The sequence below is a fragment of the Pipistrellus hanaki genome, assembly GCF_964339955.1.
Source record: "Pipistrellus hanaki genome assembly, chromosome: 9".
Taxonomy (NCBI): Eukaryota; Metazoa; Chordata; class Mammalia; order Chiroptera; family Vespertilionidae; genus Pipistrellus; species Pipistrellus hanaki.
In genome coordinates this window covers 33,252,515-33,396,693 of record NC_140511.1, presented here as the reverse complement: position 1 = coordinate 33,396,693, position 144,179 = coordinate 33,252,515, and the positions used below count along the sequence as shown (strand labels likewise).

Genomic DNA, 144,179 nt, shown 5'->3' with positions numbered 1-144,179 from the left:
AAAAGTAAGGTGGGGGAGGGGTGGGGAAGAGAGAAAAAGAATCCATCTGATGTCTGCCTCACCGTTGGTTTGTGAAGTGTCTCCAGCCAGTCTCTCCAGCCAGTCGTTAGGGAAGCAGGCTGGGTAGAGATGCATCTCTTCTATCCACAGCGCCTCACCGTGGCCACATGTGCTAGTAACTGGGCTCAGCATGTGTGGCCACAGGGAGAGGGGCAGCATGAAAGACAGCTGTGGTGGCAACAGTGACCTGAACTGTCATCTTCCAACTGCACCCCAGAGAACCACAGTGGAGATTCCCTTAGGTTCCAGTCCATGTTCTACCATTAACAGTTGAGTGATTTGGGAACTGGACGTTTCCCCTGTCTGGCACTCATCCATGAAGTCAGGATGGGAAGTAACATGTAGACTAAATCATCTCCAAAGTGTCTCCGATGAGCTAGGATTGGAACTATTCAAAGCACTGGCTATTTCAGGCATGGCAAGCAGATCTCAGTTTGAATGCCAAATCTCATCTAGGACGATAGGGAAAATGATTCTGATGCAGTCTGGTTTTAATGAGGACATGCATTAGTGATGTCCTCATGGCTATAGGAGGATTATACTCCAAAGCCTATAACCAGTTAGCATTGGAAGGTCTGTCTCAATGCTAGAGACAGGTTTGACTTTTTAATGTTTTACTTAAGCTAATATTATAATTACATAATTTCTAAAGCCATATATCAATCAGAATGACTGGGGCATTATAAAAATCATCTGTAGGGAAACAAAGTTGAGATTTTAACTTTGCAATTGACAATCTATTGAATATATAAAGGCCATTACATGGTAAATTCCTTGAGGACTGAAACCAGTTTCAGTCATCCTAGAATTATCTTCATATCTTTGTGCAGAGCAGTTCCCCATACTTAAGAGGTACTCACTTAAATTTCACTGCATTATTTTATAATTGAGAGTTTTTAGGAATAATTTCCTCCTAAGGAATCAGACTACTAACCAGAGACTTCTGTCCTTTTTCAGAGGTAAGGGGGAGCAGTGAAAGGGAATCCTAGCTAATAAAAGAGTAATATGCAAATTAACCATCACTCTGCAACACCCCAAGCCATGCCCACCAGCCATGCCCACCTGCCAATCAGAGCAAGTATGCAAATAAACTCAACCAAGATGGCTACAGCCACAGAGAGTAGGAGGGAGGCTTGGATTTCCCAGGCAATGGAACAAGCCAAGCTTTCCACCTGCCCTTGCTGGCCTAAGCCTCCACTTAAGTCTACAAAGTTTCAATTATAGAAGGTAAACAAATCCAAACAGAAATGGCTGCCGGCTACTGAGCAAGGGGGGCTTGGCTCCACTTTAGGCTACAAAATTTCAATTGTACAAGATAAATAAATTCCAGATACCAGGGCCTCTGCTTGGGTCGCCGGGGGTGTGGCAGCCTATAAACTACCACAGGCCCCTTACCCAGGCTGCCCCACATCCCAAGGGAATCCCCACCCTGATCCGGGACACCCTTTAGGACAAACCAGCCAGCCCTCACCAATGCACCAGGCCTCTATCTTATCTAATAAAAGAGTAATATGCAGATTGACCATCACTCCAACACACAAGATGGCTGCCCACATGTGATCAAAAATCCTGCCCTTATATGGACACAAGATGGCCAGCAGGAGAGAGCAGTTGGGAGGGACCAGGCCTGCAAGGGAGGGCAATTTTGGGTGATCAGGCAAGCAGGGGAGGGCAATTGGGAGGCACCAGGCCTGCAAGGAAGGGCAATTGGAGGTGATCAACCCTGAAGGGGAGGGCAGTTAGGGGAGGCAGGTTGGGGCAAACAGGCTAGTAGGGGAGCAGTTAGACATCAATCAGGCTGGCATGGGAGTGGTTAGGAGTGATCAGGCTGGCAGGCAGAAATGGTTAGGGGCAATCAGGAAGGAAGGCAGGCAGGCGAGCAGTTGGGAGCCAGCAATCCTGGATTGTGAGAGGGATTCCAGATTGGAGAGGGTGCAGGCTGGGCTGAGGGACCCCCCTCCCACTCCCATGCATGAATTTTTTCACTGGGCCTATAGCTAAAACATATTCATCACCAATTATAAGCTAAGAAGATTAAGAATTATTTTACTTAATCCTGGTTTTAACCCTTTAATTTTGGTACTATGATCATTCCCAGTCTCTGAGTTGAGGCCCAGAGAAGTCAAATAATTTGCCCAATAAACCATAGTTGATCAGTGGTGAGAATAGTCGGTTCTGACTCCAAAGTTCAAGTAGGTAAGTTCTTTCCTTGTGTCATGATGAAACGCTTACTGTTCTTCTGAAAGAATAGTAGCAATGAACAATATGGGGCAGAAGGAACAGCACTGGTCTAAAAACTTTTATTATGGCTTTGGCATTGACTAGCTGTGTGACCCTCGGCAAATCACTTATATGGACAAAAAAAAAATTAAAAAAAAATCTTTCCAGAACTGTCAAGCTGTAACTCTGATGGAAGAGTCAAAAACAAACAGCTGGTGGATGGTGAGGGGGCTGGAAAACAAAAGCCTATTAAATAGTATTTTCAGAAACTAGATGCTTAGCCCATACACCAAAAAGTTATGAGTTCAATTCCCAATCAGGGCACATATATAGGTTGTGGGTTCCATCCTAGTCAGGGCATATACTATAGGAGATAACCAATCAATGTTTCTCCCCCCCCCCCCCCCCCCCCCCCCCGCCTTCTCTCTTCCTCTTTCTCTAAAAATCAACTTTAAAAAAACACACAAACCAGAGACCTAGTTCTGGTTCTGGTTCTGCCAGCCAAGGTACAAAACAACCACAGAACCATCCTCACAAGTCTCTTCAGTCCCAAAGAAAAGAGGGGATCAGAGCATGATTCCTCTTGTGTGGAGTAGGCCATCGGTTGGGCCTCTTCCAGATCCCACAGGCTATGGGCTCGTGTCCACCTGCTCCCCCTGCACAACATCACTCCTCCCCAGGCCCAGAGTCCTGGACCTGCCCATGGCCTAGGTGACATGGACCTGACCAAGAAGTCCCCCAGAATGGTGGTAATAGACAGGGCTTGGCTCACACCAGGTTCCAAGCCTTCTTTCTTCTTCCTTGGAATCAGCTTTGAAAAGCAAAAATCAAGGGCAGCACCAGTAGCAGCTACTGGGACGGAAGGAGGGTCTGCAAACCCACCGCTATAAAGGGCTCAGTATTTCTGCTGCAGCCATAGATAGGTTGGTGCCAGAGGCCCCACACTCATGCCCCTTAGAAGGCCTGGGCATAACTCTGCATTGTTGAAGATATTTTCATCAACTACTGCAGGTGCCCACCTCCATTCTACACACACAGAATGACAGAGCTACGTGGAAGACTCAGCAGGCTGGAATTCCAGGGGCCAAGAAAATACAGAAGGTGGTGGAGGGGTGGGGAGAACAAATCTCTCTTGCAAAGTGACTAGGTAGATAGAGGAAGCAGAATTGCAGACCACACCTAACACCATGGAAGTAGAAGGAATGGAAGGAACTTGCAGCAATCCAATATTCACAATCCAGGCTTCCTGAAGTAGGAGGATCTGCAGCTTTCTCCATCTTGTCTTCTGAGAGGCTAACAAAATTCCCTCTTGCTAGTATGCTTTAAGAATCAACTAATATTTTCTCTGTGCTGCCCCTTCCCTTACTTCTAAAATAAAATAACAAACAAAATAGATCCAGAGGCATGGAAGCATGCAACAGGCTGATGATTCTCAAGAGGGAAGGGGTGGGGGTGGGAAGAGATTCACCAAAGAACTTATATGCATACTAGAGGCCCAGTGCATGAATTTGTGTACGGGTGGGGTCCAGTTGGCCTGGCCCTTGATTGGGGCCAATTAGGGCTAGGCTGGCTGGGGGGAGGGGCTATGAGCGATTGGCCAGTGGGCCCATCCCCAATTGAGGTGGGAGGGCTGATTGGGGGCATGGCCAGCCATGGGGAGGGGCTGTGAGGGGTAGGCTGACTGGTCCCATTCCCAATTGGTGGGGGAGGTGATCAGGAGTGGAGCTGGCTTCGGGGAGGGGCTGTGGGCTGATAAAGGTGGTGGGGCTTTTGTGGGGGGGTGGAGGCCAGCCATGAGGAGGGTCTTTAGGCGGTGAGCCAGGTGGCCCCACCCCCAAATGGGGTTGGGGGGCTGATGGGGACCAGTGGCCTAGGGGCAGGGCCAAGGGTAGTTGGCCAGTCCTGTACCTGATCAGAGTGGGTGGTCGAGTGGGTGGGCAGAGCTGACTGAGGGGAGGGGCCATGGGCTGATCCAGGTGTGGACTCATCGGGGGCAGGGCTGGTTGGGAGGAGAGGCTGCAGGAGGTTGGCTGGCTGGCCCTTCCTCCTATTGGGTGGGTGGGTGCGGGGGGTGATCAAGGACATGGCTGGCCAGGAAGAGGGGCTGTGGGCCAATCAGGGTAGTGGGGGCTTATCAGGAACGGGGCCAGCCAGAGGGAAGGACCATGGGGGTTGGCTGACCACTCTGCTCTTTATCGGGGTGGGAGAGGCCAATCAGGACCAGGGCCGGCTGAAAAGAGGGGCCCCCCATTAGTTAGATCAATATGCCAGCCTCAGTGGGCGTCATAGTGACTGGTCATTCAGGTCATTGGCTTTTTATATATATAGATGTGCACAACCCATAGACACGGACAATAGTGTGATGAAGGCCTGGGGGAGAGGAGCCAAGGTGAAGGAGGTCAATCGGGGTGAAAAAAAAAGGGACATGTGTAATACTTTCATCAATAAAAATACAATTTTTAAAAATGATAAAATAAAAGGGGTGTAACAGTCCCACCTGGCTACCTCTCAGGTTGCAGTAACATGAGGATAACATTCATGAAAGAACTTTATGAACAGTGAATGGGTACCGCATTAATGCTACCAAGAGGCTCTGATGGCTGATCAGTGTGCTAGTAAACCTCCCGCCCCTTCTGGGGAAACAGCTCAAGCTTCCTGCTGAGAAAGGGGAGCAGTGGCCCATCCAGGGGGCTCGGGGGAGGAGCATGACAAAGAACGAACCCCATTCTCATGATCTCCACTATCTACAGCCACCTCCTGTCACCATCACCGTTCTGACTATGGCCATCACCACTACCTCACACCAAGACACCACCCCTTTTCCATGGCCAGGCCCTGGGATGGCCTGTCTGCTATTGCTCTCTCAGGACGAGGAGGTAGAGTTAGTGAATGGGCACCTGAAGACCAGGATTTGATTCTCACTTCGGACACCTATGGACTGGATGAGCAAGAGCAAGTCACCTGACCTGTCTCAAAGTCAATTTCCTCACACACCAGAGTGGGTGAAATTAGAGCCTCCCACATCCCCCAACTGTGTAAGAGTGCTGTGAGCTCAGGAGAAAGAATGGGCGTGCAAGCCCTTTGCAATTCGTTAGTCACCGTCTATATGTGAATTAGTGGTGATGGCCATAGTCAGACGCTCTGGAGTGCCTAAGTGACTTCAGCGTGTTCACTGATAAAGCATCACATCAGTCAGGGTCAGAATATGGGGAAATGATGTGACTAAATCCATTATTCACGATCCTTGTGGGCCAGCAAATAAGAACACGGCGGTGTAAGCTCCTTTGGGAGAACTACTGAGACGGGGATCCTGCAGTTAATATCCTTCCGCTGCCTCCAAAGCCCAAGATTGCAGGCCCTGGGCTCGAGCCGGCTCCCTCCACCACGTGGGTGAGTGAAAGTGGCAGAAATGTTGACGTGGACCCTTTGGGCTCCTCCCAACAAGGACAGTGTGTCACAGCGGCCACGCCTCCTTGTGGGACACAAATGAAAAGCTGGCGCCCGCAGGGCCAATTTTAATTGCTCTTGAAACCAACTTGAACTTTTCTGAAAGTATGCAGGAATGCGAGCTACTTCTCAATTTCTTTTCTTTTTTTTGCATCAATTTCAAATATTTCTAGTTTGGTTTATAATTCAGTTTTAAAAAGTATATTACACACACACACACACACACACACACACACACACACACACACACCCATATATGTGGATGCAGATGTATGTGTTGTATTTATTTTAGTTTTTAATTCAGTGTTTAAAAAGTTCAAGGAATTTAGTTCGGTTTTGAATCAAGACTCTCTGGCAGGAGCCCTGTGGGATAAATTAAGAGATACCAGGGAGGAAAAAGCTCTATGCAGGAAGTAAACCTAAAATTGGAACCTATAAATTCAGGCTCCAAATCAGAACTACCACTTGTGGTTGTGGCAGAAAAAAACAACAAAGTGTCTCATCCTAGGAACCAGCCCTCCATCCCCCTCCCTGGAGGACCTCTGGGGCCCATTACCTGACTCTCTCATCCTCAACCCTCTTCAGGGCAGCATCCCGCTGCAGGACCTTCATGATGGCCTCCTGCTCCTCCTCTGTCAGGAAGCTGAGGTCGATCATTTTGAAAGGCGTGTGCAAAAGTTAGAGTCACAAATCCAGCTCAAGGTTCTCCAGGCTAAACAACTCTGACCGGGGCCCGGATGATTAAAAGATGCAAAAGCGAAATGCAATGATGTCTGGCTCAGCTCCGCAGCAAACGTCCTGTCTTGGCTCAGCACAAGTTTTAGGCAGCCGATTGCAAAACCCCAAGTGCCCCTTCCAGGCGGGCAGGAGTGGCCTGAGGGGCGACGTGGAGAGGAGGCTCTCAGAAGGAAGCAGCATTCCTTGCCTGGCAGGTCACTGGGGCCCACAGCGGCATTTCCACTCACGCCCCTTCTCCGGACCAGTCAGCTCTCCTTCAGTCCTCGTCACCAGCTCCAGAGTGTCCACAGCATCTGAGCACCACCTACCTGGGGAAGCGGGAGACAGGAAATATCAGTGCGAGGTCATTCCTATAAGCGTTGCTCTTGACTACAAGATTTCAAACATGCCTGGGGGTGTGAGATGGTCTCTGAGATCAGGGAAACCAGTTCTGCTGGCTTCCCAGGCAAATGGGTCATGAAACACGCTTCTACTCAGTGCCGGACCACCTCCAGTGTTCACCAGCCACCGAGGAAAGGGATGTAGGCGCCAAGGGTCTGGTTCTCAAGCCTATGGGACACTAGGCTGAAAAGTCACAGTAAGAGTCGGCAAGACCGGGAAGACATGATTCCAGCTGCCAAGGGACTGTGGGTAAGAGATTAAAATGAAAATTCCCAAACGCTCCCTTCTCTATAAGTAGGAATGTCCCACAGGAGGACATCTGTGCTCTGTAAGGACAACAGAGCTAGAATCAGGTAGAGGTAGTTTGCAAAGCAGTGGGAATTTCACTCTTCACCTAGTCCCGCCCCTAACCTTTGCTGGGCCTGGAGCATCTCATCAAGCTTGTTTCCCTTCCTTTCTGAGCTTGAAGAACACTTACTGGTAGGTGTATGTAAATCGGGAGAAAGAAAGAGGCAGAATTTCAAAATATCCTACCATCCAAAGTGAGCATTTTAAAGTAGGACAATGGGCAAGAATCTGATTTTCTCAGAAGCATCTTAAATAAGGTGACCAAACGTCCCACTTTCGGCGGGACAGTCCCAATTTTTAACCATTTGTCCCATGTGCAATGGGAAGAAGGTGATATCTGAAGAATGCCCCAACCAGGCAGGACTTCAGAGATGACCAACTCCAGGACTGGGGCCCTTTTACCAAACGCAGTGCTCCCATACAGTGGATGCTAAAAACCAGGTGTTCAGTATGTTTTAAAGTAGCCTCACTTGAGAATAAAATGGAGTGTGTATACTAGTGAGTGATTTTTATGAGTAGGTTCTTTGTTTGGGCAACCACTGGAAACTATCCCCTCCATCACTTGTTAGCTACCAACCATTAGGCAAGTTACCTCCCACTGTGAGGCTCCTGTTCTCTCACTGTACTTGACAGTAGGACCAAATGAAATAGCACACACCTTGCATCCTGTACCAAAAAGAGCTACTAAAACTATATCCTGGTTTCCTTTCTGAATTCACTCTTTTGTTTCATCCACCTGAGTCAGAGTGCACTCGGTTGTATGCTTCTCTTTTCTCCTTTGAATTGTTTGCTAGCTCCCCCATGAAGTTTGGCCTTCACGGACAGGTACTTCGAAGACCTTTGTTTTATTTTTCTGCATCTTTTTACAAAATGCCCAGAGAATGCTCAGATAAATAGTAAGACAATACTTCATCCTCTCTCTCTCTCTCTCTCTCTCTCTCTCTCTCTCTCTCTCTTTAATTTTTTTTTATTTTTATTTTTTACATTTTGCATGCATTTGCCTGCTGTTCATCTTGAAAACTATTCAACCTTCAAGATGAAAATCTTCACCTCCAGGAAGCCTTCCTGAACTTCCTAACTCTTCATTCCCTTCCTGACATAGAACTACACAACCATGTTGCTGTTAGAGCGAGCAGAGTATTCATCCCCACTTGCCTGATGTTGGGCGTGGCCTGTGACTTGCTGTGGCCAATGAATGTTACAAATGAGAAATAAGCATAGGCCACGCCCAACATCAGGCAAGTGGGGACGAATACTCTGGCTCTGCTTCTTATGCTCCAGCATATGCCACAAGAAGAGCTTGCCCAAATAGCTATCTTTCCCAGAAAGAAAGATACAAGGACAGACCAGAACCTGACCCTCCTGAAGCAGGGTCACCCCAGCTGACCTGTAGCTATTGAAGTAAGAAATAAATACTTGTTGAAAGCCACTGAAGTTTGGGGTTGCTACATATATTTTTGTTTTGTTTTGTTTTTATTTATTTTAGAGTGGGAGGGGGATAGACAGAGAGAGAGAAACATCTATGTGAGAGACACATAGATTGGTTGCCTCCTCCCTGGACATCTGAACAAGGTCCATGCCCTTGACTGGAATCGAACCCAGGATCCTTTAGTCTGCGGACCGATGCTCTTTCTACTGAGCCTAACCATCCAGGACAATACTGTTTTTGACTTCACAAAAACTTCTTCTCCACTTATATACCTCCACTGCTGTAATTATTTGTCTTCCTTTAGTCTCTCCCATTTGACTGTGAGTCAATACGAATACATAAGGGAACAAGTAAATGGATGAATGGACCTAATGCAAAGACAGAACTCCACCAGGGGCTAGCTATCTCGATTATTTCATGCACAATAGCTTTCTTTCATGCCCAGTAACTTCCTTAGATCTCAAAGGCTGGCAAGGAAGTGGATTCAGGCCACATCCTGGGAACCACGTCCCTGATGAGGCATTACACTGCTCGCCCTGTGGTTCAATGGGGATTGTTGTTAAATTCAACACAGGGGCAGGTGGTCAGAAGACAACAAAAGGGAAAAACTACTGAGGTTGTCCAGCAGTGTTAATGGGCAGGGTGCTAAAGGGGAAAATGCTCGCTTCCACACCTTTGGGCGGAACTATAAGCAAAGCAGTGCTTCTGTGTAAAAGCTTCTAAGGGTTAAACGTTTTCCTAAAAATAAGCATTTATGGAGACAGAGGGCAATATCCTCATTTTACAAACAAAAGGCTAGAATCCTTGGCCCCTAACTGAGCAGCCAGGTGGCAGGAGAGCCAGCCCTCAGATGGCTATCAGGAGCTCTTCAATGCCAGGTGCTCCCTGATTCCCAATATCCGGGGTGTTATCCATAACAGGAGCTAATCGAACATTTCATCCACTCAACACACATTCATTGAGAGCCTTTTGTGCCCGACACTGTTCTAAACAGTAAAGAAATGCAACCAGTAAAACAGAAATAAACTTCCTGTCTTTTGGGGCGCTCACATGCTAGTTGCAGGAGACAATGTTCAAACTCAGTAACTTTGGGGGGGTCTCCCTGAGAAAATGACCTTTGGACAAAAACTTGGGAGATGAGAAAACAAGCCACGCAGGTATCCGGGCCCTGCGGTGGGAGGGTGTCAGGTGTGGTCGGGAACCCCCATGGAGGCCAGTGCTGAACTCTCCGACGGGCCAGGAAGACGGGCCAGGAAGACAGGACGAAGCAGGTCAGAAAGGAAACAGATCAGCTGTGTTAGGTTCTGTACGGGCCATGTGATCTCTGGCTTTTTCCCTGATACAAAGCAGCCCCAAGAGAGAAAGGGGAGGGGAAAAAGAGAGAATAAATATTTACTGGCCGCCTCCTGTGTGCACGGCACCTTACATACATCATCCCATAGGCTCCTCAAGATCTGGGCAGGAATTGTGTTATCTGTGGTTTTCAAATGAGGAGAGCAAGGCTCAGGGAGGTGTGCCACAAGCTTGTGCTCGGTGGGGCTGGCGTCTGCTAGTGGTTCTGTCAGATTTCGCCACCCTAATGCTGACATCTCATTTACTCCCCTCCGCGCAGGTTTCTCAAACTGGGGAAACAGGACCAACTCTCCCGGCTGGCTGAGGACCCCATTCTCTGCTTACGCATCAAAGAGTCACTGGCCCACAGCTGGCGGTCAGCATGGGCGCAACCTCAGTGCGAAAACTGGGAGGGAGGGATTTTGGCCACAGGGATTCCTGATGTGCGCACAGGAGTAGCACCAGCGTGAGCAAAAAGGCGTCTTTAGGCTCAGCTCTCCATCCCATGCCTCTTCTGCATGCTGCTGGGTGATTTCCCCACAAAAAAAATCTGACCGAGCCGTATTCTATGCTTCAAACACTTCAGCAACTTCCCACTGCCTCTAAGGCTCAGCGCCCTTACTGTGGCCTGTGGGACTCAACATGAACTGGGGCTGCTTTGTCCCCCATCGCCTCTTCTTAGGCCCAGCCACTGGGCTTTGTCAGCTCCTTTGGCCGCTAGGCCCCCCAGAGGCTGTTCCTTCTGCCTGAAATGCCTTCGTTGAGCTAATGCTTCTTTAATCTCAAGTTAGAGGTCACTTATTGTGCAAAAGCCTTCCCTAACCTCTCAAGGCCAGCTTGGGTGTCCCTCCTGTGTGCTCCTTAGCACTGACTTCCTCAGTGAGGGTGCCTCACGCTGCTTCAAACCCCCGTCTACACCTGTTTGCCCCTCAGGAGTTTAGGAGCAAGGCCTGGGCCTCTGAGTGCTTGCTGTCTTCAGCACCTGGCCCCATGCCTTGTTCCCACTGGGCATTCAAGTATTTAACACATGAACACAAGTCCCCTTAACAAAAAAACCAAAAAAACAAAAAAAAAAGCTGAAACCGGTTAGGCTCAGTGGAGCGTCGGCCTGCAGACTTTGGGGTCCCAGGTTCGATTCTGGTCAAGGGCATGTACCGTGGTTGCACGCACATCCCCAGTAATGGGTGTGCCGGAGGCAGCTTATCGGTGTTTCTCTCATCGATGTTTCTAACTCTCTATCCCTCTCTCTTCCTCTCTGTAAAAAATCAATAAAAATATATTTAAAAAACAAACAAACAAACAAACAAAAAACACCAGGTCCACATTATGCATCAAGTTCCAGCTCCAGGTCCTTTGTGTGACAGTGTGGTCTCAGTTTTCTCCCCCAGAAAATGGGTATATTCACTGCTACTTCCCCCTCCTCATTACTGTGAAGCTCTGGGGAGAAGCCAGGGCACGAGCAAGGACAAATGAGGGATGAGCAGCAGTTGGAGCAGCAGCACAAAAGGGAAATTTGAAGGTTCCAAATGCACACTGTGCTTATTTGGGTTTCCATGCGTCAGCCCTGCCACGCCACGTCGATAAAAGGCAATGCTCTTCTCCTAGTCCACCATGCAGAAGTGAACCCGAAGAAAGAAACCACGGCCCCAGGCCATTGGCACTCGCTTCTGATGGCAGCAGAGAGAAGAGCGAGGCTTATAGCGCCAATCCCACTCACTCTGCCTGACCAAACCCAGGATAAAACCTGAGGAGCCAACGCATGCGCTCCCCCACTCACCCTGCTGCCAGGAGGCCAGATGGCACCCTCTCCGCTCCCAGACGGCTGCTGTGGTGCCAAAGCCTCAGACCCAAGGAAGGGGAGGAAAACGCGGGTAAGCAGTGACTCTCACATGATGAGGTTTTCAGAAGCAAAGCAAACTGTTCTGACAGTCCCGTGACATCAAGAATGAAGGTTTGAGAGAAAAATCTGGGAGGCGGCAGGAGAGCAGGAACAAATACGTCTGAGTTGGGATGGGATGGGGAGAAGGGCGCTGCACAGATACGGTCTGATCCATGAAGAGGCTCACGCCCAGCAGTGGCAAAGCATCACACCCAAAGCCAGATGCTCTGGAAACTTCCTAGATCCCAGAGGCATCAAAGGATCCATGGAATAACCCACAGATGGTTCAGGAAAAGCCTTGGAAGGCACGAGCAGAGTGAGATGATCAGAGGACCTTTGCTCACCCCTTCCCTGCCCCATACTGAGCTGGTGGGCAGCAGACCACCAGGCCACACTGCCCGGGCATCTGTGCCCGGAGTGGCAGGTTCCCCTCTCCTTCTCAAGCTCTGTTTGCACATGGTTGAACTTGCCTGTAATTTGCACCCTTTGCCTCCGGTCTGCCCTGGCAGCCGCAGCTCACGCTCCCTTTCACACAATAATTTAAAAGGAAGGAGGCTTCCATGCTGTCCGAGCCTCCTTTGTGAGGGTTAAGATGAACTTCCTCTTTCCCTCAGCTGTTCCTCACATGATGCTTCCCGAGCCCCTCATGATCTTGGTCATTTTTCTCTGGACTGAAAACTGAGCAGGTGGTGCTTCACACACGTAATCCCACTGACTCCCTCAGACCACGCCGTGCAGCCCACCCCGGGCTCAAGGAGTGAAATAACTTGTCTGCAGTTGCTCAGCCAGAGCAGGATTCCAACGCAGGGCTGTAAACTCTAACGCCACCGGTTTTAATCTGCACTACACCGCACCCCCCTTTATCCTCAGAGAACTCCCAGGGAGATGAGATGAGAATCAGGTTCCTGGTGCCCAGGCTGGTTCTTTCCCCCTACTGTTCCTCCTTCTGTTCCTTCTTTCTTTTGCCATCTCCTATGGGCACCATGCCTGGGCCTCAACGCCAGGCATGCTCTGCCACGCACAACTTGTTAGGAATAGGAAAATGACTGGGCCTTTGTGTTTGTTTTATGGACAGACCTGTGGGGGAGGGGAGGGAAAGGAAGGATAAGCATGGGATAGACAAAAAATGGGGTGCCTGTGTCAACATGCACCCTGGGGGCGATCCCTGGAACCAGAAACTATTGATATTACTAAGGAAAACGCTTTTATATGTTTACATTCAATCAGAATGTTTTGTTGTATGCTTATCGGAAATGGGTTCTGTAAGTGGCAAACTTTGTCCACAGCACTGCCAGAAAACAATGCTGTACAAATATTTTCTTGTTTCTGCATGCTCGGGGCTTCTATCACTCTGTTAAAAACCATACAGCCCTGCCCGGGTAGCTCAGCTGATTAGTGTTGTCCCGATACACCAAGGTTGCAGGATCTGTCTCCAATCAGAGCACATACAAGAATCAACCAATGAAAACACAAATAAGTGGAACAACAAATCAATGTATCTCCCTCTCTCTCTCTCTCTCTCTCTCTCTCTCTCTCTCTCCCTCTTTTGCTCTCAAAATCAATTTTTAAAAAAGAAAAAAAAAACATGCACATGCACATTACTCAACCTAATGTGTTACTTAACTTAGTGGAGAAAGAATAGTGCATTGTCTGGTTTAAAGTAGTTCTCTCTCTCTCTCTCTCTCTCTCTCTCTCTCTCTCACACACACACACACACACACACACACACAAAACAACAACAGTGAGTTGAGTGAAGAAATAAAACAAACTGAACCTATGAAGAAAAGGATAAATGAAAGAATATAGGTGGAATAGGAAAAAAAAAAGTTTGTTATCCACTGTTTCATTTTATTTTTTGATTGAGAAACAACTAAACTATCAAAACTGATAGGCAACATCAAGAAACAAAGCTTTCATATTTGTGAGGATTCTTCCAAAGGCGGTTATTCTAATACATTCCACTCCTTTAGCCCCAGGCTGAGGGGGCTCACGGCTAATGCTTCCCATAGACTGACTTGGTGATCCCAAACTAAGTGCAGGGACAAGACTGCTTATATGTGAGAACTCCCCCTTCCCCTCATTCTCATTGATAATTCAAACCTAATGTTAATGTCCTTAGAGCAGTGATTTTCAACCCTTTTCATCTCATGGCATGTACAAACTAATTATCAAAATTCTGTGACATACCAAAAAGTATATTTATTTGCCAATCTGACAAAAAAAGAATAGGTATAATTTTGATTCATTCACACCAGTCGCCATTGTTAGATGTCTTTTTTTTTTTTTATGTGACAATCTAAGGGAAAAGAGGTCAGTGCCCCTGACTAAATAGTCAGATATTGCATCTTTTAAAACTTCTTGCAACATACCTGTTGAAAATTGCTGCCTGAGATTTCTGAAAAGTTCATTTTTTTGCCATTCTTAAGGCTCAACTTTAGAATATGGTATCCACGGGAATCAAATATTTCAATCAAGCCCCAACCAGGGGCAAGATAATGGGCCATTTGAGGAAGATGGTATTTTTCACAACCAACCCTCAGACCAGTACTATGTTAAGTACTGGGAGAGGAGGCATGCACCAAGAGTTGGAGCCAGAGGGATTTAGGAAAGGGAGAAAACACAGTGAGCCTGGAAGGCTAAAGCAGAGATGCAAGTGGGCATTCTGGCCAAGAGCAATGGTCTATGAAACCACAAAGATGCTCAAAAAGAAGGCTAGTAACTGAAGTACAAGCTATGAATGGGGAAACAGTACCTGGGTCTAACCCAAGGGGCATAAAATGCCAAGAGGGGACATTTGATCCTAAATTTCACACATTTTCTAATCTCGATAAAATCTACTCTTTTTATCTATATTTTCTTAGTTTTTATCCAAAAGATAAAAACAAGAAAGGAAGAAAGAAAGAAAGAAAGATGAAAGAAAGAAAAGAAAGAAAGAAAGGAAAGAAGGAAGGAAGGAAGGAAGGAAGGAAGGAAGGAAGGAAGGAAGGAAGGAAGGAAGGAAGGTAGGTAGGTGCTGGGATAACAAGCAGCTGAAAATTGACTCTAAACTTCCCACCTGGGCTGAAAACTCAAATCACTTCTAAAAGAAGATGACCGTCTACAGAAGGGATGGCATAGCTCTGGCTGCACATCAAGAAGGAGCTTTAAGACACAGTAGAGCAAGGTTCTTCTGCCATTGCCTGGAGCTGCCGTAAAAGCCACCCTATGCATGGGCTCCTACTGGTGTCCCAGCTTGGGGAGCCCCATGAGCCTCGCCTAAGTTCACAGCGTCTGAGAGAGACCTCCTCTGCTCTCGGCAACATCCTCCACAGTCCCAGATCGCAGTTCTGGAAGAGGGTCAGTTGTGTGGCTCGAAGTTCTGATGGGGAAAGGAGTTAGACGCTGGGAAGGAGGGCAGGTGTGAAACCGGCCCAAGAAGTCCTACAAAGCAGAAGAGCAGAGTGCCATAAAACTTTTAACAGGGGCGGGGAAGAGAGGGGACAATCAATGTAGTCTCCAGGTCCAGGGAGGGCTTCCTAGAAGAGATGGGATCTCTGTCAACTGTATACCCTATAGTGCTATCTAAATTGGGAGTTCCGCCACTTTAATTGTATCATTACTGCTTGGATCTAACACTGGCAGATGAGCAGCAGATTCTCAGACTCCGATTGCTCAAGACCTTGGGCATCAGACCCTCAGGGCTGAGACCCAGGAATTTTTATTTGCTAAAATGATGCAACTGTTTGGCCAGGTTTGGGAATCACATTTTATACCAAGGATTCCAACAGGTCAGAAATGGCTGCTGACTGGTGAAAGGGCAAGCCATTTGTCAAGTGAAGCATGTTCATGTGTATGCCATTTGCTTTCCAGCTGTGACAAGAGCCAACACAAAAATGAAGTAACAGCTGAATCAGAGTCATAACTAGCTCTTTGTGCAGATGAGGCAGCTGAGACGCCGAGGGGTTAGAGCAGTGGTCGGCAAACTCATTAGTCAACAGAGCCAAATATTAACAGGATGATTGAAATTTCTTTTGAGAGCCACATTTTTTAAACTTAAAACTTCTTCTAATGCCATGTCTTCAAAATAGACTCGCCCAGGCCGTGGTATTTTGTGGAAGAGCCACCACACTCAAGGGGCCAAAGAGCCGCAGTTTGCCGACCATGGGGTTAGACCAAAGGCCTAAGGTCACACAGCTACTACCTAATGTGAAAGCTGGGACACTCAGAAGAAACCACCTTTATCTCCTGGGACATATACCATGTCAACCTAAATAAGGATTTGCAAACGGGCTAATCAATGCGTTGGGCTGCATTTCCCAGCACCCCTGAAACCAGCACACTGACAACAGCAGGCATTACAGATGAGTTCTAGATTTAGTGATTTTCCAGGTTTCAAATTCAGAGGGAAAGAGGGGAGGAACCAACGGACTTATTAACCAGGCTGGAATTAAACCCAGGATCATAAAGTTAACTGAAGTGTGGCTAGCCCCAACTCAGACTGCAAGGACCGCATAAAGCCTCACTTTGGATGCAGTCCTGTACATTCCTGTCCGGCCTGGGAGTGAGGGACTCTCTCCAAATGTACTACCCCAGAGGTTCCCAAGCCTCACTACATTTGAATCACCTGAAAAGCTTTTTAAACGGTCTCTTCACCCTCCACCTCCCCGCAGCTATTCTGATGTAACTGGTCTGGGGTTAGACTCCACCTGGGATATTTATTTTTTTTTAACTGCCTATTGCAACGTGCAGCGGGCATTGAGATCACTGAACCAAAGGTCCTCTCCTCTTCAGGGCCCCTGCTTGAATCAAGGACCTAGGTGTGAGCCAAGCAGAATACAAGGACTCAGAATAAGAAGGCAGGGTTGTATCAGCATAGCACCCACACCCGAGGCACCCTGAGGCCTCAGGGAAGCGAGGCACCTCGGGCACAAAATTTAAGGAGACACCCATTTTCAGGGTGCCCATGTGCAGTGTCAGGCCTGCATGTCCTTGTCTCCACAGATTTTGTGCCCAGGGCACCTCCCTTGCCTCACCCTAGTCCCTGACATGCTCAACTCCCTTTGGCCAGGCCATTAATTATCCCAAAGAGACATCAAAATGCTACCCTGGGCAAGTTCCTCCTTGCTCCTCTCCACCAAGGGCCATTTGGATATTTATAACATCATTTGGGGGCCACACAGAATGATCAACTTAAAAATAAGCCTGTTGTATTTGCTCAAACATCTAATTAACTCACCCCTAATGCCTTGGCAGATAAAGGATTTCTTGGGTCTTCCGCAGCCCTTGGGCGGGACATTCCCCACCTCTGCTCTAAGGAGACACATTTTGAAACAAACATAGGTGCCTACAACATCCATACACTATACCCCAGACATAAGAGCGGGATCACAAGAGGAACACACTATTTCTGGAGTCAACAATTGGAAGGGGATTCACCTTTTACTAGTTCTTGGGCAGCTCCCCTAAGGCAGTGGTCAGCAAACTGTGGCTCTCAAGCCACATGCAGCTCTTTGGCCCCTTGAGTTTTTAGCAAAGGCCAGCTTAGGAGTACCCTAATTAAGTTAATAACAATGTACCTACCTATATAGTTTAAGTTTAAAAAATTTGGCTCTCAAAAGAAATTTCAATCGTTTTACTGTTGATATTTGGCTCTGTTGACTAATGAGTTTGCCGACCACTGTCCTAAGGACACTGGTTTGTTTCTTGGTCCCTACCATGTGGGATGCACGTCACAGGGTTACTGTGAACATTAAGCTAAATGTAAATAAAATGGGGTGGGACACAGACGTGCTCCTAAACCCCTGGGGACAGTGCATCTTCTCCATCACTAACTTCATCACCTCCCCACGCTTCCTGCAGGCTGGAGTGTTGCTGTTGCTGCTTCGCCTGTTCTCCTCATGACACAGTCTCCCACCTCCTAACCTTCCGCCCCACTGTAAGGAGTCAGTTCTTGATTTCCGCAAGCACCTCTCTATCCTTCCCACCAGGCCTTTGAGGAGATCCAAAGAATATTCTATATTTGGGGATGGTGGTTTAGCAGTAGAGAGGTTGGATGGGAGGATATCATTTTTAAGTTACCAGGAATTCTTCTAAATCTTCTCAGTTTTAGAAAAGCAAAAGTCAGGTGTTTGACATCTTGGTCTCTGGTTCAACATTAATAGCCCGCATCCAATTCTGCTTCCTCGATGGTGGGCAGAGAGGTGCCTTGGCATCCCTGTGTTCCCAGCCCCTGGCATGATGCCTGGCATACAGCTAGGGCCTTGTTTATTGAATAAAAGAAAGAAAAAACTACATTAGAGGGGAAAGGAAGGCAATTCAACAGCACAGAGGGAAAGAAAGGTTACAAGAGTGGGACCAAAACAGTTCGGCAAATTATCTTCCATGAAGATATTATATTTGTTAATTCTCTGTGGTAGGCAGAATAATGGTTGTCCAAAGATGCTTGCATCCTGATTCCTGAACCTTTTGAATATGGTACTACATGGTAAAAGGGACTTTACAAATGTGATTAATCTTGGGATGGGTTTGCACAGCAAAGGAAACCATCAACAAAATGAAAAGACAACCCATTGAATGAGAGAACCTATTTGCCAATGATACATTTGGTAAAGGGGTTAATATACGAAATTTATAAAGAACTTACAAAACTCAACACCAATAAAAACAAATAATCCAATTAAAAATTGGGCAAAGGACCTGAATAGACATTTCTCCAAAGGGGGCATACAGATGGCCAATAGAAATATAAAAAGATGCTCAACATCAGTAATCATCAGAGAGATGCAAATTAAAACCACAATGAGGTGTCACCTCACACATCAGAATGGCTATCATCAGTAAATCAGCAAACAAGTGTTGGGGAGGATGTGGAGAAAAGGGAAACCTCATGCACTGTTGGTGTGAATGCAGACTGGTGCAGCCACTGTGGAAAGCAGTAGAGTTTCCTCAAAAAATTAAAAATGGACTGCCTTATGACCCAGTGATTCCACTTCTTGAAATATAGCCAAAGAAACCTGAAACACTATTTTGTAAGAATATATGTATCCCTATGCTCATTGCAGTGTGATTTATAATAGCCAAGATTTAGAAGCAGCCCAAATGCCCCCAGTAGATGAGTAGATAAAAAAGATCACCGAAGCCGGTTTGGCTCAGTGGATAAAGCATCCGCCTGTGGACTGAAAGGTCCCAGGTTCGATTCCAGTCAAGGGCATGTACCTTAGTTGCGGGCACATCCCCGGTGTGAGGTGTGCAAGAGGTAGCTGATCGATGATTCTTTCTCATCGATGTTTCTAACTTTCTATCACTCTCTCTTCCTCTTTGTAAAAAATCAATAAAATATATATATTTAAAGCTGTGGTACATTTACACAATGGAATACTACTGGGCCATAAAAGGGCAGGAAATCTTACCTTTTGTGACAGCATAGATAGACCTGGAGAGCATTATGTTAAGTGAAATAAGCCAGTGAGAGAATGACAAGTTCTATAAGATTTTACTCACATGTGGAATCTAATGAACAAAAGAAACAAAACAGAAACAGACTCATAGATACAGAAAACAGACTGATAGCTGTCAGAAGGAGAGGAGGGAAGTTAGGAGGCTGGGTAAAAAAAGTGAAGGAATTAAGAAAAAAACAAACAAACACAACCTCAGACAATAGTATGGTGATTGCAAGAGAGAAAGGGGGTGGGGGAGGTAGAAGAGAGTAAAGAGGGGATAAATGGTGATGGAAAGAGACTTGGCAATATACAGATGATATATTATAGAATCATACATCTGAAACCTATATAATTTTATTAACTAATTGAATTAGATATAAAAAAAAAGAATCTTGTGATGGAGAGATTATCCTGGGTTGTCTAGGTAGATACAATGTAATTAGAAGGTCCTTATAAGAAGGATGGTCAGGAGGAGAGAGGAAAGATGTGAGGATGAGGGCAATTGTAGTGATATGCTTTGAAGATGGAGGAAGGGGCCATAAGCCAAGGAATGCAGGCAGCCTCTAATAGCTGGGAAAGGCAAGGGAACAGATTCCGCCCACCCCCCCCCCCCCAAGAGTCTCCAGCAGAGCTCAGTTCTGCCAGCTCCTTGATTTTAAGAACCATTGATTTTAAGACTCTGACCACCAGAACTGTAAGATAATAAATTTGTGTTGTTTCAAGTCACTAAGTTTGCATTCATTTGTTGCAGCAATAAAAGGAAACGGGTGCGCAGCCTGAGGACAGATTATGTGCCGTATTCATCTCCGACTCCCCAGCTTGTTGCCTGGAGCTCTGTTGACGAAACACATCCTCATAGCAACAGGGAGGAGGAAGCTTTTCTCTCCTTGCCCCACAGCCAATCAGCTGCCAGATTCAGTGGACTGAACTTCTGCAATCTCCCTCGAATTCAACCATTTCTCTCCTTTTCTACCATTCATTTAGTAATTGTCGCTGAACACAGCTTTTTCATTCCTAGGTCGCCCCCATTTCTCTCTACTATATACAATTTAGGTAGATTTATACTCCAAAGCCCCACTTTAATATGCCACACTCTGACTTATAAACCTTCCCTAGTGCTTCCCTACTGGCAGAGTAAGTCCAAATTCCTTATTCTAGTATCGACATCCTACTGGTTCCAAGCTTCCTATTCAACATTCCTACCTCATGAGCTCCAGCCAAACCACTTAATATCACCTCTATGCTCTCCTTGCCAGGCCTTTGTTCTTGCTGTTCTCTCCACCTAGAATGTCTTTCCCTTGTATATCACACACCCAAACCTTACCCACCATTCAAATCCCAGCTTAAAAGACACCTCCTCCACGAACTGCTCCTGCAGCCCCTCTTCCCCCTTATAAACACTCCTTCCACAAGCTGGCAATAGCTACTTCCTTCACTGAGCCTTTAGTGCACTTACCTGTACACTGTCGTGTGAAATAGGAAAGAGCACAAGCCCCAGAGTCAGAGAGACCCAGGTACAATGGCACCCTCTTATGCTAGTTGCTTAGTTTCCCCGAGCCTCGGGCTTCTTATCTGTAAAATGGGCATCATACCTATCTTGCCAGGTTGTTGAGAAGATTAAAGCTCATATATAGCTGCTCAACACAAAAAAAGTATTCAATAATTACACAAACATCATAGTAACTTACATACTCATCAAATTCCCACTTCTAGACTCCATAAAGGAAGGATTTATGTCCACTACATTTTAGTAACCGCCCAGTACCTGGCACGTAGCAGAGAAAAAAAACTTAAATATCGAGTAAGTCAGTGAAATGTTGGGAGCATCTCTTCAGGCTTCCTGCTCTATGTGTAGTAAGGATGGCCTCCTTTTTCTCCATTTCAGAGAGCAGGGAGACATACACTGGCTCTCCCTGATCATCCGTGGCAGGCAGAGTTCTTCAGACGAAAATTTTGCAAGACTCACTCTCTTTGCTTAATGCAACTCAACGACTACTCACCCCAGCCAACAATAAATGAGTATTGTTTTCATTAGCATAAGTTATACATTGTTATTGTAATGTCATCAGATCCTAGCTCAGAAAACAGCTGTTGTTCCCCCAGCCAGTGGAACAAAGTTCCCTTTCACTCCATCTGTTTAGAATCCCGGGCTGGAGATGCTCCTACATTCCTTGGCTGGAAACGCAACAGAATTACCTTCCTTTAAAGGCATCCCTTACCCCACTTCACGCCAAAGCAGAATCACGGCCCTTTCTCCCCTCCCTCTCGTTGGCATCGCCGTGAAATTTAAAATCAAGATCTGGTTTGAAATCCAGTCGTTCACATACTAGCTTGGTGACCATGAATGTAGCGCTTACCTGAGCCTCAGTTTCCTCGTTTCTAAAATTGGGACTAACCCCTGCCCACTTCCCTGGCTGAATCACTGCAGGGGGTCAATGAGACCATGTACGGAAAGACATTTTATAAACTGCAAGTTGATCTACTTATACAATTATATTCATCCATTCGTCTTCTAACACAGCATGAGCTCCAGGCTGACATCCATAGACTGGCTAAGAGAAGGGGTTCATGTGCATTCTAAAAGAAAAGAAGTGTGCTTTCAATTTGCCTGCCTTCATATAAACCCGCAAACACAATAGAAAGTAGTGTTGTCATTGCAGGTGAAGAATAACCACAGGCATCATGGCAGACCCTTCATATACATGACGTGAATCATCAGAATCCAACTGTCGCCCTAACCGGGCTCAGTGCTTAGAGCGTCCGCCTGCGGACTGAAGGGTCCCAGGTTCGATTCTGATCAAGGGCATGTTCCTTAGCTGCAGGCACATCCCCAGTAGGGGGTGTGCAGGAGGCAGCTGAACAATGTTTCTCTCCCATGGGTGTTTCTAATTCTCTATTCCTCTCCCTTCCTCTCTGTAAAAATCAATAGAATATATTTTAAAAAAAGAAAATAAGAATCCAACTGTCGTCATACTCCAGAAAGACCTTAGATGAGAAATGACCAACCACACCTAAGATAGCTCTTAACATTCCTTAGCAATTAACATGAAAAAGGGCAACAACCATCCCAAACCCCCATGTAGTTGTCACCAAACTCGGGTTCCCTTACTGATTGCCCAAGCCAGGCTGACTCGGGATTCAGCACAATGCCTCACTGATAGGTGAAAGTCCTGATGAGCAAGTCTCATAAAAAAAAAATTCAGCTGGTCTTTTGGAGAAAAATAGCTGGAGCTGACCTTAGGAATTCCACTAATTCCCCCTACCACAGAGCCTAAAAATAGCCAAAGAGCATTTCTAACTAGCAATGACCTTTCCTTTAAAGGGAATAATATGCAAAAAGGCATGAGAGGGTCATTAGCCCGAACCCTGCAGTCCCCATGATAAATCCTCGTCTAAACATTCCTATGAGAATCTGCCTTCACAAGGTCAACACTGAATTTCACCATGAAGGCTCCCTCTGCCCCACTCCCCAGGCACCACTGAGTCTGTGTAGAGACGTACACTATCAGCCACTAACTGCTCATGAGACCTTGAGGAAGCCACTTCCCTTTCCTTGGCCTCAGTTTCCCAAATCTATAAAATGAAGTGCTACCCTCTGACCCCTAGGGTCTCCTGGTATGAGACTCCCTGGGAGGCACATTCAATGGCTCCTCATTGCCTTCATGGTAAAATCCAAACTTGGTGTTATTCGGGCCTCTCCCAATCTGCCCGGTCTTCCTCTCCATTTCACCCTACACCATTCCTAAGGTTCCTTCGACACCTTTGTGCCTTTGGAACATGCAGCTCCCTCTGCCTGTCATGCCCTTTCCCAGCTTCTTAATTCCTATTCATTTTTCTTTTTTTAATATATTTTATTGATTTTCCACAGAGAGGAAGGGAGAGGGATAGAGAACTAGAAACGTCGATGAGAGAGAAATATCGATCAGTTGCCTCCTGCACACCCCCTACTGGGGATGTGCCCGCAACCAATGTACATGCCCTTGACCAGAATCGAACCCAGGACCCTTCAGTCCACAGACCGATGCTCTATCCACTGAGCCAGACCGGTTTCGGCCCTCTGTAATTTTTCAAGACACAGGCCAGGTGTCACAACTTCTGGCCAGGGGAGTCCAGCCCCTTCCTCACACGTTGGGTTAGAATTGTCCCCTCTGTGGTCTCACGGGACTCTGCATTCTATAGCGACAGTCTGTTTGCTTAGCTGTCTCCCTTACAAGCCGGGGTACTCCTTGAAGGTAGAGCCCCCCCTCCCCCATCTCCCCTGTACTCCCAGTATCAGACCCTGAGCCCAGCATTCAGTGTTTGTTGACACAGAACTAGATCCCACCGGAGGACCAGATGCATTTTATAGTGCTATTCCGAAAGACCTGAGATTACTTTTTTTTTAAGGGATACTTTCTCTATTCAAACAGTGAGAAAGAAAACAATCTCCAAGCCTTTACCTTATTAGGGGAAATATATATAGCTATTCAGGATTGTGACATAATCTTGTGGAGTTGAAAAATATACATTTGTCCCTGAGAAACCCCCTCTTTAAACCAACTGAACCACAGTCTTTTAAAAAAGCAGATTCAAATTTAGAAATGATGTCCAAGTTGATGGGGTTTTGGCTTTTTTAAAATTTAAAAAAAAATTTTTTTTTACTAAGAGGAAGGAAGATCTCTAAAAGGGATAAATTATACAGTAAGCTTTCTGAAAATTCTCAGGCAAGCCCTGGAACATCATGAAAAGCAGAAAGAAAGAATGAAATCTTGTACAGAAATACAAAATGCCTTATGAACCACTAATATTGTTCAAAGATATATGCAGGCATTATTAGAGGTAAAGAACTAAATGCATCGATAGGTAGGACTTGGACTTGATGGAAAGGTTGGAGAAGAAACAGACATCTCTCTCCAGTACCTTCTTCCATCTTTACACACATTATATCTCTACCCGAGGCAAACCAACGAAGTAGGCAGTACCGTCTGTGCTTGTCAGGTGAGGGAACTGAAGCTCATGGGGGATAAAGGACCTGCCTAAACTACTGAGTTGGGACTTGAACCCAGGTCTGCCTAACCTCAAGGCATGCAGCCTCCTGGCCGAGAGCTGGACATGCTTGGCTAACCCCAAGGTTCTGTCCAGCCCACAGGAAAGCTATGGAAAAGGTACAAGGAAGGGCCAGGCACACAAGTGCCCTGAGAAGGAACCAAAGATACAAAGAGGAGCTGGGGTTTCCTGCAAACCCTCACACGCCCAGAACACTAAGCTGTGCAGGAGAGAAGGTTGTGAAACTTGATGTGTAAGGCAACCAGGAACAAAGGGGTTTTTATTCTTTACCTGATTCCAGCTTACCAACATATATAAACAAACTCCTAAAGTGTGGAGAGCAGGCAGAGTGGTATGCTGTTGCAGCATCAGCAAATCTGTTTTTCCTAAACCCTCATGAACACAGAAATCCATGCACGGATGTGGGGAAGAGCTGCATAGTATCAGTCAATCCTTAAAACACCCTCCCAAGGAAGGCAAAATGATCATCGTCCCTTTATTAGAGCTAGTCTGTGTCCTAATTGCAAGAGCAGCTGAAGATGGGGCTTTGGCCTTGCTCTGCCACTAATGACTGAAACGCTGAGGTTCTGAGTGACCAAGCCTATAAAATGAGGCATTTGGTCTCTGATCTCTCATATCTTCCAATTGTGAGATTTTCCCCTTCTCTCATGGGCATAAAAGCCAATGATCAGAAAGAATTCCAATACCAGCAGCTAGCAGCTAGCTAAGCAAGTTTGCTAAGTGAGAAGGAGATGTAGAGGAAAGCTATTGAGTGGGGGGGCGGGGGTGGAGGGGAAAGTTCTCCTGCAGCCCACTATTAAATGTCTTTTTAGAAACTAAACATTTTTTCATAAGCTATAGCTAAGCTGAAGGAGAGAATAATAGGAAAATGGGATAAAAAATGCCAAAAGTCTCCTTCTCTTCCTCCCTCCCTCCCTCCCTCCCTCCCTTCCTTCCTTCCTTCCTTCCTTCTTTTCTCACTGAGAGTGTCCTTTGGGCCGGAGTAGGCACAATGGACCCAACTACCATATTTTTCCGGCGAATAAGACAACCCCCTAATTTTACAGTTAAAACATAGGTTTAGGCCTATATTCGCTGTATAAGACTACTCCCCACTTCAAAGAAAAGACTTACTTTGCCGTCAAGATCTGCAGGTAATTTTTGTGCAATTTTGGTCTTTTGCCCCCGATTTTCGGTTGACTTTTTTTCGTTTCAAAGGTCGTCTTATACGGCGGAAAATACGGGTATTCAGTAGTAAGAACTGATTTCTGCGGAAATTTTGGCTCCCAGCAATCACAACTCCCAGTGGTACAATGTTAAGGGTTTACACTATATTCTAGCCCAGTGGTTGGCAAACTCATTAGTCAACAGAGCCAAACATCAACAGGACGATTGAAATTTCTTTTGAGAGCCACATTTTTTAAACAACTTCTTCTAGCGCCACTTCTTCAAGATAGACTCGCCCAGGCCGTGGTATGTTGTGGAAGAGCCACATTCAAGAGGTCAAAGAGCCGCACGTGGCTGGCGAGCCGTAGTTTGCCAATCATGGTTTTAGCCTAGGCACTCTTCTTGGAAGTAGGAATCAGTATCATCATAGTCCTCCTTTCATTGATATGAAAACTGAGGCTCTGCAGGGTCAGGGGGCTTCCAAGCTGGGAAGAGAACACATTTGCAAGTGGGCGGCCGGAATGGAGGGTGGGGAGGGAGGAGAACTACAGACAGAGGAGGCGTATAGTTAAGTGCCAATGATGGGGAAGTAAAGCGATAGTGGCAAGAATCAGGAAGGTGGGACTTGAGTTAGGCTTTGAACATGGGCTCAGATACAGACAATTCAAACCCTGCACCCATTGAATGTAATGCAGAAGACAGCACTGTCCTGCTTCAGAGAGGGTGGAGTGCAGAAAAACAAAAGGATGTCTATGTTTATATACACACAGAAGCACATTGTCTTTCACTTAAGGAGTGGACATTCTTTAGCCACTGTTAAAGAGTCAGCATCTAAGCTCTGAGTGTTTTCCTGGGGAGCAGAAAGGGGTGGCTTTGAGCCTTTTCCCTGGTGCTCACAGTGACTATCAGGGAGAGGGCGCACATACAGTGATGGGATATGGGGTCTGTGCCACTGACCTAAGGTGAAAACCCCGACCTTGGCACTCTCAGACAAACTGTAACTACTGAGCTAACTGGCTTTCTCTGAGTGTTCATCCCTGTGGGTGTGACTAATCGCATGCTTCCCAGGCTGCAGGCACTGCTCCCAAGGCTCAATAACGTAATTAATGAGCAACCTGGACCTGCTCCTGAGGTCAGAAGGGAGAGGAGAAGAATGCCTGGGAAAGATTTCAAGGTGATGAGAGAGCCTCACAATTACAGGAGGGCTTAGTAAAACAGGCCTGGGCTCTGTATGTCAGACAGAATGGGATTTAAGGCAAAGAACAGGAGTCAGGGTGCCAGTGGAATAAGGCTGGAGATGCTTGAGAGGGGAGAGGGGAGACCTCAGACACACACACACACACACACACACACACACACACACACGAGTGAGATTCAAGTTAAACGACAGGCCTCTTTGAGATAAGGAATTTAGGTGACAGGAACTCTAAGGTTTACTCTTAGCAGAATTACAGGTTTTACTTCTTACTATTGAGACTTTAGTCACCTCTCTAGAACCCTGATTCCAATTTTATTTCTTTAAGTAATCTATGTCATCAGGGGTTATGAGACAAAAATCACAGAGATAGCTCACACAATATAAGGTATAATGAGATTTAAAAATCTCCCTCCTCCCTAACCCCAAGCAACTGGTAAGCAGTGGGGATGGGGTGGAGGCAGGGACTAATTGACGGTGGTACCCAGGAAGTGGTTTTGGAGTTTGGACTTGAAGCTGAAAGGGACTCTTCCCACCAGAAGGACTTTTAACCTTCTCTTCCATCACATTGGAACCTACTGCAGAGCGAATGCAATGAACAAAGAGAAACAGAGATCCTAAGCTGGAGAGAAGAACCAGTTCCGGCATCTTTTCAGCCTCCTGACCTCTTGAGATGCTCATCAGAAGCGAACATCCACCCATGGAGACGGGAAGTCCATCCTCCAGCAAGCAGCTCGTAACGACTGAGCTTAGTGAGGAGGATCAGGATGCACACACCACACTCTGCCTATTTAAAGTATAAAATATATAGCTGAAACCAGTTTGGCTCAGTGGATAGAGCGTCGGCCTGCAGACTGGAAGGTCCCGGGTTCGATTCCGGTCAAGGGCATGTACCTTGGTTTCGGGCACATCCCCGGTAGGGGGTGTGTAGAAGGCAGCTGGTCGATGTTTCTCTCTCATCGACGTTTCTAGCTCTCTATCCCTCTCCCTTCCTCTCTGTAAAAAAATCAATAAAATATATATATTTAAAAATAAAGTATAAAATATATAATTCTAAATACAGAAGAGCTTGCATATGGATATGTGTGGATACATGTAACATATGAACATATTAGTTCTCAGTCATCTGCAACCAATTTATGAAATCCGGAGAATCCTTGCCCTATTGTTATTCAGAGAAAAGATGGTTGCTGAATGACTATAAAGCCAGGTTTCTGGTGCCCCAAGGGTGGGTACATTCAGGCATCCTTCCCCCTAAAAAGATAGTCTAACAAAACTTATTTTGGCTCAGATGTAGCTGTTCATTGGGAGGGGGACAGCAGGATTATATGTGAAGTTATCACTATTGCTGCTGTTTCTGTGACAATTCACCAAGCTGGAGCATTTACAAAGCCTTACTTTACAAAAGGTATCATTATCATTCTTATTTCACAGAAGAGGAACTGGGCTCGGAAACATGAAGTAACTTCACCCCTGTCTGTCTTCTTAAATACTATGTCATATACAGATGTGTGTATATTATAGATATCAATTACTTTCTACAAACTGAGATAATACAATTTTAAGTTTTCATTTCAAAAATTTAAAAAAATATATATGGGGGTCTGGTAATATGCACAAAAAACATGTTATTCATTTTTCTTAGCAGAAGTAGACCTTAAATAATCAAGCTATCATGGAAAACTGAAATTATTTAGGTAAAACAATCTATGACTTGGATTTCGGAAGAAAACGAACATTCACCTATACATTTTCATTCAACAAAGGTCGGGCAATGAAGACCTCCTAAGGCCATGCTGTGCGAGGGAGACTCGTTAGGTATATTACGCGGCAGGGAGAGGCCGGGATTGTGGCAAACTCCTGTTTCAGTGAAAGAGCAGTGTCCTGGGAATTAGCATGGCCGTTTGCTCCCAGCTCAGCCACTCCCGAGCTGTGTGATGCTGGGAAAGGCACTTCACCTGCTGGGGCTGCCTTCTCCTCATCTGTACATTTTGAAGCTGAAAAAAAGATGAACTTACTCCTAGACCCCCACGGTTGAAAGAGCCAAATTCAGGCCACAGCAGAATTTGGCTGCAATGGACCATGGCCCCACAACTCAGGAGCACACTTCTCATTTTATCTCAACGCCCCAAATAACACCATCCCGATCCTGCAGGAGCAGGTTAACACAGTCCCCCTTAACATAGTGATCAGGCTCCCCTAAAGACTGGGACATTGTAATCAAATGAAATACCCCTTAGACTCGACAATAAAAAACAAACTGGGTGAAGAGACTTCCTATTAATCACAGCAGTAGGACAATCAAAGGCTCACATAGCACTTACTATTTGCCAGGCCCTGTTCTAAGCCCTTCGATTCATTCACTAAATTTCTCACACCACCACCCCAAGGCAAGAATTTAACAGGATAGGAGAGACTAACTAGTAAGTGGTGCGCAGGACTCCACTTAGGCAGTCGGGCCTCAGTACCCCCACCCTTGACCAGCATGCCACCTGTCTTTCTTGGACAAAAGTGTCACAAAGTACAGCAACTTTCTCTGGTTTGTCCTGGTGTGGACAGTCTGGTGGTGCTTTGTACTAGTAAGTCTTGAGCTCTTCCTGTCCCCTGTCTCTCTGCTCTGCAAACTCTCTGGCTTGACTCATTTCCTAAACACTGGCAGATTCAGCTCCCAGATGTCCTCAGACTAGACTTCCCCAAGTGGCCCCAGGAGGCCCGATGGGCACTGTTCAACCACAACAGCCATGGGGCAATGTCCTAAAATCAACCTTCACCAGGTAACTGAAAGGTCATCTTTCTGAAACTCAGGCAGAACTCTGGGCCAGTCAGAAACCTTTTCCCAGGGAGAGTGACCGATGAGCTCCAGATAAACGGAGACTAAGCTTTGTGAAACATTAATGGCGGAGAGGAAGCCACATGATGTTCTGAAAACAGAGCATGGCCCTTAAGGGCTACTTAACCACGAATTGCCTCAAATTCCTTCTGCCGTATTCTTCCATGAGAAGGGCCAAAGCCACCAAGAAGAACAGAAGAGTGTGGTGAACCTCATGAATGTGCCTCAGAGAGGAATGAGCAAATTAACAGAGATGCTGGGGGAAGATAATCTTATCTAAAGACATAATGTTCTCTGCCTTACCGATTTTTTTCTCATCTTGGACACAAGAGAAGAAAAAAGCTGAAGGAGACACCAAGGAGATCAAGGAGAACAAGTCTGCCAGGATTACATTATTCCCCAAAATAATGGCTTTCAAATGCCACTACCATGTGGGCGGAAATAAATGGAAATAAATGATATCATCATGGGGCTTAGCTTTATTACATGTTCACTTTATTAGATTTGTGCACATCAAAAAAAATATGCAGAAAACATCCCACCCCAACACATCATCTTAAATCTTAATATTAATTTCTTCCCATAATTCCACAGAGCTGGTAAGGGAAAAAATGTGTCCAGTCTGGGTTTATAACCGAGTGTCTGCCAGCCTGGTCCCTCACACCATACCTTCTATCATTGCAACACAGCAGCATTTGCTCATATCTACTACAGTGTCTTATGTGCATGCATTTCTTATTGGAAGCCATCAGAAGAGACTTAAAAGGTAGAGGGGAAGGAGTGGGAGGTGAGAAAAGGGCAATGTAAGCAGAGAGAAGTCCCACACCCACTCCATAGTGAAATCACAGCCATGCATGGTCCATGCTCAAGGGAAAAGCCCTGGAGTGTCCCCTACAAGCCAGAAGACACAAATCCAATGAGGTCCACTCTGTGAAATTTAGTGTCACCTGAGGGAGAGGTGTTTGTCATTCTAAACAAAACTAATAGAAACGACGTTTCCTACATACCCAACTAGCAGAGTGGACAGGACATAGCTTCAGTCTGGGCTCCAGGAAACAGCACAGCTTGTGTGAGGGCAGCTGGAAGTAACCCTCCCTCAGGGGTGGCAAACAAGGGGAAGTGGGATTTCACCTCTCACCTCGAACAGGCAGTATCTGGCAGGTGTCTAATATCCTCCTAGAAAGAAAAGGCCTTGCCTACCAATTTTATAAAAAGAAAAGTAGATCTTTAAACAATTTCTGTACAAACTTCTTCCATTCTCCTATTTCTAAAATAATTTAAAAACTGACTTAAAAATTTTAAATGAGTTTTTAAATCATCACGTAAAGTTATAGAAAGTCTGAATAGGTTCAGGAGAATTAAAGAGAGTAAAACCCCTATATTTTAGTTCTTGGAGGTCTAGTAGAGTCCACAGGACCTTAAAGCTTTGTGAAACGTTAATGGCGGAGAAACCATATGGATGGATACCAAACAAACTGGATTTTTGTTTTGTATTTACCCGAAGCAGCTATATACTGAGAGCGGTAGGTCACTGAAGTACAAGAGTCAACAAAGGGAATGCTCATTCATCTGTGTCTTAGTAGAACACAAGTAGTACAACACCTAGCTCAGAAAGCACTTCACGGAATGAGAGCTAAGTGAAAGAATAAAAATATCCCCAAGTGACAGTGACTCCCACTTCATCTTCTGCTTCAGATTAGACACAACTATGCCACATAAATAGTATTAAAAAATCCTGTTCATAGTTTTATTTGTAATGCCAGATATTAGAAATATCCCTGATCTCTTTCAACAGGGGATAGTTTAACTGTGGTATATCCATACCATCCGATACTTCTAAACAATAGAAGAACAAACTAAAAATACATGTGACAACTTGAATGAATTTCAAGGGAATCGCATGATCCCAAAGGGTTACATACCATATGATTTCTTTTTACAACATTCTTGAAATGGCAAAATTATAGACATGCAGAACAGATTGGTGGTTACCAGGGGTGAGGGATAGGGGTAGGGAAGGTGGGAGGGAGATGCATATGGTTGAAAAGAAAAATTAGAGGGATCCTTGTGAGGATGGCACTGATCAGTAGCTTGATGATGATAATACAAGTGTGCATGCACACACACACACACACACACACACACACACATACACACACAGACCAGTACATATAAAACTGGGATATCGGGACTGTATTGATGAAGATACCCTGGTTGTGACTCTTGTACAGTAATTATTGTACTATAGTTATGGAAGATGTTACCATTGAGGGAAATAGGTAAAAGCACACAGCTCTCTCTGAGTTATCTATATATATAAAAGCCTAATATACAAATTGTCCCCATGGGAGTTTAACTGGAAGACTGATTGCTTGCTATGACATGCACTGACCACCACAGGATGGTGCGGAATGAAGGAAGGCTCCTGCCAGCAGCCACCAGCTGAGAAAGGGAGGCCCCAGCCAGCAGCCAGAAGGCCCTGATTGGCCCTGATTGCCCGTCAGGCCTAGGCACTCTACCCATGCATGAATTTTGTACACTGGGCCTCTAGTTTTTTATAAAAGCACTAGAGGCCTGGTGCATGAAATTCATGCATGGGGGAGGGGGTGTCCCTCAGCCCAGCCTCCACCCTTTCCAATCTGGGACCCCTCGAGGGATGTCCGACTGCCCTATTGGGATAGGGCCTAAACGGGCAGTCAGATATCCCTCTCACAATCCAGGATTGCTGCTCCTAACTGCTTGCCTGCCTGCCTTCCTGATTTCCCCTAATCACTTCTGCCTGCCAGCCTGATCACCCCCTAACCACTCCCCTGCCAGCCTGATTAATGCCTCACTGCTCCCCTGCCAGCCTGTTCACCCCTAACTGCCCTCTCCTGCAGGCATGATCCTCCCAACTGCCCTTCCCTGCAGGCCCAGTCACCCCCAACTTTCCTCCTCTGCCAGCCTGGTCACCCCTAACTGCCCTCCCCTGCAGGCTTGATCATCCCCAACTGCCCTCCATTGTAGGCTTGGTCCCCCACAACTTCCCTCCTCTGCTGGCCTGGCCCCTCCCAACTGCCCTCCCTGCTGACCTGATTGCCCACAACTGCCCTCCCTTGCAGGCCTGATCTCTCCCAACTGCTCTCCCCTGCTGGCCATCTTGTGTGTTGGAGTGATGGTCAATCTGCATATTACTCTTTTTTTAGATAGGATAGAAGCCTGGTGCACAGGTGGGGGTCAGCTGGTTTGCCCTGAAGGGTGAATTGGATCAGGGTGGGGGTTCCCTTGGGACATGGAGCGGCCTGGGCGAGGGGCCTGTGGTGGTTTTCGAGCAGCCACGCCCCCCAGCGACCCAAGCAGAGGCCCTGGTATCTGGGATTTATCTATCTTCTATAATTGAAACTTTGTAGCCTTGAGCGGAAGCCAGGGCTGGCCAGAGCAAGTGGGAAGCTTGGCTTCCTCCATTGCTTGGGGAACCCAAGCCTCCTGCTTGCTCCAGATCTGTGGCCAACCACCATCTTGATTGGGTTAATTTTCTTACTAGCTCCTGATTGGCTGGTGGGCATGGCTTGATGTAGTGGAGTGATGGTTAATGTGCATGCTACTCTTTTATTAGTATATATAAGAAATATTTTTTTTTCAATTACAGTTTACATTCAATATTATCCATATTAATTTTAACATAGTGGTTAGCAAATCATGTTCTTTACAGAGTGGTCCCCCAGATGTTTCAAGAACCCACCTGGCCCCTTACATAGTTAAAAATAAATATATTGAAGCGACTCCTCCTCTGTCACCATCAGCACTACCAATTTCATCCATGCTTGTGTGTGCATGTGTGTGTGTGTGTGTGTGTGTGTGTGTGTGTGTGTGTGTGTGAGAGAGAGAGAGAGAGAGAGAGAGAGAGAGAGAGAGAGAGACATTAATCTTTCCTAACCACCTACATAGAACTCTCCCACCTCTGAACTCCCAACACACCAATTGTTTGGTATCATACAATCTAACTGCTGTTCTTACATTAAGGACAAACATTTTAGGGCTTTTATATCTCCCTATCTAGATAATAAAAGCTCCTGAGACAGGGCCCACGTCTTACATATTTTTTGGTACCATCCTAATGCCTAGCACAATGCTGAGCCTGGAGACTGAATAGAGGTATTTTTTTTTTAAATAAACGAATGAAGGAATATTTGCATTTTTCTACTCCTCAGAGTAGAGCTGGATAAACCAGAAATTCACAATGCTTTTGCTCCAATTTTCTCAAACGAGTCCTCCTTCCTTAGAGGCCTCCAGCTGAGACTGTGGTGGTAGCAAGCACACACAGCTGCAGTCGGAGATCTGCATTGATCCTCTGCTGTGGGAGCTTGAGTTAATTTCTCTGAACCTCAGCTTTTCCATTTGTCAAATGGGGGTAATACTTAGTTCTGCAAGGTGGCTATGCGAGGGAGACATGATGTACATAAACAGCCAAGCTCCCTGTCAACTGAAATGGATGCGCAATAAAGGCTTTTATCCTTCCACAGATACTTCCAGGCCCCAGTTCTCTCTCTCTAGTTCAGAACGATGGCCAGTTGTTAGTACGCTTACATATTTTCAATAAGTAAGAGCTGTTTTATTCATTTAGCACCATTCTCTAAAAATCAAACTTTTCCATATCACGAAAAGAATACGGGAAACGTGAATGGAGATAGAGGCTGGAGTACACGGGAGGAAGCCAGTTAAAGGGGAAGATAATAGGGCATTTTTGACAGCAGTGAGGCCAGTGTACACGGGTCCATCTCTCCACAAATCACTACGGAATCAGGTTTGCCTGAGGCTTGCTCGCCTCCTTCATGGCGCCATGCAGTGGTCCTGTCCAATGGCAGCACACACACTAGGGGAAGACACTCCCAAAAGCCTATGATTCCTAAGAACCGTGGGCTGGTGGTACTGGGAAGGAGGGAGGGCCTCTGTTTATATTCTCTGCGAGGGAAGTGTTTGTTTTCAGGGTAAGTCCACTGCTTCCTTTTCGGGGCTGGGAGTGCCTTAGCCCGCTCTTACCCACAGGATCATAACTTTTCCCCCAAGTGGGCAGCTGTCTGCAAACATGTTTGCTCTGGATGTGTCACTGGGTCATGAGGAGTTCTCTGAGAAATACTTTACACATGGGTGTCTCCAAGCACAGGGAGCAGAGATGTTTGCTGACCCATGAGGCAGGGATGGACAAACACTGGCTGTGGTTCCAGGGTCCAGGTTTTAAAAGAATATACTAACTCAGTCAGCTGAGCAGTCAACGGACTCTACACCTGGCCTCTGCTAGAGACTGAGAAGAACTTATCCGTTACGAGGGGGGGGGGAAGGGGGGACACAACGACGACGACACACAAAACAGGTGCCCCCCTTCGCAGATTGCTGGTCGAATCCAGCATATTCACACAAGCTGGCGTTACTTCTACTGTGACGGCCTTCCATGTACAACAGCTCATTTGTCAAATGAAAGGGTTTAAAAATAGAATATCCTTCCAAGTGTAGTCCTATAACCAGCAGAGCACATGAAATAGAATATAAAGATATGTCCACGTTAGATGCGTAGAAGTGATATGTCCCATGTGCCATCGATTTCAGAAAAGACAAATGTGCTGTCTGGAAGGGTTGTTTTTCAATTTTTAAATATATTTTTATTGATTTCAGAGAGGGAGAAATAGAAACATCAATGATGAGAGAGATTCATTGATTGGTTGCCTCCTGCATGTCCCACACTGGGGATTGAGCCTGCAAGCAGAGCCTATGCCCTTGATTATAATCAAATCCAGGACCCCTCAGTCCAAAGGCTGATGCTCTATCCACTGAGCAATACCTGCTAGGGCTCCAGAAGAATTTTAACTCTTTAAAGCCTATGAGTTTTATTCTTTCCCTTATTAATACGGTTAATAATAACATAATCATAATTAGGTAATTACCTTGTGCCAGGCACTATACGAAGGCCTTCAAAGAATCACCATCTCACTAAGCTTTGAAATAGTTTGAATGATGCATATAATATTTATATAGATAAGGAAATTCCAGCTTACAAAGACCAAGGATGTAAAGCCAGGAGCATCTGATTCAGAATCACTATTCTTGTCTTTACACTAAGCTACACTACCATGTGTTTGCTTGGTTTAGAAAGAAGGCCAATGTTATTCAGAATCTATATAGTATTGAGCCTTCAAACATATTAAGTTGAACCACACAAAGTTGCCAATACACAATCATTTTGACCTATACAGATGGCCATTTCACTTTGGTACAACCTAACGTAATAGCAAGACACAGAATGACATGGGCTTAAATTAACCCCAGCCCTGCCTGACTAGATGTATGACTTCCAACAAATTACCTAAAATTTTTAATCTTCACTTGCTACACCCTATAAAATGAAGAGGTTGAGCTGAATTTGTCCCTTCCAACTCGATACTTTCAAGGGAAGAATGGGAGAAGTACCACAATTCTTTCATCCAATAATTATTTATTAAATGACTATTACACACCAAACACTGTTCTCTTTCATTCTAAATTCATCAACATTACCAGGCCAGCTTCCCCGCAGCTTCCCCTGATCCCTGGGCTCCCACACATTAGAGATAAAGAGCAAGCCTGAGGGTTCTTGCTTGTCTGCTATTTAGGGAAACTGGAGTATGCCTGATGGGGGTGGCAGCTCCTGCCTCATCACAATGCCACAGAGGAGAACACCAAAGGACCTAGAACACACTTTACACTGAAGAGGCAAAATGTGGGTGTGGCAGAAGAAATGGTACAGCTGAACAAATGTGTATCTTCCAAAACAAAAAAATGTTCAATAATATTCTGGAGCCACCTCAAATTTTTATAACATCCATGAAATGTAAGCTGATATATCTCATGGCCAATAAAAAATATTTCACTCTTTTCTGGACTTCATGTACATTCCTTAGACAGTCACCTAGTCTTAAAAAAATCCAGAAAGGAAAAGCTCTCAGCTTTGCTGGATAGAACACTTGAGCATCTAATCACAACCTTTACAATGGTTAAGAATTGGATATAGAAAATTACAGGAAAACACCAAACTAAGAATTGGAAAACCCTAATTTAACACCTGGCCATGCAAGTTATTAGCTTTGTGACCCTGGACTTATCACTGAAGCCGCCCCTGCCTCAGTTTCCTCACCTATAGAATAATGATTGGGATAGAAGACTTCTACACAACTTTCCTATCCTAAAGGTTGGCCAGCCCTTTATCATCCAAGTCTTTACCAGCTAATCTGCCATCTGTTCCCTTTGCTCTGACCACTGTGGACACAGCAAACAGCTGTTTTCCAATACGCCTACAGTCACTCTTCAAATACATACTTGAGAACTCCATGAGTGCCCACTTCACTCCCTCTCCTCTGGCTGACATCAAAGTCCTAGATGAAGTGTGGTTAGCAAGATGTTGACAGTAACTATGTGGGGGTCATATGCCTAAACTTTGAGCCCATAAGGAAGGGAATACATGCAGTTAATCACAGTTCTCTCTCAACTCACTCTCTTTCTCTCTCTCTCTCTCTCTCTCTCTCTCTCTCTCTCTCTCTCTCTCTCTCTCTCTCTCTCTCTCTCTCTCTCTCTCTCTCTCTCTCTCTCTCTCTCTCTCTCTCTGCCCTTCTTGAAACTAAAAAAGACTCATCATTCCCAACCTCATTCCCTTGGAATTCTACCAGCTGTTATACGAATACAACAGCTGCAAGAGAAGAGGATTAGGAACCTGGACAAGCTGACAGTCGACATCAAACCCACACACAGTATGTAATCAGTGAAGTCCATAGTACAGATTATTATTAGTAGATACTAAATTGGGGCATGTACCCAGTAAGAGTCAAAAGAAGCCTGATGAACAGGGTCTGATGAGGGGTATAGTCTGTTCCAGGGAACGCCTGTAGGAGATTAGAAAGACTGAACTCACCAGCGAAACCAAGACACCAACCCAGCTCTCTGGGGGATGGTCTTCAAATGATGGTTGACCCTGGCATCTACCCACACAGCTCCCTCAAAACCACTCTTCTGGGACAGTTTAGAATCAGCCGTCTGACAGGATAGTGGTGGCAGTTGACAGCCAATGTCCTTTGCCCCTCTGTGTTCTATTCCAAGTCAGGATTGCTCATGTTTCTCTTAACCTAGCCCATTTAATGCACATTAATTTTCTAGCCCATTTAATGCACATTATCTCCTAGTGGGGCTCCTCTGAAGTGTGTCACCTTAAATACCTTGAATTCTCCAGAAGGACTTTTTTCTCTTTTAGGACAAGTACCTTTAGGAAACAATAAACCAGAGTCAACATGATTTCATCAGAGAAGTAATCATAAAAGCAAATTGTTAATCAACTAAATCCCCTCCGGTGCCCAGATTCTTTGTTTCAGAGCTTTTATTACATCTCATTCTTCATTACAAGATACAAATACCTAATAAGAAAGGAAGTAATTTGAAAATTGCTATTAATCAGATTCTATATTTTAGAGATGAGCAGTTTTCTTTTTCCTCTTCAGGGACTTTGAAACATAAACCTTTTCCAAGAGACAGACATGGAAAAAAGTTTTAGCCACCTCAAATTTTTATAACATTCATGAAATGTAAGCTGATATATTTCATGGCCTATGTTTTATAAACCTGTCCTTAAAAATCAAGCACATGCTCTCAACACTTTTTGTTATGGAAATTGTTCCAATAGTCAAATAAATAGGTGTTTTCATGGGTGAAGGCTTCATAGCTGTCACATTATTTCATTCTGCACAAATGAAAAATATGATTGAAAAAAAAAAAAAAGCTAGGGAATCTGTGGCTGGAGTCTGGCAAGCAACTGCATCTTCACATTTAGTCCGTGTCCTCTCTCAATGGAAACATGAACTCTGTGAAATATTTAATTTAAAATAACTGTGTGCTCTGAAAAACAAGCCCAGCACAACTGGAAGCATGTCAGAATAAGACAATGGTTTGCCATCTTTAATGAATGATGCTATGCAACTCATTAGAGAAAAGAGTTCGCAATTTCTCATCCCCATGCTGCAATGACTCAAAAGTGCAGACTCAAACTCTAAAGGACCACAGAACAAGCCATAAAACCTGCTTCTTCCTCAAGATCACAGAATAGACCTTAAGTCTACAAAGTCTCTGCTTGCTTATGTGTGATTTTACTATTTTCCTGATATGTAGTGGTGGGGAGGATCATTATGTTTGGGGGAAAGTACAAAAAGACTCAAACATGAATTCTCATTTATATATTTCTGATGAAAATTTAAATAATTGTTTGAGGTTTACAAAGAAGTCAAAAGAAAGCAGAATTTCTAGAAATTGTTCCGGAAGTTGATGGAAAGTGGAGTCCATGGTCTGCCTTTTCTTTTTAATAAAGCCAAGAAATACTAAGAACTAGATGGCCTTTCAAAATGCCAAGGTTCCCTCAAATGATATTTGACAAAGGTGTTAAGACCATCAAATGGGGAAAGGATAGTCTTTTCAACAAACAATGCTGTTTAATAAGTAAAACTGGATATACAAATGGCCACATGCAAAAGAATGAAGTTGGACCTTTACCTTATATCATATATAAAAACTAACTCCAAATGGATCTAAGACCTAAAATCATGAGACTTTTAGAAGAAAACATAGGGTAAAAACTCCATGATACTGGTTTTGGCAATTTCTTGGCTATGACATCAAAGGCATAGACAAATTGAAATTCATGAAGAAATTTTTAAAATTGTGAGTCAAAATGCACTATCAATAAAACGGAAAACTAACCCAGAGAATGGGAGAAAATATCTGAAAATCTATATCAGATAAGGGATTATATGGATTGTATACCCAGAATATATATAGTGAATTCCTAAAACTCAATAACAACAAAAATGATTTAAAAAATGGGCAAAAGGCTTGATAGACATTTCTCCAAAGAAGATATACAAATGCCCAATAAGAACATGAAAAGATACTCCACATCACTAATCATTAGGGAAATGCAAATCAAAACTACAATAAGAATCTACTTTCACATCCATTAGGGTTGCTACTATTAAAAAAATAGATAATAACACATGTTGGCAAGAATGTGAAGAAATTGAAATCCTTGTGCACTGTTGGTGGAAGTATAAACTTGGTAAAACCTCTGTGGAAAACAGTATGGCAATTCCTTAGAAAACTAAAAATAGATTTACCATATGATATAGCTATTCAACTTCTGGCTATGTGTTCAAAAGAACTGAAAGTAAAGTCTCAAAGAAATATTTACACACCCATGTTCATAGCAATACCATTCACAATAGCTAATACATGGAAACAATCCAAGTTTCTGTGGATGGGTGGATGAGTAAACAAAATGTGGTATATACATACAATGGAATATTATTGAGCCTTAGAAAGGAAGGAGATTTTGACATAGGCTTCAACATGGAGGAATCTTGTGGACATTAGGCTAAATGAAATAAGCCAGTAACAAAAAGACAAATAACTGTGTGACTCTAATTATATGAGGTACTTAGAGTAGTCAAATTTAGAGACAGAAAATAAAATGGCAGCTGCCAGGAGCTATAAGTAGGGTGGTATGGGTAATTATTGTCTAATGGAATGGGTATAGAGTTTCAGTTTTACAAGGTGAAAAGAGTTACGGAGCTGGATGGTGGTGACGGTGCACAAAATTGTGAATGTATTTGAAGTTACTATATACTTAGAAAGGGTTAAGAGGATACATTTTATGTGTATTTTCCCCATACTAAGAAATGGGGAGAAATGCCTACATTCCTATTCCCTTATAATATCACCAAGGAGAGGGTTAAGTGTCTGCTCTCTGGTATCCACATTTATGTTTCCGAACTGCCACTTAGCAATGACCTTGGGCAAGTGACTTAGCCTCTCTGTGCTTCAGCTTACTCGTGAATAAAGTGTCTACTTAGAAGTGTGGTGTGCGGATTAGATGAGTCTGTATATACAAAGCACTGAGTCTAGCATATTAAACACCAAATAAGTAGTAGCTGTTATTATTACTACCAACACTAAATTTATTCTCAGCATTCCAAATAAAATTGTATAAAGTGCCCCCCCCCCCCCCCCCCCGCCAAGAGAAACCATTTGTATTTCGCCCCAGGTTCTATATCTGACCTAATATATATATATATATATATATATATATATATATATATATATATATATATATTTTTTTTTTTTTTTTTTTTTTTTTAAGTGAATCTTCCCTTCCTTAGCCAGAGCACACTAATGGGAATTAGGACCCAAGTTACTCTGTCCTTTGGAAACAAAAGAGGAAAGGTATGCCCAGTCACATTCATTCAACATCTGTTAACTGTGGACCTAGTCTGTGCTGGACACCGTAGGAGGGGCTGCATTTATTCACTCGTGGTCAGCACTTTCCACTGTGCTCTCTGGAGTGCAAGGCCTTGTTTCCTTACTGAACCGTGCTGATCATCTAAAGGAAATGTTATATGAAAACATTTCCCAGTAGTATTTTCAACAATAAAGAATTATTTTTTAAAAAACACACACACATATTTCCCAAGATGAAACTGATAAGAATAGAAGGGGACACCCCACATTGTCCATTTCTATTTTTCTCCCTATCTATAATAATAAAAGCATAATATGCTAATTAGACCGGATGGCCAAATGACCTTCCGGACGACCTTCTGGACAAAGCTGGGGCTGCGAGGGCCGACGCAGTGGGTCAAGCTCCTTGCACGAATTTCATGCATCAGGCCTTTAGTAGTTCCATAAAAACAAAAACAAACAAAAAAACAACAACAAAAAAAAAACATGCTCTTCATTTATTTTCAAATTAATAAAGCAGGTTATTTTCAGAGAAACTTTTGCTCAAAATCTGTCAAGATAGAAGACTTCAGGCAAGCTTGCTTTGAAATTGATAAAATGACAGAGCAGTCCTAGCTGGTTTGACTCAGTGGATAGATAGAGCATCAGACTACAGACTGAAAGGCCCCAGTTTCAATTCCGGTCAAGGGCACGTACCCAGTTGGGGGAGTGCAGGAGGCAACCAATCAATGCCTCTCTCTCATCATTGATATTTCTATCTCTTTCTCCCTTTCCCTTCCTCTCTGAAATCAATTAAAATATATACACACACACACACACACACACACACACACACACACACACATAAAGATGGCATCATATATTTTTTTTAAATGACAGAACATATCATCCCTACCCCCACCCAAACCCACACACACCCAGCAGGTCATAGCTCACTGCTGGGCGATGTGAGTACAGTCAGGGAGACGCCATGCTGGGAGGCCCACTGGACCCAGGAAAGGCAAGACACAAACACAGAGCACCCACATAAGCCATCATCGCCAAGGAAATCTCCTCTAACACTTCCATCCAGGCACCCAAAGCTACCACTTCTCCAAACTTCACATTGCTGAGGCCAGGTAAGACTTGGCCATCTGTAAAAGGGCTGATAAAATGATGATGATTTTATGAAGTCACACCACTGTGTTACAGCAGCACAGTGGCAGCACAGTTGGGTGGAGGTCAAGAGGGCCTGGCCCCCCACACTGACTTGGGAGTGAGACCTGCCTGGGCTTGGGTCCCAAGTGCACCACTTCAATGCTTGTGTGACTCTGGACAAATATTTAACTTCTTTAGGTTCCACTTTCCTTATCTGCATTTTATGGCTTAAAATGCCTACCTTTGAGGATCTTTGTGAGGACTAAAGGAAATGATTCATGTTAAAGACCCAGCTAATGTTTGACACACTAGAAGCTCAGCATGATGGATACCCTGCCCGTGAACATACAGCCTTGAGAACTGGGCTCATCTCTGACGTAAGAACCAGTAACTGCTCTGAGCCTTTAATCTCTCTGAAATATTGGCTCAAAAAAAGAAGGGGGGGCCGAAACCGGTTTGGCTCAGTGGGTAGAGCATCCGCTTGTGGACTGAAAGGTCCCTGGTTCGATTCCAGTCAAGGGCATATACCTTGGTTGCAGGCACATCCCCAGTGGGGGGGGGGGGGGGGTGTGCAAGAGGCAGCTGGTTGATGTTTCTCTCTCATCGATGTTTCTAACTCTGTATTCCTCTCAATTCCTCTCTGCGTAAAATCAATAAAAATATATTTTTTAAGAAAAAGGAAAGAAAAGAAAAGAAAAGAGCCGAAACTGGTTTGGCTCAATGGATAGAGCATCGGCTTGGGGACTGAAGGGACCCGGGTTCGATTCCGGTCAAGGGCATGTACCTTGGTTGCGGGCACATCCCCAGTAGGGGGTGTGCAAGAGGCAGCTGATCAATGACTCTCTCTCATCAATGTTTCTAACTCTCTATCTCTCTCCCTTCCTCTCTGTATAAAATCAATAAAATATATTTTAAAAAAAAAGAAAAGAAAAGAAAAGAAAAGAAAAGAAAAGAAAAGATGGGGTGGTTCTGCTTTTGTGACAGTTCCTGGTGTGTTAAGGGGATCCCCAAGACCAGCCCAGGTTTTGATGATTCACTAGGACTCCTAGGACAACACGTGGTCACATCATGGCTATGACTGACAGGCAATCAGCAAAGAAAAAAGGTCAATGGGGTCAATTCTGGGGAAAACAGAGTCTTTTCCCGGTGGAGTCACACGGGACATGCAATAAGTTGTGACAACCTGTGGGAATGGTGCAAACCGGGGAAGCTCATTCGAGATTCAGTTTCCGGGATTTACTGGGGGTTGGTCAGTTAGACAGCCCCTCGGGGCAAGTCCTCAAATCCCAGACTCCCCGAAGGAAAGCCGGTGCCCAGCATAAGCTGTGCTGTTTGCACAAACAGTTTAGGGACAGTGTGCTACCCTTATCATTCAGAGTGGCGGGAATCCTTCCAAATCCAAGTTCCCAAATGCCAGCCAACGAGGTCCTAGTCTCAGGCTTGTTCTGTTCATTCTTTTCTGCACACATGGGAGTAACACACCAAACATCTAATTACTAACTACTACTTGACTGCTAAATTTTTAAGACTAACCTAATTCTTTGGTCAACCACCCAGCATACCTATCACCTATGTATGGAAAGCCTTTTAAAAAAAAATAGTGAACATAACTCAGTGCTTCATTCAGCACGTTTGTTCTGTGTCAGCCAGCTGGGCTCCACACATTAAGGAAATAAGTCCCTGCCCTCTACAACTTTCAGACGGACAGGTGAGATAAGACGAGTACATAAAAAGCGATAACCCCGGGTGGTATGCGATGGCGCCATAAAAGAGTTATAAGCCAAACACCAAACCAGTTAGAGAAGGACGGGGACACTTCCTGCTGTGATCAACCAGAAAGATTCTGGTAAGAATTACCACAGAGCTGCAGTTTTAAAGACAGGATTTCAGAGTAAGTGACCGGGCTGGGAAGAGCTCACCGAGGGCAATGGAAGTAACATTTGATTGGGATCAGTTTAATTGGGAGGCAGGGTTCAAGAAGGGGATGGTGGGAGACAAGAATTTAAAACAAAGCTGGGATCGGATCACCGAAGGTCTCAAGTGCTGGACTAAGGAGACTGCCCTTTATGTAGTTGGTGGTGGGGAGCCTCTGAGTGTGTGCTTAGTCATATATATATAATTGATTTTTTTTTTACAGAGAGGAAGGGAGAGGGATAGAGAGCTAGAAACATCAATGAGAGAGAAACATCACCAGCTGCCTCCTGCACACCCCCCACTGGGGATGTGCCCGCAACCAATGTATATGCCCTTGACCGGAATCGAACCTGGGACCCCTCAGTCCATAGACCGACGCTCTATCCACTGAGCCAAATCGGTTTCGGCTGTGCTTAGTCTTTTAATCGTTCTACTTCGGCATGAATGAAGGAGAGGAGTCACTACCAGCAAAGGGCTAGGGAGCTCACAGTGGACCTCACGAAAGCCAACGCCCAAGTGGCAGAAGAGGTGAAATAGGAATGTCATGTGGGAACCACACTGGGAAGGATGCCATAACAACGCCCCTTGGAGATGCACAAGACTCAGAGACTCAAAACCCAAAGCTTCTGAGCTGAGCCACTGGAAGGGGACTGGTGCACCGAACCAGGAAGGCCTGGAAGGGCAGCCAGGTAAAAGGTAAAACTAATAGCATGACAGAAAAGTCAGTGGACACATCTAGAACCTCAGTGAAGAACCAGTGCTCAGGAGACGGGCTGCAGCTGGAACTGTAAATACGGAAGTCCCCCGCTGAGAGGCTCAGTGATAACAGTGGGGGCGGTTGAACTCAGGAAGAGAAAGAATGCAATGAAGAAAAAAAAAATCACAGAAAAGAAAGCAAATGACATTGCATTTGTCAAATGAAACTAGAAAGAGCAGTTAGGTTGGAGAAGCAGAAGAGTGGTGTGTCACAGAGCTGGGGAAAGAGTTTCAGGAAAGAAGGAGTTATCAACCCAGCCAGTTAGGGTCAAGGAGTCAAGGCAGACCAGGGCAAGAAAAGGCAAGCGTTTAGGTAACTGGTGGGTCACCAGTGATTTATGACGATTAAAGACAGGGTGGGGCAGAAAACTGTGTGAGCCCAGGCTTCATGTCACCGAGGAAGAAGGGGAGATGAAGCTCTGGAGGCTGAGGATAAAGAAAGTGATATAAAGAGGGGACCCAACTTCAAAAGAATAGATGGCTATAAAGAGATGGCATCCAGTCCTAGCAGGTGCCTGGGTTGTGGCTCAAGACCCAAAAGGGGTCATGCAGGAGGCAGCTGATCGAGGCAGCTGATCAATGATTCTCATCATTGATGTTTCTATCTCTCTCTTCCCTTTCCTCTCTGAAATCAATAAATAAGAGAGATGGTATCCAAACAATGGTGGCGCTGACTGCTAGTAGTAGCGCCTGCCCATTCTCCCTCAATGGGCAGAGACAGGGAGAAAGAAGCTCAGGGACAATTAAGAATGCTCCTTATAATCCATCAGCACAGTGATGATTGTTCAAGAAGTTTACCTGCCCATTGTCCACCAGGAGGCATGATATATTTCCCTAGATACACAGAATATTGATAACAGGCATTTTGGAGAAACCAGACACTACACCGGGCAAGCCCACAGCTATGCATTTCTTCTCCCTCAAGCAAATGTAACTCAGCTCTTAAGCTTGTTAGAGAGGTAATACTATAAACTAACTCTCTCTCTCTCTCTCTCTCTCTCTCTCTCTCTCTCTCTCTCACACACACACACACACAACAAAGGAGTTCTCTGTAGCCAGACTGCCTCCGTTCAAGTTCTGACTCCACCACTTATTAGCTTAATAATCTTATGATCTGAAACAAGTTACTTAACCTTGGTGTCTCTATTTTCTCATCTCTAAAATGGGCTTAATAACAGAACTTATCATATAATATTGTAGTAATGATTAAATGAATTATTCATGTAAACAGCTTAACTCAAAATTTGGCATATGGTAGTGTTCAATTATTGTTGGCCATTATTCTTATATCTTATCTTAGTCTCACTAAATGCTGCAAGATAAAACCAGGCAATCGCTATCGTCTTCATGTCACTAATAAGGAAACTGAGACTTAGAGAGGAAATACTTGCTCAGTTTTCACATGGCAGGATTTGAAAACAGTCTAACCTCCAGTATGAGATGTACATGCTCTTCATGCTCAACCCGCTGCTGCCTCTCTGGCCTCAGCTCCCTACCAACCTTGCCTTGAACTGTGCCCACCACACTGCTTCCTGTCCTTTTAACTATGTGGCCCCTAGTCATCCCTCAAGTCTCCTCTCACATGTCATCTCTGCTAGGAAGCTCTTGGCATTTGATCCTCCTTCTTTCTCACCAGACACCTCTCTTCTCTGTGCTCTCCTCTGATTATTGACTTTACACTGCATGGTCACTATAGATATCTGTCTTCCCCCTGGACTCTGAGCCTTAGAAAATTTCTGGTGCATAACAACCATACTAAACACTTAGTGAGTATTTGTTGAATGAATCAATGCTTGTCTCTAAATCTGATATTCTTCCCACTATATTATGCTGCCTCTTTTATCAACAATCTAGATGCCCAGTGCACAAAATTTGTGCATTCTGGGAGGCGGGGGAGTCCCTCAGCCCAGACTGCACCCTCTCGCAGTCTGGGAGCCCTCAGGGGATGTCCCATTGGTGGTTTAGGCCCGTTCCCTATGAGAGCCTCTATTATTTTGAAGTTGGGTCCCCTCTTTATATCACTTTCTTGAGCCACAACCCAGGCACCTGGTAGGACTGGATACCATCTCTTAATAGCCATCTATTCTTTTGAAGTTGGGTCCCCTCTTTATATCACTTTCATGGAGAGTCTCCCACCACCGATGCTGCGCTAGCCAGCTATGAGCCCAGCTTCTGGCTGAGCAGTGCTCCCCCTGTGGGAGCTCACTGACCAGCAGGGGACAGTCCCTGGTGGTCAGTGTGTGTCATAGCAACTGGTTGTTCTGCTGTTTGATTTGCATATTAGCTTTTTATGATATAGGATGTTCACTATGTAATAATAGTTTTAAAAGAGTAGCAACAAATTTCACCAAAGATTAGACAATCACATCATCCTTAAACATTAAGATAAATGCATGCTCTGGTCATTGTACCCATAGGAAATGAAACATGGACGCACACACACATATACATGCACGCATACACATGCACCCTTCAAAAGGCTGATCATTCCTACACATAGTTCATTTTCTTTGTGCCTTTGGTCTCAAAGGAAAGAGCAAACCTGGATTATCAAAGGATTCACCCTGGACATGGTTAACCCAGTGAGGAGGGCCTGGGGCTTGGCACATAAAGGAGGTCAGGTTCAAAGGTCTCACATTCCAAAAGCCCAAGGTGAGATTCTGCTAGGTCACAGGGATGGGGAACATTTTCTTCTGCCGAGGGCCATGTGGATATTTATAACATCATTCTCTGGTCATACAAAATTATCAACTTAAAATTAGCCTGCTATATTTGGTCAGACAATTAACTCACCCCTAATGCCTTGGCAGGGCCAGACCAAATGATTTCATGGGCCTTATATGTATAGCCCAAGGGCCAGACATACCCCATCCCTGTTCTAGAAGCTTAAAGCAGACATCTTGCTCCCTATATATAGAATGTCAACCTAAGACTCACTTTCAACTCCTGACTGCTCAGGGTGATCTCGGGAAAAGGCTAGGAGAGAAGAGAAAAACAAGCACACCCGCTGTGTCCTTGCTTCCTCACACACCAAGCAAACACCTGTGCTCCATTCCAAGACAAGAACACATCTGTCCCCAGCGGGATCTGACAGGTAGAGCCACGTCTCCTCCACCCCCTTGGCTCCCAGCCACCACCGGTTCATGTGGGGAAGCAGGTGATCCTCTCTCCTTCCAGGCACCTCTCGTAACCAAGACCAATCTCCCCAGGGGATCTCCCTGAGGAACTCTGCGTATATGTCAGGTTTTCCCTCTGGTCTGGACAAAGCAAACACTTAGGAAAACATAAACATAGACTTAGAAACACACAGACTCGCACTTGTGTGTACTTGCGTCTGACGCTGACTGCTTGGGGGAAGAGGCCACCCGGTATCTGCAATTTGCCCATAAATGATAGTTTTGTGGTGCAGGCCTCCCTGCTCCTCCCCCCAGGAAACCCAGTGGCTGTTAACCACAGCCGTGCATGCTGAGCACTAGAAATTCGATAAAGCACTAACCGAATTCAGCATGCACTGGGTGTCAACTACTTCCAGAATCTTAAACTCAATTCTGAGGCTATTACAAAGGGCCTTCGACATTCTGTCTTCAGTCCAAGCCTCACTCATTTTGCCAAAGGCATACCTGGGTCTTTGGTCAAAATATGGTTAACATGCCTAACCTCCAAAGCAAGGCATAGGTATCTTTTTGTAATAATTTGGCTCCACTGTGGTCTAGCACACGGAGTTAACATTTTCCAATATATGTCTTTCCTATATACCATCTTTACAAGTACCTTTTATCAAAAACATTAAAAAGATACGTTATCTTCTCTGTACCCGTAAGTCCAAACAAATGTGCCTTCACTCAACTGTAAGCCCATCTTCTATATTTTGGACAGTGTTACTGTCCTGAAAACAAACCTAATTATTTTACTCACAAACTTCCTTACAAACTCCAAGGTAAAGCGCAAGTTTCACATCTGGGCTTCCACCCACCACATGAGCAACCCCTCCAGCCATAACTTACCTGTCTCATGTGCCGACTCAGTCATTTCTCCTGTTCCCTTGGGATCCCAGACCCTTCTTGCCTCCGTGCCATTGAACCTGAAAGTTCCTCAACCCCCTCACTACCTCACTCCCTTCTCATATAGCAAACTTCTCCTGGGTGACGGTTCTACCTCATCTGTCACCTTCCAACTTTCCCAGTCAGTTGCTCTCTGCAATCTAATGGTAAGCTGTACATACACTGAGTGGCCAGGTTATTATGATCTCTGAACGCATAATAATCTGGCCACTCAGCGTATATATTAAAGGCCTGGCGCATGAATGTGTGCATGGGTGGGGTCTGGCCAGCCTGGCCAGGGGGAGGGGACATGGGCAGTTGGCCAGCCTGCCTGCTGGTCAAACTCCTGGTTGAGGGGACAATTTGGATATTAGCCTTTTATTATATAGGATATACACTGAGTGGCCAGATTATTATGCGTTCAGAGATCATAATAATCTGGCCACTCAGTGTATTTCTATCACAATATCACAACATTTACTACACAATATCCTTTTATCATTGTTGTTTTTACTATGGGTATTTTCTTGTTCTTTTTTTTTTTTTTTTTTTAAATCTCCAGAATCTGATTGTAAACTTAATGGCTCTATGAAAACACAATAAAATAATAGGGCAAATATCATCAACCCCCATTTTCTCTTTGTGAAAATTGAAGCATCTGTGGAGAATGATAAATCTTGTCCTGTGAGAACTCTCAAGAGCCAAGAGGAGAAAAAGAAAGCGAAACAGGGGGAAAGAAGAGAGAGGGAATGAATGGACAGGAATGGACACTCGATACCTAACCAATTACTACCCCAGGTGCCATCCCTGCAGTAGTTCCATAGCATTTGCAGACTGAATGCCTGTGGTTTCAACTATCCACAAATTACCATGAATATATGTCACTTGGAAATTATAGTTAAACAGGGCACAGGATAGGTATGAGGTGGTGAGTCCCTGACTATTGTGTCTTTGGTCAACTACCCCCCACCATACAGCATCTCAATTTTTTGTTGCAGGTTTTTAATAAATACTAAGTGTCCCGGTGCACAAACTTGTGCACATTGAAAGGAAATTAATTAGAAGAAATATTTTAATTTGCTATTTGCCCTTTCTCTATAATAGAAGTGTCAACTAAATTCATGGTTGACAATGACAAATTAAAACACACGCATGTGATTGGTGCCAGTGAGATATTTATATATATAGGCAGTCCTCGGGTTATGTTGGAGTTGACATATGTCGTTTTGTGGTTATGTCACCATCTCCCATTTATTTATTTAAAAAAAAAAAAAGTTCAGTCATTTCGACTCATGTACATATGTGCTTTATGTTTGTTAGTATTTATTTACCACAAGTAAAGATCAGAAATTACCGTATTTTCCGGCGTATAAGACGACCTTTGAAATGAAAAAAAGTCAACCGAAAATCGGGGGCAAAAGACCAAAATTGCACAAAAATTACCTGCAGATCTTGACGGCAAAGTAAGTCTTTTCTTTGAAGTGGGGGGTAATCTTATACAGCGAATATAGGCCTAAACCTATGTTTTAACTGTAAAATTAGGGGGCCGTCTCATATGCCGGAAAATATGGTATCTTTCTTTTAAATTTTTTTTTTTTTTTTTTTTTTTTTTTTTTTTTTTTTTACTGTTTTACTTCATTACTGATGTGTATGTGCTCCATGTGAATGATGTAGGTGCTCCATGTGAGTGATGTAGGTGGGTTCTGACTGATGGTGAAAATTGCGTTACATCTCGCGGTAGAAAAGGATCTCTGATGTAACCAGAGGACTTACTGTATATAGATAAACTTGCTTAATTAGACCTGCTTTCTGAGTTAGCTAAACTTTTTCCAGCCCAGTGAAGCACCCCAACTTCTCTTTCAGGTAACTGTCAGCAAAACATCAGTAAATATCAACACAAAGCAGATTATTATTGTAGATCACACAGGGAGAACACAGGGTAAAATATTTAACTGTAGCAGTGTCTGACTATATTTTGCGCAATGAGAAAACCTGAAGTCATTTTTAAGCTCCACCATTTCTTTTTTTTTTTTCCAGCCGGGTCAAGTGTCTAAACCTTCTAAATCTCCATTTTCTGGCTAATGAAAAGAAAATGGGATTCCACCAACTTTTCTATCTACTTACTCCAGGGCTTCTGTGAGGATCAAATGAGATGAGGCATGGGAAAATGCATCACAAACATTTGGTTAAACTGCAAAATGTTTGCACCTGGCTATAAAGCAAGTCGGGTTCCTGGGCTGAAGAAATTGCAAGGAGACTAGTCACTAGGGAGAGGAAGCCGGGTGTTGCTACGTGACACCATTACCTGGCACCCATAACAACTCTTTCCGGGCTGGGCTGTGGGTTGCATTTTGCACCATGGGGTCCTGGCAGCATTGGCTGCATGGTGGCGGGGCCTGTGTCAACTTGCGGGAAGCCAAGTGTTGGTTTGTCGGTGCCAGGTCCGTGGTGCCATTTATTTTTAAATGGCAGCTCCTGCATTGAATGTCTGCCCCCTTATGGTCAGTGCACATCATAGCTACTGGTTGGGTGCACATTTAGCCTTTTATATACAGAGATGTGACCTCATTTAATCATCTGAACCACCTGTGAGACAGGTATAATTATTTCCATCCTTCAGACACACTGAGGAAAATGACATGCTATGGTGATAGTTGCAGACTTGGGAATAGCAAAGGTCTCAGGATGCAACCAAACATGTCCCAAGATGGTAGACCTGAAACAATCCTAGAATCCATTCTAAAAATAATCAAAGAATTAAACGGAAAACCCACACCCCTTACTTCTAAACCTCAACTGACTTGCTCTGAAGAATCTAACACCCAGCACAGTTCACTCTTCCTTCCAGAGGCGGGAGTGGTTGAGGCACTGAGCAACGTTGGCTTGGCTGAGATCCAGCCCAAGCCCTCAGCCTCACAGCCCTGTGTTTTAATCTGATTCAGCCAGTGGCAGAAGAGCCCAGGAGCCTGTGGCCATGAGTAATGACAGCACCAAACACATTTGTCTAATCAGAAGCTGATGGTGTCAGTTCTATGCTGACTAGCCATAAAACAGTGCTGCTGCAGAGGAAAAAAGAAATTCCCCAGAAGTTAAGCAAAGCCTTTCTTTCTTCCTCTAACTTCAGAATGCAAATGTGTGGAATTGTTTACTAAGGCGTAAACCCTCCCCTCTGAAATGTTTCTTCTATATATGCATTTATAGAAGGAAGGCTCATCTAAGAATAATAAACCAAAGCCATTTTTTATTAGTACTAGAAAGTAAGACTTGAGGAAATGCTTTTGTTTTGGCCTCCTTTGATCTCTGGCATCCTAGGAAGATAATGCAGATGAAAGTGCAAGCACTTCACATGTGAAAGAGGTCACTGCAGGCACCTGAGGGTTACTGCAACATTTAGCAAAGACTTCATTTCAGGAAATTCATTCATTCACTTAATTTATTTTTATCTTTATTGTTGAAAGTATTACATATGTTCTCTTTTTCCAGCCTATGACCCCTTCTAGCCCACCCCCACCCACTGCCCCAGGCCTTCACTACCCTATTGTCTATGTCCATGGGTTATGCATACTAGTATATGCATACAAAGGTCTTTGGTTGATTACCTCCCACCCACCCAGCCCAGCCTTCCCTCGGAGATTAAAAATACTAAATTCCTCTCTGTAAAAAATCAATAAAATATATTTAAAAGAAAAAAAACCCCTAAATTCCCAGAGTGCCAGGCAATGTGGATGCAGAATTAAGCCAGATAGTTCAGCCCCAGCCAGTTTGGCTCAGTGGATAGAGCTTCGGCACACCTCTGAAGGGTCTTGGGTTTGATTCCAGTCAAAGGCATTTACCTCAGTTGTAGGTGGGAGGCAACCAATCAATGTTTCTCTCTGTCTTTCCCCTCCCTTCCACTCTCCCTAAAAATCAATGGAAAAATATCCTCTGGGGCAGGAAGGATTAACAACAACAAAGATAATAATAAACCAGACAATCCAAGCCCTTGGGGAATCAATCTTTTCCTCAATCGGTCTTTTCATCTCCATGGTATTCCAACTACTCCTCTCTGCTGCCTCCCTCTGCTCGGCCTCCCCCTCCTCCTCTCCTTCTCCCCTCCCTCTCCCAGAGTTCTGAACCACTCAGGAGTGTGCTTCTCCCACACTCTGCAAAAGTCTTATCATGCAATCAAGTCCCCAGTGGATGCTAAAGGAAAAAAAAAAACATAGTGGTTTAAGAGGTGACTATTTAGTGGCACACATGGCTCTATTACCATAAAGAACCTGCTTTCATTATACTTCTGCCAACCTCGCTGCCCAGGAGTTGTGTGAAAGCGGTTCTCCCCTCCCAGCAATAGTTAACAGGAGTGGAAACAAGTCTCCATGATCCATGGACCATGTGCTCCGAAGGAGGGCAGCCAGCTGGGGAAACCCTTGGAAAATCAAGAGCTTGAAGCAGCAAGAAGTAGAAGCATTTTCTGACACCTGATTCATCTGGATGGGGTCATTCTCTACCAAACTCCTATTTGGGCAGATATAATGGAAAATAACTCAGAATCCTGGATGTTTAAGATTGGAAGGAACTTATCTGGGCTGACTCCCTCCCTTTATGGGTAAAGAAACCGAGGACTACACCCACATCGCACAGCTCGTCTCTGAGGTAGGAGTAGGAGTCCAGTCACCTGCCTCCCATGCAAGGCCTGCTCCTCTCCCAGAGCCACCAGGAGCCAGGTGTGTGCCTTTAGGCAGCCCTGCAGCTCACACTGCGGCACCCCCACAGGGACATGGCCTCTCTGGCTGCTCTCCTTGCTTCCTCCTTGCTTATCTCTGCTGTGCTTAAAGCGACAAGACACAGCCCTCCGGAGCTCTGAGACCCCTGTGCTAATGGGCAAGCCTGCTTTTATTCTGTGACATGGAATTATTTTCTGTCCTTTTTTCTCCTGAAGATCGAAGAGCTGCAAGCAATCAAGGAAATTCTATATTCTTTGAAGATAACTTGGAGTAGGGCTCTGATAGAGTATTTGCATCACAATGAATTCCTACCAATGTTAACCCCAAGAATTAGATTCCAGAATTGTATAAAGAGTGACAATGCACCCTGGCCAGTTTGGCTTAGTGGATAGAGCGTCGGCCTGCAGACTCAAGGGTCCTGGGTTCGATTCCAGTCAAGGGCATGTACCTTGGTTGTGGGCACATCCCCAGTGGGGGGTGTGCAGGAAACAGCTGATTGATGTTTCTCTCTCATCAACATTTCTATCTCTCCTCCCTTCCTCTCTATAAAAAATCAATAAAATATATATATTTTTTAAAAAGAGTAACAATGCTTTTGCTCTTTCTACATCTAAACTTTTTTAAATAGCATACACACTTGCATGCAATACAAATAACAATACAAATAACAATAACAATACAAATAACAAATAACAATACTAATTCTTGACACTTGGTCCTCGAAGTGACTCTGGTAGTAGATGGTAGAGTCGGGGTCATTATCCCCAATTTACAGAAAGAGGAACTTGGTTCAGACTTCTGCCCAAAGCCAAACAGGTAATAAAATGCAATGCCAAAGCAATGACCTCGTCTAAGGCTTTCTCCCCTCTTACTGTGCCATTTTGCTTTAGAATTTTCTGCTCAAATTTTGCACATCAACACCAAAGAGCAACCTTTTCTGTTATATTTGAGACATTTCAGATACTTGAGTCCCTTAAAAAGGATCACAGCTTGACCCTACGATGGCAGCAGGCGCTTCTCTCTGCTGGACACTAAATGACACAGGTGGGTTACAGGGGGGTGAACTTTGGGGGTGCAGAAACGAGATTAACCTTTATGATGTTTTCAATTCTTCATAATGCTCTACATCCTTTCAAAAACAAGCTGAGATAGTTCTTAGCTTTGACAATAATTCAACCAAAAGTAAGGCATTCATTTGTTCATTTTAAAAAATATTTACTCAGCCGAAACCAGTTTGGCTCAGTGGATAGAGCGTCGGTCTGAGGGGTTCCGGGTTCAATTCCAGTCAAGGGCATGTACATTGGTTTTGGGCCCATCCCCAGTGAGGGGGTGTGCAGGAGGCAGCTGGTCAATGTTTCTCTCTCATCGATGTTTCTAGCTTTCTATCCCTCTCCCTTCCTCTCTGTGAAAAATCAATAAAATATGTTTTAAAAAAAATAAAAATATAAAAATATTTACTCACTCACTGGTGCAGAGAAAAAAGACTCAACAGGCTATATCCTGAGTCTAGGTGTACTGATTATTATTAGTATAATATGAATGCTAATTTTTAATCTTTTTTGCAATGAATATGAATCGCATTGGAAATAAGAAAACAAGCAACAATGATCTCACTTATATGTAGAATTGATAAAAAGCTGAATTCATGGAAACATGGAGCAGAAAGGTGATTGCCAGATATTGGGGGTTGGGAAATGGGGTGATGCTGGTCAAAAGGTACAAACTTCCAGCTATAAGATGAGTAAGGTCCAAGGATCTAATGTACAGCATGGTGGCCACAGTTAACTATACTAAATTGTATACCTGAAAGTTGCTAAGACAGTAAATCTTAAATGCTCCCACAACAACAACAAAAAAGTATCGAAGTATCATGTGCACACCTTAGACTTACACAACAGTTGCATGTCAATTATAGCTCAATAAAGTTGGGAGGTGGAGGGAGCGGGGAGAGAAGTCAACAAACAACGATGATTATCTGTTTTTTAAAACATTTTCTTCATTCTGTAAAAACGGGGGAAGAGGTTACCTCTACAGGGGATTGAGAGCTCCATCACTGAGAACCAAGTAAATGGAAAAGGCAAACAGTGCTCTAAGCCCAGGCCAGAACCTCGGCCTTGCTTCTCCATCTGAGTAATCTCAGCCCCCAAAATATAAAACAATATGCCAGGATACCAGTTTTATACAAAGATTTTGGAGGAAGAAAAAAAAAACACATATATATATCAGATTCAACATATAAAATCAAATGAAAAAATTGCATAAATCCTTAAATCATTTTCAAGTTCACTGGTGTCAATCTGATACCATTAACCTTACCCTCACCCCCTACCCACTTCTTCCTTGCTCTCAGAAATTCTTCTACAGAAAAGTTTGGGAAGCACTAAGGCAGTGGTTGGCAAACTCATTAGTCAAAAGAGCCAAATATCAACAGTACAATGATTGAATCTTTTGAGAGCCAAATTTCTAAACTTAAACTTCTTCTAACGCCACTTCTTCAAAATAGACTCGTCCAGGCCGTGGTATTTTGTGGAAGAGCCACACTCAAGGGGCCAAAGAGCCACGTGTGGCTCTCGAGCCGCAGTTTGCCAAGGCAAAGAGCACCATCTGATTCCCTCCAACACCACCCTTTTGAAAGAGCAGCAACCTCATTAATAAAGTCACTTGTACTGTTAGTTTTTTTTTTTTTTAAGTCACATTTTTCTTCATCTACTCTGTATTTCAAAATTCTTTACAAAACAGGTGGCAGCAAACCCGTTGCCAGGGAAACCCAAAAGCCACAAGAGCATCATTGGCTCTACCTCCCTTGCCCGGGGCTGAGAAGTGTCTGGCCTGGTGCCCTGGGCTCTGCGCGCTACCTCCGGACCGCCTCACATTTCTGCGGGACAGCAGACCGCTCTGCACAAGGTGCTAATTCAGCCATTCCACAGATGTTTACCGAGCGAAGCCTAAGAAAGGCCTCTTAAGAGACAGTGGGATCATTCACAAGCCAACGGTCAGGGCTAACGGATCAGAGGTGGACAATCAATCTTTCATTAGACCTCAAACCACCTCTCTAGGATACAGCGGCCGGGCCCCTGCCCCACCCACTCGGAGCAGCTGGGCGGGATCAGGCCGGGGCCGTGGAACCAGGCTGCTGCCCGAGAGAGGCAGAGGCGGTCCCTGATGGACCCCAGAACCACAGAAACGCCTGCACCGTAACTGATCTGACACCTCTAAACACCTCCAACAGAGTCTGGCACCGAGTGAGAACTCAATCGTCAGTTTGCTGGTACTCTTCCAGCCTGCCCTTACTCAAGGAGCATCAAAACAGTAGAAAGAACACAGGTGTGAATCCCAACTCACTAGCCAAGTGGCTAAGGGGCGTGATCCTTCGGAGCCTCAGTTTCACATTTGTAAAATAGGGTCAGGAGCAGTATCCCATCCCTCGCGTGGCTTTGTGCGAATGAAGGACACATTGTGTGCAAAGAAAAGTGTCTGGCCCATAAGTGCTCAATAAACAATAGTCAATACTGCTGCTGGTTTGCATCACTCCTTCCCCACCCCTCTTAAAGGGACCTGGAATCTGATTTCACCTGGAAGCCACAGTAGAGCAGAAAAACTACAGGGGTGAGGGAATGAATGAGGGGGGCGGAAGGGGGGGGGATGGGGTTAGGGAAGAGAAGGCTTAAGAACTTCCAGCAAAGTCCCCAGCTTTTTCCAGCCATCCCTCTCCGTCTGTTCCATCCAACAGACAGCTGGGGCCACTATTCCCTTGTTGGGAGGGCTGCCAAGAAAGGGACCGGAAGCTGGACAGCGATGTGAATCCATCCAATCTTCCAGTGTTTGTCTGTCTGTCTGAACCCCACGGGGCTTCCTCTGCACATCCCTGCCAGGCTGAGGGGGTCAGGAGGCTGACAGTGTGACTCACAGCTGTTCTTCTCTGGGCTTCTATCTCAACCCAGAGCCCCAAGGCCTGGAGGGAGGCTGCTGGTCACAGCCCCACATTACATGAAAATAAGGACTTTTTCTAACATAGGGGACTTATAAAGGGAGGAGGGAGACAAGGGGCGAGGGAGGAGGCGAGGTGGGTGCAGAGAGAGGCCCACTTCCTACAAGCGGGTGGAGCCCATGACTCGGCCGCCAGATCAGTTGGCTGTCCACATCAGACAAGGATAACTAGCAGTCCCGTAATGTATCACTGACGGTGGGACAGGTCTGCGTGTGGGAGAATTCCAAAAAACAAATATGCTTATCCTCCCAGTACCAATCATCATCGGCCCCAGAACCCTTCCCAACACACCCCACCTGTGTGGAGCGTGGTCCTAGCGCTGCCTTCCTCCACCTGAGCAACCCGGGGCAGTCCCTCTGCACCAGGTCCCTCTGCACCAGGTCCCGCCGGCCGGCAGCCCCCACCCGGGCTCCGTCCGCAAAAGCCCTGCAAACACCGGCGCCCAGCGGAGCCCCGCCGACCCGCACCCCGGCTTCCTGGGGAGACTGGGTCCCCTGGGCAGCGCCGCTGGCCCTTAAGGAGGTGAGAACTGGAGAAAGGAAGCTTTGCTGCTGCCAAATGCACTTCCCGCGTTAGAATTCCTAAGACTGAAAAGCATCCTTCAGCACCAACGCCTTCGCTGAACGGAGAAGGAAAACAGAGGCCCAGAGAGGGAGCGAACGTTGCCCGAGGTAACACAGCAAAGTGTGTGTGTGTGGGGGGGGGGGGAGGAGGAATAAAAAAGTGCTGACTAGAACCCCCCAGCCCGGGGCGCTCCGAGTGGCAGCCGGGCAGGCAGGGAGCGCGCCTCGCCCGCCGCCTCCCGCATCCTCTCCCCGCGGCCCGGAGCCAGGGGTGCCATCCGCCCCGGCGCCTTACCTTCCTCGCACCCGGGCCTCCTCCTCCCGGCGGGGCGCTGGCCGCTCTGCCGGTTCGCCCGCCCGCCCGGCGGCCCAGGTGTCCCGGCAGCTGTCAGCGCGGCAGCGAGTGCGGCCCCGCCCGCGGGCGGCGCTGGGCTCCGGCACCGGCCAATGGGCCCCTCCCGCGCCCCGCCCCGCCCGCCCCGCCGCCCGCGGCTCCTGCCCCCCGCCTGCCCCTCGCTCACCCTTCCCGCCACGATCGATCGGGTTCTTTCTCCTCCTGGGCCATCCCAGGGCTCTTGCCTGGCCCTCTCCAGCGCGCATTAACCCCAAAACAACTTTTTTTAAAAAAAAGTATTTTATTAATTGTTTACAGAGAGGAAGGGAGAGAGAGCTAGAAACATCGATGAGAGAGAAACACTGACCAGCTGCCTCCCACCGAGGATGTGCCCGCAACCAATGCACATGCCCCTGACCAGAATCGAACCTGGAACCCTTCAGTCCACAGACCGACGCTCTATCCACTGAGCCAAACCGCTCTCGGTCTGAAACAACTTTTTTACTGCATAGAGTGTAGTGCGGCTGTGTTGTGGCCGCTGTGCGCTCAGGGACGCTGGAGCCGGAGAGCCAGGAGCACTCCACCCATTTGGGGTGAGCCACCCAGCGGGGACAGGGGCGTCCAGTGGTGTGGAGCCCGGGGACCGGGGGCCAGGGACCGGAGCAAGGTGCTTAACCTGCTCTGGGCACCAGTTTGCTCACGGGTAAATAGGGGAAAAGACATCTCCCAGGTTGCTGAGAGGATTCCATGAGGTGATCACGCTTTACATTTCTAATAAACACCGGGATAAGTGGTGAGTGCGAGTTGTAGGGCCTGAGCCACCCAAGCGGGGTGCACAGTGCGGACCTGCTCGATGCTGGAAGGTGCTGGCTGGTGTGCGGCATGACCTATAAACGCAATATGGTATTACAGCCAATTTGAACCAATTGCTGATGATGTGGCAGACCAGGCAAACGTCTGAAATTGGTGGTGAACCTTAAGGCCTACTCCCATCGTGTCCCAGTTGGTGCTGTCTGTCCAACCGAGGGTGGCCCAGGTCTGTGCTGGATTCTTCCAAAGATCTTCCTTCTCCCAAACTTACAAAATTGCGCGATCTCAAGGGCCTCATTCCGCGCTGGGAGCAGGACTGGTAACCTGCTCAGGAATCCATGCACTGTGTTAACATGGGCAATCTAGCTGCCACCCAAACGTTTGGAGTCCACTGTGTCCCTGTGCGGGGTGAGCACTCGGCATGCAGAAGGGGATCAAGCCGTTCGTCTTGCCTTTGGAGAGACAAATTTGCAAACAATTTCTATTTAGGGTAATGACTGCTTTAAAACTATAAAGTGTGTAAGAGTCACACACTGGGCAAGAGGGCAATAAAGCTTAAGGTATGGCCAAGGTAAGTCTTAGTGGGGGGGGGGGGCTATAACTTAGGTGGCATGGTAGCTGGAGAGAATAGTGGGTGCACAGAGGCAGGGAAGGCATGGAGATGCCTGTCATATACTAGTATAGTGGCTGTGTGACAGGCAGGCAAACTCATTAGTCAATAGAGCCAAATATCAACAGTACAACGATTGAAATTTCTTTTGAGAGCCAAAATTTTTAAACTTAAACTTCTTCTAATGCCACTTCTTCAAAAATAGTCTTGCCCAGGCTGTGGTATTTTGTGGAAGAGCCATACTCAGGGGCCAAAGAGCCACATATGGCTCACGAGCCACAGTTTGCCGACCACAGAGCTAAGGCACCAGATACAGGCAGGGCAGCGTGCCTGCCTTGCTGAGGGAAGCAGCTGTATCCTGTTGGTGATGGCTGCCGGTGAATGATTTTGAGCAGAGGAGTGGCATGACCTCATCTGCTTTGGTATCTCACTTTCAGTGTTGACAGCACCTTCCTCGGTCATGTCCTCCTGCACCTCCCCAGTCTGGAGGGCAGGCACTGGGTCTTGCTCACCTGCGTGTGCCTTGCATCACCTGGTCCATGCCTTTGAAGGAGCTCAGCACTTGCTAGACCCAGTGTCCCTTCCTTCCCAGGAAACAAACAGCAACTCCTAGCTGCTAGGGAGGGCCTAAGAATTCTCACTTTCGGCTCTGGGGCAGGCAGGTGAGGAAGATATTTTGAGACGGGGTCTTGTTGGGGGCCCTCAACTCATCCAAAGAGGTTGTATGGCTCAGAGGTTAAAAGCTAGAACTCCGATGTCAAATGGCCAAGTTTCAAATGCTGTCCTTCCTCCCCCATTTTTTAACAGGACCTCAGGCCAGTTACCTCTCTCCGCAGCAGTTTGCTCATTTGTTACAGAGATGATAATGCTCCCCTCTAAGGCCTCCGTGAAAGTTAAAAGGAGAAAGGGCATGTGTCTAGCAGAGTGCCTTGCACATAACAGTCCTGAACAAGTCTCAGTTAACATGATCGTAGCAAGTCAGCAGCGGCTTGTTCCTTTTAACACAGAGTAGACCGCCAACCTTCAGAATGGTTTGCATATGGGTGAATTTAAGTTCCTCAGAATCTTGGTTCACATCAAAGAGAAAAGCAAGAGGGTGGGGATAATGCAGTAAACTTATTAAAGGTATAGACTACGGCGCATGTCCCAACTCCACCAGGAAACCAGATGGTGACCTTGGACAAGTCACTTGGTCTCTTTAAGCCTCCGTTCCTCTCCTATAAAATAGAAATAGTGACATTACCTGCCCCTGTAAGGGAGAAGCTGTAGTACACATAGCACATTGCCTGTCCCAAGGTAAGATCTCAATAAACAATAGTATCATACTTGTTACAAGAGTGGTCTTATACTTTTTGGAAAGAGAAGAGTAATCTAGCGGTAATGCATTTGGAAGGAAGAAGTGTACTCCTGGAAGAAAACTAAATGTAAATGGAAAGTTTAGTGCTGAATCTGTGAAAAATGAGTAAGACAGAAGTGAGCTCAGAAACCTGCAGGTACAGCATGGCCTGAAGGAATTTTCTAGTGGAAGTGGGTTATTTATCCCAGCTGGTGTGGCTCAGTGGTTGAGCACTGACCTTAGAACCAAGGGATTGCTGACCTTAGAACCAAGGGATTGCTGGTTCGATTCTCAGTCAAGGCACATGTACAAGTAATAATCATCATTTGTACAAGTCACAGGAAACAGCCAATCAATATTTCTCTCTCATCGATATTTCTCTCTATCCCTCTCCTTTCTCTCACTCTAAAAAAAAAATCAATAAAAACATATTTAAATTTTAAAAATTATTTTGGAACCTCTTTCTGACCATAGATAACATTCTTACAACTGTACAGAACTGAAATAAAATGGAGTGCTGTTAGCAGGGTTGGGTATGACTGCTCTCTCAGCTGCCCTCTGGGAATGGTGGAATGCCACAAGGCTGGTGCTTCCCAGTGAGGACCTGGGCTTAACCTCTAACACTACCTACTTGTGAGTTTGTCACAGGCACAGGCCCAAGTTGTTTAGTTTTATGAGTTAGTTAGCAGTACATATTTACTTGTGGAATAGGTAAGGTGTGGTTCCTCCTGGCTTAAAATATCCTCCTCTCTATGTCTGACTCAAGGAATCCTTCTCAGGCATCAAGGCCTGGGACAAATCTCACAAGATTCTGGCCTCCTATGTTGAATGGCTTAATCCTTCAAACCTCTCCGACTCTCATAACGTATTCCTCAAGCCTCTTCTTGGCACTGGTTTCATTCTGTCTTTACAGTTTGGATAGACAGGATATGCCGCACTCTTCACCAGTTTTAAAATTCACCCAGTTCAGCAATCCCTTTTCTAGCTGTATTTCTGCTTTACCACCTCCATCTCTCCCGCAACCCCATCTCCACTCCAAATGACTTATACCTCATGGGCACTCAATAAATGCTTATTAAATTGCATTGGCAGGCAGGTCTCTCATCATAGACATGTTACAGAAAGTGCCTCTTTTGCCACCATACAAAAGTAAAATAGAAAAAAATAATAATAGCTTCCTTGTGAGACATCACTTTGTCTTGAAGCTATGTAGGTTTATAACTTCTTACCCACCAGAAATGTGAAGCTATTGCTGAAACGCTGTGCCATTACATCTAGTGTGGTAATGTGGTTAGATGACTTATACCAGTAGGTATCAAATGTGCAGCAGTTAGAACACAATTCAGTCGTGGCACTGAGTCACCAAAGCAGGAGTCTGGTTTTCTAAATAATTTTCGAGTACTGAATATCTTTTTAACTTTTGGAAGTACAAAACTTTAGCCTCGCATCAAACTGTGTTAGCAATCTCTCCACAGTCTTCAATAATGCCTTGCTTTTCTACGGGGCTTTGTATTTTTCAAAGCTAATTCACTTTGATTATCTTGTTTGATCTTCACATCAAGCCTGTGACACCGGAAGGGCAGCTACTCGTGCCTGCATTTTACAGATTGAAGACAGCAGGGACTTGAGAGGATCAGGACCTGGGCCCAGCCCAAATGGCAAACCAGCGGCAAAGTCAAGGTTGGAGCCCAAGTATCTGCTCTACTAGAAAGATTTCTGGTATTTGTGAAGATCTTGCGATCGGTATTTATAACCTTTATGAACAAAAATATAAGTTAACACATAATTTATGTTTATGTGGATACATTCTGACACAGAGTTTGACCTCTGTGGTGATCACCTCCCTCAGAGATGGATGTGTGATCATCAGAAACTACCATGCCGGTGTCTTTTATCCTGGCTTTCTCGGCATGCATTCCAACATTAAGTATTCTGTTAAACAGTCTCCAGCTTTAATTTATCAGTGTTTTAGAACTTTTCATGTTTTAATGCTTAAAGAAAGACGAATGTTACTTCAAAAAAAAAAAAAAATGGAAGTCCTCCATTTACTAGGCGATACCTCGAATAGTCAAATACAGAAAGTATAACAGTGTTTACCAGGGGCTGGGGGAGTGAGTATCAGGGAGTTGCTGGGTACAGTTTCCCTGTGGGATTTTGAAAAAGTTCAGAGATGGATGATGGTGACGGTTGCAGAGCAATGTGAATGTACTACAATAAATGCCACATTTAGAACCACACATTTAAAAATGGTAGATTTTATCTATGTTTTACTGCAATAAAAAAGTAGACTACTATCTTGTTTTATTAATATGAAATTCCCTCTAATAGGAGAAGGTAGTTATAACTCATAATGTTTTTCTTTTTTTTTCTTTTTTTCTTAATTCACCTTATCTAAGAGCCATTTACACTTGCTGCAGAAGACAGTGATCTCTAGGGAGCCTTACTAATCTTTTATTAAAAATCCAAAATGGGGTTGAGGTGTGTGTGATAAGGTGAGATATACTAGATTATTATATCTACTTTTAACCCAGTGCTTCCTACCTGCCAGGTATTGACTAAATACTTTTACCTATTATTTCCTATAATCATCTGAGCAGCTCTAAGTGGTTAACACAGATGAGAGACTGAGTTATATGAAGGACAAGTTTATTGCCCAGAACTATACAGCCAAATATCATCCCACCTGGCTTTGGAAACTCTGGGCTTGGCTAACCAGGAGGTAGTAGAATCTCCCTTTAAGCTTCAGTGGTCTGGGTTATGCCCATAACTAAAGCACAGTAAGTTCCTCAAGTATTCCTGAGGACACTACTGCCTGTCTGCTGAAATGACTGTCGCCTTCTCTTTAACAGAATCATTGTGTCCTAACTAGGCCTGTGCTGACCCACAAGTGGCTACTGAGCCCTAGACATGTGACTAGTCTGGATTGAGATATACTATAAGTATAAAACACCCACCAAAAACAAACAAAAAAAATAGCTCATCAATAATTCTCTATTGGTCACATGTTGAAAGGACATACTGAATGAAATAAAATATAATATAAAAATGAATTTCATCTGTTTTTTTTTTATTTGTGTGTGTGTGGCTACTAGAAATTTTTGAATTAAATATGTGGCTCTCATATTTATACAGGACAAGACTGCTTACGGCTGTTTCTCTAACTCATCTTTCCCTGTTGGGAGGAGGAAAATGACCTTTGTTTCCTGATGACTCAGTTGGAAGGTCTCCTTTCACCTCCTTCCTACCCTTGTGCCATGTCCAGGAGGGCCTTTTGAGTTGTTACATCCAGGACAGGTGAAACATTTCATATGTGACTTATGGTATTCATTACTCTGCTTGAGAGGTCAGAATACGATAATTATAAAGTGTTGTCATTACCACTGACACGTTTGTATCCCCTTTTCTGTTTTGAGTACAGAGAGATCTTGATTAACCATACACTTCAAGAAGGTGATGCCTGATAAAAATAAAATAATTTTGTTCCATCCCATGTTTATTCACTTACTCATTCATTCAGTCATGTATTCATTTCATGTTACAAATATTTATTGAGTGACCATTATGTACATGGTGCATTGCTACGAGGAATTCAAAGATGAATCAGATTAGTGTCTGCTACTGATTCTCTTTCAAAAATATATTAGTTTATTTCCTTGCTTTTTATATTGAACATCACAGGCAGCATATCATGAAAAAGGCCTAGACCAGGGTAATAAAATCTAGTCCTGGTTTTGTGAGTTATATGGAATAACTAGGTCTCTTTAAACCCAAATCTCAGATTTTTCACCTACAAAATTGGAAAGGACAAATATATTCACTTTGTCTACTGTGAAAATAAAATAAGATAATAGAAATGGTCATCTATGTATTTCTATTTCTTACTGGATTAGCCCAGCCAGGGGCTCAGCTCAGTTGGTTGAGCAGCATCCTGTGCACCAAAAGGTTGCCAGCTCTATTCCCGGTCAGGCCACATATCTGGATTTTGAGTTTGATCCCCACTTGGGTTTTTCCTCCACTCTCTCTCTCTCTCTCTCTCTCTCTCTCTCTCTCTCTCTCTCTCTCTCTCTCTTTCTCTCTTTCTCTCTCTCAGCATGCCCTTGGATCAAGATTAACAAATAATTACATTAAGGTTAGGCTGCATAGATTCCAAAATATTTTAAAAGTTTATGGTTTTAAAGTAATAATTTTCTGAATATAAGCATTTAAGTTTACCAGAGTCATAATTTTCAGGGCAATTCTTTAGCCATGGATTTTACAGGATTTAAATGTACGAAATACGGGAATGTGTCTGAAAATGGTTCTTATTCATTTGCAGAAAAATCTCTGCGTCCAATTCTTTTACAGCGTTTTATCCTCTGCAACTATGTCAGCTCTCTGTTGGTGTGTAGGAAACTATTCTAAAACATAGTGGTTTCGACGATGACTTATCATGTGTCTCAGGATTCTGTGGGTTGGCTGTTATTATTCTGCTCACTCTCCACCCTGGGTTACTTATGCTGCTCCATTCAGCTGAGCGCTCGGCTGAGGCTGGGACGTCTGAGATGGCCTCGAATCCCCCTGCTCTCCATAGCTTCTCTTCACTGAGCAATCTAAGCCCCAGCTCCTTACATGGCAGCGGAAGCGCAAGCATTGCAAGAGACAAACCCCATGTGCAAGCATTTGTGTCATGTTTGCTAATGTTCTCTGGCCACAGCTACTTTTATGGTCAAATTCAGAGTCAACTTAGGGGAGCCCAAATATCTGGAGGCATGTTTCATTCGGGATCATCACAGCTTCCATTCAACCGAGTTCTGGCTAACGGAGACCTTATCCCTTCCTCTCATGCTTCAGCTTATGCCACTCCACTTTTCACTCTGTGCATACTTCTGTCTGCAATGTCACACTCCACTTTCATCATCAGTTTATATTTTGATATTCCCTCACCAAAATGGGAGGGTCTTTTTTTTTTTTTTAATCCTCACCTGATGATATTTTCCCATTAATTTTTAGAGAGAGTGGGAAAGAGAAAGACCGTGAGAAATACTGATGTGAGAGAAACACATCAATTGGTTATCTCGTACACATTCTCTGACCAGGACCCAGGCTGGGGAGGGGCTTGCAACCAAGGTACATGCCCTTGACTTGAATCAAACCCAGACCCTTCAGTCCACAGGCTAATGCTCTATCCACTGAGCCAAACTGGCTAGGTCAGAGAGGGGGTCTTGAATAAGAGAAGAGGCAGTTTCTCATTCCTCTCTGAATGTTGAGCTTTTATCACAGTGTCCCCACATAGCGGATAATTAACATCAAACCACACGGAATTGAAATCTTCAGAACTTTACCAAATAAAAGGGTAGAACATCCCATTTCAGACTGTACCAGGGCAAAGATGTCTAACCTAGGTTGTTTATTTTCACTCATCTCAGTATGAAATTTATCATTTCCTTCCATTATATATGCAAGCACCAAAACACAGTAGTATAATCAGGAACTTGTAAGTTTATCACCAATAGAAACCCTGAGTTTTTCCTATCACATTACAGTTGGCTTATTGCAAATATTATAACTATTACAATTTAGAAAATAATTTTAAAACAATTAGAACAACCCATTTTTGGTGCAGTAGGTTTTCTTTGCAGTCCTAGGTGTCTTATTTTATTCCATTTAGAAATATTATTCTGAGGAGTACATAGGCTTCACCACACTCACCAGGCTGCCATGGCACAGAAAAGCTGAAGAACTCCTGACCAGAATGAGCTCCTGACTTGGGAGACATTTACCCTTGGGAAGCCCGCACACCCCCCCCCCAACACACACACACACACACACACACACACACACAAACACACACAAACACACACCTCACAGCAGCATTGCCACTGTCTTGTTAGAAAATCCAATCCTCAGGCTCTATCATGGACCTTCTAAACCAGAAACTCTGCAGGTGGTGCCCAGCAGTCTGTGTTTGTACAAGCTTCCAGGTGATTCTGACACATATGAGAGTCTGAGAGCCACTGAACTAGGGGAAAGAGTCATGAGTTAAAACTGAGGTCTGCAGGGGAGCTGAGGACCATTTACTCCATCAATAAGTACAGGTAAATAGCTATTTCCTCAACACTGAAAAAAGCACTGTAGGAAAAGGTTCTGTATCTGAATTTGAGTGATTGTCATGCAGGTGTATACATGTATCAAACAACTTTAGGCTCTACCCTTAAGATTAGTGAACTTTACTGCATGCATATGTCAACTCAAAAAATAAGTATATGTAAGTGCAATACATAATCACTGCCTTTAAGGAACCTTCCATTCAATGTAGACGTCTACTTATGCAATCATTCGTTGAGTACCAGACAGTGTGCTGGATCGTTAGAGACTGCGCCAGGCATGAAATCTATCCTCATGAAGTATACCTTCTAGTAGGGGAGTCAGAAAATAAACAACAAGTAGGAAATAGTGATTAGGTCCATTATAACTATGAATACTATGCATCACGAAATAATTATTGTATTTCATTGATTCTAAAGTCTACTCTTTTACAGTTTAAGGATGTGTCTTACATTCTACAGTTGCCAGTTCAATTAGAAGGGTCCTTCTAATGATACATAAAATAACGGTGCATATCGGCCAGTGTGGCTCAGTGGTTGAGCGTCGACCTATGAACCAGGAGGTCACGGTTCAGTTCCCAGTCAGGGCACATGCCCAAGTTGCATGCTCGATCCCCAGTAAGGGGCATGCAAGAGGCAGGGGTCAGTGATTTCTCTAGTTGATGTTTCTATCTTTCTCTCCCTCTCCCTTCCTCTCTGAAACCAATTTAAAAACATACACACATTAAAATAACTGTGCATTTCAGTTGATGGGATCTTAGGTTTTGTGAAGTATGATACATTCTAAACTGTGAAGTATTATAAGAGTTCAGGGATATGTAGATCTATAACAATCCAGGAGTCAACAAGAGCTTCAAGGATAAGGTGAGACTTGAGCCAGGTAGGATTCTGAAGAGAGAAAGCCCAGGGTCAACTGGAGATGAAAGCAGGAAGGAGAAGCTATGATTGAGAGGCACAGGTCTGCATGGGACAGGGGAGAGGGATTGTGAGGAAGCAAAGGGAACTGAGTGGCTAATAACTTGAAATCGGGTAATAAAGGCCTAGAAAGTGGAGCAAATGCTGCTAAACCCCAATCCTGACATTTATTTTCCCTGTTAGGTGAGGGTGCTAAGGCTCTAACTTAGAAGCTAGATCTGGGCTCAGAGAAAGGAGAGCTTTTCATCAGCTGTGGAATGTAAGAAGGAACCCCAAGGAAAAAATCTATGGATGAAGGCAAGGAGGAGAACCAACAACCAGGCCAAAGAAGTGTTAATCCAAAGGAGCCTGACAGAAAGGAGACAGCACAGGGAGGAAGGCTGTAATGGGAGCTACCATTGAGAGAAAGTAGGAGCAGAAGGGAGGATGGAAGTGAAAGCAGCAATGACTACCCAAGAACCTGAATGTGGAGATAGAACTTCTTATAGGGCCTAAGAGTACAGGGAGAATGGGGAAGGTCACTAAACTGGTTCAGACACCTGGCTCTGACTAAGCCCTCAGGCACTATCAGGATTGTTGGTTACTCTGACCACAATCTATCAATAGTGCAATCCCAGCCTCCTTCCTCTCTCCATCCTCATTCATTCATTCACTTATTTAATTAACAAATATTTGAATCTCCACTAGAATATAAACTCCATGCAGGCAGAAACACTGTCTATCTTTTTCCTAATTTAAAGGCCTAAAACCCAGAATAATTTCTGGCACATAGTAACCACTAGCTATATATTAGTTGAATGCAAGAATAATTGATGAATGTTTGAAAATGTGTTGAGTTCTAAAGTATTTTCTGAGTTGTGACAATAACCTTAGAGAACCAAATTCATGTTGCCAGCTGATATTCACCAATAATAAAACTAGAAATTTGAATAGTCTAGCAGCTATCAGATATTTCCTACATTAAGATCGTTTAATTTTTTTCTAAGATAAAAAAATAGCATGTGGACTTGAGAAAAGTAAAAATAATATTTTAATTAGTCAGGTGTTAGAGTATCTAAAATGAAATAATTTATTTTTCCTTTCTTTTTTAAATTTCAAAACTAATTTGTGGTCAACATTATCCATCACCCTAAGCATTTGCCACTGGTTTCAAAAGAATTAAAACCAAGAATGCCTGAAAATTGCCAAAATTATACAGTCAACATTGCAGGTAACAAATGATGGGGTTGGACTACAAAATTTTCTAGGCTGAAGTGGTGTCTCAAAAGGAAAATACTCATGCAAAGCTTTGATATTTTACTTTAGATTGCACCTTAGAGCACTAGATCAAATAACACTCAAAAGTTTTCAAGATACACGGAAAGTCCACATACGCCCCAAATCATCTGTGCATTGACTACAGGATGCTGTGGTTAGTCCGGTTGAAGCTCCATCAGCCACCTTCATGTTCAGGGTAAACAGATAACTATTCTGGCTCTTGCAAAGAAACTGTGGCAAACCCTGAGGGGGCTTTAACTTTGAATTGAAGGAAACCACAAACAGCAAACTGCTGACCATAAACATGTTTATATTTTGTCAGATTGGGGCGTGCAAAAGGAGTGTGAGTGACTTAAAGAGCTGTTGCCCATGGTGTGGTTAATGCAACCTAGAGTGTCTGGGGGAAGCAGACGGGGGAAATGTGATCAGAGGATCCAGCCACTAGAGGCTCAGGAGGTCCAAGACAAACTTGGACTTGGATGGTGCAGTATTATACCATCTGTTGGGTATGTGAGGGTAGGGAAGGACCCTTAAACAAGTAACAGATGTCACTCGAAGTGACTAGGATCTAGAGAAGATGGCCTCAAGTCTGCTTTATGATCCCCAAAAGTGTCAGTCTGAGTATGGGGAATGAGTCACAGAATTTTGCTGAAGATTTCTCACTAAAAGTCTTACTGAGTGTCTTGGGGTAGAATGGATTGCATTGATAACAAACAGCAAAAACATTACAAGTGTCAGTGTGAACTGGCAATGTTACATTTCAATTCCTAACTCCTGTTTAATTCTGCTAATCTAATGAACTAATTTATTATTTTTTTCTTTTTTAAAAATGTGAAGTAGTTGAGGCAGTAGCCAATATTCCCTTGGCCTTTGCTGGGTAGTTAACTGGGAATAAATGAGACAATAGGAAGCCAGCTGCTTGCTTACTAGAGAAGCATGCCCTGCTAAGAGGGGCAAGGTGGGGAGGACCACGAGAAGTCAGAGCCAGGACCACGGCCCAGGGCTCCTGAGGTCTCTATGCAGACGACTCCCCCAGACTCCGTCCCACTCTTTCTGCTCTCCCAGCTCCTTGGCAGAGACTGGATTTGGGACAAGACACATCATGAGCTCTACTCGCTACTATATCCATCCCCAGGGAAGGGATGCCTGGACCATTTGGTACACTGTCCCAGGATAAGAGGTCAGAGAATGAAGTTTGTATAAAGAAGAGCTACTTTCTTCTTTGTTCATGATGCCTATTACATAGCTTATTTGCTTTTTAACATGCTTGACGCTGAGTGTGAAATGTCAAAGGACCATGGGAGTGAATTGTCCAAGAAAGGGAATATTCCTCTGGCTGGTCCCTAGGAGCTATTTTGCAATATGGAGCAATGTGTTGTGTTCCCAGACAATTAGACTCTCCATAGCTAGTATGGGGGATAAGTCTGGAGAATGGATGTGGGAGGGTGGAGTGGTAGTGGTAGTGGGGGGCAGGGTAAGCAGGGTGCATGATTTCCAGCATATCATCTAGGACTTGGAGCAGGGCTCAAAGTCTGACACTAAAATGTTAGGCAAGGAAACTAGGCAACACAGGAAGATTAAGCAAAAGGTGCCTGGGATATCCCAGAAAGCAGGAAGACTTGAACCAGAGATGAGAACTAGAATCCAGGCTATCATTTCCCACCCAAGTGTCATAACTTTTCTAAGGCTCTGTTTCCTCATGTAGAAAGTCAGGATAATAATAATCTCATACGGATGTTGTGAGAATCAAGCTATATAAAGCACATAAGCTCAAAATAAACACGTTTATTCTACTAGACTGTAAGTTCCTTCAAAGCAAAGAATGGATCTTAGCAATGCAGCAATGGCCACATAGAAAATTGTTTAACGAGTTAAAAATAACAACACACCAACCAACCTATTCCAGACCTATCCCCAGGTGAGGCTGAGGTTGCTGGTCTATACATGCTCATTCTTACTCCTCATAGTGAAGTTCCTGAGCTATTCACATCACTTGGAAACTCAGCTATCTGATCCCACCTCAGACCTAATGAATCAGAACATCTATGTTGGCCTGATCCCCAGGGGGGCTGTTTGCCCATTGAACTGGGAAAAGCACTGCTCACTCAAGGCTGACTGGAGGATTGCATCTCATGGCTCTGGCTGGGAGGGGCTGAGGAAGGCAGGAGCTGTCAGGTAGGGTCCAAACTGATTCCTTAAATTGTGACTACTGTGTGCCGAGGCTGGGCAGATGGCCAGGATGCAGAACCTCATCAGGCCAGGCAGGGGCAGTCTGCAGATTGCAAGGGTGTGTGAGCAAAGACTGGGCTTCAGAGCCTCAGCCTGTGCTCCAAGGCAATGCCCAGAGGTTCAGGAGGCCAAAAGTCAAGCCCAGGGAACCCAGGTGAGAGAGAAGCTAAGACAGGTTGTGCTGGTCTAGAGGGCCAGAGTCTAGAGAATTAGGAGGCTGGGAGAAACAGAAAGCAGACAATTCTACCAGTACTTATGGAGCTGCTTCTGGGTAAGATGGAGAACGAGTTTTTATTTTAGGAGAAGTTGCTTCCTACCCTGGTCTCACTGCCATTAGCAGGTAGGTGGGTGTGTCTTTCCAGCTGTGTCTGTGGCCAGAGGGGAACTCAACATCACAATGCGCTTGCTCCTTCTGAAGGCAGGTGTGAGGCTTGCTGGAAGGTTCCTCTGTCCTGCTGACATAAAGAGACAACTGTCAAGGTAGGAAAATGAACATTTCAGGGACTATTTTCGTAAATTCTTTGAACAAAGGAACAGGACGTCCCAGGATCCTTTGCTCACACCATGACCCTGTGTGTGTTCAGAGACCAATGGGCTGCTCCTCGGGAGACAATGAGCCAATCTCCCAGTAACCCGGACAGCACTGTGTCAGGGGAGCAGTGCAGAATCCTACTCTCTAAAGATGTCAGAGAAGGAGGGGACCTGGTGCCTTCAATCTTTTTTTTTTTAATCCATGGAGCCCTGTCTTCCAACCCCATCTTACTCAGATCCCCAACATTCGACAAGGATATTAGAAAGCTATTCTTCCTGAAGCAGAAGTTGGAGCCCTGAGGCATTCTCTTCCACTCCTACTCCCCAACACCCCCTGGTTCCATGGGCCAGTTTGAGAGGCACTGCTGGGCACCAGGCCTATCATTATGCAAATGAGGGACGGAAGCCCATACAGAAAGGTCTCCTGGGACCTGGCATTAGCTCACCTCACTACCCACGTGACTCCCTGCACTTTGGTCAGGTGGACTTTTTTCATGCCATGCCCCCCCTCTCTGCTGGGCCTTTTTTTCTTTTTTCTTTTTTAAAATATATTTTATTGATTTTTTTACAGAGAGGAAGGGAGAGGGATAGAGAGTTAGAAACATCAATGAGAGAGAAACATTGATCAACTGCATTCTGCACACTCCCTACTGGGGATGTGCCCGCAACCAAGGTAGGTCCCCTGGACTGGAATTGAACCCAGGACCATTCAGTCTACAGGCTGACGCTCTATCCACTGAGCCAAACCAGTTAAGGCTCTGCTGGGCCTTTCTATGTGCTATTCTTCCCATCTGAAATGTTCCCTCTCCCTTCCACACCTCCCACTCCTTCCTGTCTGACTCCTGCATCACCCGTGGATCTCAGCAGAGGCCTGTCTGTGTTCTATTCACTCTCCCAGCAGTGTCTGGTCAATGGTAAGTGCTGTGACTCTCTTTTCTGAATAAGTGAATGAGCACCTTACAGGAGCCTTGCTCCAGGGCTGCCTGCCAGCTCTGAGTTTAGGAATGGGGACAGCCTTTCCACCCAGATATGGAATGGCCCTGGGCAAAACCTTGTCCAATCTGTGTCAGTTCCTTCCCAGAGAGTTCTGATTGGTACCCACCAGTGTTAGGTTGAAGATACAGGTAACGGGCAAAATGTGATTAGGAAATGGGAAGTGAGACACGCTTAGAAAATGTTGGTGGGTTCAGGTGACAGCTGCCCTCAAAGGGGCCACAGACAGTTATTGGGAGATATCTGTTTCCGATGAGGACCATTTCCCGATAGCACCCTGACCTCTGCCACCATGAGAGTCTTAACTTTGACTGTCTTCTAACACCAGTAACCATATTTGACCTTCCTAGTAGATGGTCTTCCCAAAGTCCCACAAGGAATTACTCACGACTTCCCTAATGCCAAGATATGGCCATAAAAATAGTGTTTGGTGTTTTTCAGGCATCTCCATAGTGGATGAATGAATGTCTCCAGGAACACCCATCGGACAGAGGGAAAAAAGCTAAGTAAATATGAACTAATGTCGCACTAAAATTTTCCTGAGCATGCTGCAGCTACAAATACTAAATCAACATATTCCAAAATTGTTTCTCCCCATTAGTATGTGGGCAGCAAGTTGTTAGGAAAAGCGAATGATCTCTTTAGAAAGCAGCACCCCAAACATTACTTGTACAAGCTTTGTAGAATGACTCAACAGGTTAGCTCAAGTCTCTGCTTAAGCATCATTTTCTTTAAAGTGACCCTTCCTGGTAAACAGGTTTTTAATTAAAAAGGAAATTCATATTTGCATCCCTGGAAGATAAAGGAGACTATTTAATTATCTGCATTCTCGGTCTGTTTCTGCTTATCTTTGGCACCAGTTATAAAGCAAACCTACCTGAGAGGATAATTCCTCCCACAATAGTCTTTTTCAATGACACAGGCCTTAGCAATTTATAAAGTTTGTTCACATATATGATTTTATTTCATCTTCTCCACGGCCCTGTGAGGCAGGTATAACAAGAATTCGCATTAACTTCATTTTACAAATGAGATGCTAAGGCCATGGCTACATGACTTGCTCATGGCCGTGCTGCTAGCTGGGACTCAGCCAGAATTTGAATCCAAGGTTTGTGATCCCGGTCTGTATCAGAGTCATCGTCACCAGGCAAACTATGGTTAGGTCAGCCTAATGACTTAGATGATATCGCAGAGGTACCTGGAAGGTTTTCCAGTGCAGTGGCTGTCAAACTTCGCTTCTTAGATCCCGAAGGCTCCATCGTGGTGCACAGGAAGCCATCACGGGGAAGGTGAGGAGACAGGCACTGGGCTCCTATCCCAACCACGGAGCTCTGTTTTTATGTCTCATCTACTGGTGTTTCAAGTAAAAAAATTTTTTTTTGAAGAAAGTAGTCCACTACTTTAAAAAAAAAAAAAAAAAAAGTTTGCCGAAGCCAGTTTGGCTCAGTGGTAGAGCGTCGGTCTGGTCTGTGGACTGAAAGGTCCCAGGTTCGATTCTGGTCAGGGGCATGTACGTTGGTTGCGGGCACATCCCCGGTGGCGGGTGTGCAGGAGGCGGCTGGTTGATGTTTCTCTCTCATCGACATTTCTGGCTCTCTATCTCTCTCCCTTCCTCTCTGTAAAAAATCAATAAAATATATTTTTTAAAAATAAAAATAAAAAAGTTTGAAACTCCAGTAAACTAGTTCAAACTTCTCATTTTACAAATTGGAAAAGACCCATAAAGATCCTATAATTTGTCCAAGTTCACATCCAAGTAAGAGCAGAAACCCGACAGGTCTCTCCACCCCCAGTTAAGTCTCAGTACTGTGTTGTGTCTATAATATATCCACATTCTCAAATGTTAGTGCGCAGCAGGGTCACCTGGACGGCTTGTCACGGACCTCTAGGTCCTGCTTCCCAAGGCTCTGAGTCAATAAGGGCCAGAGTGGGCCTGAGAAACTTCCCTGGGAGGCTGAGGCTGCTGAGCCACTTGTCCACAGGACGCAAATCAGCTGGTAAGTCAACTGAACTGACCAACTAATTGTGCATTTTACCCATTTTATTTCATCCTGGGAAAATGGTAAAGGGAAATTCCTCCTTCAGAATTGATAAACACATTGCCTAGGCAGCTAGCACTGCGATCCTATCACATCCACGGTCCTAAACCCTCGTGTAGGAGGTGACCGTGATGCCCCAGCCCATGCCTCCTGATCCAACCGAGTTTATCTGCACCTGCACTGGGCAGTTTCTCAGACACGCTGCCAGCTCATGATTCTTTGGTGTCTCTGTCTGAGGACATTTTTTTTTAACTAACAAGAGCTTGCTCAGCCCACAAGTGTTGTGTGTGTGTATAATCAATGCTCCCACTTTCCAGGGCACCCTTTAAAACAACAAGGACATGAATCTGTGGATAAATATGCCAACATCCCTATCCCTCAGTGGGATAAGTTTGAAGCTTTCTCAAATGACTCCCCAGAGGGGCCCTCATGAGAGACTGTGCCCCGGGTTCCCATAGCAGTAGCTCACTCATCAATGCCGCCTGTATGGGCATTTCTCCCTTTCTGTCCACTTCCTCTTCTTCCTCATTTGTCTTTTCCTGGGGTCACTTCCTAAATAAACTATCTGCAACCCAAGGTCTCATCTCAGGGTCTACTTTTGGGGGGAACACAAATGAAGAAACTGTCTCAAAGTTCTTCCCAAGTTCACAGGAGCTTCACCTCCCAGCTCTTGTCCACCTGTCAGTTCTATGCCTGGGGCTGCATTCGCAGGTCTCTGGGCTGGCTGACCAAGTCAGGGTGTACCCGATGGGTGTTGATAAGTAAATAGTACAATTGATAGTTGCTGTGTTAACAGTAGCAGAAACACAGGCTGCTGAATCATCTGCAGATTCTCATGACTCATAAATTGTATACTGAGCAGTCACTCCTCAGAAGGAGGCCCAAGCCCCTCAGTCAGATCTGTGGAGGATGCCAGCTTTTTAAAAGCCTGGCATGATGGGGATTTTTCAGGGCATCACATGAAAAGCACCTCTCAGTTCTGAGATGGAGATAAATTTCCTTTTGTCCTGGTAAAGCAAGATTAGCCTTCAGCAAATATTGACATTTGAGGAGTGGAGTTTCAGCAGTGGTGGCATCAGCATTTGTCAAACTGCAGTGCAAACTGCAATAAAAAAAAAAAAAAGAAAGAAAAGAAAAAGCTACTTGAGAAACAATTAAATTGTTCTCACATGGAAGCCAAATAATAGAGACAGATCGTTTTGGGTAAAAAAAAAAAAATTAAATCGATCAAACTTCATCCTAAATAATATAGCTATTTCATGTGTTTCATCCCCCCACTCATTGTTTGTGGATTAATTTTTGTCTTAATAAAAAAAATCACTTTTATTGAGGGATAACTGATATATAATAAACTGCACATATTTTAAGTACACAACTTAATCAATTTTGACATATGTAAAACCATAGTGCTGGCTATTTTTCAAAGCAATACTATTGAGTTTTCAGTCTATATTATTTTAATATCCAATTTCAGGAGTGATCCATTAATTATCATATTTATGCTATGACTCATTATGGGCTAAAAGCTCTTTACATTACCCCCTATTTAAAATGGCTATATGAGTATGCTCAAAATAATCGGTTGGCCCAATTCCTCAGGAACTTATGAGGCATGGCTGGCAAATACTAATAAAAGCTATCACTTATTGAGTACCTATCATAGCCAAGGTCAAATCTGCAGATCTTTATATCATTTGTAATGTTCACAACAATCCTATGAGGTTTGTATTGTTACTTCTATTCCACAAGTGAGCAACTAAGACTTTTAGATATTAACTGACGTAGAGACAATTACATGGCTAGAACATGGGAGCTGGTAAGTAGATTATCCCACATGGTAATATTTTCCAAACTGATCATTTATTCATTTTTTATTTATTCAACAAATAGACACCAGGCCCAGGGTAGATGTTAGAGATACAGCAATGAAGACAGCTGACATGGTTCCAACATCATTAAGTGTGCAATCACACAAATCACTGATTTCAATTGTTAGGATCGCTATCAGGAGAAGTACAAGGTACTGGAACAGCATGCATTTGGGGCCTGATCTAGTTTCAGAGCATGCAGCTAGAGGAGGCATCCATGAGGAAGTAATGAAACCTGACAAATAAGTGGGTCTATAGTTTTAAGTAGGAGAAGGGACATGATCAGATTTGCAAGACGGATTATGGGAAAGTCATTGACATAGGAGGGAACACTGGGGGGGTGAGGGGAATTTTCCTCAAGAATTGCAAACTACAAACTCAATCCTCAAGCAGATTTGGAACCAGTATCCACATGCTTATGTATTATAGCACAAGAAAACTTCACACCTAAATATGATTCAAAGTGATTCTAAGTTGGTTAATGGTCTCAGTCATTTAGTAAATGCAAACTTCCCGAAGAGAAACTGTTAAACCAAATTTCAAAAAGTTCTCACATACCAGGTTTCAATAACCACGAACTCACAATTTAAAAAAACCAGGAAACAAGCTAACGTGAGAAAGCATTAGCCAAACAGCAAAATACAGAATCAGAACTAAAAAGACTGCAGATATTAGAATGATCAGCTTCAGAATATTAAATAAGTTTAAAGAAATAAGAATATCAAAAGTATGATTAAGAGACAAGATATTTAACTGAAACCGGTTTGGCTCAGTGGATAGAGCTTCGGCCTGCGGACTGAAAGGTCCCGTGCCTTGGTTGGGCATGTGCCTTGGTTACGGGCACATCCCCAATAGGGGGTGTGCAAGAGGCAGCTGGTCGATGATTCTCTCTCATTGATGTTTCTAACTCTCTATCCCTCTCTCTTCCTTTTTGTAAAAATCAATAAAATATATATTAAAAAAAAAAGAGACAAGATATTTAAAAATTGATCAGTTAGATTTGAGAAAGAACCAGGTAGAACTATTAAAAAATTATATATGTAGATAAATAGATTTCTCTTCAATATGTTGCATGCATTTTCTTACAGGTATGTTGCTTCTGTTTAACCTGATCTTTGGTAGTTCCTGTCACTCCTAAATGTTTTGCTCTTTCAAGGTCAAATCTGTCCATCAGCTTTTGAAGGCAAACACGCAATACAATATGCAAATGATGTATTATAGAAATGTACACTTGAAACCTATATAATGTTATTAACCAATGCCAACCCAATAGACTTAATTTTTTAAAATCTGTCCAGCATTTGCCTTTGTGGCTTTTGCAGTTCGTGTCTTGCTTAGGAAGGCTTTTCCCACTCTGAGGTTATTTTAAGAGTCCTTTTTTAAAAATGTTTATTAATTCATTTAAATCTGGATTTTATATTAAGATAGGAGTCTAAAGTTATTTTTAATATACTGTATTTGTAAATTCCAACACTGCTTACCAAATAGACCTTTCTTTCTCAATAATTCTAAATATCAGTTTTCACACGAGCTAATTTCTTGTTAGAATAGAGGAGAATGTAACTGTCTTACAACTTATGGCCTCACTTACTCCCTCCTCTCTCTTTCCAATTTTTAATTAAATCATTAGTCTCTATATAAAGGAAAAAGTATGCAAATATTATGCACTGTTGAGGCAGGTAGTTCCTATGACTATGATTCCTCTCTTGAACAACTTTTTTTTTTAATTTTTCCAGGAGTTAATAATTACCTTGTTATTTTCAGTTACACAGTTGCCTATGAATTTATTCAAATGCTTGATTGAACTTGTCAGAGACCCATTATTATTATTTTATAAATGCTAAAATTTATCAATTAATCTTTCTGCTCCATGTTTTCCTGGCAATCTGCCTCTGAGAACTCTAGTTCTCCTGCTCTGGTAGAGGCTCATTACCCTCTAGGCCTACTGCGCAGCATCACACTGGAATTTTCTTTACTACTTTCTTGCACTGGATCCCTCAAATGGCAGTCTGTGGAGAGTTTTTCTCTCACCTCCTGCCTGGGAGGCAGGTCCCTGATGGCTACTTGGAAGTATGGTCTTTCAGGGAGTAGATCTAGAGCAGTGGTACGCAACCTTTCTGATGTCGCAATCCTTTAACACAGTTCCTCGTGTTGTGGCTACCCCCAACCATAAAATTATTTCCATTGCTCCTTCATAACTGTAATTTTGCTACTGTTAATGAATTGTAATGTAAATAACTGTGTTTTCCGATGGTCTTAGGCAACCCTGCTAGCGACCCACAGGTTGGGAACCGCTGCTGTAGAGCAATTAGGCCCTTAATTGGTTTGTGAAGAAATATCAGTGATTGCCCTGGCCAGAATGGCTCAGCTGATTGAGTGTCATCCCATGGACTAAAAGGTCACTACTCCTATTCCCAGTCAGGGCACATGCCCAGTTTGTGGGTTCAACCCCTCATTGGGGTGTGTGCGTGCGTGCCAATCAATGTTTCTCTTCACATCAATATTTCTCTCTCATTCACTTTCTCCTCCTCTCTCTCTAAAAATCAATAAAAACCTATTTTTAAAAATGGTTTATGTGAGCATGGGGATTCAGATATCACAATAACTTGGAGGTTTGATGCTGCATGTGTAATTTGACAATTGCACAGTGTAACGTGCTTGCGGAAAAGGATGGTCATTTATTCATTTATCCAAACATTCACTAAATATCTGCTGAGCCTCTATAACTTGTCAGGCTCTGTACACGGCTCTGGTGGTACCGTCTACACCCCGACAGAGCTAACATATTAGCCGAGTGAGTCATGACAAGGGCAAAGAGAGTCATAAATGGCAGGGGAAGTGCATTCTGGTGGACACGACTGCCCCGCCCATGTCCTCTCAGCACTCAGCAGGGAAGCTGAATGCTCTTCATGCAAGAGACTGTCCAGTGGAGTGAGGACTCCCCTGGTCCACAGAGGGCAGGAGCACGCTCAGCCCCTGCAGCGGGCAGGCCACAGTGTCCAGGAAATCAAGGCCTTAAGGCTGTGGTCGGCAAAGTGTGGCTCACGAGCCACATGCGGCTCTTTGGCCCCTTGAGTGTGGCTCTTCCACAAAATACCATGGCCTGGGCAAGTCTATTTTGAAGAAGTGGTGTTAGAAGAAGTTTAAGTTTAAAAAATTTGGCTCTCAAAAGAAATTTAAATCTTTGTACTGTTGGTATTTGGCTCTGTTGACTAATGAGTTTGCTGACCACTGCCCTAAGGAGTTGTCCTCAACCAATGGCAAATGAGAATGGAGAACTCACTACCCAGCTTCCTCACCCTCATGGTGGGACAACTCTGATGGTATTCCATGCTGACTTAGCCTGGGCTGCCATAACACAGTGCCACAGACCGGGTGGCTGAAACAACAGAAATGTGTTTTCTCAGTTCTGAAGGCTGGGCAGCTGAGGTCTGGGTGCCAGCACCTGTGTTTCTGCTGAAGTCTCTCCTCCTGGTTTGTGGGAAGCTGCCATGTCACTGCGTGCTCACATCACCTCTTCCTTGTGTGTTTCTCAGAAAGAGAGAGGGAGCTCTGTCCGGTTTGGCTCAGTAGATAGAGCATTGACCTGTGGACTGAAAGGTCCCAGGTTGGATTCAGGTCAAGGGCATGTACCTTGGTTGTGGACACATCTCCAGTGGGGAGTGTGCAGGAGGCAGCTGATCGATGTTTCTCTCTCATTGATGTGTCTAACTCTCTATCCCTCTCCCTTCCTCTCTGTAAAAAATCAATAAAATATATTTTTTAAAAAGAAAGAAGGAGAACCCATGTGAGCTCTCTGGAGTCTCTTCTTACACACACACTAATTCCCATGTATAAAGCCCTGCCCTAAGATCTCATTATAGGCTCTCCTTAATTTTCTTTTTATCCTTACCCAAAGGTATGTTTTTAATTGAATATATATATATATATATGAGAGAGAGAGAGAGAGAGAGAGGAAGAGAGGAGAAACACTGATGTGAGAGAAACATCCATAGTTGCCTCTGAACACATCCCAATCAGGGACCGAACCCATAACCTGGGACCTGGGCATGTGCCCTGTCTGGGAAGCAAACCTGACATGCATCTGGAGTGTCCATTGACACTCCAACCAACTGAGCTACACTGGCCAGGGAAGGCCCTCCTTAATTTGTAATGACCTCCTTCTAGGCCTGAACTCCAAATACAGTCACATTGGGGATTAAGGCTTCTACGCATGAACTTCGGGGAGACACAATTCAGTCAGTAGCAAATACTGCCTCCCAGAGTTCCCCAGTGAGCCTGACCTCCAGTTACCCATTCCCAGGCACCTGTTTACTAATGCACATTCTGGGTAGCTAGTTCTCCAGTTTCATTGGCCTCTTATCTTCCCTCCTCACTCCCCCATCTTCCTACCAGAGCTTCCCGAGACTACTTCCCAAATAAACTGCTTGCTCTCCAATCCCAGCCTCAGGGTGTGCTTCTGGGGAACCCAGCCAATGACTGCAGCGCATAACAGGGGGACCTGGCCTAGACCTGATGGGCTGAGTCTAAGGCAGCCTTACCAGCTGGGCCATGAATTCTTGCCTAAGGGCTCTGCGGGAAGCCGGTTAAGGTCTTAAGCAAAGAAACAAATCTCTGAGAAAGGAATCTGGAGAAAGAATCAGATGAGCTAAAAAGTAGATGCAGGGCAACCAGTTAGGAAGTTATTGCTCCAGTAAAATGGGGAGAAAATTGTGACCAGTAACCGGGAGGAGGCAGCGAACAACAAGGGGCCTGACAGGGTATCTAGTCTATAGCAGCTGCGAGACAAATGTTTTGGATGAAAATTAATGGATGGGTTCAATCCACCCACTCTCAGGGGTCCTCAAACTTTTTAAAGTGGGGGCCAGATCACGGTCCCTCAGAGAGCTGGAGGGCCGGACTATATGAACTACTAATTCCTACTGTAACACCTCGGCTGCGCTCACTGCCCAAAAAACCTGGCGGGCCAGATCAGACTCCTCTGCGGGCCGCATGTGGCCTGCGGGCCATAGTTTGAAGACGGTTATAAACAGCTTCAGAAAAACTCTGGGCCATCTTTCTCCAAATGTCGTGTTCTTCAAGAAAAGAAGCATCAACAAAGTGAGGTCCTGCAGCCCCCTTGCCTCTCAGTCTCACCAGACTCCACAGTGAGCAAGTCCCAAAGTCGGTGCATTCACTGGGAGAACCTGTTTCAGGGCCTGAAGACTATTCTCTCTGAAGCACCCCATTCCCCCATTTTTTCAGCTCTGTCTCCATGTCCCCCTGCTGGTGACCCCAGTGTGTAAAGCCCTAACAGAAATCTCTCAGTTTCTGTCTCTGTACATTTGCTTTTTCTGGACCTGTCTTTTCAATGGAGTCATGTTATGCAGTTTTTTGCAATCATTTTTTTTTTAACTCATGTGCCATATAAAAGGTAAAATCCTTAGTATTTCCTCAACAAGAAATAACCCCAAACCTCATTTTTTCTTTTTATTTAAAAATATAGCACACTACCTTGAATTTGCTAATATTGATATATATATTCCTGAGAATATCCCAATTACTTTCCCTTCTGCAAATAAATACTTTTTTGTTGGCATATCTGCATTAAACCTATACATACATTAATGGGGGAAATGGACATTTTTCAGTGTTATATATTTTCCTTTCCAACCTAGTCTGTTAAATCAAAAGTTTTAAGAACTTAAAAATAATTAGTTTTTGAACATATAATATTAGTATTGTAGTTAAACTCTCTTCTTTTTGAGATATTTTTAAATGGCACATTTTCCCATAGTCTGTTCTGAGTCATGGTTTCTGATTGACAGGAAAGCTATTGAACTGTGTATAACAATTCTGGAAAACAGTATGGAAGGTTCTTCAAAAAATTAAAAATAGAACCACCATATGATCCAGCGATCACATTGTCCAAAGGAATTGAGATCAGAGGTATCTGTTCTCCCATGTTCATGGCAGCAATATTCACAATAACCAAAATATGGAAACAAGCTAAAGGCCTGTTGGTGGATGAATAAAGAAAACATGGTGCCGAAACCAGGGTGGCTCAGTGGATAGAGCGTCAGCCTGAGGTTCGATTCCGGTCAAGGGCATGTACCTTGGTTGCAGGCACATCCCCAGTAGGAGGTATGCAGGAGGCAGCTGATCGATGTTTCTCTCTCATCAGTGTTTCTAACTTTCTATCCCTCTTCCTTCCTCTCTGTAAAAAATCAATAAAATATTTTTTTTAAAAGAAAAAAATGAAAACATGGTACATTCATACTTTGAAATTTATTTAGCCTTAAAAAAAAAAAAAAAAAAAAAGGAAATCCTGCTATTTGCTATTTGCAACAACACGGCTGAACCTGGAGGACAGACAGTATGCTAAATGAAAAAAGCCAGTCCCAGGAGGACAAATACTGCGTGATTCCACGCATATGAGGCATCTGACACAGTCAAAGTCAGAAGCAGAGAGTAGAATAGTGGTCGCCAGGGGCTCATGGGAATGGGAGGGGCTGTGCAACAGACAGAAAGGTTCAGTTATGCTGGATGCCTGAGTCTTAGAGATCGGCTGTTAAAATAGTGCCTATCGTTAGCTACGTTGTAATGCACACTTAAAATTCTGTTAAGAGGGTAGAGCCCATGCCATACTCTTACCGCAATAAAAAAAATAAATAAATAAATAAATAAATAAGAAAGCAATTATGCAAATACAGTTCTTAAAAGATGGAAGTTGGGATTTATATTGCCTCATTCTCCAGATGTGAGGTAATGTTATTCCATATGTTCTAATTCCTTTAATATGTTTGTTGAAAACAGAGTTTCATAGACTAACTACTTCCTGGTGTGGGAGTATCTTATCTGAATCACAGAAGGCTCCAGAGATGGGGCAAGCTGATAACTTGAGCCAGGGAGATGAGGTCATTCTCGCTGCCAGGTATTGCAATCTTGCAGAAGGCAGAGCCCGGGACGTGTTTCCTGGACCAGAAACTAGACCGGAGTGGGAGGCCCTGAGGCGGGAGAAAGATTGGAGTGGTGGCCAGAGGAGTTCATCCTGAGACCTGTCCCCTTTTGACCTCTCCTCTCCCACCCTCCTCCACACGCTACCAGGGGTGGGGAACCTTCTTCTCTGCCAAGGGCCATTTCGGTATTTATCACATCATTCTCTGGCCATACAAAATGATCTGGCCATTAAAAATTAGCCTGCTATGCCCTAACCGGTTTGGCTCGGTGGATGGAGCTTCGGCCTGCGCACTCAAAGGTCCCAGGTTCAATTTCTGTCAAGGGCATGTACCTTGGTTGCGGGTACATCCCCAGTGGGGGGTGTGCAGGAGGCAGCTGATCGATGTTACTCTCTCATCAATGTTTCTAACTCTCTATCCCTCTCCCTTCCTCTCTGTGGAAGATATATATATTTTTATATTATATATTATATATTATATATTATATATATATATATATTTTTTTTTTATTATTTTTTTTATTTTTTTTAATTAGCCTGCTATATTTGGTCACACGTTTAATGAACTCATCCCTAATGCCTCGGCATGGCCAGACCAAATGATTTCTCAGGGCTTATACGGCCCAGGAGCCAGATGTTCCCCACACCTGGAATCTAGCCCGAGTGAACTTTTGTCATCATAAAAGAGCATGGTTCAGAGGGGCCATCATGACCTGTCCCTGCTTGTTCCCCAGCCGTCTCACCTGTATCCTCTCTGAAACTTTCTTTCAGGTCCATAAGAAAGTCACCATATTTTATTTGTTTTTGTTTTTTTCTATTTAGGCCCTTGTACACATCCATCCCTCTATCCCAGCCCTCCAAACTGTCCAAGTCCTGTTCATTATCAAGTCTCAGAGGAGACCTCACTTCCTCTATGAATTTTTCCCTGATCCTCAAGGCGGGGTTAGGTTTTTCCTTAGCCCTCCGCCCTGAAGCAGAAGAAAGGTTGGGGTGATGGTCGGTGGAGTTCAGCCTGCCCCCGTCTTGACCTCTCCTCTCCCACCCTCCTCCACACTCTGTTCCAGGGGTTATCCCAACAATGTTGAAATTGCCCATTAACTCATCTGCCCCTCCCTCCCCCGAGCCTGAAAGTGCCTTCCAGCAGAAGTAGAATCTGTCTAATGTCTGACCTCAGGAGAAACCCCATGTTATAACTCCCCAATCAACTTGCTCCCTAATTCTTGATCTAGAGAAACTGTGAGATAATAAGTGATGATTGCTGTCCCGAATCACTAACATTTTGGTAATTTGTTATGTAGTAATAGATAACCCAGACACTGTCAAAACTTTGTGGCTTAAAGCAACCACATCTCAGATTCTGTAGGTTCGTCACTGGCGATCTCTTGCTCCCTGTGGCACTGAGATGAACTCAGCAACATCCTGCTGATGGATGGACTGGTTGGGAGGATCCAAGATGACTTCACTCACACACCTGACACTGTGTGGGCTAGAAGGCAGCTCAGCTGGACCAGCTGACCCATAGAGCCTACACTTGGCCTCTTAACTCGAGAGGTTTTATACTTCTCCAGAGGCCCAGTGCATGAAATTCGTGCGTGAGTACGGTCCCTAGGCCTGGCCTGCAATCAGGGACAGCTTCCCCAGCTGCCGGCAGTCGGCCCTGCCTCCCACCGCCACCCACCCCTGGTTCCCTGGGTCCTCCTTCGCCATCGGGTGATCTGTGCCTGACAGCTGTGGAAAGGGACCAAGAGGTAGTCAGTGCGCCTCCTAGTGACTGGCCCAGCAGTCATGCTGGTCGTTCTGCCCTTAGGGTCCATTTGCATATTACCCTTTTTTTTATATATAAAATACCTTTTATGATCGGATCTATGATTTATTCTGAGTTAATTTTTTATATGGTGTATGGTCAGGTCCTGGTTCATCCTTCTTCCAAGCAGATAGCAGCCATATCATAATTACAGTAGCATTTGTTGAAAATACTATCCTTTCTTTATATAATTACCTTGGGTGATTTTGTCTGAAGCAATAAACTACATGTATCTATATATCTGTATCTGTCTATTTCTGAATTTTGGGGGGGGGGGGCATGTTCTAGTGATTTGTATGGATATCCCATGTGGTCATATTTTAAAACTGCCAAAAGCATGCAAGCAGTTCGCTGTGGCTGGATTGTTCTCACGACATCACACACCGAAGTCCTCAGGCACAGCCCATGGCCCTTGGCTCGGGCTCCTGAGATAGGACTCTGCCTCACCATCCTGGGCTCTTCTCCCTCAGAGCAGACAAAGAACTCATAAGAGTTGTTTCAACAAGTACCTGAGCAGAGGCGATAGGTGGGGGGAGAGAAATGTAATCTCTTTTTGCCAGGGTTCTGGTCATTCGCGTTAAATAAACATGGTTTGAAGAGCCGGAGAGAATGAGGGGTGGCAGGGCTATGGCCCCGGTTGGAAGGAAAATACCGGAAACAACCCCACTTTCTAACGTTGCAACATGCCCATGGCTGGTGGGCCAACCACCCCCTCACTGAGGCTGTTACCACGCCTGGCCTGCATAAAGGCAGCATCAACTTCTCCTCTGAAGAGCATATTTTACTTCGCCACTTTCCTTTTGCGAAACACTGATTTAATGGTTTCAAATTTGTCAGGAAAAGACTTCTGAGGTAAGAAGTTAACAGCAGGGCTTTCCTCTTTCTCAAAAGTAACTTTGGCCGAAACCGGTTAGGCTCAGTGGATAGAGCGTCGGCCTGGGGACTAAGAGGTCCCAGGTTCGATTCCGGTCAAGGAAGGGCATGTACCTTGGTTGCAGGCACATCCCCGGTGGGAGGTGTGCAGGAGGCAGCTGAATCAATGTTTCCCTCTCATTGATGTTTCTAACTATCTCTCTTCCTTCCTCTCTGTAAAAAATCAATAAAATATATTTAAAAAAAGAAACAGAACTAAAATATATATGAAAAAAATTTTTTTAAAGTAACTTTGTTGTCAGCAAAAATTTTTATTTATTAGAAATTTGAACTCGTTTGCGAAGTCAATGGGTTAGTCACTAGCTCCAGTCTCTAAAATCACTGTAAGATATTAACACGGTAGTGGACTGCCTCGGGCTCTCTCTGCAGACATAGTGCTCCCCAGTGAAAACAGGTACAACATTTTTTAAGTGTAAAATACTTAGTAGCAACCGTGCGTCCCAAACGGGTTCTTTTTTGTGTTTTTGCCCGCACCAGACAACACATGTGGCTTTTTCTACCACAGAAACTCTCCTTAACCTCCATTTCTACGTTATCCAACATGGTAAGGCTGACAGAAAATCGAGGTCAAATGAGGAAACTTGGCAAACGGTTTTTATCTGGCTTCACTGTCTGACCACCAGCTGGCACAGGCCATACGGAAAACGGCACGGGAGATAAATGATAGGGAGAAAGTACATTTTTGACTATAGGCCCAGGCTCTTGTAAAAGAAGCAGGCCCAGGATTTATAGGAAATATTCGGGAATGAATTCAAAGTGCTGAAGAATCACACAACTGTGTTTTTCCATTTTACAGCCATAACAAAAATCTCCATGCTTTAAAATTTGGGAAATGATAGCTTTTTTCTCCTCCTGCATCGATTGAATAATTTTATCCCATATTCCCACCTGTTGTTGTTATTCTCGGGAAGATAACAAACAAACAAACAAAAAACTTTTCCGGATACACAGATCACAGCAAATTACTGGCACTTAACAAATATGTAACACTGGTAGAATAAAGGGAGGTTCCAATAAGGTGGGAACCACAAATTATCTCAAACTGGTTAATTTTTTGGATGACTATTTAAAATATATATTTTATTGATTTTTTACAGAAAGGAAAAGAGAGGGATAGAGAGTTAGAAACACCGATGAGAGAGAAACATCCATCAGCTGCCTCCTGCACACCCCCTTCTGGGTATGGGCCCACAACCAATGTACATGCCCTTGACCGGAATTGAACCTGGGACCTTTCAGTCCGCAGGCCGATGCTCTATCCACTGAGCCATACCGGTTTGGGCAATTTTTTAGATGACTCTTCACCGATGAGAAAAAACACCCTTAATGTAATGCTAATGAACATTGTACGAACTGCTTCAGCTCCCTTTAAGAAGTTCCTAATATGTGACTAACATAGCATAGCATCCCTCATAAGACTTTTGATCATCTATTTTTAAAAATCAAATTCAAGAATGCCGAACAGGTGGCTCTGAAGAGAGTGGAGGCCTAGGGAAGGGGGAGCCCCTCCTTCTGTCTCCCCAGGACAAAGGGATGGGGACCTGGCAGGGGGTCCCAGTGGAGGTAGGTGCTCCCAGGCGGAGAATGAATCCAGAAGGAGGGGGGACTGGAGAGGCTGGAAGTGTGTGCAGTTTCCCCCTCTCGAGTTAAGAGGAAGCTGCTCCCAGTGGAAAGGGAAAGACGGAGCTTGCATTGGTTTTCTTGAGGTTTCAGATTAAAAAGTAAAGCAAGAGGAAAGTGGGCAGTCAAGGACTTTCAGAGCTGGGAGTTTCCGTGTAAACAGTCCAGGAGTTGGCAATTCTATTTGAGGCCGAGAACTTTTACACAAAACAAAGCAGACGGAAGCCACCCCTTCCCCGCCTGCGAGCTGCTAGAAAACCAAAGAGAGAAACAGAAGGACGTGCCCGGCTCAGGGTCACAGCTCAGGGGCTGGATGTCCCATCTCTACACAGCTCGCCACTCTTGGGGCGGCCACCAGAGGGAGGCGGGGAGGGGCGGGAGCGTTTGAGGGACCGGGTGTGTGTGTGTGTGTGTGTGTGTGTGTGTGAGACTCCCGCAGGGCGGGAGGCCAGAGGGGCGGGCGACGCGGGGCGGGGCGGGGCGGCCCTCGGCCCGGACTCTTCCCCGCGCGGCCACCAGGGGGCGCGCGCGGCCCGCGGCTCGCGGCTGCGCTGGGTGGTTGGGTGCGGAGGCCTCGGCGCGCGCCCGTCGCCTTGGAAACGGAGGGGCGCGGAGGCGGCGGTGGCTGCAACGGCGGGCCGGGCCCGGGCCCCATCCGAGTGCTGCTTCCCCGCCCGCAGCTGTGATCCCGCACCTGGAAGCCGTGAGGGCAGGTGGGGAGGCCCGCTGGGCCCCCATCTCCTTCCAGATTCTGACCATTAAGACCTTACCGGCATCTCCGCCCCACCCGCACTGCCCTGGGGGTTGCTTTCCCTAAAATGAGCCTGATGGGGGCGGATCCTGGGCCTTGGGGGGACCTTCCCTCCCCCGAGGACTTTCCCCGCCTCTTCGCCCAGGGAACAGCGTGCGTGCGAGGGAGATCTTGGGAGCTGACCAGGAAATGAACTCGTCTCTTTTTCTGCCTTGCAGAGCGTTGCTTACTTGCCATTCCAGACCTCCTGCGCCCAGAGGGCAGGATCTGAGACCTTCAGGTGTGTAACCTCACAGCCCCAGCTCAGCAGATGCTCAGTGAACTAGCAACGCCTTCCACTCCTGTGGGGCTGGAGCGCTTGGCAGTTCCCCCAAAGCCCCTGAGCTTCACTAGTCCCTCCGGGTGGAGGCTGGAAAGAAGAAAGGGAAAGGAGGGAGGTGGGCTGAAAGGCTTAGAGGCCTGTCTCCTGGAGGAGGAGCTGGGCAGCCCAGTCTGGCTCTTCTTCCTGCTCTTCTCACCCAATCCCCAGCCCGGTGAATGCCTTCCCAGGGAGGACCTCGCACGTCCTTGCATCCTACTCAGCAGACAGATCAGACACACTGTAGGTGTGTTGTGAACGGCCTTTCACCCTCGCCTTCCCAACCCACAGATTTTGTTTTCTTTTTGAATTATTCTTTACTTGTTAGATTTGTTTCCCCATAAGTCTCTGCAGGGCCAAGAGAGTTGAAATGGTTGGGAGATGGGAGGTGTCCCATTGAAGGGAGAGAAGAAAAAAAAAGTTCTGTGAAGGCAGAGAAGAAAAATAATGACTGGGTGTTTATTGGTGTGTGCTAATTGCTCATGGGTTTCCTGCCTGCCACCCCACTACCCAACCTGAGTAGATCCTTTTTACATTCACCACTGCCGTTTGAAAATAGAAACCTCCTTGGTCTCCTCCTCCATCCAACTATAAAAGTACTGCGTGTATTTCCATTGTCCTCACAACAATCTGTGGTTATATTTCTTTTTCTTTTTTCTTTTTTTCTAAAAGTGAAGGAGAACAGAAGTTGGGTGACGAGATAGTTCTGGTAGAAAAGTTAGTGTAATATACTGCATTTAAAACTATTTGTTATTAGCAACTTGGGATCAAAAGATAGACCAATTTTTAAGCTAAGAATCTATATATATAAAAGCCTAAGCGACTCTTAAGACTGGACAACAGGCCAGTAGCTATGACACACACTGACCACCAAGGGGCAGGCACTCAGCCTCTCCCTCAGCCTCTCCCTCAGCCAGCCAACTTCCTGTGGTCCCTCCCCCAATCAGGGCTGCGCAAGACAGTCCAGCTCCCAAGGGGGACACTTTGCACATTAGCCTTTTATAGATATCAATTAGCTAACAAACATCAGGATCCATTCCAAATGACCAGCAAAGTATTAGGGCAGAACTTCCATCCCTCCCAGTCTCCACAAAATTCTGGCACGAGTCATCAGGAGGCTTCTGGCTCTTCATCGCTCCACAAAGTGGTGAAAAAAGGCTTTAGGAGCTTCCTAGATATTGAGCCAGAATCCTGAAACCGCACAGGGAAGGACATACTTATTTGGGAGGTTATTTTACAGTCTATAAAGCATTGCAGAATTACAGTACATTGACGACAGAATTACAGTACATTGATGAAGATGGCTACTATATGTCCATTTTTACTAAAATAGACTTTTTGCTCTTCACTGAGAAGTATTTGAGGAATACTTTATAAAACGTTTTCTGACAAAATGATTATGTAGTTGACTCTAAAAAGGCTGGAGATCTGAGCCTTTTAAACCCAGCCTCCTCACCTGCCCTCACTCCACGGCATGTTATGGAATGCCCAAACAGAGGAAGACCAGATGGCCCAAAAGGTCATATTGTGAGGGAAGGTCTCCATATCATTCATTACCTGCACAATTTTGCTAAAGTCTTTTAAAGCTGTTCGTTATTTTTTTAAATATATTTTATTGATTTTTTACAGAGAGGAAGGGTGAGAGATAGAGAGCTAGAAACGTCAATGAGAGAGAAACATCGACCAGCTGCCTCTTGCACACCCCCCACCGGGGATGTGCCTGCAACCAATGTACATGCCCTTGACTGGAATCGAACCTGGGACCCTTCAGTCCGCAGACCGACGCTCTACCACTGAGCCAAACTGGTTTTGGCTGTTCATTATTTTTTAAAAAACTCTGCTGGGGTATGTTTCTTTCTTCCTGTCAGTCTAAGTAGAGATCTTGACTCTTCTATCTACACTAATAAAAGAGAAAGATGCAAATTGACTGTACCTTTGCAATTCCCACTAGCCAATCAGGAGTGAGTATGCAAATTAATCCAACAAAGATGGAGGGTTAATTTGCATACACAGGTGCGAGTGGCCGGGGGCAGGACGCTTGCATCATTGCCATGGCAACGATGCAGGCGTACCGCACCACCCCAGCTGCTCCAGGCCCCTGAGCAGCGTGGGAAGGCGGAAAGGCAGCTCCAGGCCAGCCGGAGCAAAGGTGGTGCTGGCAGCTAAGGGAAAGAAGGCCCATTCTTGCATGAATCTTTGTGCATTGGGCCTCTAGTATTTTATAATCAAAGGCCAGGTAAAGTGTCAGGAACAGAGCAGGCACTGAATAAATGTTTGTAGCTACCAACAAACAGATCAGGTGTCTATTTGTCAGGAAATATTCTAAGTGGAGCCTTCTTGGAAGATGATTACATTACTTTGTGAATGTTTTTCTAGGATACTCACCCTTGACTGAGACAGAAATCATCTGGTGGTCAGGAATTATAAATCCTTTTAAATACTTACGAAAATCCTCATTGTAGAACATCATCAAATGCAAAAGTGCATGTTGAGGTGATATCATTAACTCATTGCAATCCTATACAGTGGTGCCTCACACAACGAACTTAATTTGTTCCAGGAGCAAGCTTGTTATGCGAAAAGTTCGTTATGTGAAACGCTTTTTCCCATAACAATACATGTTAAAAAAAATAATTCGTTCTGTAGCATAAAATATGCTAAGATGACATAAAAAAAAATATGCTAAGATGACATATTTTTATTTAGATACATCTAAAAACATAATTTTTTTTTTAAAAAAACACACATTTTTTTAATTTTAAGACAGACTAAGTAGAGTCTACCGAATCTTGCACATCTTCATCCATTTTCTGCTTTTTGGCCGATGGTTTCATGAAAAACCTGTCCAAAGTTCGCTGTGCGAGGCGTTCGTTATGCGAGGCACCATTGTATAATAAAATCCTATATAACCAAATGCTAGAATGACTGGTCACTATGATGCACACTGACCAGAGGTCAGACACTCAGTGCAGGAGCTGCCCCCTGGTGGTCAGTGCACTCCCTCAGGTGGAGCACCACTCAGCCAGAAGTTGGGCTCACGGCTGGCTGACAAGCGCAGCATTGATGGCGGGAGTCTCTCTCGCCTCAGCACTAAGGACCCCTCGAAGGATGTCCGTTGTGAGAGGGCACAGGCTGAGCTGAGGGACCCCCCCATCCCAGTGCATGAATGTCGTGCACTGAGCCTCTAGTGCAACTATAGAGCAGGCAATCCAATTGGCTTACTAATTTTCTGGAAAGGGTGTGAAACAATGAATCTTAATATAGTTTATGCATAAATTATTTGGGCTTAATGGATCCACATTTTCTCTCATATTTTATTAAAATCCTTTGCCACGGGCTGCAGTTAGGTAACTAATTATACATCAGTCAGAGAGTTGAAAACATTAGAGCCAGGTACCTGAGGTAATTTTGTGAGATGAGGTCATTTTTTCCTCCAGCACCAGATGGGTGCTGCAGGTGGGAACCGTAACACTTTGATCTCTTCCATATGACTCGGAAAGAAAATTAGAGGTTAATGTTGACATTTGTTTTAACTTGTAAATGAAGTATTTTATAGTAAAAATCACTGTGAAATTGTAAGCTACTGTGAAATGAAACACTTGTCAGCATGCTGTCTTTTCGTGCAACTGTCAAGTTAAAAAATTCTAATTCTAAAATAGAAAATAATATGGGAAATTCAACTCTGTATCTGAAACAAAAGAAAGTGATTTTTGTTTCCTAGCTGGCAAATTTCTGTGAACTGTGATGGTATAATGACACATTTTAGTTTGTAGCTCATGGAATTACTCTCATACTTTCGAGTTAATGTACTGCCCTTTCTCAACATATTCAATCTATGTTGTGTCACCTGTGTGACTTTCAGTTGGAAAGTATTGCAGTTCATTTGAGTTGACATATATCCAAATCGGTTAGAATAGACCCACACACCTGGCTAGAAAAGTCTCAGACACAGGCTGGAGGCCTGGGTGTGCGAGCAGCATGTCTCCGGGGGAAAGGTGTGTTCTCATTTCAGAGAGTTTTCCCACTGTGGGTATGAATAATCGTGTAGATTGCCAATTCAGTGATCCAGATCCATGATGGCTGTTGACAATAGCAAACCACAAAGGTGAGCCTTCCCACACATCATCATCCTTGGCAGCAGACAGCCATCCTGCTGTGCCTTTGAAGAAGCACAGCTGGGGGCTGAAAGGTAAGGGGGCATAACATTGAGTTCTTTCGATGTGTCAGACACTGCTAGGTGCCTTATAAATAGTAGCCTACTTGATCCTTACAACAGCTTTCAGAAGAAGATTTTTAAAAAAATATATTTTATTGATTTTTTTTACAGAGAGGAAGGGAGAGGGATAGAGAGATAGAAACATCGATGAGAGAGAAACATTGATCAGCTGTCTCCTGCACGCCCCCTATTGGGGGTGTGCCCGCAACTAAGGCACATGCCCTTCACCAGAATCGAACCTGGGACCCTTCAGTCCGCAGGCTGATGCTCTGTCCACTGAGCCAAACCAGTTTTGGCCAGAAGAAGATTTTTGTTCTCACTTTATAGATAATGAATTTGAAGCTGGGAAATATTAAGTAACCTACTCAAGGTTACACAGTAGTAAGTGGTGGGTCTAGTGTTAAAAACATGTCTGCCTGTGTCATTCATCCATTTTATGTATGAATTTGTCGTGCATCTGTCACGCTGGGGGTGAAATATAGGGATGCACAAGAATGACATCACCCCCAGACTCATGGTGTTCCCAGACATTCTCACACATTACAAAGGTTGTGTTCTCTCTACCATACCCAACTACAAATACACTGAAAGGTAGGCAGTTGTTTTATAGAGATTAATGGAAAATTGAAAGATAAAAAAAATCTGTTAAAGACTATCTGAAAAGAAGTCCGTTAGTACCCATGTCAAATCTCTAGAGTATTCCTGTTTATTATCAAATTATCTGAACAGTGGACCTAATTTCCCCCTTTAAAAAAAAGTATTTTTGATAAATTTTTATTATTAGCTGCAAAAGCAATTAATAGCTGATGAGCAGTTACTGTTAATACAAATGCATTATTATTATCACCTTGTATTTATAAACCTCTGAATCACTTTTAAAAAAATGCTTTAATGTGTGTTTCTCTTCGCTCTTTATGGCAGCCCTGGCCAAGCCCAATTCCTTTGGCTCCTCTACTTGGTGCTCGTAGAAAATTGTTCTTTTGCTTTGTCTTAATTTTTTTTCAAAAGTAACAATGATCGAGCTGCTGCTATATGTAGTGCATTCTGCCAAACACTGGGGAGAAAGAAAATGATTTAAAAAGCTCAGTCATTGCTCTTAAAGAAGCTTGGTCGGGGCAGCAGATAGGTAACATAAGGGAGTGAGTCTCACAGTTTGGGGTGGGCTAATCCTGTACCTGGGCTACAGAATTCAATAATCCAGTGGATTAAGGACGGGGAATTGTGGTGGATGTGAGCTGGAAAAGCGGACTGGGTGCCTTATCTTGAGTAAATACCAGCAGAGGAGCAAAGACAAGAGTTTATTTACTTCTCTTACATCTCTTTCCGAAACAGGTATTTCTTACTAGCTAAGCAACAATGGAAATTCCAGCGAAAGCAGGTAAAAAGGATCCCCCAGATGGGCTGTGGAAAGAAGAGAAAATGTCTACCAGTGAAGCACTTCTAGACTATCAGTGAGTGTGCCTTGTTAAATCCAGTGGTTTCCGTGTGTAAATGGCCATCGTTAAGACTCGTGTAAAAGCTGTCCAGGGTGGCTTGTCTCAGTTTCGGTTCTTACAAGGGTATTTCTTGGGTCACATGATCTCACACATCTAGGGGGAATAATGAACAACATAAACTGATGAACAAAAACAGACTCAGAGACGGAGAAGCAGCGATCAGACTCTCAAACCTCAGAGGGAAGGTAGGGGAGGGTCGGGGTAAGAGGGAGAGATCAACCAAAGGACTTGTGTGCATGCATATGGGCCTAACCAGTGGCCATGGACACAGGGGGGTGGAGCATATGAGGGGTTTCAGATGGGAATGGGGGGATGAGGACAATTATGTGATACCATAATCAATCAATAAAAAAAAAATTTAAAAAGCTGTCCAGGGAGCAGGGCTGCTGGGGATTGGAGGCAGAATTACACTCTCATGCTAAGAGCCAATTGTTAACAGTTTGGGAAACTTGGACTCTCACGTGGCCCAAGCAGTAGCTATGGAACAGCCCTCATCAATGTGGTGTTAGCTCCCTCCCTCCCCACTCTGTTTCATTGGCCAATTTCCCATATATACACAACATGCAACACAGAATAGTTAGCATGTATTCATAGAAGAGTAAGTGAGGAAAATTTTCTTCTTTATCTAGCTTTTCATTTCCAGACATTCCAATTTGCATGCTCTCTAAATAGCTCCAGATCAAATACAAATGATTTGGCAGTATTTTTAGTAAGAATATTTTTTAGTGTTTCCCTCCCAGGAGCTGGAGACAAAGCTAGAGGTCACACCTACTCTATGTTCTTGTTTTACCTGACCAATGGAAACCGAGCCCCTTGACAGCTTTTGAACCCCAGCTTTGGCTTCGGGTGGGTGCTTTAATGTGTAATTCTTAGGGAGTGAATGATTATAGGTCAGTCTCTTGCCAAATAAGCATGTACTTCATTCATGCATTCATGGAACTAATACTTGAATGTTTGCCAAGAAGGAGACAAATGCTGGGTACTGGGTGACAACAGTGAGCAGGACCCTGTCTGATGAAGCATGAGAGACAGACATTAAATAACTAATTTAAGCTTTAAAAAAAAAACATAAGGTGCAATGAAAGAAAAGAGTAGGGTGCCAAAGAGAGGTCAGTCAAAGCTTTTTTTAAAAAAATATATTTTATTGATTTTGTACAGAGAGGAAGAGAGAGGGATAGAGAGTTAGAAACATCGATGAGAGAGAACATTGATCAGCTGCCTCTTGCACACCCCCTACTGGGGATGTGCTCGCAACCAAGGCACGTGCCCTTGACCGGAATCGAACACGGGACCCTTCAGTCCGCAGGCCGACGCTCTATCCACTGAGCCAAACCGGTTTCAGCAGTCAAAGCTTATTTTAAGAAGTCATGTTTAAGCTGATCTCTGGGAGAGGGAAGGGTGTTGTGGAGAGAGAGTGGCAGAGAGGAGGCTTATGGGAAAGACCCGGGTGAGGAATGCTTGTTCCGGTCCAGGAGACGAGAGAAGGCAGGGTGAGGGCAAGAGGGCAAGCGCAGACTCGGATGCCCTTGGCAAGGGTCAGGCGAGCAGAGCCCTGTGGGACCTTTGGGACTTGGGAATGGCAAGCCATTTGTTGGAGGGGACAAGGTGGGAAGTGGGGAAGCTATGATACTGGTGACTAGGTCTTTGTTTGAGGGAATTATTTTTAATTCAGGGGAAATTCACATGCTTCTTGAGAGACTGAGAGAGAAAGACCCATGGAAAGGGATCTTATCACATAAGCAGATACTACCAGCACTCACTTCTCAACCTAACTGTGAAGGTTCCTCATCTCGTCTTAGGAGAGATGGACAGAAAGTCAGCCTCTGTGATTACAATCTGCGCCCCCCCCCCCCCCCCCCCCCCGCCCCGCATCACCATCCCCCTCCATGTTTACAGTGACAACATCCAATCACAACTGTTTCTCTCTCTTCTGGGTCAGCCAGAGGCCAGTCTTTCTCCTATTTCACAGAGGTTTACAAAGAGGCAACACTGAAAAATTCTCCTAATGTAGTACAAGATAGAAAGTAAACATCCCATGCTTTTGTTCTCTTTCCTTTGTAAAAACTGAATAAATAATCCCATGGTCTGGAACAGCCAGGCCTCACTGCTAGGGACACTGTATCCTTCCATGTGTTCCCAGGTGACTGACGTGTTGGCATGTGGCAGATCATCAGGACGTCCCCGCATTCTCTGAGGAAGGATTCTTCCAGGGTCCCCCGGCAACCCTAACACCTCTCATACACAATGTCAGCTCCTAACAACAAACTGAGAGCACATAGTAGGCTGTCAATGATTTCTGAACAATGGAACTTTTTTTAAATGAACTTCCATTGTTGTTTGTGAAGAGCTGAGACTGTTAATGATAAACATATAAGGTGACATCTCTGAGCAATGATGGTTTTTATTTTCTCCTCGTATTTGCCTCCCCCCCACCCCACAGTTTTCCACTAAGAATATGGATATCTATATATTTAAAACCCTAAGCAACCTTTTGACCATTCGACCTGTTGCTATGATGTGCACTGACCACCAGGGGGCAGATGCTCAACACAGGAGCTGCCCCCTGGTCGTCAGTGCACTCCCACAGCGGGAACGCCACTCAGCGAGTTTACCAAGCAGTGGTGGTGCCAAGCGCCCAGCCTGGGCTCAGGCTCCTCCCCAGCTGCCTGCTTCTTCATCCACTGCTACCGGTACATCCCCCAAGATGCCCCCGATTGCAAGAGGACACAGGCCAGGCTGAGGGACCCCACTGGTGCACAAATCCATGTACTGGGCCTCTAGTAGATAAAGAAATATATGTATATATTATTATGGGGGGGGGGGGGAGAGAGAGAGAATAATAGTGCTATATAGCCTTTCAATTCTCTTTAATATGTCTTACCTCACTGATTTATTATCCCACTTTTTTCAGCATTTAGTGTGACATGTGAGTCAGTAGGGCACTGAGTAGATGAGAGAGAAATGAACAGGAAAAAGTACAGAGAACGGTGAAGCTTGAATTCCCACAGTGGCTCACAGCGTGGAGTTCTGAACTTCAAATCCATCTCTCTGTGAGGCCTGACAACATGGAAGTGAATTCCAAGGAGAGTCTAGGCCAGTGGTCGGCAAACTCATTAGTCAACAGAGCCAAATATCAACAGTACAATGATTGAAATTTCTTTTGAAGCCAAATTTTTTAAAGTTAAACTTCTTCTAACGCCAGCTCTTCAAAATAGACTCGCCCAGACCTTGGTATTTTGTTGAAGAGCCACACTCAAGGGGCCAAAGAGCCGCATGTGGCTCACGAGCCATGGTTTGCCGACCACTGGTCTAGGCTAAGTTAGACCTGCGACTACCATGTAGTAGTATCTGGGAAGGGGTGATGACGCCTCCAAAATCTTAGGGGTATCTCAGAATTCCCTGAAATCTTCCTGAACTGCTCACTGCAGGAGGAACACAAGACAAAGCCCTCAGGTGTTTGCTCCTCTCCTCTCTGAGGGGGGAAGGGTAGGCTTAAGTAGAGGGTGGCCAGATGCAGCAAATGAAAACAAAGATGCTCAATTTAATTTGAATTTCAGGTAAACAACAATTTTTTTAGTACAGGTGTGTCTCATGCAATATCTGGCATTGGGGCTGAATATAATCTCCAGTTTGATCTTTGATGCTAAATAACCATCTAGGTAGGCTCTCAGTCTCGCATCAATGGAGACCACATACTTGGCACCCATTTCCCTGCTCCACCCATGAAGAGAACTAGGATTACTATATTATAATTGTAGATACGTGAATAATTAGCATAGGCTCTTTCAGATCGTTTTCATTGGTAACATTTTTAGTTTTCTCCTTAAAAAAATGGGAGGTAGAAAAAGCACTCTTTCAAAATTGTACACCTAAGCTTAGGTAAGAAGTAAAAGGTGGCTTATACTTGCCAATAGCTTTATTTCAAACTATTATGTGGACACAACCATATCTAGAGTAGTGTTTTCATTTACTGTTATTCTCATGTCCTGTTAATTTCCCCATAGCATTTATCACAATCTATATATATAAAAGCCTAAGGGACCAACTGACTGGCCCCTGTGGGGCAGATGCTGAATGCAGGAGTTGTCCCCTGGTGGTCAGTGCCTCCCACAGTCAACCTCCTGTGGCCCAGATTGGCTGGATCACTGGCCAGGCTGAGGGAATCCCACCAGTGCATGAATTCGTTCGCTGGGCCTCTAGTATGTAAATAATGTTTGTGTATTTATTACTTGGTTGTCTAGTAAAATGTGAGCTCTTTGAAGGCAAGTATCATAAGGACATTCATTGTTTGTCACTATCTCTATATACAGCCCAAACCGATGCTGGGCGCATGGAGGCTACTCATTAAATCTCCATTATACTCACATGTACGACGGCGTGAAAAGCAACACTGATAGACTTAAATTGTAGAATTTTGGAACTGACAAGGAATGATGGAGTCCATCTCCTTTGATTCTCTTATTTATAGAAGAGCAAGCCAAGGCCTAAACATGTTAAGAGGCAGTTAGTGGAGGCCAAGCCTAAAATCCAAGGTTCAGAGTCTCTAAACAGAGCTTTTGTGCCACTAACGGATTTGCTTTGCTTGTTTTGTTTTTATGTCCCATTTTCTCATCATTTGGAAAGAAGGAGCCTTATTTTTCTCTCTACTCTATATACAATGTCACAAATATAAATGATCATTTGGAAGAAGGGTTGAGGAAGTTAGATTCAAATTCAACTGAAAATTACTAAGTACTTTGTATCAGAAACATGCACATATGCTTTCTTATTTTAATCCTTATAAAAATATGTAGAGCAGGGTATTGGCCTCCATTAACAGCTTGGAAATTGAATCTCAGAGAACTGACTTGCCCAGTTCAGAGAGGGAAGAAGTGGCAGGGACAGGATTGAAAACCAGACTTCCTCATCCATTACCCACTCCCTGTCTGTTCACTGCACCACAGAACTGCTATATTCTGTGCGTTTTTTAAATTGAGGTAATGAGGTTATATAGAGCTATTTCTGTGGCCTTATTTTAGTCTCATCTTTAAAGTTATGAGTTTTACTAAGTAATAGAAATATCAAAATACACTTTACACTTCAAATACCCATCAAATGGCCGAAGTCTTTCTGCACTTTTTTCTCTTTCATACTTAGCAGATGCTCAACAAATTCTTGTGGGTGTTAAAAAAATGCATGTGTCAGGAAAGAAGTTTTTATTATTTATAGAGGAGGTGACATACTAATGAACTTAAACCAGTAGGTATGCCTAAGTTACCTTTCATTTCAAGAAGATGGGCATGCCTCATAAAGTCTTTATTTTGTCATTTTTGTCTGAACGGTTTTTTGAATCCTAGAAATCATGTTTTCGGTATGCCCCTTCTAGGGTCTCTGAAAGCTGAATTATTTATACGTAGTTAGAAAGCATCAAAATTACTACTGTGAAATACAAATGGTGATTGATTTAAAAAAACTGAAGTTATCTCTATCTTTTACTGAGTAAAATATACCCAGAAACCCAAAATCACTTAAGAAAGGTCTTATCCCTACATGGGTTTTTATAATCTATTTAATACTTTAATTCAACTAAAATATTTTAATTTTTCAATTTTGTCTCACTAATTTTTTAAGATAAGAATTTGTAAAAAATGTTATCTTGGTTTATTACCAGCTTGCAAATAAAGGAGAATATAATAGAACGATTGATGGCTCAGATGAAGAATCTTAGAGAAAAGAACCAGAAGTCTCAGGATAGAGTGAGTATAAGATTTAAAGCCTATTTATAAGTCATTAAACATTTACACAAATGCTTTAAAATGTTTGCGTTATAAAATGTACCCTGGGAAATTATCTTACTTAGTGCTTATAATTGGTTAATTTCAATCTATTTAAGTGTGGTTTTTTGTACATGTGAGGCAAGAGGGTAATGCTGTTCCTATTATATTAATTGCAATGTCAAAGGAAGTCCATTTGAATTTTGTTATTTAAATATGTTTTCGTTGATTTTTAGAGAGAGAGGAAGAGAGAAGGATAGAGAGATAGAAACATCAATGAGAGAAAAACATCATCTATTAGCTGCCTCCTGCACATCTCTTTTTGGGAATTGAACCAGCAATCCAGTCATGTGCTGGAATCAAACCAGGAATCAAACTTTTGGTTCATGGGTCAATGCTCAACCACTGAACCACACCAACCAGGCTGAATTGTGTTACAGTGGTGCCTCACATAACGAACGCCTCGCACAGCGAACTTTGGACAGGTTTTTCATGAAACCATCGGCCAAAAAGCAGAAAATGGATGAAGATGTGCAAGATTCGGTAGACTCTACTTAGTCTGTCTTAAAATTAAAAAAATGTGTGTGTGTTTTTTTTTTAAATTATGTTTTTAGATGTATCTAAATAAAAATATGTCATCTTAGCATATTTTTTTATGTCATCTTAGCATATTTTATGCTACAGAACGAATTATTTTTTTTAACATGTATTGTTATGGGAAAACGCGTTTCACATAACGAACTTTTCGCATAACAAGCTTGCTCCTGGAACGAATTGAGTTCGTTGTGTGAGGCACCACTGTATTTAGATCATGAGGCTGCCGAGTCTTAGGTTAACATTTTTAAAGTTCTGAAACCCCATTAATCTTCTACTTTCTTTCTTTTTTTTAATTTCTTATTTAATCTAAACATTGTTTCTTTATTTTTTATTGCTGTATCTGTTTTTCTTTTAGATTTTTTTAGAGTGCGAATATGTAAATATTATTTGAAAAGTACAATTTTAGTTGCTAAAATGACTGATTTAATGTTTAAGATTATGTGTTTTTTTAAAAAAATCAGATTAAAATGAATATCTAAGAGATTCTGTATGCAGCTATAAGAACTTAAGAAAAACAGAAATAAAGTTTGAAAGCAGTAAATGATCATTAACTTACCCCATAAAGCATCTCATGAATGGCGAAATACTGGGGATGTCCCCTATTAAAACATTAGCTTTATATGAACCCTGAAACTTCCACACTGAAATGTTATTTGAGGAGGGGGGACTTTGTCCAAAAAGACTATCTACAAACTTTAAAAAATATATTTTTATTGATTTCAGAGAGGAAGGGAGAGGGAGAGAGAGAGAAACATCAGTCTGAGAGAGAATTATTGATCAGCTGCAACTGAATGGAACTGTGACCTTCTGGTTCATAGGTCAATGCTCAACCACTGAGCTACACTAGCTGGGCTAAATGTTAATTTCTATCCAATGGTTACTGGGATTAATTTTAAGTCTCCCATATTCCATAAACTTTTAAAGATATTATTATATAACTTAATTAAATATTTTTTTTCTCACTTTGCAAGCCTCTATTTTGAGGAAAATCAGTGTAAACACTTCAGCAGATGTACTTAATTACTGTTGTTTTTCATGACAGAACGGACGCTTAAAGGATGAACAGATTTGGCACATACGGAACCTACTAAAGGAACTGAGTGAAGAGAAGGCAGAAGGATTAAAAGTAACAAGAGAGGATGTTGAAACAGCAATGAAAGAAAAGTGGAAGTTTGAAAGAGACCAGGAACAAAACTTAAAAGGTGATGTACAAACTCAGAAATGTATCATCAAGCTGAATCAAGTTATTTCTTGAATGTATCAACACTCTGTTTCCTAACATATTACAAATGCTGTGACGGTATTTCAGAGGATATCATTATCACCACAACTCCAAACACATGGAGGTTAAGGAACAGGAGAGGGAAGTCACGGAGGGGGCAGAGATACTGGAAGCAAGTGAGGAGGAGGAGGAAGAGGAAGGGCAGAGATGAAAACCAAAGACACATGAAAACCATCTGACTCTTACACTCTGGACAGTATCCTGGCAGGTGCCTCTCTGAACTCCTCACAGTGGGGGTCTGTCCTTTCTGGGAATTCTCTTGCTTGGTGGCCTCCTTGGCTTTTGCCTCAGTTCAGAGATGGGAACGATAAGGTGAATATAACCATGAAGCTTCCCCTGACCAATATCTCTACCGAGCTAAGACCCATCTCACCCCCATTTATTTTTTTAAATATATTTTATTGAGTTTTTACAAAGAGGAAGGGAGAAGGATAGAGAGTTAGAAACATAGATGAGAGAGAAACATCAATCAGCTGCCTCCTGCACACCCCCTACTGGGGATGTGCCTGCAACGAAGGTACATGCTCTTGTCTGGAATCAAATCTGGGACCCTTCAGTCCGCAGGCCAACACTCTATCCACTGAGCCAAACCGGCGAGGGCATCACCCCCATTTAGATGGGCAAAGAGGGATTCGAGTTGGAAAAGAGGCAGTGTCGAGGACAGGTGCAGACTCTGAAGGACCCAGGACATACTCTTGCCATGGGCTTAGGAAATACCGTGACCCTGGGGCTAAGTTACACAAACAGTTTTGACACTTGTATATGTTTTTTTAAAATTCCTATTCCTTTACCCCAAGCTTGCTGCTAGGATTTCTAAAACTACATTAGCCAGGACGCTATCAACACCACCTCTGCTAGGACACTGGAAAGCATGGGAAAGAGACTTGACTGCTATCAGGAAGCAGTACTAGAAGCTGGGACCAGAATTTCCTGCATTTCCCTGTGTATTTCAGAGAGCCTCCTCACCCAAGCACTTGGCACAGAGCAGGCATGCATTCAAAGATAATTGGTTTGAACAAAATCGTTACCAAAAGCAAACATTAACCAGCAAACTTCATTCTTCGGGGTCTCCAAAACTGTTCCCATCAACCTCCTCCTACCCAAGTTCTTTCTGGGCAACAGTGATGTCATGAGGTGGTAGGTGTGTGTGGTGCAGGGCTCCTCTCCAGGAAAGTGTTGCTTATGTTTGGAAGGAATCCTTTGGTAAGTCCCTTGAGATGGGAGTGAGACCAAAACAGATCCTCCGATGTGCTCACTGAGCGGCCTCCACGTGGGAATGGGCCCAGTTACGGGAGGTGTGCCTGCTTAGGGTTTGGCTGAGTGCCAGGCGTGTATATCATGCAATTCTGGGGCCGAGCTGGGTGCCTGAGCACAGCAGAGGAGGACTGGGCGTGCGTGCTGCCCAAGGGAGAAAGCTGCCACAGAAGCCGAGGAAGAAAGGGGAAGGCAGAGAGCAGGTGTGTCTGTTGCATACAGGTGGTCACTGGCCACTGGATTGGTTTGTGGAGCAGCAGCCATACCTTTGTCTTGTTTCCATGCAGAACCTCAGACCCGTCCAGACCTACTGGATCGGAACCTGCATTTTTACAAGATCCTAGTTCAGTGGTCGGCAAATTCATTAGTCGACAGAGCCAAATATCAACAGTACAATGATTGAATTTTTTTTTGAGAGCCAAATTTTTAAAACTTAAACTTCTTCTAACGCCACTTTTTCAAAATAGACTCGCCCAGGCCTTGGTATTTTGTGGAAGAGCCACACTCAAGGGGCCAAAGAGCCACATGTGGCTCGTGAGCCGCAGTTTGCCGACCACGGTCCTAGGAGATTCCTACACAAGGGAGGCTTGAGAAGTACTGATGTAACACCTTCCTTCCAACTTTTAGTTAGGACTCTCAGTTACCAGGATAAAAATCTAACCCAAGCTTGCTTAAGCATAAAGAAGATGGTTCAGATAACCAAGCAGAAAAGACAGGTGACATGCTCTCAGATCTCAGCTCGTATTAAAAAAAATCTCCTTCTTCCCTCCCTACCTCTCCTCCTCTCTCTTCTTCCCTTGCCCCCCCACCCCCCCCCCCCCTTATCCCTCTGCTCTCTCTGTCTTCTCCCTGTTTCATGTTGTCCCCATGAGGCTGGCACTCAAACCACAGATACCTCTAATCTTACACCCTTATAACCTCAGAATGGAGACAATAGACATGTTTTCCACCAGTTTCAGTAAAAATGTTTCTCTGAAGGACTCAGCGTGTGCCTAGCTTGGGGCACATGCCCACTCCTGGACCAGTCCCTATGGTGAGGAGAAGGGGCCACTGCAATTGGCCTACATGTGAGTGGGACAAAAGTATGTTTTCAGTTGTCTGTGAAACACAGTTTATTTCTGGAACTATTACTTATTAATTATTGTGGCATCTTTCATACAAACAACTATAATTTGACAAGGACTAGGAAAAAGGTGTTACCAGAAGGCAAGTGAAGAGGGGTTCTGGGAAAGGAGAACAGCATGATGCCAACCCGCATCCCCCAAAAGCCCAATGCGGGCTGAGCCAGCAATCATCTGCTCAAGTAAGAAGACACTGACCGTCTGGCTTATAGGAAGCTTAACTGTTTAATGACAATAGCAAGTGCCATTTCTGAAGGGGTCTCAAAATCTATGATCTTGCATCTTTGGAAGAAGACATATCTGGGGTCCTCCTGCACCTCCGGACTGAAGAACAGCCCTCCCGACTGACTGGAATGTGTCCGTCATTCCATGAGCATCTACTGAGCCCCAACTGCCTGCCAGACTCTTGCTAAGCGCAGGGCTTACAGAGACCAGTAAGGGGGTTAGCTGCCGTCAGGAGCTCTCAGAGATGGGTGAGAGGTGGTACTGCCCCCAAGGAACTCTCAAACAAGAGGGTGTGTGGTAGTGACCCGAGTAGCCATTACTTCATGGCACCTGCCTCTCTGTAACACTTCCTTTTCCAAAATTTCCAGCAGCATGACATCAGCCTGCAGACTGAGTGGCACATCATGCTTAGCAAGTGAACTAGGACCATCTGAACACTTATATACAATAGTTGAGATGGCTCAGTGTCTGAACCTATTTAACTGGGGAACGTATCTTTCACTCTGAAGTCTTATAAGTGGGTGTGGGGGAAAGTTGCTGTTATGACTATCATACACTGTTATTTCACACAAGTGAACTTGAGAGGACAGACTAAACAACTCACTTTTAGAAATGGCTGCCAAGGATGATGGAATGATACACGGTGAAATCACTTTGCCCAGAGGCATAATGGGCAGAAAAATGACAATTTACTAATAAAAAAAAATTGTGGGACATCATATATTGTATAGGACACTTATCAAGCTATTAAAAGAATAATTTAAACTTGTGGGTTCCTAGGCATATAGCTTGTCTATTACAGCTTTCAATCATAGCACCAAACCAATTCTAAATACTCTAGAATTGAAATTTTAATTTTAGATTTTGAATCATGAGGGATAGTTAAAATAATCATTTGAATAGTTTAGAGTTCCTATATATAAAATAGTATTTATGAGATAACAGCATTTTAGTATCAGATTCATCAGATCAGATGGCAACATATAATGGTGGCAAGGACAGCAGAAATGACATGGTGTTTTGGTTTTCTTTCAACAGATATGCGCTCACAAATAAGTAATGCTGAGAAACTATTTCTTGAGAAGCTCAGTGAGAAGGAATATTGGGAAGAGTACAAGAATGTAGGGAGTGCACAACATGCTAAACTCATTATCTCCTTACAAAATGACATCAATAAAGTGAAAGAGAATGCGGAGAAAATGTCAGGTCAGTTGCAATAAAACCAGTTCAAGTTCAGAAAAAAAACACTTTAGAGGGCAGACATTTGATGGAGGGAAAAAAAAATGGGTACTCCCTGAACCACCCGTTCCTCTCCACTGGGTCGGCACCAGCAGAGTCCCAGGGCAGAGGTGGAGGAGGAAACAGAGAAACTGTCCCAGGACCACCTAAGAAACTGAGGAGGGAAAGGGAAGGGAGGGGAGGCAGGGCGGAGAAACCCTGCCAGCAACCAACTTCAAGGAAGAAGTTGGTTCACTGGGTGGTGTCTGTGCTCCCACGCAAGGAGTTGGGGTAAGTTCAGTGAGGCAGGAGGGTGCTGGGATCGGGTTATGTTGGAAGGGAAATTCACCTGGGGTGAACTAAAGCAACCTCACGTAAATGCTAAGTTGTAGTCAGAAAACACTGGAGACCAAACACAACACAGAAGTGGGGAGGGTACGGAGCAGGATGACATTAGGCGTGAGGACGCACCGGGACTAGCTCTGGGGAACACGAGGCCACCTCTCTGTCGCTGCAACTAGCAGAGTGGCTTACAGGGACACCAGAGACCCCGAGACAGAAAAGAACAAGCGAGAGAAAGCTGGCCTGAGAGAATGCTGTGTTTGGGTGGCAGTTCTGAGCCCAGCTGGAGAGGGTGCCCAGCATGGTAGAGGGTGCACGTGAGGTCGTTCCCATCATCCTCTGCTGAGGGCCTGTCCAGACACTCACTCTGCTTCTAGACTAATTTTCATGTAAATTTCCCAGCTCAGGGACTCATGTGGAATAAATGTGGCCCAACATGAGTCTGGGCTTGGAATTACACTTTTTTAAAAGGTTCTCCTCCCCAAAGAAAAGTACAGAGAGTGTGACACCTTCCTCCTCCTGTTTCCCCCACCACTCAGTCCTCTCTCTAGATAAAACCAGTGACCAGTTTAATGTAGCCTTTCTTAAATAATATATATACATACATAACCAGCATGCTACGAGTGTGACTTTTCACACAACAATGTGGACATCATTATAGATCAGTACATATTAGTACCTCCTCATTCTCTCAATGGCTAGTCTGTCTTGTACTATAATTTTTTAACCAGTTCCCTACTGATAAGGATTTGGGTTGTTTCCTGCTTTTTACAATTACAAAAAAATGCTTCAATGAATATCCTTGTGCATATCTCATTTTACTGTGATCACTATCCTTGTATTTATGTAATTTATCATTTATGTGTATCTCTAAAGAGAAATGGCTGGCCCATTTGTTTTTATTTTGAGAGGCCTGACGCTCCATAGAAGTTGTACTAAGTTTTCCCACATTTTCAATAATGGGAGATATTACCCAACTTTTCATTTGTCAGCCTTAAAAGTAGAAAACTGGCCCAGCTGGTGTGGCTCAGTGGTTGAGTGTTGACCTGCGAACCAGGAGGCCTTAGTTCCATTCCTGGTCAGGGCACATGCCCAGATTTCAGGTTCAGTCCCCAGTGTGGGGCACGCAGGAGGCATCCATTCAATGATTCTCTCTCTTCATTGATGTTTCTATCTCTCTCTCCCTCTCCTTTCCTCTATGAAATCAATTAAGAATATATATGTTTTTAAAAAGTAGAAAACTGCAACTCTCTATAGCCTTCTTTCATTTACATTCTCTTATTAGGACCACTAGTGAATATCTTTCAATAAGTTCAAGAAGCATATGAATTTTTTTCATAGGAACCAGTTCACACCCTTGGCCCACTTTTCTATAGTGTAGTGAAACATTTTCCATTTTTAAGAAAATTAGCTCTTCAACAGTGATATAAGGTACAAATATTTTTCCCTTTTGTCATTAGCCTTTTGTTTGTGAGGTGTCTCTGAGAAAATTTTTTAGTTTCATATTTAAATCTTAGACTTGTTTTTTGTTGTTTTGTTTTTGTTTTTGTTTTTGTTTTTGTTTTTGTGTGTGTGTGTGGTAGGAAACCAATTTTATTTTTTTTTTCAGATGATTTTCCAGTTGTCCCAACATCATTTATCAAACAATCCATTTTTACCCTACTGATCTGAGATGCCAACTTCATTGTATTTTAATTTCCCATGTGCATTTGGAGATCTTTCTATACTTTCTATTCTGTCCCATTGATTTGTCTATGTATTTGTGCACCAGTGCCATACTTCTAAAATAGTTATTTTCCTAGCATGTTTAAAATGTTTTAAAATTTTATCCAGCATTTCTTTATATTTTTAAAGCAGAAAGAGTGATTTTCTCATATAAAGTAAACTCTTTTTAAAAATTTATCTTTATTGTTGAAAGTATTACAGATGTCCCCTTTCTTTCTCCCATTGGCTCCTTTCCACCGCCCCTCCCCCATTCCTTCACCACACTATTACCTGTCCATCAACCACGGTCTTGATTAGACATTTGGATGATTTGTTTCAGCTAAAAATTTTCATTGCCTTGAGGTGTCAAGTGAGAGCTCTCCTGCCCCTTGCCATGCTCCCTGCAGCCCTGGGGGAGGAGCTACAGGGTTCAAGTCAGAGGAAATGGTAGCTAAGGAGGGAATAGCCATAACTCTGAATGCAATTGGAAGTTTATTATTAAAAAAAAAAAAAGAAAGAAACACAACTGGACATATTGATTAGTGCTTGAAGGACCTCTTATTTTCACAAAGGAACCAGACAAGTTATAGGATTTGCTATGTATCTGAAGCATCCCTCTTATCTAAAAACTGCTGTTTGAAATTTCAACCCTGCTATCTGGCTTCTGTAAATGCTTGCTTGCTTAAATAATAGGAAAATAAGACTATTCCCACTTCAGAGAGGCCATTAAACTTTCCCAGAACAAAGTTATCAGTGCTGGCACCAGGCCAGGCCTTTGGTTGAAATCTCAAGACCCCAGCACATACGGGCTCTTTAAGAATTTGCAAAGGAGGCCAGAAACACCCCATATTTGGGGGACAAAGAAGGTAAAAACATATAAATAGGAAAAGTTTCTCGATATTGAGGTCCAGAATTTGAGAGACATTTTTCTCTGGGCCTGCACGTAATAAATGTAACTCCATTTCTCTAAGATTCTAAATATTGCTTGGTTCTTCTCGGTTTTCTGTATCATATCTTACAGAGGTACTAGCCTCTGAGCATGAATTTTAAAGGGAAGAGATGAAAATCAGGTTGCTTGATGTCCCGTGATCATGTTTGTTGGACATAGCACTATAGTGAGGAACGGGAGGACTGAAGATGGAAAGAGAAGGCCATCGGATCAGTGGTGGCCGTAGGATGGCTCCTCCCTAATTTACCTCTGGGCCTGTGACTCCCTCTCAGCACCTCCGCTGTGCTCTGTGTCTTGTTCCGTTCTCCCCTTGCTTCCCACAGGCCAATGTTGAGTATTCTCCATCCCAGGCTCTGAAGAGAGAGGGTGTGATCACTGACCTAATCATGTTCATGCCTTTGTTCATGCCTCCTGGTGGGTCACTGATCAGACCCAGCACAAACCGTCCTTGGTCCGCAGTCCCACCACCTCATTCAGCAGCCCTGAGCCCTGGGGCGGGAGGAGAAGCACCTCATGCCGCCCTGGACTTGAGCTAGAAGGAGACGTTAGGATATTGGTACGGAAACACAGTGACTGATTATGCGGGACATGGCTCCTTCTCACAATGAAAGGAAAGGAAAGCTGAGATGGGCCCAGGAACAGAGCAGGTGTGGGTTATTACCAGTCATTAGCTGTTGGAGTCACAGATCATTTTGACTTTTGTCCTCCCAGGTGTACCCGACAGGGAGCCATAAAAGTCCTTTGTGAGATTAAAGACGAGGGTTGAGGCCCACTTACAAAAAGGGTAACATTCCTCCTCTGAATGTCAGTTTCCTCATCTGTAACCTGAGAGTCCCTCAGTGACCTCCAAGAGAACTCACACGCCCGGCACCTGCTTTTCTGCACCTTATCGCATCGGGCCCTGACAGGTTCCTCTGGGTGAGGTGTCACTGTGCCAGTTTAAAGATGAGGAAAGAGGCGCCCGGAGCAGCTCATTGTCTTACCCAAACTCACAAGCTCAGTAAGAGGTGGAAATGAGATTTGACACCAGGCCAATGTGCTTCAGAGAGTCCTCCCGGGCGCAGTGATGGAGGCAGGGAGGGGGGGCGGCGCTGGAACACACTGCGCCCGAAGGAACGCTCCACGCTCCATGCTCCACGGCTGGGGCTGTCAGCTTCCTCCAGATGGGGCTGAAGGGAGGCCCCCGCCACAGCGGAGGATCAGCCCATTAAAGCGCCGTGACACCAGACGCATGTGAAGAGTAGACAGCCAACTCCCAAAAAGCTGTGGGGGAGGCAACCGAAGCTGAGCTAGACACAACAGAGGAAGGAGGAAATGCGAAGCGGCTCCGGCCAGGCAGGCAGCGGGTGGGAGGTGACCGCATCACACTGGGCTCCTGAGCAGCCAGCAGTCCGGAGGCACAAGGTCACAGGCTCCCCAGCTCCCACTGGCAATGTCTCCCACTTTTACCAGGAGACTTCCACACACCCGCAGCGCCTTTGGCTGTGTTCACACATGAATAGTTAATAGCTGTTATCTGATCCTCTGAATCGCAAAGGGTAACGACGAGGTTTCCCATCCTCCCTTGTGTTGGGTTACTCTGCTTTTGAGAAGAAAAACAGCCCACACAATTTTATACGGAATTTGAAACAGAGTTTGTGTGCTATTTCTGCCTTTTCAGTACAAATATGGCAATAGAGAGAGCTACAACTGTAGTCAGAGAATATTCCGCCATTTTTTTTATTATTATTTACAGCAAAGAATTACTATTTCATTTTAACAAGCTCCAGGTTGTATGGTTTCTTTTAAATGCTCAGAATCTAAAATTATTGTGGCTAGCCTCCTGATACATGGCAACTTTTAGACTGATGTGTTTTATTGGGTAGAAGTTTCAAAAGCACCCAGAATTAGTCTAATGGACTACGTTCTGAATTGAAAAAGAAATTCCATCAGAAATGAGGTTGGAACGGTTAATATACTCAAGCAATTACTTCAAATGAGTAAAAAAAATAAAAATAAAAATACAGGTTATAGCGACGAGCACCTGTAAGCTGGAAGAATGAAGACTTCCATTCCTCACCCGCCAGATGTCAAATTAGACTAGTCCCCCAAATCTTACGAACCCTCTTGTTTATAAACCGCTGTCTCGTCAGACACTCTTGTTCCAACTCCACTAAAGGCAGACCCTGGCCATTCCGGCCCCACTCCTGGCCACTCCACAGCTGGGGAGGTCCCCCCTCCTCCCTGCTGACACCCCTCCCTTCCCACCAAAGCGACCACTGGTCACTGCGCTGCAGCCTCAGATCACTGCCTGCCAAAGACGGGCAGTTTGTCTGATTTAATTTTCTTAAAAGCATCTTTAATATCTGTGGTGTCCCGGGGACTGCAGTAATAGAAAGCTGTGGAAGAAAGGTGTTTACACTCTGCCTTCAGCATTTTCCTCTGTTAGGAGAGGCCGCTCTGCCGGTACCAAGTCCAGATGAGGCCGAATAACTCCCGCCCAACCCCTCTCTCCAAACGACTGAAAGAGCAGACCTGCAGACATCCCCCCGCAAGGCAGACCCCTGGGAGTTCTCAGCCCACTGGGTCTGTGGAGAACACTTTCCCTTTGGAACCATGTCCTGAAGGGCAGTGAGGCTCCACACCACTGCTGGGACAACACTGTTGTTCAGTGATGGAATCCTGTGACTAAATGGGTCTCTGTGGACCAGCCCAGAAAGCCAGCAACCTTAATTGTCAACATCATTTTTATGGGGAAATACTTTCCGACTTCCCAATAATTATCCTTCAGGCCTGATAAATACAACATAGATGTTATCATCAAACAAAACTAACCCGATTGTTCTCTGGTTTGGAGCAGTCCAGTTCCCTCCTGTTGTAAAAGGGTGGCTCCCTCACTTCAGTCAATCTTTGCTCAAACGTTACCTCCTAAAAAAGTATTCCCTGATCACTGTAACTAAAATAGAGACTTTTAGTTTTTCTTCATCACACACATCTCCACCCGAAATGTTTATTTGCTTGTTTACATATTTCTGGTCTGGCTTCCCCACCAGAATGTACGTGTCTTAAAGGCAGGGGTTTTGTCTCTTATTTGGCAATACTATCGGTGCCTTAAATAGTGCCACGGACATCAAAAAAGGCTGGCGATGATTTATTGTTTGAAACAGTGAACAAATGGGACTGATTTATCCAGCTTTACCTCTCTCCAACCTGTAAAGCAGCCCCCTGTCACCGAACCTCACTTTCCTTGAACAGGGGTGCTGATTATATGACCTCTAAGCAACTCTCAAGGCCTAACATTTTATGATCCTTTGCTCTCTCAATTCTGACCTGTATGACCTAAGAAAGTCCAAAGAGGGTAGAGAATCTGCACCACTTCTCTGTTCTCTCTCTTCCTCTGAGCCTAACTCAGAGCCAGGTCCACTGGCTTTCATAGTCCTTCTGCCATTCTCACCCCCCACCCCCCTCATTTTGTCCTACCTGTCCCAGGAAACGCACGCCAAGAATACTGGAAATGTAATAATAATATTAGGTGAAGTCAGAGGTACAGGATGCTACTCAGGTGGATAATCAAACCTCCCTTATATTTCTGTTGTGGAATCAGAAGTTGTTGATAGGAAATTGTGTGACATGAAGTTGTGTGATATGAAGGGTAGATGGACACACAAGGTCTCAAGTATTGGAAGCTCTCCTTTTGGAGAGACAATCCTTTAAAAATGCAAATGTTCTTGGGTGAGCTGTCATCTTAAATTAACTCACATTAAGATGCTAATAAATTATTGGAGCATTTCTGCTAACTGAAGGTTCTAGATGCTTCATTTATCTAGATGTATCTACCCTGAAAATTCAGAGAGTAAAAGGTATTGAAAGGAGAGGTGAAGATCACAGAAGATAAAATTTACTAACATCATGGCATTATCTAGAATCAGCCTTGTTAAGCCTTCTAATTTTCTTTTTAAAGAACAGTATAAAATCACTCTAGAAGATGCTAGAAAAAGAATAATCAGAGACACTTTGTTGCAACTGGACCAAAAGAAGGAGTGGGCCACAGAGGTATACTTCCATTTTCTTATTTTAAGAAATACACAACTTCCCCTCCCCTTCTTTTTTCTTATAGTATCCTAAATAATATAAGGCTAATATGCAAATTGTTCCCTCCACCGGGAATTTGACCGGGAGTTTGACCAAAAGGCAGAGCCAGCTGGCCAACTGCCCACAGCCCCTCCCCACCACTGGCCTAGCCGGACCCCCCTCTGTACATGAATTCATGCACCAGGCCTCTAGTATTATAAGAGTTAATAACTTGAGGTCTTAAGCTAGGCAGTTTGAATTTAAATTACAGTTTTATCACTTATTTGGTGTATAAACTGAATTTGTTACTTGACTTTTCTGGGCTTTAATTTCCAAATCTATAAAAAGGGGGTAATAATAATATTTACCTTTAAAGAATAAGGATTGAATAAGATATTTAAATAGAAATTTGAAAACATGTAAGATTAGAAATTATATCTCAAATATTTTTAGAATCAAGAACTTAGTAAATTATTATTCATTTATTTTTAAAGTTTAGTAATAATGGCTACAATAAGCTATTAAATAAAGTTGTGGATGAATTATAGAATGAAATATAATTTGTTTAAAAAGTAATTTCTTACATATCCAAACCTAAAAGAGCATATTTTATATTCCTGGAGCTTTAAAGATTTGGGATATAAAAAATATTTGAGATGTATATTCTAATCTTATATGTTTTTTAATTTCTTTGTTTTACAAAAATCTCTCTCTCTCTCTCTCTCTTTTTTTTTTCCTCGCTGTCCTTCCCCTGTCCCCAGAACATCTCCTAAATCAGTGAGGTCCCCACTGGGATTGTCTCTTCATCTGGAATATTCCTTCTTCAGAATCATAAATGCCTGGTCTTTTCTAAAGTTCTTCACTGAATTTCAGTTGCAACTGTTTGCTGCTTTCCTGTTGGTTCAATTGTGCTTTTACTGTTGTTATCCTATTGTGTGATTTTTACTGATTTACACAAAAAGAGGATTATGAAACTGACCAATGGTTTGTCTGCCCATACAGATGGGCCACTTTGACTGACTATGACAAAATGGTGAAATCAACAATTTGGTGATCTGATCATAGTGAAGATGATTAAAAGGTATATGTAGATCAGATATGCTTTAAGTAGACATGCTCAATATATTGGGTCGGCAGCTAAGTAATTGCGGATTTTTTAAAGAAAATCAAAGACAATTTTTTCATGGAACTAAATAACTTTATTCTGTAATGTATTGCCCATTTTGATCAATGACCTTTTGCCATCTTTCAGGCAGCATCATAATCCCACGTTCAAAAAACTTCTGGTTTTTATTAGCAAAAAACTGAATCAGGTACGATTTGACATCATCATCATTATTGAAATTTTTACCATTCAAGGAGTTTTGTAAAGATCGAAACAAAAAGTAATCAGATGGTGCAAGGTCAGGACTATATGGTGGATGTGGCAAAACATCCCAACCAAGCTCCATTAATTTTTGCCGAGTGACCAAAGATGTGTGTGGCCTTGCATTGTCATGATGGAATACAACACCTTTTCGATTTGTCAATTCGGGCCGCTTTTCTTCAACTGCATTGTTTAATTTCGTTAGTTGTTCAATGTAGACATCAGAATTGATCGTTCGGTTGGGTGGTAAGAGTTCAAAGTAGACAATTCCTTTGTAATCCCACCAAACTGATAACAAAACCTTCTTTTGATGAATATCAGCTTTTGATGTTGTTTGAGTTGGTTCACCTGGCCTGCTCCACGATCTTTTCCACTTGATATTGTTGTAAACAACCCATTTTTCATTGCCAGTTATCAGTCGTTTTAAAAATGGATCATTTTCATTACGTTTCTTTAGCAAATCGCAGCTGCTAATGCGTTGCGTTAACTGTGATTCTTTAATTTCGTGAGGAACCCATGTATCGAGTTTTTGAACATAGCCAAGTTGTTTTAAGTGATTTTCAATGCATGTATGTGATACATGAAGCTTCTCTGCAATCTCATGTGTTGTACTGTGACAGTCCGAATTGATTATTGCTTTGATTAGGGCGTCATCAACTTCAACTGGACGACCAGAGCGTCTTTCATCTTTGAGTGAAAAATCACCAGAACGAAATTTGGCAAACCAATTTTGACACTGCCGTTCTTTTAAGGCTTCGTCACCATAAACAGCACATAACTTTTTATGAGCTTGCGATGCGTTTTTCCCTTTGCGGAAATAAAAAAGCAAAATATGACGAAAATGTTCCTTTTGATTTTCCATTTTTCAACGAACGCCAAACAAAAACTACAAAACAGATCAAAAAACTTTTTTTACTGATTAACAGCTGAACAGCCAACTATCAAATACAAAATGTGTTTTACATTTGTACTACGTCTGCAAACCTAAAAATTCAACTGAAGCCATATATGTGTGAAACCCGCAATTACATAGTTGCCGACCCAATATAATGAGGGATGGTTTACTGTTCCTCACATTTTACATCTAAGTCTCTCAACAATTGTATAAAGTAGGAACCTGCTAATGAGAAGCCCAAGGCATAGAGAAATTTTATGACTTGCCCAGAGCACGTGACAGACTCAAGATTCAATTCAAGATTCCTTTCTCCTTCAGATCATTGCTCTTCATCATCACACACATTTTCTTCTCTCTGCATAACCCAACACCCTCACACGTGAATGAGTTTGCTTCATCCAACCTGGCTATTTTAGTACATAGTTTAATTTCCTATAATCCACTGTTGCACATCCTTGGCTGCATATTGCAATCACCTGAGAAATTTGTTTAACCCACATGGTGCCTGAGTCCCACTTAGAGACGCTCATGTAATTGGCCTGGGGTGTTGCCAGGGCTCCTGGATTTTCCAAAGTGTTCGGGAGATTCTAATGCGCGGTCAAAGTTGAAAACCACTGCGCCATTGTTAGTGAAGTAAGCCATTAACCAAATAACTTCAGCTATGAGCTACTCCCTGCTTTTATCCAAACGAAATTCTGTGTTTGAGAAAACTTGAGAAGTAGCGGTTGTAGCAGGGGTATAAAGGTTTCTATTTCCTAAGAAATGTAGGTCCACTTAGTTCAATTAGCCTGGTTTAAAGAAAAGAAAAAAAAAATGATTGCAAATCTTCCAACTCTAAGAGATAAATTTACCCTTAACCTATTTTAAACTTATTTCTGCCCATGTTTATGATCTTGAAGATTTTCCCTAATTTGTCTTCTTTCGGTTATGTCCTTCAGTGACTGAAGATTAAATTTGTCACATGGTACCCATATAAAAGTACTCTAGGCAATAAAGATTTATTAAAAAATATATAATAATAAAAAATAAATAAAAGTACTCTAGGGATAGATAGGATCCGTCATCCACTACAAAGTTCCTTTGAGTGAAACGGTAAATATCTAAGTAATTAAAAACTTGTAAATAATAAAAAATAAATAAAAATGTAAATAGAATTTACATTTTATGAACCTACTGACTAAGTAAGGCTATTCCTATTTTCTTACATAAAATGCCTTTTTATAGGAGACTGTTTAGCTGTAGCCTGTCGCCCTGAAACTATTTGCTGTTAGGTTTGCCAATATGTACTACTGTTATTACTGACGCACAGAAACCTTCGATTAGAAAGGTAGCAATGTAATTACTTGTGCTTTTACCATAGGTTGGTCATGTGTTTGATCAACTTGAAGGATGTTTAGTCACTTCAGCTTAGGCGTCTTATTTGTGGAGCAGATCATTAGTGATTTGATTTCACCATGGCAGTCAGACTGGGTCACAGCAGAGGCTAAACTGAATAGAGAGCCTTGTCCAGTTCTCTCAGTTGCCTGTTTTGGGCAGTGTAAACCAGTGAAAACAATGCATTGGGATAGCAAAGCCAGAACAGCGGAACTAAAAGTTCCTATGTGTGTTTCCAAAGTATTTGCAAAACAGAATTGAAAAGGAATGCCCAGGTAAGTTGACTTGCATTGTCAGTGCTAAACTTGTGAACCGCCGCCGTGACTCGTCCTTAGCGAGAAATTGTCTTTCAGAATACCGTGAAGTTCATCGACAAGGGCAGCTACCGGGAGATCTGGGAGAACGACTGGCTAAAAAAAGAGGTGAGTGGCATTGTTAAAGACAATGTCTTTTTCTCAGTTCTTTGAACTGGAAATCACTTTTATTTATGAGCTTAAGTCCTGGGAAAAGCACGGAACTGTCACTGATGGAGGTAAAATAAAATTCAAGTGGAGTCTTAATCTTATTACAAGCTGTTACTCAACAAATGCCATCAATAATTTCAAGAATAACCAGAAGTCACTTTTGGCGTCATAATTCACAAAATATACCCAGATGTACAAAGCTGCTTTGTGCCTTCAAACTGATCTGGTCTTCCTCAGGACCCCACTTCCTTCAGGGGGACGGGGCAAGGCCAAAGGATCATTCCGACCTCACTGTCTGCTGCTGTACAATTGCCTTTGGGGGATAGCATGGTCTCCTTCCAATAAATGTTCAGTCTTTTCGATGTTCTTTCCTCCCCCTGCTCTTCTCTAAGATGAACCCTTGATGTATAGGGAGGTGGGGCTTACCTGCCCTCTTGTGGGGAGTGTTAGTAAAAAGATCTATGGGGTCTCCTTGGGATCCTTGCTCCCTCTGCCTTTCTGCTGCGTGGGGAGTGTGTTAGTCTGCTTCCCGCCCTGCTGACTTCTAAAATGACTGCTCTGGCCTTCTGGACATTCGGATGCAGACAACACTAGACCCACAGTTACAGCCATTTGCCCAAGGTCAAGATGTCCCTGCCCGCTGCAGTCTCTCCATCCCATTCCATCCTGGTGGTCTTCCTGCAGAGCCTGTGGGAACCAGTGGCCCAGCTGTCCATCTGTCTCCCTGTACCCAGGCTCTCACTCTGCCCTTGCTGGGGGTGACCATGGGAGGACCGCTAGACCTTCTCTATCTAGAACCCTATTATGGGTTACTTCCGTTTTCCCTGCCCTGCACTTACCGGTCCCTCTGCCCTTACTCCTTGCCCCCGTTTGCCTGGAAAATTCCAGCTCTTTCTGTAGGCACTTGATTGCCCCTTGTTTTGTGAATCATTTTGTAACTCCCCCAGGAAGTCTTAAGTGCTTTTCCCCCAGTGCTCTCTTGTTTTGCTGTAACTCTTGCTTTTATAAAATATGTTGAAATTATCTGTTAATGCATCTGTCTCTTCACAGAGCAGGCTATGAGTTTTCCACTGTCTATCCCTGACACCTAATAAATAATCTCATTAAATAGTTATTGACTGAAAGAATGTCCCTGGGTATAGATATATTTATTGGAAGAATGAATCGAATATATGGCTTAAATTTTGAGTGAATATGTGAGAGCATGATGTTGGATGAAACAAGCACATAATCTTTGGTCTAAATGTTATAAGAGTGCTACAGAGGTTGAAATTCCCTTTATGCCTAGACAAGTAGCCAGCAAACCTATGCTTAGATGCCATCTGTGAAAGAGAACTCACTATCATTTGAGAAAATTCACTTCAACTACACATGGCTCTTGTTAACAAGTTATTTGTATGTGATTCTCAAAGGTACATCTTCAGCACTAACTTGTGTGTGTCCTTAGCTCTGGACCTATATTTTAATTTGCTTCCAAACAGTCCCACTTGGATGTCACAAAAGCACTTCAAACTCCACATAGCCAATGTAGAACTCATTAAATTTCCCCTAAATTTTCTCTTCTTGCACTTCCTTTTGCACCATCTGCTCAGACACCTGAGGTGAAAATGTCACTATCACCTTCTCTCCCCTCCCCTTTTCCTAGCTTCCCATTTGACCAAATAGAGTTAGTGAGTCTAGAAAACAAGGGACTTAAAAATTAATACGCTTTTTGTGATGTTGACACTTCTTTTTAAATTGCCTTTATAAAATCATGGTCCACACTATTTCCAAAAGCTAAGCAAGATGAATCCCCAGTTTAAAAAAAAAAAAAAATAGGTATTAAGTTGAGCCACCAATAGGGCAAGAGTGGGCGGGGATGGAAGAACCTCGGCCCTGCACCACTTCATCTTGGGCCACTGAAAGGGACAATCAGACCAGGCCCTTTTCCCAAGAGGAACTTACAGGCTTTTCCTGCTGGGATCTCCATGTATGGCTTAGAAAGGCAGGAAGAAAGACTGTGAAAGATGGCAGCAACTGCAATGACCCACAACTACCGCATATGTAACGAAACAGGGGTTAGTACTTGTGTAGGAAGAGGACGTGCCTGTCCTGGCAGACATTAGAATCACAGGAACTGAAGCAGCTAGGACTGTCTCTGCCAAGTAGAAACAGCTCTCCTGGACCCGCACCACCAGAGTCTATAAATACCATGAGAAACGGGAATGGACAAGTCAACTGCGGTATCTACAGAAGGTTATCTCAGAGGCTTTAGGGAAGCATAGTTTTTCTTGGCCTTTTCAGCAGCCTGTGGATGCCATGAAACTAAATTTGCCTGATTACTTTACCATCCTAAAAAAAACCAAGGGATTTAAGTACACTCAAGAAATGCGATCTTGAGAGGAAGATAGGATCGTGTCAGAGGCCTGAATATCCACAGCCGCAGCGACCACCAAGCAGCGGTGCCCCTCAGAACGCGGATCCCAGGCGGTGCGAACACCTGACTGCATTGGAATACCCCACTGCTCGGCGAAAAGGATTACTGTTCTACAGTCTTTATCTATCTTTCCTTCTCCAACGCTTTATTCTATCTCAACCCTACCTTTATGCCTTCACCCTCTTTCCGATCTTTTCCTTTGGTACCCCGTTTATCTTAACCCTTTCCTGCTCTAGATTTTCCCCATTCCTTCTGTCTACCCCCTCCTAAAATTTCACCCTACTTGTATATATCTAATTTCCAACTACCTGCTCCAAGCCCATTCACACCGCCCTCGTAGTTGTCCTAACAACAAAACAAAACAAAACAAAACAAAACAAAACAAAACAAAAAAACAGTCTATCTCTCTAACTCTTTGAAGTTGTATGTTGAATGTTAACTATACTGAAGTTGTATGCTTTTTTTTTTATATAAGATTGATTTGCCTATGCTTTTTGTTTGATTGTATGTTTTTGTTAGCCGGGTTCTAGTCACCATTATTGGTGGTTATTAATATTGCAAACACATTTCTATTCAGTGCCTGTGTGTAGTACCTGGTTGTGTTGTATTTTGTGCCCTTAAATCAAAGCAGGAGAGAGAGAGAACTACACAACCAGACATCCTAGATAATGGGCAGACCAAAAAACAGTCCGCAAATGAAAGAAAAGCAGGCTTCACCAGAAAAGGAAGTAAACGAGATAGACTCAAGCAACCTACCAGAGCAAGAATTCAGAGTAATGATCATAAGATGGCTAAAAAGAATGGAAGACAAATTTGACAATATGAGTAAGACCCAAGAGGAAATGAAGAAGAACCAAGAAGAAATGAAAAATGACATTGCTACTGTAAAGAACTCAATAGAAAGCATCAAGAGTAGATTAGAAGAAGCAGAGGACCGCATCAGTGAGCTAGAAGACAAGATGGAAAAAAATACCCAATTAGAACAGCTTCTGGAAAAAAAAATTAAAAAACAGGAGGAAAGTCTAAGGGAACTTTGGGACAATACAAAACAAAACAATATTAGAATAATAGGGGTTCCAGAAGGAAAGGGAATTGAGGAAGACATGGAAAACGTATTTCAAGAAATAATGACAGAAAACTTTCCTGAGATAGAGAAGAAAAAACCCACACAAATCCAAGATGCTCGCAGAGTCCCAAGCAAAATGAACCCCAGAAAATCCACCCCTAGGCACATTATAATTAAGCTGGCAAATACCAATGACAAAAAAAGAATTTTAAAAGCAGCCAGAGAGAGACAGACAGTTACATATAAAGGAGCCCCCATCAGACTAGCAACTGATTTCTCCACAGAAACTTATCAGGCCAGAAGGGAATGGGATGAAATATACAACGTCATGCAAAGGAAGGGTCTGAATCCAAGAATACTGTACCCAGCAAGGCTATCAATCAAAAGTGAAGGTGAAATCAGGAGCTTCACAGACAAAAACAGACTAAGGGAATTTATCTCCACCAAACCAGCAATGCAAGAAATGCTAAAGGGTCTACTGTAAAATTAAAGAAATTGAAAGCAAAGAAGGAACACAGGGGTATAGAATAAAAATGGCGTCAAATCAGTATCTATCAATAATAACTTTAAATGTAAATGGACTAAATGCTCCAATCAAAAGACATAGGGTAACGGATTGGATAAGAAAACAAGACCCATATATCTGTTGTCTACAAGAAACCCACCTCAGAAAAAAGGATGCACACAGACTGAGGGTGAAGGGATGGAAAAAGGTTTTCCAGGCGAATGGAAATGAAAAAAAAGCTGGGGTAGCAATACTTATATCTGACAAATTAGATCTCAGAGTGAAGGACATAACAAGAGATAATGAAGGCCACTTCATAATACTAAAGGGAGCAATCCAACAAGAAGAAATAACCCTGGTAAATATATATGCACCCAATACGGGAGCACCCCAATATATAAAAAAATTGCTGGAGGACATTAAGGGAGAGATTAATAGCAATACAATCATAGTAGGAGATTTTAATACCCCACTGTCACCCTTTGACAAATCATCTAAACAAAAAATCAGCAAAGAAATATCAATCCTAAATGACTCGCTAGACCAGATGGAATTAATCGACATTTTCAGAACATTCCACCCCAAAGCCACAGAATATACATTCTTCTCAAGCGCACATGGGACATTCTCAAAGATAGACCACATTTTGGGACATAGGCAAAGTCTCTTCAAATTCAAAAAGATAGAAATCATATCAAGCATCTTCTCAGATCATAGTGCCATAAAACTGGAAATTAACTACAATGAAAAAAATCCAAAGAAATCAAACACATGGAGACTAAACAGCATGCTATTAAACAAGGACTGGGTTACCAAAGAAATCAAGGAAGAAATTAAAAACATCCTAGAAACAAATGACAATGAAAACACAACTATCCAAAATCTATGGGACACAGCAAAGGCAGTTTTGAGAGGGAAGTTCATATCCCTACAAGCCTATTGCAAAAAACTGGAAAAAAGGGTAACAAATGATCTAACTCTACAACTCAAAGAGTTAGAAAAAGAGCAACAAGAAAAGCCCAGAGTAAGCAGAAGGAAGGAAATAACAAAAATCAGAGCACAGATAAACGACATAGAGACCAAAGAAACAATACATAAGATCAACAAAACCAAGAGCTGGTTCTTTGAAAGAATAAACAAGATAGATGGACCTCTAGCCAGACTAACCAAGAAACAAAGAGAGAGGACTCAAATAAACAAAATCAGAAACGAAAGAGGTGAAATAACAACAGACCCCGCCGAAATACAAAGGATTGTTACAAAATACTACGAACAACTCTATTCCAACAAACTGGACAACCTGGAGGAAATGGACATATTCCTAGAAAAATACAACCTTCCAAAACTCAATCAGGAAGAATCTAAAAATCTCAATAGACCAGTGACTTGGGAAGAAATTGAAACAGTCATCAAAAAGCTTCCAGCAAACAAAAGCCCAGGGCCAGATGGCTTCACAGGAGAGTTTTATCAAACATTCAAGGAAGAACTAAAACCTATCCTCCTCAGACTATTCCAAAAAATTCAAGAGGAAGGAACACTTCCAAACTCCTTCTATGAAGCCAGCATCACCCTAATACCAAAACCAGATAAAGACAACTCAATGAAAGAGAATTACAGGCCAATATCCCTAATGAACATAGATGCCAAAATCCTCAACAAAATTCTAGCAAATCGGCTCCAGCAGAGCATCACAAAGATCATACACCATGACCAAGTAGGATTTATTCCAGGAATGCAAGGTTGGTACAACATCCGCAAATCAATAAACGTGATTCATCACATAAACAAGTTGAAAGATAAAAATCATATAGTCATATCAATTGATGCAGAAAAAGCATTTGATAAAATCCAACACCCTTTCCTGATAAAAACTCTCAACAAGGTGGGAGTACAAGGATCATATCTCAACATAATAAAAGCTATATATGATAAACCCACAGCCAACATCATACTCAATGGCCAAAAACTAAAACCATTCCCTCTAAGATCAGGAACAAGACAGGGATGCCCACTATCGCCACTCCTCTTCGACATAGTACTGGAAGTACTAGCCATTGCAATTAGACAAGAGGAGGAAATAAAAGGCATCCAAATTGGAAAAGAAGAAGTAAAGTTATCCTTATTTGCAGACGACATGATATTGTATATAAAAAACCCAAAAGACTCCATTAAAAAACTAATTGGCTTAATAAATGAATTTGGCAATGTAGCAGGATACAAAATTAACGCCAAGAAATCTATGGCATTTCTATACACCAACAGCGAATTTATAGAAACAGAGACTAAAAAAGCAATTCCATTTACCATCGCACCAAAAAAATTAAGATACCTGGGAATAAACTTAACTAAGGAAGTAAAGGACTTATATGCGGAAAACTACACGACACTGAAAAGATAGAGGAAGATGTAAACATATGGAAGAACATACCATGTTCATGGATTGGTAGAATCAACATCATCAAAATGTCCATACTTCCTAAAGCAATCTATAGGTTCAATGCACTCCCCATTAAAATACCAACGGCATATTTCACTGACCTAGAAAGAACTCTCCAAAAGTTCATTTGGAACAATAAAAGACCCCGAATAGCCACAGCAATCCTGAGAAAGAAGAGTAAAGTAGGAGGGATCTCAATACCAGACTTCAAACTGTATTACAAAGCCACTGTTCTCAAAACAGCCTGGTACTGGCACAAAAACAGACATATAGATCAATGGAATCGAATTGAGAACCCAGATATCAACCCAAATCACTATGCTCAATTAATATTTGACAAAGGAGGCACAAATATACAATGGAGTCAAGACAGTCTCTTCAATAAATGGTGTTGGGAAAATTGGACAGATACATGCAAAAGAATGAAACTAGATCACCAACTTACACCATACACAAAAATAAACTCAAAATGGATACAGGACTTAAACGTCAGACGGGAAACCATAAAAATACTAGAAGCATCCACAGGCAACAAAATCTCAGACATATGCCTAAAGAACTTCTTCACTGATACTGCCCCTAGGGCAATGGAAGCTAAAGAGAAAATAAACAAATGGGACTACATCAAAATAAAAAGCTTTTTTACAGCAAAAGAAACCATCAACAAAACAACAAGAAAGCCCACTGTGTGGGAGAACATATTTGCAAATGTTACCACTGATAAAGGTTTAATCTCCAACATCTACAAACAGCTTATACAACTAAATAAAAGGAAGATTAATGATCCAATTAAAAAATGGGCAATGGACCTAAATAGAATATTTTCAAAAGAAGACAGAAGGAAGGCCAAAAGGCACATGAAAACATGCTCAAAGTCACTAATTATCCGAGAGATGCAAATCAAAACAACAATGCGGTATCATCTCACACCTGTCAGAATGGCCAACATCAACAAATCAACAAACGACAAGTGTTGGCGAGGTTGCGGAGAAAAAGGAACCCTCGTGCACTGCTGGTGGGAATGTAGTCTGGTGCAACCACTGTGGAGAACAGTATGGAGTTTCCTCAAAAAACTGAAAATGGAACTCCCATTTGACCCAGTAATCCCACTCCTAGGAATATATCCCAAGAAACTAGAAACACCAATCAGAAAGGATATATGCACCCCTATGTTCATAGCAGCACAGTCTACAATAGCTAGAATCTGGAAACAGCCTAGGTGCCCGTCAGCAGATGATTGGATCAAAAAACTTTGGTACATCTACACAATGGAATACTATGCTGCCATAAAAAAGAAGGAATTCTCATCATTTGCAGCAACCTGGATAGAACTAGAGAACATCATGCTGAGTGAAATAAGCCTGTCAATGAAAGAGAAATACCACATGGCCTCACTCATTTATGGATATTAAAAAACATTATAAACTGACAAACCAAAAGATAGATATAGAGACAGTAAAGCAAAAAGTAGACTGTAAAATTACAGCGGGGAGAGTAGGGAGATCTGGGGGAGATAAGAGATCAACCAAAGGACTTGTATACATGCATATAAGTACAACCAATGGACACAAAACTCTGGGGAGGGAGGGTATGTATGGGGGGGGGGCAATGTTAAAATATGTACACAGATAATAATTTAATAAAAAAAAAAATGCTTGGAGCGTTATTATGAGCAGGCTTCGGAATGTAAAGAAGACTTCCACACAATGTTCTTAAATTGCTGCTTATACCACAAGTTTGGAGATGACATTGCTATTACAGCACAAACACTGGAGAAGAACAAGTGGTGGGTGGTAAGGAAACAATAAAGAAAACCACTCAACAGATTGTGAGCAGATTCTCCTGTTAAAGAAAAAGTCCCCTAAAGCATCAGAAATGTATTTAAGCAGCAAGTGAGTCACTTTGTAGTTCCTGAAACATCTATTTCTCCTTCAAATAGAGCACACGGTGACCCACCAACTCGACCTCACAAACAGTGGCTCAGGTTACGAGGATTGTGAAGAGGAAAGCAGATAAAACTCCACAACTCCGGTAGTTAAAGAGGTGAATGTTCCACAGCACTTATGAAGCAAAAAAATCTGCAAAACCAGCTGTAAAAGAAACTGTGCTGAAGAATGTTTTGCCAGATTCTCAGCAACAATAAGAAGTTGTGACAACTGTTCAAGGAACAGAGTGATTAAGGCACTGTGGTGAGATTCTTAAGGAAATGCTTGCATGGCCCTTTTATAATGCTATGGAGGTTATGCGTTGGAACTCCATAACTATTATGATGTAAAAACCCCAAAGGATCTTGGAACTACCAAGAGAAGAGTAGACAACGAAGAATCTAAAGATGCACATGAATTTGCTGCAGATGTTAGATTAATGTCCATGGATTGCTGCGAATACAATCCTCCAGATCGTGACATCGTGACAATGGCAAGAGTGCTCCAGGATGTCTTTGAAATGCATTTTGCAAAGATCCCAGATGAACCTGTTGAGTGTATGTCTGTATCAAAACTGATACCGCAAACCCCTTGTAAGAGAAAGCGGAGTAAAGCTTCCTCTGAGGATGTCTCTGGTGGTTCTGCGGAGGCATGAGGTCAGCGCTTTGCAAAGCTTCAGGAGCAGCTTAAAGCTCTTGATCAACAATTACAAGTACTCTTCCATACACTGAGGAATAAGAGTGAGGCCCAGGGACCTTCCGTACACTAAGGAAGGAGAATGAGGCGACTGGAAGGGGAAAGAAAGGGTTAATAGCAGAGATGAAACTGGAGGAAGAGTCCAAGAGCAATCAGCCAAAGAGGAAACAGCAGGTCTTGGCTCGGCAATCTGAGGATGAAGATAATGCTAAGCCTGTGAGCTATGATGAGAAGAGGCGGTTAAGTTTGGATGTAAACAAACTCCCTGGAGATAAACTTGGGGGCAGAAAGCCTTCACTGAGAAATGCCAACCCTGATGAGACAGAGTGTGACTGATACACTGCAAGCAACAACAAGAGAGAACTAAAAAACTATGCTGCTGTGTGTCTAATAAAAAACCCACAAAACCTCATGGTAAAAAAATAATGCAGCTTGGCGGGGAGGTGGGAAAAGGGCAGGGGGACTCAATAGGGCGAAAGGGGAATACCGGTAATATTTTAACAATGAAGATAAATTTTAAGAAAATAAATGCTAATACCTTGTTAAACCAAAAATAATTGTGATAATAATAATAATAATAATAATAATAATAATAAAAGACTAAAGAAGAACTTTCTTCACAAAAAAACAAATAGGAGTTAAAAAAGCGGTTATTGGATGTCAATAATCAGCTAAATTCCAGAAAACATAAAACAAAATCTGAGAGCACTCAGTCCTCCAAGGCTGTTGGAAGTGGTTCCCACTGAGAGAGAGAAGAGATCCAAGTTCTTCAGACAGCAGTGATTCCAAATCAGAAGAGTCACTTAACATTATTGGAGCAAAACAGAATGATGCTCCTTTTATTTTTTTTATTTTTTTTTCACTTCTTTTTTAATATATTTTATTGATTTTTTTTTTTTTGCCCCTCTCCCTCCCTCCCATACATACCCTCCCTCCCCAGAGTTTTGTGTCCATTGGTTTTATGTATATGCATGTACACAAGTCCTTCGGTTGATCTATTATCTCCCCCAGATCTTCCTCCCCTCCCCACTGTAATTTGACAGTCTGCCTGTTGCTTTACTGTCTCTATAAGAATGATGCTCCTTTTAAACAGAAAGCAAAGATACAATCTTTTTGCAGGATCTCTTGTTCTACTCTCCCTGTTAATCAGACTACACTTTCAGTGGCACACCACCAAATCACCACTAGTTAGCAGGTAAGCATCAAGAATGGGAACATTTACAGAGTGTGAGAAACATCTCACCTTCACAAACCCTCCCTCCGCAGGTGATTCTGAACAACGCTTGAATGGCCTAACTGTGATGCAGCAGTCCATGTGACACAGGTCTTAGAATCTAACTGTCAAGTTCCTGTGCAAAAGGATATGAAAATCAAGAATGCAGACTCTTGAGAAAATTTAGGCAAACCAGTCAAAGCTTCAGGTATATTGAAATCCTCAAATGAGGATTTCAACAAATTTAGAAAAGCAGCAATAGAAAAGGAAGAAAAAGCTCAAACAAAGGAGCTAACACAGAAACCCCCTGGAACAAAATAGAAAGTATCCGAATGTATTTCAAGAAAACCAGAGGGATCCTGGCTTCACTCTAACAAGTGCCTTAATGGAGAGCAGGAAGTGCATCAGCAGTCATTGGAAGCTCAGAATAAAGGTAAACTCCTGCTTCTGAAAGATGGTGATTCAGCAAGGGAGAGAGAGCAAGAGGAGGAGGAGAGAAACAATTCTGGGACCACTGCTATGACTCTTCAAAGCAATATCACGACAGTGTTTGAAAATAACTCGATTAAAACTCAGTTTTTAAATTCACCACAACTTAAAGTAAATGACGTAAAACATTAAAATGCATACAGTATAATTATTGCTCTCTGACACCAAAATACCAAACTTATGTTGTATTTTGATGCTCTAAAATTATTAAACAATTTTCATCTTTTTTAAATTATTAATTTAAAAACTGAAGGTGAGCTCAATAGTTAAAAAATATTAGGGAGAGATTTATTAAATAAACAGTATGAGCCCAATGATAATAATTTAATAGTGCAAATTTATATTTTATGAGATGTCATGGATATTAGGTTTAGAGAAGATGATTATAAAAATTTATATTTGGGGTGTTTTGGTGCCTTGATCCTTTCTACCAAAACCATAAACATTTCATTTTGTTGTATTTTTTACTTCTCATAACTCAGTGGAAATAAAAAATAGGAAAAATGCAAGTTTAATTGAATCATGAGCAAAAAGAGCTTAGTAATAAAGGACAAATCATTTTAAGGAAATTCAATATATTTAATTTCTCTTTATTTCAAGAAATATTCATTTTAACATTATTAAATTTATTCACAACATTAATTAAAACCATTTCTGGTTATAAGTACTATTACAAGAATTGAAAACTGCCTGGATACAGAACAATGTATGGGTTCTAATTAATTACTTCATTGGAGGAATTAATTTATTTGAGGAAGGTTTTGAATGAGTAACAAGGACATTTAACAAATGGGCCTCCTAAAACTATTGCTCCATTTAACTCTCTCTGAGCAATAACCAAAAATGGAGATCTCTGGGACAGATAGGAGACATCCTGTTGCATGGCTTTCATTACCTGGTTTTAGTTAGCCTGCTCATTAGGAAAATGAAGAAAATTGAAATTTCTGAATAACTTAGACTAAGTTAAATGGAAATCCAGGAAAACTAGACAAAAGAATCCAAACCAGTTAGCAATCAGAGTGCCAAGTACTAGAAGTGTAAAGTGAACTCAGATTTTGCAGGGGAAATTTTCAAGAGCATGTATTTTATTTAGGATCCTAGGTCCCTGATTAAATTATTAACTATTGAGTTGTAGCTAAATTATCCATCCTGACTTCCTAAGTACATTTGTTGGGTGTTTGGGGAAGAGCAGGGTCAGGGCGGACCGTGGTCTTTTTCTCCCCCCTTTCACTTTTTTAGTCCAGAAATCTAAAGGTATTTACTTGGCCATAAAAGGAACTCGTTTTCATTTCCCCAACATTTCAAAAGGCTGGGAAGGAGATAACAACTTACAAAGAACTCCACGGGGGGTAGGTGATGTCACAGGATATCCTTAGTTTGAAAGGCTGGACTTCGCTCCCCAAAAGGGCCCTCATTCCCAGCTTTGGAAAGAGACCAAGAACTGTGTGTGCTGCCTCCCGAGCATGCCAAGCCCTTAGGTCAAACATTTCCAAATGTTCTATTAATTCCTTCTGTTTATAAATCCATAATTTTCCCCTCATCCTTTGACTTTTAAAATTTATAAACTTTCTCTTAAGGCATTCAAGTTTGTAATCAAGCTGATTCTCTCTAAGCATTAACCCCGGAGTTTTGTAATTTAGAATTATGGACTTAATGGTTTTGCTAAATTGTTTTAAGGCAGATGGATAATACATTCTCCACTTTCTAACTCCAAGCCCCAGCAATATTTGAGCCTTATTGTTTTATATTATCCTTATTTGCATATTTGTACCCTGGATTGTAGACTCTTGAGAGGAGGAGCCATGCCTAATTCACTTTTGTATCCTCTGCATCCAGCCATAGTAAGAACCTTGCCATAGTAAGAATCCAAGCATTTCATAAATTACTTATGCGACAGAGGTATACATGTGGCAATACACCAAATACCTCCAGATTCTAAAATACAATAATTAAATCTCAGTTATAAACATAAAATGTTGTCATTTCTTTCTCAATAATCATCTCAGTTACACTCCTAACAAGAAATACTGAATCTAAATCCCTTTGCTTTTCTTATCTCCTATTTCCTCAAGACACATTACTTTTTCCAGTTTTCGGAGAGAGAGGGGTAAGTTGAGGATTCTATCTAGAGATTTTTAAAATATATATATATATATATATATATATATATATATATATATATATATATTATTGATTTTTTTTCACAGAGAGAAAGGGAGAGGGATAGAGAGCTAGAAACATCGATGAGAGAGATACATCAACCAGCTAGCTGCCTCCTGCACAACCCCAACCGGTGATGTGCCCGCAACCAATGTACATGCCATTGACCGGAATCGAACCATGCTCTATCTTTTAGTCCGCAGGCTGACGCTCTATCCACTGAGCCAAACCGATTTCGGATATATATATATATATATATATATATATATATATATATATATATATATATATATATATTCTTCCCACTTTAAGCCTTCTTTAGACAGAAGTTACCAAAATACACATAAGAACGGATCAAGGTAACCAGTGAATTTTGTTCATATTTGAGTTAGCCATACTCCTTACTGTTATTTAAACCTGCTACGTTTATCAAAGACCTCCCATCACCTGCAAGACAAAAGCCAGGAATTGGATAATGAAGGAAGAGATAGCATTATGTGCCTCTTCCTTCATTATCCAATTCCTCTCCTACTTCTCTCAACTCCCACTCTGTATCTGTCACACCAACATAACTGTGCCTCCACACCCGTGGTTCCTTCTTCCTAGAATGCACACTCTCCTCTCTGTCCAGGGAATCCCTACATGGCCTTCAAGATCCAGACTAGATGTCATCTCTTCTGTTAATTCCACCTTACCACCCCCACCCCAACCCCACACCTGGCAGACATGGGTTGAGCCTCCGTCTCCTCCCTCAGCACCTGGACAGCTTCCAATGGTTGTAACACACTCCTTTCTGGTTTTATCACCATCTTTCCTACTAGGCTGAGATCCTTTTTCCCAAAGTGCGCTATAGTTTCTTGGCACATATTATAGTAGGCATACAATACAATTGAATGAATGAACGAATGAATGCACAATATTTCATCTACTTGATATTTCTCAGAACAACCCCACCACTAAAAGAAAAGAAAAAGTACTATAGAGGCTGATAGAAAGGGCTCTAGGCCTGTACTTCTCTTTTTTAAAGTTTCATAATTTACCATTTTTTCCAGTATTGTTAGTTTTCTGTGTTGTTTGCAGTTAACCTTATATAGCTCTTTCTCTCAGGCAAAAGCACTTTTAGGAGTTGAATTTCTCATAGAAGACTAAATAGAACTAAATAAGTACCAACCACCCGTTCTCTCCTCTTCTGAGAACAGATTGCAGTCCATAGGAAGGAAGTTGATATATTGGAAAAAGCTATTCAGGAACTGGAAGAAGAAAATTTGGAGCTCATTGAGCAACTATTCGATTGTAGACTTGTGGATCTCAAAATACCCAGGTGAGATGTATCTAGAAAGTATTTTGTAAACATCTGTATCTGTACAAGTTCTTTCTAATGATGATTTAATTTTTTAGTGCTTCAGCCAGACTGCAACAGTTGCAAAAAAAAGGAATTCACAAAACGGCCGTGCTGAAGGCATATGATGATGACAGTTGACCACTGGTGCGGTGCAAACTTTGACTTGATTTTCCTAGCAATACACTGCGGTCTTAGCAGCCAACATCTCCCATGAGTGTGGGAACTGCTAACTTCAGCAGGGAGTATGGGCAGGAAAATCAATGCAAAGCAGTGCAGCAGAAGGTGCATGAGGTACGGAGTTAGCACAAAGGAGAGAGGGATCCATTTTGTGGCATCTTCCTGTAAGTGTTCTGGGCTTCTGGCTACCTTGGAGAATATGGAATTGTTTCCTTTGATAGTTAAGGAAAGACTCAACCGCTTTTGAGACAGAAAGAATAGCCTGGCATTCAAAGTCGAGTCAACTCCTACATGAGAGAAACCACCTGTGTCCATGGCTCTGCATCTTAGCTTATCTTTCTCTTACCTGACAACGGAGTCTTTATAGACCAGTCTTGATGGAGAACCAGGGCCCTGGAATATGATGGAATTAAAACTCATAAGAGGCATTTATAACTCGGACAAGTAGTCAGAAACAAGAAATAATCTAAGTGGTAGCATTTTTAGGGAAAGAGAGGAAATAAATCACACAGATGTAGGGATGTGCAAGATACGGGAGACGTGTCTGAGTCTGGGAATGAAAGCAAAGAAGTTCAACACAGTGAAAGGGCCAGGAAAACATTTCCACTCAAGCAGTTCCTGTTGCTTGTGTGGCCTGGGGAAATACGGTGTGAGTCCTAACAAAGTATTTGTTGTTTACAAACCTCTTAATGTGCTCCAAGAACGGTGGATGTGGATCAGGTGTGGGTTTGTGCTTGGTGTGTTAAGTGACAGGTGTCAGGATACAAGATTGGAGACATTGGGAGATAGTGCGATGACTTCGTGGGGGAGAGGGGAAGCTTCATGGGGAAGGACAGAGAAAGAGACCACCTCCCTCCCTCCCACCATGTGTGTGTGCCGCCCCGGAGGGTAAAAACCATTGCAGATGATGAAGGCAGTCAAGCTGAATGAACTGGTTGATTGGTGGACTCCTTGAGGGCCTTAGGAGGTGGGCGCCTCACTGTCCCCTCAGTCTGGACAGTTTCTGCCCCACCTCTAATCGTGTCTAAACTTGCTGCCGTTGTGGCTGCCCACTGTCCTCTTTCCTGAACCCATCAAACCTTAGAAAAGAGCTACCCTGTAGACTGTCAACCCCTCTTCCTGTTTCCATCAGCTCAGCCACTGTACCCACTGTACCCGACTGGGTGCTGATCAGAATGTGAAGTGCTAATTAGAACAAAGGGGGATTCTGTCATTGGCCAGAGAAGCGTCGGCAAGGACAGGAAAGGAGATGAGAAACGTTCAATGGGGATCTTCATTAAGTTGTTTGCTGTGTCACATGCAATTTTACCCCATCCTCTGTCCCCCTTCCTCCCCCCCGCCCCCCCAAAAAAAAAATCACCAGTAAAACCCACATTGTCCACTGGTACTCTGTGGGGTGGATTCTTTGGTAGGTGAGTTGAGTCGTGCTGCAGAGTTGGGAGAGATTGAATAAAAATCTACCCCAGGAGCAAGGGACAGCGGGGAGACGGCACCCAGAACTGCGTCAGGGGCCCCAGCACACACTGCCATAGCGCCTGCACCTGCCCTGCGTGCCAGTGTTTGCCTCGCTGGTGATCACCTACTTAACATCTGCTTCCTCTAGATTGGAAACTCCTTGAGGCAATTAAAAAAATATATATATATATAATATATATATATATATATATATATATATATATATATATATATATATATATATATATATTATTGATTTTAGAGAGGAAGGGAGAAGGAGAGAGAGATAGAAACATCAATGATGAGAGAGAATCATTGGTCAGTTGCCTCCTGCACACCCCCTTCTGGGGATTGAGCCTGAAAACTGGGCCTATGCCCTTGACCGGAATCAAACCAGGAGCCCTACAGTCTGCAAGCCAATGCTCTACCCACTGAGCCAAACCAGCTAGGGCACTTGAGGCAACTTTTTTAGGACATTTTAAGAAAATCTCCATAAAGATACAAAGGAATATATAAACCCACAATGATCTGTTAGACTTTTTATCCAGAGGAAAACTTAAAATATCTTCAGGAGCTGTTTTTGTCCCTATTTTCAAGTCAGAGAAATACAATACATATTGTATATTTTATAGTAGCAGCCATTTTCGCCTCTTTTGCTGAGGATTCAGTCCTGTGTGACTGTGTCACACTAGGAGGGTGCTGAGACACAGGCATTAAGTGTCCTCAGTGGACACATAAAAAGTTCTGTTTTCTCATCTGGAAGAATGGGGCATTCTAGCTAATAGAGTTGCTACATTTCCCATCCTGAGCTCCCCCAACTTTTTCTCTTCACAACTCACATAGAAGATTTAGAGTTTGTTGTGACATTAGATGAGGTGAATGTCAGCCACAGGTGACTACCCAGGAACTCAAGTGCCACGGGGTTGAGGCTAAGTGGACTAAGGCCTACAAATCTGACACAGGCTTCATGTAATGACATTATGTAAAACACTTCCTGTGGCAATATAAAAGTGACAACAAACTAACGTAAGACAGGAACCAGATTTATGAAGATGGTGGCATTTAGTAAGATCTTAATTATTCAAAATAGTAAAGCCAGAAGAGAAGAGAATTCTGTGTCCTCAGACATGTCCATCCACAGACCAGAACTCCATACACAGCTAACCTTTACCAAGTCAGGTCTTCAGCAGGTTTCACAGATTGAAATAGTGGATGTAGTTACCTTATTTTCTGGGGCCCTGAGCATTTCTAATTACACTTCATTCATGTTCTTTAAATAACTGGCAGAGGGTAAACCATGGGATTCACTCTGGTTGCTGAGCTGCTAAGCGTGAGGGGATGTTCGCATATCTTCAAGGGCCCAATTGCTTTCTGCTGTCTTTGGGCAAACCTGATGGAAATGCCATGCTCAGCTTTCAGGGCATGTATCTTCTGACCGAGAGTTCAGTGGGAATCTGAGGTGGGGGGGGGGGGCAGAGTTCAATGCATACACAGAGAGCTGCAACCGCAGGCACAGTTCCTCGAGGTGGCTGGCAGCTGCCACCTGCCACCCAGTGAAGGCCAGACCTGCATGTCATTGGATTCCTACTGCTTGCTCTTTCTCTTTATTTAAAAACCCACTGGGGCCACTGTCATTTCTGGATCACTACATGCTCGCTCTCACTGCTGGGACGTTAAGTGTGCTGCTCCCTGATGGTGACATGCCCTTCCTTCACCCCAGGCCCTTCCCTGGCAAACAGCCCTTGGCTCTTCAGGACACAGGTCAGGTTTTACATCCTCCTGGAAGCCAGCCCTTACCTCCCAGAGCGAAACCAGGCTTCTTCTCTCTGCCCCATGCTATGCTAATGCCTGTCAGGGTACACAGACCATCACCCTAGATACTGTCAGCCTGCCTGCTACTCTGACATGCCTCAAGGGTAGGAATCGTGTCTCCTTCTCATCTATGTCTGCTTAGCACTCGGAAGAGAGATAACACTAGTGAACACCAGTGAACAGGTAGCACAGTATCTGTTCACTGACAGACTGCTTTTCTCATTTGTTCTTTTAGGCAACTATATCTTACCCAAGCTGCTGGACAGGAAGTGGCACCTGCAAAAAAGCCTTTGGAGTTGTCAGAAGCATATACAGGTACTAGAGGCCTGGTGCACAAAACTGTGCATTCGGGGGAGGGGAGACCGGGTGTCGGGGAAGGTCCCTCAGCCCGGCCTGTGCCCTGTCACAGTCCAGGAGACCAGTGATCAATCGCCCCACAGAGGGAGGCCCCGCCCACCCGCCGCAGTGCCACTGGCCAGGTAGCCTGGGCCTTCGGCGATTGATCACCTCACAGATGTGGGCCCTGCCCCCCCAGCGGTGCTCTGCAGTAGATCTCCCGTGGAGAGGGAGCCCCAGGCTACCCGTTGCAGAGCCGCTGCCAGGTAACCTGGGCCTCCCTCTGCACAGGCGATCGATTGTGGGGCTCCGAAATGGATCTCCTGCTCAGAGGAAGGTCCTGCCCACCTGGCCAGGGCTCTGAGGGGTGATCATGGGGCGATGGCCAGGCCCCCGACCAATTGCATAGCACCCGTCTTGTCTGGCCTGGCGCCAGCGGGTGTCATAGCATGGTTGTCCAGACGGTTGTTCTGCTGTTTGGCCTTTTGGTCGATTTGCATATTATGCTTTTATTATTATAGATTATTTTATTGTAATGGTGGGTTCCTTTTTTTTTTTTTTTTTTAAATGAACAGTTATTGAGCATCTATTATCGACAGGCACCTCATATTCAAGAACTACTCAGGGAATGGATACTGCCAGCTTCTCCATATTCCTCTTCTTCTTGGAGCACTTGTCCTAACCCACCTCCTTTCTCTAGTCCAACTCTCAGGTCAAAGTCACCATGTTTCACCAGGAATTAAATAGATTCTGTTGGAAATGGACAATGTTTTCTACCTTGGTGTGGTTTCTTCTTGAGCCAACCAACCAAAATACCCACACACACAAAGCTCCCCTTGGTGACTGTAACTTAGTCAATAGAAGGAAATACAGTTCAGATAGAGTTTCTGAAAATTAGGCTCACTCTTACTTCAATACATAGATTCCACATTTCTAATTCTCAGATTTATCTCCTCTGAAAGATTCTCAAAGGTCCTTCAAATTAAAAAATGTGACAATGTATGTGTTGTATTTTAATTTTATCTGTCCAAAATCTCTATATATAAAAGCCTAAGCGACAGTTAAGACTGAATGACTGGAAAAACCAGTTCACTGGTGGCTATGAAGTGCACTGGCCACCAGGGGATAGATGCTTAACATAGGAATTGCCCCCTGGTGGTCAGTGTGCTCCTACAGCCAACCTCCTGCAGCTCCTTCCCCCAGCCAGCTGCCCCCTATCAACCCAATTGGAACCTCCCCCCGGCTGGCCAACCTCTCACAGCCCCTCACCCTGGCTGACTAACCTTCCACAATCCCTACCCCTTCCCCCACGCCCTCAGCCAGCCAGCCCCAGTCAACCCTGATCAGAACTGGGTGAGATGCCCTGATTGGCCCCATCACCAGCCAGGCTGAGGGACCCCACCCATGCACGAATTTGTGCACTGGGCCTCTAGCATATACATAATTAATTTCTTTTCCTTCACCCCAGAAAAGTCAAAACTGGAACCCATAGAAGAAACAAAAAGTGATGCAATAAGCTCATCAGTTAAGAATGGAACTTTACCCATTATTCATGAGGACATCATCAGATCTGACCAGCAGGTGAACACAGATAGTGAGAGCTTATCCATAGAGTTTGGGACCTCTGATTTAAAATACTTACTCTATGAGGATGAGAAGGATTTCAAGGTAAGATTAAGTAAATAATTTTGACTACTAGGATCATGCTGTTTTATTAATGGACAAAATTAACCTAAAATATGGATATTGAAAAATTCTATTTGCAATTATTAATAAAATTTGCCCACCATTCACATCTCTTTGGATACTATTTTTACCCCTACCCTTGCTCAATTTTCTACCTATATTTGTTTATAGACCTCTATTGCTAGTGTACCATGTAAGTTATCGAGTGGCTTTTAACAATAATCATTTATTTTCTTTAAGGGCGTCTGTTAGTTAAGAAATCGGGAAGGGCTCCACTGGACAGTCCTCAGTTGGACTCTCAGGCAGTTGCAGTCATATGTTGGCTGGCGCAGCAGTCATCTGCTGCAGGTTGATGCTACCTAAGCTGGGGGCCTCAATTCCTCTTCACATGGCCTCTCTACAGGGCACTTTTATTGTCTCTTTGTTGCCTGGTTTTTCCAAGACACAGCAATCCCAGAGACTAAGATGAAAGCTGCAATTTTGCACAACGTAGCCTTGGAAATTATACACCACCCCCTTCTCATAACCTGTTGGTTGGTGTAGTTATAAAGTTCCAAGTGGAGAAAACATAGCTCATACATCTTGAAAGAAGTAGGTTGGCATCACATTGTCAGAAAAGCATGTGGGATAAGGGTATACATTAGTATGGACACCTTTGGAAAGGACAAACTGCCTTATATACCATTGGATCAGGGGTCTTCAAACTATGGCCCGCGGACCACATGCAGCCCCCAGGGGAGTCTGATCCTGCCCGCCAGGTTTTTTGGGCAGTGAGCGCAGCCAAGGTGTTACAGTAGGAATTAGTAGTTCATATAGTCCGGCCCTCCAGCTCTCTGAGGGACCATAATCTGGCCCCCACTTTAAAAAGTCTGAGGACCCCTGCATTGGATGAAACCTAGAATATTCAAGCCTTTTTTAAAAAAAGACTTTTTGGTACATTCCATTTACTCCCACATTAACCCCTTGCTATTTTTCTTCTTGGCACTACCAATAAATTAAAAAGTTCTTTTAGAACTTCAAGTCTTACAGGAAAAACAGTGATATAAGACAGCAGAAGAAACTGAATAAGTCAACGAAACTCATTTTAACTAATTACAATGCAGTCCTGCTACTGTCAAGTGACTGTTTAAAGACTAAAAGTCTGGCCCTGACTGGTTTGGCTCAGTGGATAGAGCGTTGGCCTGCGGACTGAAGGGTCCCAGGTTCGATTCTAGTCAAGAGTATGCACCTTGGTTGAAGGCACATCCCCAGTAGGAGGTGTGCAGGAGGCCGCTGATCAATGTTTCTAACTCTATCCCTCTCCCTTCCTCTCTGTAAAAAAAAACACAATAAAAAATATTTTTTAAAAGAAAATAAAAATAAAGACTAAAGGTCTGGTCCCTATAGCATTCAAGCACCTTCATGAGTATCTTGGAATCATGACACCTAATATGTTACGATGACCTCAAGTGGACAGTTGTCTACAAAATTCCAAAGCTGGGGCTACCTTTGGTTGAATTAAATACCTTCTTTCTTACCATGGAAGTTTTGATGTGGCAAAAATGATGTTTTGTATGATATGGACTGAATCATGTCTTCCTGCCCTTCATATATTGAAACCCTAACACCCAATGGGACTGTAGGTGGAGATAGGGTCCTTAGGAGATAATTAAGGTTAAATGAGCTCATAAAGATGGGGCCGACCCTAATTTGATAGGACTGTGGCCTTAAAGAATAGGCTATACCTTGTAAGGATGCAGCGAGAAGGAAGCCATCCACAAGCCAGAAAGAGAGCTCGCACCAGAACCCAATCATGTGGCACCCTGCTCTTGAACATTCCAGCCTCCAGAACTGTGGAGAATGAAGTTCTGTTGTTTAAGGCTCTTAGCCTGTGGTATTTTGTTATGACACCTTGAGCAGACTAACACAGTGTATTAGAATTCTGAAATAGGTGGTATTTCTGAAATAGATATCTACCAACTTTTCTCCTAAATTTCTTATAGTTCTATAATTATATATATTAAACACTAAACAAAGTTACATGCATTTTTGAGTAATAAAACATCGCTTTCCTTTTTCATTCTTTGATAATCCTAGATTCTAATAAATGTTTATTGAGGACCCCACAATATCCCAGGTACTTGTTAGATGCTTGGGAACCAGGAGGTGAACAGGAAGAAATGAAGTCTCAATGAGGCCATTTTGGCAGGCACGACCTTCAAATCGCATACATGCTAATAGCAGACAGATAAGAAAATCATTCATTACTGTGCAAGAGGCATATACCACCTGTGTCTGTCTCTCTGACCGGTCTGTGAGCTCATCTTTGTCCCCAGCACTTGATACACAGCCTGGCATCTGGTGGGACCTCGGGGGAGTTTTGTTGAAGTGCTGAAGGAATTCAGAAGAACACATTGTGACTGGGGAAGGCTCCCAAGAGGAAGGCATGTTATGTAGGGCCTGAGCTGTTTCAAGCCAGTTTGGGGGTGGCTGTGTGAGTTCATATAAATTAGACTTTTCATTTGTTGATATCATAAACTATAGTTAATTTGGCAGAATATGCTAAGTTTTATTTATACAGTAGCCAAAGGTCCTGTGAAAAGCACAAAATTCATAAAGAACCTGCTCAATGTTAGAATATTAGTAGTCAAAGTGATGTATGCAGACGTTCCCCTTGGTTCCTGAATAATATAGAAAACTCTGCAGTGGTTATAGCCTGTATGTAGCCAGCATTTTCTTCTACCAATTAAAGAGCTTGCAGAGGATCTATCTTCCCACCCCAGCTGGGGCCCCCACCAAGGCCATGAAAGCCTTGCTGACTGCCTTGTGGGAGATGTGGCCTCCCCTGGCCACTGGGTATGAAGGTCACGGAGTGGTTTTTATTTTTAGTAGCTCTCGTATTTCACATGTTATACAGCACTTGAGCAATTGGGAGGGCAATGAAGCCAGTCAGATAAAGGAAACCTTATCTATCGAAGCTGGTGGCTTGCTGAATAACCTCTCCTATTCTTTTCTGAATCTGTTCGCTATAGGATTATGTAGACTTGGGCCCCCTGGAAGTGAAGCTCATGCGTGTGGAGAGCCAGAAAATGCAGATTCATTTTCCAGAGAAGCACATTACAGAAAAATTCTTTGAAGAGGTCAAGAGCCCAGAAGTCCACGTCACATATAAAATGATGAAGTCTTTTCTCTAAGACTGAACGCTGAAAAATAAAAAGTTTTTTTCCTTATAAATTTTCTTTGGGAACTGAAATGTAACAGCTGCCCGCTTTATTTATACTTTGGTCCACTTTTAAACAAGTTGTTATTTCTAAAGGTCATTCCAAGATTCAGCTATCCATTTACCTGCAGAGCATGAGTAACAAAAACGAAAGTACAAGTTATATTCTTATATTCAAGTAATCAGAAGCTTGTCAGTGTGTGTGGAACATGGTGGGCACTGGCCGCAGCAGGTGAACGGGGGCACCAGACCAAGGCAGGGGGTGCCGGTCGCTGTCACCGGGGCGAGCCTCTGGTGGTTACTGAGAATTCTTTGCTCCCATGTGCCACGGTGCCACCGGGTGCTCACACCTGCTGCCGGCACCCGGCGCCGGTTCCGATCACTTGGCACTGTCAGCATGTGGGAGTGGCGGTGGCAGGAGCAAGGCTGCCTGCAGGCAGGGGACCGTGGGCTATAGCAGGAAGGGTTGGGCAGGGGCACGGAGGGTGGGCTGAGACCCACCCCTGTGCCCACCGCAGTCTTGTGACCCACAGTTCCTTTCAAAGTGCACAAATTCATGCTCTGGGCCCCTAGTGTGTGTGCGTGTGTGTGTGTGTGTGTGTGTGTGTGTGTATTAATCCTCACCCAAGAAGTAATATTTTTTCCATTGATTTTTTTTAGAGAGAGGGAAGGGAGTGGGGGGGGGGGGAAGAGAGAAATATCCATGTTTCCTGCTCATGCCCCACCCAGGCCAGTGAAGAACTTTCAACTAAGGTATCTGTCCTTGGCCAGGAAATGAACCCATGACCTTTTGGTCCATGGGCAAATACTCTAACCACTGAGCAAACTGTCCAGGGAAAGAAATAATATTTTAAATTGATAATAAAAAAATATGACACGTCAAAAGTTGGGGATCCAACTACAGTAATGCTTAAGGGGAAATTTATAACTAAGTTTATATAATAACAAGAAGGGTTGACAATTCAAATTTTATCTAAAAAAATATAGAAAAAAACAAAAATAAACCTTAAAAAGGTAAAGGAAAGAATGAAGACAAAATCAACTGACTAGAAAGCTAATCTATGAAAGAGAAAATCAACAAAGCCAAAAGGTGGTTTCTTGAAGGGTTCACTAAAATTATTAACCCCTAGTCAGACTTACCAAAATAAATAAATAAATAAATAAACAAATAAAAAGAAAAATCATCACTATAGTTTTTATAGACACTGTTAAAAATATGAGAATTTATAGAAAAAAAACTTTACCAATAAATTTAACAATTTAGAGGAAATGGAAATGTTATTTGAAAAACATTTTTGAAAAAAATCAAAATCAAGGAATGTATCAAGTGAAACATGAGCAGGTCTTTTATGCTAAAGACTTTAAAATATTGTTGAGAGAAATTAAAGAAGAATTAAATAAATAGAATAAATAGATACACCATCACCATGCATTAGAAGATTCAAAATACTTAAGATGTCCTTTCCAAACTGATCTATAGACTCAGCGCAATCCCAATCAAATTTCCAGCAATGTTTTTGGTAGAAACAAGCTAATTCTAACATTATTATGGAAAATTATAACCTAGGCAAAAAAACCCAAAAACCAAAAACAAACAAAAACCTATGGCAGCCAAGACAATCTTAAAGAAAATCAACAAAATTGGAGGACTTAACACTACTTCATGTAAGATTTCAGTAATTAAAACAATGTGGTATTGGCCCAGGATAAAGGAAAAGTCCAAAGCAACAGATAGAGAGTCCAGAAACATACCCACACATATTTGTCATTGGTTTCTGAAGAAGATGTTTGTGTGTGCAGGGGTGGGAGAGGGAGTAATGGTCGTTTTAATAAAAAAATGATGCTGAAGTGATGGTATATCTGCATGGGGGGAAAATGAACATTGATGCCTACCTCATACCAGTGGATCAGAGACCCAAGTATGGAAAGCAAAACAATAAAAAAATATAAGAGAATATACTATGTTCTCCTTGGCACACCCAATAGAGCCTCAACGCCTATGCTTGAAATAAAAAACTGCATCTGGAACAGCCTTGTACTGCATAAGAACAGGTATATAGATTAATTAAACAGAACACAGAGCCCAGAAATCGACCGACACCATTATGGTCAATATTTGACAAAGGAGGCAAGAGCATACAATGGAATAAAGACTATTCAGTATATGGCGCTGGGGAAATTGGTTAGATACATGGAAAAAAAAATGATTCCCCCCCCCCCCCACCACCAACTTACACATACACAAAAATAAACTCAAAATGGATAAAGACCCCAATATGTTGTGAAATCATAAAAATTCTAGAAGAAAACTTAGTAAAATCTCAGACATCTAATATAGCAATATTTTTGCCGATATATCTCCTAGGACAAGGAAAATAAAGGGGAAAACAAATGGAACTATAATAAACTCAAAATCTTCTGCACAGCAAAAGAAACCAACAAAATATAAAGGGAACCCACTGTAGGGAAGAACATATCTGCCAATGATATATCTGATAAGGGATTAATTTCCCCAAATATGTAAAGAACTCATACAACTTAACATCAGGAAACAGATAATTAAATTTCATAATAGACAAATTGCTTAAATAAACACTTCCCCAAAGAGGACATACAGATGACCAATAGACATATAAAAATGCTTAATATCATTGATCATCAGAGAGATGCATATTAAAACCACAATGAGATATCTATTCCTACAACTGCCAGAATGGGTACCATCAATAAAATAACAAGTACTAGTGAGGATGTGGAGAAAAAGGAACAGGAACCTTGTGCACTATTGGTGGGAATGCAGCCTAGTGTAGCCACTGTGAAAAACAGTATGGAGTTTCCTCAAAAAATTAAAAATGAAATTGCCTTTTGGCCCAGTGATCCCACTTCTGGGAATATATCCGAAGAATCCCAACACACCAATCAGGAAGAATGTATGCACTTCTATGTTCAAAGCAGCAAAATTTAAGATCTGAAAACAGCCCAAGTACCCTTTTGGTTGGTTATTGGATATGAAAGCTGTGGTAAATTTATACAATTGAATACCACATTGCTTTAAAAAGGAAGGAACTCTTGCCCTTTGAGACAGCATGGATGGACCTGGAGATTATAATGCTAAGTGAAATAAGCCAGTCCAAGAAAGACAGTATCATTGATCTGACTTATATGTGGAATCCAATGAACAAAATAAACTGATGAACAAAATAGAACCATAGTCATGGATACATGTTACAGAATGACAGATACCAGAGGGGAGTTGGGTGGGCCATAAAGAAGGTGGAGAGAATAGCCAAAGAACATATGTGCGTAACCCATGCACACAGACAACAATGTGGGTAGGGCCAGGAGAAGGGGAGGGCAGGGGTCTGCGTGGAGGGGGGCAAAGGAGGGGAAAATAAATAAAAAATAAAAACTGCATCTGGTGTGTCAGTGAATGTGGACATGGCAGTGCTCTACACAGCTCCCCAAGCCTGTTGCTCCCTATGCCGCTCACCTTCCTGGGGGGGGAAAATGCCATAAAATCACTAACTATAAAAATATTGGATTTTATTAAAATTGAGATCTCTTGCCCTCGCTGGGTGGCTCAGTTGGTTGGAGCATCATCTTGTATACCAAAGAGGTTCTGGGTTTGATTCCTGGTCAGGGCACATACCTAAGTTGCAGGTTTGATCTCCAGATGCATATGGAAGGCAACGGATTAATGT

The 144,179-nt window shown here is 43.4% G+C and overlaps 2 protein-coding genes and 2 pseudogenes across 4 annotated transcripts in view; 3 read left to right on the top strand and 1 right to left on the bottom strand.

Moving 5' to 3' along the window:
• SYTL2 (synaptotagmin like 2) overlaps nt 1-6,802 on the bottom strand; it is a 66,341-nt gene extending 59,539 nt beyond the window's left edge. The window contains exon 1 of the mRNA XM_084895297.1: nt 6,284-6,802. Within this exon, the coding sequence (XP_084751423.1) occupies nt 6,284-6,384 (101 nt within the window). The 5' untranslated portion in view covers nt 6,385-6,802. The remainder of the gene's footprint in view (nt 1-6,283) is intronic.
• Nucleotides 6,803-88,746: 81,944 nt separating this feature from the next.
• Nucleotides 88,747-140,503, top strand: CCDC83 (coiled-coil domain containing 83). Its single transcript, XM_084894133.1, has 12 exons — nt 88,747-88,862; nt 89,119-89,180; nt 94,807-94,925; nt 100,621-100,705; nt 102,363-102,522; nt 106,241-106,408; nt 113,356-113,447; nt 117,454-117,522; nt 131,671-131,792; nt 135,493-135,572; nt 137,062-137,261; nt 140,291-140,503. The coding sequence occupies exons 3-12, from the start codon at nt 94,831-94,833 to the stop codon at nt 140,450-140,452; spliced, it is 1,233 nt and encodes a 410-aa protein (XP_084750259.1). The 5' UTR covers nt 88,747-88,862; nt 89,119-89,180; nt 94,807-94,830; the 3' UTR covers nt 140,453-140,503.
• LOC311627517 (bromodomain testis-specific protein-like) lies at nt 119,571-126,945 on the top strand (annotated as a pseudogene). Its single transcript has 2 exons — nt 119,571-119,621; nt 125,665-126,945. The product of its transcript is annotated as a bromodomain testis-specific protein-like (transcript).
• LOC311627516 (bromodomain testis-specific protein-like) lies at nt 127,035-128,443 on the top strand (annotated as a pseudogene). Its single transcript has 2 exons — nt 127,035-127,098; nt 127,760-128,443. The product of its transcript is annotated as a bromodomain testis-specific protein-like (transcript).
• Nucleotides 140,504-144,179: the final 3,676 nt, after the last annotated feature.

Bases quoted from the DNA above. Each gene is read 5' to 3' on its own strand.
- CCDC83 (XM_084894133.1), top strand. From the start codon at position 94,831: ATGGAAATTCCAGCGAAAGCAGGTAAAAAGGATCCCCCAGATGGGCTG. The intron at 106,409-113,355 runs GTCAGTTGCAAT...TTCTTTTTAAAG, and splicing joins GAATGCGGAGAAAATGTCAG to AACAGTATAAAATCACTCTA. The intron at 135,573-137,061 runs GTACTAGAGGCC...CCTTCACCCCAG, and splicing joins GTTGTCAGAAGCATATACAG to AAAAGTCAAAACTGGAACCC.